At 39.8% G+C, this 129,951-nt stretch overlaps 5 protein-coding genes across 11 annotated transcripts; 1 reads left to right on the plus strand and 4 right to left on the minus strand.

Moving 5' to 3' along the window:
• Window positions 1-11,635: 11,635 nt before the first annotated feature.
• Window positions 11,636-15,720, plus strand: LOC104445014. 2 transcript variants are annotated; one of them, XM_010058807.3, is made up of 7 exons: window positions 11,636-11,904; window positions 12,984-13,384; window positions 13,505-13,581; window positions 13,681-13,717; window positions 13,878-14,040; window positions 14,821-15,202; window positions 15,325-15,720. In XM_010058807.3, the coding sequence occupies exons 2-7, from the start codon at window positions 13,024-13,026 to the stop codon at window positions 15,463-15,465; spliced, it is 1,161 nt and encodes a 386-aa protein (XP_010057109.2). In that variant the 5' UTR covers window positions 11,636-11,904; window positions 12,984-13,023; the 3' UTR covers window positions 15,466-15,720. The 2 variants fall into 2 exon arrangements, with proteins under 2 accessions (XP_010057109.2, XP_018728583.2); XM_018873038.2 differs by lacking the exon at window positions 11,636-11,904 and having other exon boundaries at window positions 12,893-13,384.
• A 24,788-nt stretch (window positions 15,721-40,508) lies between these two features.
• Window positions 40,509-44,687, minus strand: LOC104445013. 3 transcript variants are annotated; one of them, XM_010058804.3, is made up of 5 exons: window positions 44,521-44,687; window positions 44,306-44,413; window positions 42,469-43,595; window positions 41,221-42,141; window positions 40,509-41,128 (listed from the first exon to the last, which is right to left on the minus strand). In XM_010058804.3, the coding sequence occupies exons 3-5, from the start codon at window positions 43,444-43,446 to the stop codon at window positions 41,090-41,092; spliced, it is 1,938 nt and encodes a 645-aa protein (XP_010057106.2). In that variant the 5' UTR covers window positions 43,447-43,595; window positions 44,306-44,413; window positions 44,521-44,687; the 3' UTR covers window positions 40,509-41,089. The 3 variants fall into 3 exon arrangements, with proteins under 3 accessions (XP_010057106.2, XP_010057105.2, XP_010057107.2); XM_010058803.3 differs by having other exon boundaries at window positions 44,306-44,677; XM_010058805.3 differs by lacking the exons at window positions 44,306-44,413; window positions 44,521-44,687 and adding an exon at window positions 44,079-44,294.
• An 11,407-nt stretch (window positions 44,688-56,094) lies between these two features.
• Window positions 56,095-59,914, minus strand: LOC104445011 (low-temperature-induced cysteine proteinase). The gene is given in 6 exon segments (XM_010058802.3): window positions 56,095-56,545; window positions 56,654-56,854; window positions 56,857-57,174; window positions 57,276-57,416; window positions 57,667-57,908; window positions 59,340-59,914. Coding segments are annotated over 6 exon segments (1,563 nt in total). The 5' UTR covers window positions 59,857-59,914; the 3' UTR covers window positions 56,095-56,401.
• A 9,161-nt stretch (window positions 59,915-69,075) lies between these two features.
• On the minus strand, window positions 69,076-70,350 carry LOC104445009 (peroxisome biogenesis protein 7). The gene has a single exon (XM_010058800.3). It carries the CDS (start codon window positions 70,233-70,235, stop codon window positions 69,279-69,281), a length of 957 nt encoding a protein of 318 aa, XP_010057102.1. The 5' UTR covers window positions 70,236-70,350; the 3' UTR covers window positions 69,076-69,278.
• Window positions 70,351-101,601: 31,251 nt separating this feature from the next.
• LOC104445008 (trihelix transcription factor ASIL1-like) lies at window positions 101,602-107,032 on the minus strand. Of its 4 annotated transcripts, XM_010058796.3 has the most exons (3): window positions 105,732-107,032; window positions 104,654-104,743; window positions 101,602-102,634 (listed from the first exon to the last, which is right to left on the minus strand). In XM_010058796.3, exons 1-3 carry the CDS (start codon window positions 106,600-106,602, stop codon window positions 102,621-102,623), a joined length of 975 nt encoding a protein of 324 aa, XP_010057098.2. In that variant the 5' UTR covers window positions 106,603-107,032; the 3' UTR covers window positions 101,602-102,620. The 4 variants fall into 4 exon arrangements, with proteins under 4 accessions (XP_010057098.2, XP_010057100.2, XP_010057099.2 ...); XM_010058798.3 differs by lacking the exon at window positions 104,654-104,743 and having other exon boundaries at window positions 105,732-107,026; XM_010058797.3 differs by lacking the exons at window positions 101,602-102,634; window positions 104,654-104,743 and adding an exon at window positions 104,857-105,260 and having other exon boundaries at window positions 105,732-107,030.
• Between the last annotated feature and the right edge of the window lie 22,919 nt (window positions 107,033-129,951).

A 129,951-nucleotide genomic window follows, 5' to 3' on the forward strand; every position in this document is an offset into this window, starting at 1 on the left:
TGAAAATTAGAAATTGCATAAAAGAATCATCAATTATGTGGTGATGCATAGTCACAAGAGTAGGGATATTGGGAAAATGGTGGAGAAATGCATTCATGACTGGGGAATAGAAAAAAAGATATCTACAATAACCATGTATAATGCAAGTTCAAATGATGTGGCTGTTGGTTATTTGAATGAAATTTTTCAAGAGAAGAGTTTTTGGTTTTGAATGGCGATGCTTTACATATGAAGTGCACTGTTCACATACTTAACTTGATAGTAAGAGATAGATTGAATAAGGTGCATGATTCTATTGCACGTATTCGAAACGTAATTAGGTATGTGAGGAATTCTCCCACTGGAACTAAGACATTCAACTATTGTATTAGGAGTGAGATGATTGCATATAAGGATTCAGTCTGTCTTAATGTTGCATTAGATGGAACTCCACTTATATGATGTTAAATACTGCCATAAAGTTTAGAAAAAGCTTTTGAAAGGATGGAAGAAGATGATTTATCTTTCTTTAGGGAGATTGACAATGATTCTCCTCAAGATGAAAATTGGAAAAATGCCATCATTCTTTCTAAATTTCTAAAACGGTTTTATGATGTAACCAAAATGATGCTGGAGAGTTCATATGTTACTTTAAATGATTATTTTGAGGGGATGGCTATGTTGTATAAATATTTGAATAATGCGGCGAATTCCTTGGACTCAAAGCTTCAAGCTATAGGTATAAAAATGAAAGAGAAGTTTGACAAGTATTATAAAAGTTTGGATAAAGTAAATATGATGGTGTTGAATGCGATTGCATTGGATCCTACAAAGAAGTTGAATTATGTAAAGTTCCTTTTTGAACAAATTTATTATGATAAAGCAAAAATTGATGAGATACATGATAAAGTGAAGGTTGCCTTGGAATGTTTATATAAATTTTATGAGCAATCTTTTGTTGGTTCTTCAAGTAAAGAAAATCTCAGTGGTTCAAGTGTGAGTAATAGTAGCAATGCTTCCAATGCCGATATTGACGACAATGAGTGTGAAATCCATGCTTGGCATAAAAGCTTTCTCCACGCGAAGAAAAGACTGTTGGATGAAAACAAATCTGACCTTAATCGGTATCTTGAAGCTGAAAGTGAAGATGTCCTTAATCGCGACCTTTTGATGTCGTGGAAGAGTACTAGGTCAAAGTATAAAATTGTATATTCGATGGCTCGAGATATTTTTTTTATTCCCGTGACTACCGTGTCTTCCGAGTTGACTTTTAGTATATATGGACGTGTACTTGATGGCTTTCGAAGTTCTTTGATTCCTAGAATGGTAGAAGGTTTCTTTTGCACTCAAGATTGTTTGAGAGCTGTTCACGAGTCGATCAATGTTAAATAGTGTATCGAGAATGCGGAAAATTTTGAGGTGGGTAAGTCATATATATTTCTTTCTATCTTGTAACTCATTCGCATAACTATCTATTAAGTGAATGTTTTATTTAGTCTCTTTTTGGTTTTTAGATTTGGATTGTTTTACCGAAGACATTATCATTGGAAAATAGACTTCATTTTGTAAAAACTCTAATTTTGTGGTAAGTAAATAGATTTTATTAAACCATAACTTTTGCATATGTATCTAGAGCATGGTTTCTTGTTGATTTTTTTTTATGTATGAATTTCAGGTCTTTGTTAGAAATTTTGGACCATGTGGATTGGCTCGCCCAATTTCACTTTTGTAGGAGGAATTATGCTTGCAGCAGAGATTTGCTAATCATTTTAGATAAATGAATAGCTTCATGTAGTAGTTATGGGAATGAAACTAATATTAGACCCATACTTGTTGCTAACATTTATACAATGTAGGATTTTTGCTTTGCCTGATGATTTTGGTTATGATAATAAACCTTGCGGATCCTTAGGCTTTCATTTAGTCAAAAAGTTCATGTAATTATTGATTATGTGTGCTTAATGTTTCAATATAAATTATGAGGATTATGTTGTTTTCCCACGTATTGATGTAAAATTCTAAGCTGTATATGATATTAGATGGTTGCAAAATAGGTTCTAGTGGAAACATGATTGACTTTGGAACTGGATCAGAAAAATAGAGTGGTTCGGGTATAGGGTCTAGTGTAAACAGAGTTGGGTATAGGGTTTGAAAAAAGGAAACTGATTATAATAGAATCGGGTATAAGGTTCAAATATGGAGTCTGGACCCTATCCACCCTGGATCCATCACCCCTACCTGTTGAACACGATCATTGCCTTTATAGGATTTTTGCAAAATATCACTTCTTTCGCGGCCTTCGCACTCGATATTTTTTCAAATATCGTTTCCTCCACTACTTGAAAGATTGCATACAATGCTTTATGATCTTTCTTTCGGGACTCTACCAACGCATCTTTCTCCTTCTTTCTTAAAGCCTCAAATGCTTTGGCATCGCTTACTTCGGTATAGCCATTTTCAACTAGATTCCACAAATTTTGCGATTTGAAGAGAACTTTCATCTAGATGGACCAGTTGTTGAAATTCTCTCCATTCAACTTTGGAAGTTGCAATTGAGTAGAACAAGTAGATGTCATTTCTAGCTTTGATACCAAATGTTGGAACCAAAAAATAATGACTATCCTGGAAATTTGGAACGAGGCACAATTTGGAGGGAGAAATAGTTCTTAGAATACTTTTCCGGTGGCCTCTATCAATCTACAACACTCACCCTCTATCTTTATATAAAAGCAGAACACTCACACTTAACAGATACATAAAGTCTTCGACACTCCTGACAATAAAGTTCACAAAGCAAAAAGAAGAAACGGCACACAATCAATAAATGCAGAAGAAGAAGCGTATCAATCCAAGGAGACTTTCTTTAAAGACTTTTTTTGCCTCTATCAATCTACAACACTCACCCTCTATTATTCATTAAATGCTTGTAGACTTTTTGTTCTTCAATCTTTCACAAACATCAACACACCGGCTAGTTTTTTTTTCCTCCTGATGCCCACCATAAATCAAGGCCTTTTAAGGAATTCTAACAATAAAATCTGGAGCTTAGCAACCAACGTGCTTGAATCTTCAAAAATCAATTTTATAATATTCTAACACTCTTCAAGCATGTCACATATTTAAAACTTGTTTAAGTATGGCGATACGAGGGATAAGTTATTGTCTTATTGCCGAGCAACCCTTTAGCTTCATTAAAGATCCACACTTGGACTACTACATGCTAAGTAGCACTGACATGCGTGACACGAGACACGCGATACGACATGACACAACACGTTGACACGTCATTTTTTAAAAATAGGGAATTTCGACACATTGTAAATTAAATAAATATTTTTATTTTTAATAAATTTAATTCAAATTCTATATTTTATTTTTCGAAATTATTTTTTAATTTCATTTATTTATTTTTTTGATTAAAAAAGAAATCTTATTTCTCTCGTCCATCCCCCTCTTAAATTTATTTTTCTTTCCCTCCCCACCGTTGTCCATTTTCCCCCACTTTAATTTTCTTTTCCTCCCCACCGTGGTCCATTTCCCCCCCACTTTATTTTTCTTTCCCTCCCCACCACTGACAATGACAGATAGGCTGTCTTGTCACTTCCCCACCCCCAAAATACGTGATGGCCATTAGAGTCCTCTTTTTTTAATTACTTTTAAGTTTCCTAACAAAAACCCTAGCTTTACCTTCTCCTCGCCGCTTGCCGCATGACCCTTCCTCTTCTCCTCCTCTCGATCCTTCTCCTTTCTCGTCGCTCGCCGCACGACCCCCTTCCTCTCCTCTTCCTCTTGATCCTTCTCCTCTCCTCCTCACCGCACAACCGCCTTCCTCCTCTTCCTCTCACCTTCGGCCCTTTCTCCCTCGCAACTGTAGCCTCGTCGGATCCATCGCAGCATCACAGTGGCGGCCCTCGCCTCAATCTATGCTCTTTCTCTAGCCATCTCTCGCTGTCGCAGGCTCACCGTTGCTTGCGGCCTCGTCTCTACTCCCTCATCGTCACTTCCACCCTCCATCGTCTGCCAGACACAAGTGTCCAAACATGTTGGGCAAAAGTTGACCACGTGTCCGACTGCGTTCGAGTGTGTTGACGTGTCCGACATGCTTCGACACGTTTCGGACACAACACGGAAGCACGGGCAATGTGTCCGTGCTTCATAGACTACACGCAGACAACTTTGCAAGCTCAGTTCAAGTCGTTTTGCAGGGAACAGATCTCTAGAAACTACAAGTCCTGTATAAAGAGAAAAGGGCGACATTGGTGCATTTGACTTCGGATATGCCAAATTCATTGACAATTTTAGAGTCAATTTCACTTTGGATTTATGGATTTACCTTAGAAATTAAGTACATTGTGTCGTCACCGGTCATTGGGTCAATGGAATGGGAAATATGTCATCGAGCTCTTACGTTCAAAAAGCAAATATTTCCACCTGCTTCTCCAAATGTGGCTGCCAAAATAATGAGAGTTGTCAATGAATTTGGCATCTCTGATAAAATCTTCAACATCACGCTAGATAAGGCCAGAGTGAACATTCCCATGATTTGGAGTCTAGCCCAACAATTATATTTCATTTATAATGGAAATTTCTTCTATGTGCGGTACATTTGCCACCACATTAACTTATGCGTGCCAAACGGTCTTTGCTAGCTTTATTGATTCCGTGGCCAGCATACTTAGAGGGGTTCAATATATTAGACCCACCCCCAATGAGACATCAAGAGTTGAAGGTCTTGTACATAATGTAGGGAAGGCAAGTTGAAAAATTCCCTCCAGACGTATGAATAAGGTGGAGTACGACATACAATATATTGAGAAGACATGCGAGGAAATGGGTGTGTTGATACTCTACTCCACAATTCATAGCGGAAGTGTTGGCCTTTCGATTTTGACGCAACACGATTTGAGGGTTGCCGAAATCTTTAGGGACTTCTTGCAAGTTTTAAGTGATACGCGGATGCCTTGAGTGCCAAAGATTATCCTTCAAACAATCGACCTATTATGTTTCCATACATGACGTGAGCTCAATCTGAATAAGGAGGGTGATTCCTTCTTTAAGTAGGAGTGGCCATGAAAGTGAAATTCCTAACATATTACATTTCAGCTTTTTTTTTTCCTGGCAACCACTAGCTTATATTGGAGATTCAGGTAGAAGGGTTCAAAACTCTCATTGTTCTTTAATATGAAAATTGAAATTAGGTGATAAGGTTACTAATAGAATATATATTAGTGATAACAATGAGTTGGCTCTAAAATTTGTATGCCGCATATGCCACTCGATTCGATATGATGAGTTCCACTTTGCAAACTAAGATGGCATAATTATCAGGTAGTGCCCGGAAACTTGGAGGGTTTGCTCCGTAAGAAGAAGAACATCCCGATGATTTGGAGACATACTCAGGACTGGCTACTCCAAATACATTAATAGAGTTGGCGAAGACAATATTAATGTTTGATATGAACTATTAAGGGCAGGTTAATGACCAAACCATTCACGTCAACTTATATTACAATACGTTATTTTGACAAAATGTTCTAAGTTATTGAAAAGTTATGGCACTTGATCAAACAGGCAAAAGTCTAATTGTAAGATTGAACATCGAGCTAACTTTTGAGTTCCATCCCATCAGTTTCATTACCTCTAACTTTGGTCTTCAATGAAGCTTATGGTTCTTGAAAAGAAGTGGATCTAACTAATCTTCTTGACTGGTCCCCTCGTGGCATCGTTCCCGTCCTTTGTTTTTTTAACCCAATGTCGTTTACAAGCTACTTTCCTCGCCTACGCTATAGCTTAAACTATCCATTGGCCCTTTTCAACTGGGCTTTACCTCGTAAGCTTGTAGTCCGTATATTGCTGGGTCCGACACTTAATTTTTTCCCACTAACAATGAAGTTTTCGACGGTGAAGAATGAACTCCCCAAAGCAACATACATACCACAACTCAACACTCTAGACATCAGTCTTGGGACCATGTGATTCTTTATTAATGAATTGAATAGGACTATCTTAATATATGATTTCATCATATGCATAAATTATAAGATCAATTAAAGATGTATTAATTTGGCGATAGAATATATATATCCACGCTTTATTTTAAAATTTATCATGCCATTTGATAAGTTACGTCGATCCAAATTGCCTAAGCATAGACCCAACTGATCTACAAATTGGCATGCATAAAGTACGCATTATGATTTTTGCATTAATTCTTTTATGAATAGTGTGATTGGGGGAATTTATAAATGTGTAATGCCATGATCACAAAATTTTCGTTATTGATGCAATTCAGCGTTTATAGGGAAAATTACCCAATTAGTTCTAAATTTATTGTGTGAATGCTAATTTAGTTTTAAACTTTTAAATTTTGCCAATTTAATTTTAAATATTTGAGGAAAATTCTAATGTAGTTTTCTTGGTCAATTTTCACTTGAAATTGCCGGATGTCTTACATGGCACATTGTCACGTCAATGATTTTCGTGAAATTGATTAGAAATGCTACATTAAAATTTTGCACAAAGATTTTATGGCTAAATTGATAAGATTGAAAAATTTAGAAATGAATTAATATCTCTTTAATAAAAAAAAAAAAAAATTAATATCTCTTTAATAAGTTTAGGATTGATTTAGCAATTTCCCCTTGTTTATAAAAGTTGGTTTGTGATTACATGCTTGCTGGCGGTGTTCTTTCTCTTTCATGGTCATTTGACTCGTTTCATACTAATACATTATCTTTAGAATATCTGGACAGACATGAATTACTTGATAGCATGTTTTATTAGAGAAGTTCGGAAGTCTTCATCCATGAAATAAAATAGAAAAGATTCTTTGGAGCGTCAATATAGTGCACCCATAGGATAAGACAAATTATAAAGGTTCTCTCTCTCTCCTTTTGAGTTGGTCAAGCGTCCTTCATTTATTTAATATTAGATCCAATTACCTGAAAACCTATGAAACACTTTACACGTTCTTTAAACCGATTAAGTCCATATTTTTGACTTATATAGATAGTTTTGACATCGAGCAGCTCTCTCCACGCACGTCTTCTCGTCAAACCTCACCGGTGTGAGCTTTGTTTCCTTCTCTTCTTTACATAAAAGAAACTCAAAAGAAGAAGACCTCTCGCATGTCATGAATGATTAAGACAAGTGCAGTCTCAAGCTCTTTCTAAAAAGTCTTGGAAAAATATGAGGTCCTATGTTTGCATTCGCATCTCATGCTCCATAATGGTTCTTCGTGTCTCATGAAATTAAAGAAAAAAAAAATAGCAATACTACATATATCTCCATGACCTCACAATTGAAGGTAGACCAGTACTGATGCGCAATCTGATCTTGCATAGTCCGCCACAGCTCCAGTCAAGAGATTGACTTGTGCCCATGGATAACAAGTTAAGGCATTAGGGTTTGTGACTTGCATTGGACACGGAGAGTCTTTATCTATCAGTAAGCTCACTTTTCAACGGGGGTTTTCCTTGATTGGTGGATAGGTCGTCGCCGCGCTATCCTGGTAGATGGGCGATTGTTAAGCTGTGGAGGAGGGCTAATAGGTATTCGTCCATTTGGGTTGTGGATAGACCGGGACCTTCTCAAATAGGATGATCTTACTTAGTTTGAGGGTTTGGGTATGGTTCATCCGACCAGCATAGGTGACACTAGTCGTCAGTTTGACCCCCCTTGGTTGGTGGCCCTTGAAGGGTCCAAGAGGAAAACATGTTGGCTGCATTTGGTCATTGAGATAATAATCAAGATAGGATAGAATAAAGTAAGATACTAAATCCTCTGGATAATAAATGTGGACATATCTAATCCTATCAAGTTTTTGGTGCACTTCAGGATAAGATTAAAAAATAAATATGATATTCAATTAAATTAAAAAATTAAAAAATAGAAAATTCAATTAATTAAAGGCCATGGAAAAGCCCTATATCTAGGAATTGTGGCCATCTCTATAGTAGCCACCATTGAAAATAGCAAGCACCAACATCGCCATGCAACGGCAACGCAAATTGGTAAATCTTAGACTACGACAGAGAGGGGGGGGTGAGGGAATATTAGGCAACCACTGAAGTAGTCTTTGCATTGCCTCAAATCAATCGAGATCCCAAATTGTCAACGATGCCAAAGATTTACAGCTGCTTCATCACCATCACCATCTTCCCCTCTTCCTTTGAGACGTCCAACGTACTTGGTCATTAGATTCAGCAAGTCCATGATCCAAAGGAAGGGGCACCCAATTGCTAGCGTACGAGAAGCGAAGATGGGAGAAGAAGTGGAAGAAGAGGGCTAACAATGAATCGGAGAGGTGGAGGCATCTATTTGATGTAGATGCTTATGATATATTCTCTTTTTGTTAAGTTCTTTCTTTCCTTAAAATTTTTTTTTTATCCAATCCGGGCTTATCCCACCCTCTCCCCCGGATTTTTTATCTGGCGTTTTATCCAAATGTATCTGGGTTTGTCCGATCCGGTGGACATTCCCAAACATCGGATATGATAACAAATTATCCTATCCAAACTCAAATCCGGACTACCAAACATAGCCATTGAGTATTCACTGTTGGGTTATATCCACCAATATCACTAGCTCCCAACTCTCAAACTCATCGAGTTTACCCCGAGAGCCTGTAAGATTAAATAGGTGTCACAATGTGTCAATCTTACCTTTCCTTTGAGATCCGCGTGAAACGTTGTTGAGAAGTTGAACTGAGACTTCTTCACTACCGTTGGATCAGGTGGTTTTGATCAGGATCATCGCATCCCCTCTTCTACCCCTCCATCTCTTCCGTCCATCTTGTCCGGACTCTCAGATCGTTTCACGGCCATAGACTTCTGCAAAAAGCTTCTCAACAAGGGTTAGATTCCATCATTTTTGCTTTAATGTACATCTTCTTGGGATTGCTCTTTGCCAAGATTCACCCTCCACGGAAGTTCTCTAAGCTTGACCAAATGGCACACTCGGGTTCTTGGGCCAACATTTTGCTTTCCCAGGGTCTGTTCTCCGTTTCTTCTTCATCTTCGCCTACAATGCCGCCTTCCTCCACCGCTGCCCAGGCTCCCACCACCTCCGTCACCACCGTGGTGGCAGGCTCTCCTCCTGGTAGCCCCTTGATTGACCCTAGGTTTAGCACGGGACAGTTCGATATTCAGTAACAAGTTCAAAATACAGTCTACATCATAATTTTATTGTAAATTCTGAACAATATCTCACGCTCCTTTTGATTAAATATTAGCAAATTCTCGTAAAGACATGAATGTCTACATAACAAATAATGTACGTAAACAGTATTAAACAGTAACTATGATGCAACCTATTTTAAACGAACAATTTTTTGAGCAAAATAATTGACTTGAAGTATCAACAAATGTAAAACATCGTAATAACCAACTGTTGGCAACCGATTTTCCTCAGGAAAACGAGAACGTTTGAATGTTCTTATTCTAAGAGTAAATCAAGGGAATTTTAAATCTGCATTATGGGGGAAGGGAATATTATGAATTTCTTAAAAATTACAAATTGAATATCTTAGATTCTCGCAAGATTTCCAACAATTCCACTTGTGATACAACTGTAAGTCTTCACTAATTAATTATTTATTTTTCTAATTAGCAGGACTCAACCCCACATAGCTCATCAAACTTGATATAATTATGTAAATCTGAAAAAAAAATCTAATCTAATCTAATCTAATCTAATCTAATCTTGTCAAGGCCTTTGAAAATTGAGGAGAAAGGTTCTATTCCCCCCCGGCTGTTTGAAATGCTGGACGCCAAGTCCATCAGAATGGACCACCATCTACATCTTTTCCCTTTTTTTTTTTTTGTTCTTTTATGTCAATACTTTTCAAAGTGGGTCTAGAATTCAAAGTCTCATCACATGTCTCACGGACTATGTTCAGTCATAGCTTGATGTGAACGCTGAAAATGAGAGAGTGAGGACAGGGAAATAGTGCCATGACTTGGGGAAGAAAGTCGAGGCTTCGGTAAGGATGACATTGATGGGTTGATCAAGATGAAGAGAACGGGCCCCACATTCTGACACCCAGTTGAAAATCTCAATCTATTTGAAGAAAAAAACAAAGCCTGGATTGTCACGGTGACAACGACGGCATTTTCTTGGAGGTCAAACAGTTAAGATAGTCACAAGAGGAAAGACAAAATTAAATTACATGCATGAGGCTTCTTAGTCTTTTGCGACGGTCGTACAAGACCAAATCAATCCCGATTGCTACGATAGCTTAGACGACTTTCAATTGCTCGTTTTTCATAACTTGTGACCAGAGTGATGATGATCAATAGTAGTCTGATCGATTCATGGTTGATCCAATCTATTGGACTTAATCTAGATTTATGCAAATGAGGAAAGTTCAAAGTAGTCACATGAAGACCAAAAAGAATTGTTGCATCTGCAAACATTTATTTTGGGGTTTTATTGCATCATGAAAAGGAACAAGTGAAGGTTCATTCATCATTGATTTCTTCGGATGTATTTAGTTCAACATTTTTAAGGGTTTTTTGCCTCCAAAATTCTTTAGGGAAATACTGAATTGTTTGACAACTATTTTAAAGTAACTTTTAAGTAAAAAACAGTATTGAAAAGACTAAAAATCAATGTTAGTAGGGATTAGTATTGAGCTTTTAGCATTTAATCAAATGCTAAAACTCATTTTTTTCCAAAACTACCCTTATCTATTCTTCAAATTTCTGTTTTTGCCCTTGTAATTTTTTTTAAATGCTTTTAAAAAAAATCAAAAAAAATATATATATATTTTAAAAAAGACAAAACCCTTCGCCATTGAGCTAGATTTGGCGTCGATGGTCATCGGTCATTAGGCGATCTCCAAAGGGTCATACAACCATGACAAGGGTCACCAAAGGTCACACGACCTCGGGTGACCTAGGCGGCGTGCGACACAAGCGACTTGCCTGGATCTTGTGACCTCAAGCGACTTGCTTGGATCTTGTGACCTCAAGCGACCCTTGCTTGAGGCTACAAGACCTAGGTGGCGATTGCTCGGGTCATGCACCGCATTTGGTTGTGCAACCCTCATTGAGGGTTGCCCAAGGTTGGGTGGCCTCCGGCGGCCCTCGCTAGGTTGCTCGACCCTCGTCGGATGTCGCCCGACCTCGAGCAACCTTCACCGATGGTCGCCAATGCTAGATTTGGCTTGCTGATGGCCGTAGTCCTTTGCCAAATCGATGAAGGGTTTGGTCTTTTTTTTTTTTAAAAAATTATATATATTTGATTTTTTTAGTATTATTGTCAAAATTTATATTAAAAAGCTATATACATTATTTTTTTCAATTTTAAATAAATAAAAATTAAAAAACTAATATTACTCATCTAAAGAGCTCTTCAAATGTGTTTTTTTTACCATATAGCATTTTCTCATAGTTGTTTCTCAAAGCATAGTTTACCAAATAGTTTTTGTATTTATTTAAAGTCCTTAAGGTTAAACTATTTTGCATTTTCGCAATGGACTTTCTAAATATTGAACTAAACACACCTTTCGTGGCATGAGAGGAAGGGTCTTACAATAAGTTGGAATATCTGAATATGGAAATGACTTCAACCGCAACAGCTTCATTAATGAAAAGAATAAGAACCCAAATACCATATTCTCTCTCTCCCTCCCTCCCTCCCTCCCTCTCTCTCTCTCTCTCTCCCTGTCGCTCTCTCTCTTCCTTTGTTGTCCATTGCTAAGATATTCAAGCACAAATCAGATGCTTCTTCATATTACACCTACCAAATATAAATGTGGCGTCTAGGATGTTAATAAATCTTCGAAGAAGGATAAATCAGAAGAGAGGAATACACGAGGAATCTGCAGCGAGGGGCACAGGGCGATACCGCGAAGATAAGTGGCTTGTCTGTATCGCATGGAGATAATCTGTGTTGAGGTTCCTCCCTTTTCACTCCATATAGGTGTGCTTTTCTTGCCAAAGCAGAATTTCCAATTTCTCAAGATATAGCACCCCGATCATCACTCTTACTGATTCCCTTGATCTAGTTCAGCACCTGATCTTTCTCTCTCTCACACACATACAAACACACAGAGCAAGGTTTTTCTAGGCGCATACGGGCTAGTTTTGACTTCTAGCAACCCCAATACATATCTTCGTTACAGGAAAAGGCATACTCTTGTAGTCTTCAATGACCTTTGCTGTTTTTGTCAGAGTTTGGTAGTGTCGACACACAACAAACCCAACTGTCACTCCGAAAAAGGGGGAAAATAGTCACGGTTGACAAGTTAGTGAGATGCATGTGATTACCAAAGATCTCCTGAACGAGGGTTTTAGTTCCCTCTCAGATATATTCCTATAATGGTAGCATTATAGGATGCTGTTCGTACCTAAATGACTTCAATTGTAGTAGGTTTCAGATTTTTGCTTTGTACAACCATCCATCATTTCCATCTCTATAACTTGAATACTGTTCAGTTCAACAATTAATGTTGTCTCTTCATGGGTCTGGAAACAAAATTTTGAAAGCCAGTCCGAGGTAATTACCCTGAATGATGAGTGAAATTTTTTATTTGGAGTATAAGTATGGCATTCTTTCACCTAAAGTAAATGATTCCAAACTGCTTCCGTTGATGCGGGTGGCTGATGAACTTTAGGCAAAATAATTGCCCGTTATATGATTCAACAGATTAGGTTTAAAGAGCAGTGATTTCTTTTGGTTAGCCAGCAACCTAAATTAATGTTCTCTTTTTTTAGAATTAAAACATTGAGAAATTTCACTATGCTGGAAAATGTAGACTCTTGAATATATATGTATGTTATAGACGGAGTTTCTTTAATTAAAATACCAATGCTAGGTCATCAACTTGCTTTTCAAGTGTTTAACCTTTGTTTCTTTTTTTTTTTTTTTTTTTTTTTGTTTCTCTGTGACCAAAAGGCTGCCAAAAATGTGTCAATGAGGTTCCAATAAGTACAATTGTTCTTTTGTTCCTAAATTCTGGTCAACTACTTCCTCCTTTTTTCCCCTCCTTGCTACTGCAGAAACTTATAAAGAAGAAGCGGTTTTTGTTAGCACTCGACTATGAGAGAAACCATGAGGAGCCTAGAGAGTACAGAGGATCACCAAGAAAAGAGTGAGGAAAAAGGTGAAAAATCATCACCAGCCGTTTCTTCTCAGAAGCTCTCATCCTTTGACTTGAACGAAGAAGCGACCTTTGATGAGCATGATAGCCCTGCCGAGTTTGATGACCTCATTTCTGATGAAGATGACAACAGTAGCATTAGAGAAGCTGAAGATAAGCCTGGAAATAGGAATGCTGAGTCTGCTGAAACTATGAAAGCAGTGCGACAATATGTGAGATCGAAGATGCCTCGGCTACGATGGACACCCCAGCTACATTACTCCTTTGTCCGAGCCGTGGAAAGGCTTGGAGGACAAGAAAGTGAACTCCTGCCCCTTCATTCTCTAATTGAAAATTTCTTTTTTCCTTTCCATTGTGCAAGAAAAATGGAGATGTATATTATCAATTTCCGCTTGGAATTACCCGATTTTTGTTGGTCAGGGGCCACTCCAAAGTCGGTTCTTCAGCAAATGAATGTGAAGGGACTCAGCATTAACCATGTCAAGAGTCACTTGCAGGTCTATAGCTTAGTATTTGACTACCAACTTTCGTTGATTCAAACCTTATAACTGTTCCTCATTTCATTTTGTCATATTGAGCATGCAACTTGAATGCAGATGTATCGAAGCAGGAAGCTTGATGAGGTCGGACAAGGTGAATTATCACACAATATATTAACATTAAGTAATCTATCATTACAGTAGAACTGCAGCCGATAAAAGTCGAACTTCATTGTTCTAAAATGTATAATTTTCCCAAGATCTTCTACTAAGACACCTAAGACATCTGTATTTTAACATTTTTCTTTTTGCAGTATTGCATGGTTATGGATTGACACGATTAAGAGACAACAATATCATTAGAAAGATTCATCAAATGACTGGTCCTGACCATCACTTCAGAATGGAGAACGGAAGAATTGTTCTCGCTAGAAACCATTGTGGAGACAGCAATTATTCGGATTCAGACTTTTCAAGGTATCTGTATTCAAAAGCTATTATTACTGCAGCATAACAAAATGCATTATGCATGTTCTCACTTTGATCCTGGTTAGATGGTATCAATGCCAATTTTGTAACGGAAATCTCAATTATTAAACTCAACAGTAAGTCTCTCTGATCAGGAAGGACCATAGTATAGTACGTCATTGCCCTATTTATGTCACTCTTGTGACTGTTTCTCTCTTCTAAGTGCCAAAAGTTAGAGAATTTCTTTCCCATTTGAAGATCAAATGTGGTGATTTGAATCAGCCTTCCTATAAATTGAAACATTCTTGATTTGAGGAGCATTATCTCTGTTAAAAATTTAAATGTGCGCGGAAGCATGGTATAAATTGTATTTGATAGAAGATGGATAAGGGTAGGCTATTTCGAGAAGGTTTATGGGATAAAGATAGTTTCATTGATTTATAAAGATTATTTTATGATAATTGAAGGATGCGTTGATGGTGGAGCTACATAACGTGGACTTTGTGGTCAGCTCCACACAAAACATAGAGCACTTGCTCTTTCATATAGGCTGCCAAAGTCGGTGGAGGAAGTCTCCACTATCTACTATTATTTTATGGTAACAAAAGATGGAGGTTCTATAAAAGATAAGAGATGGCGTGGATGTCTTCATACAAGTTGGCAGCTTGTTGGTTGTCTTTTCATTGTTTGTTTCTCACGTCCATTGGAGTTATCTGTATTGGACTAGAGAAGTGCATGTCAGAAATTGGATCACAAATTCCAACAATTTCACATCTCTCTCTCTTATAGGCAGTTACCATTGGCCTTTGACGAGCAAGCTTTAAGAGCACAAACTCTATTTCCTCGCTGGAATAAGTTGATGGCTATGAAGCAAATCTATCCAATTGATAAATACACGAAATTCGGCCCGATGAGACCTGCTCGGTTTCTCGAGGAAAAGAGGTGGCCTCCGGAAAGAGCAATTACAAATCAATGGAAAAATGAAAAGATTTCAACCAGCATTTGGGCTAACAGCCATTCACAACCGCATCATCACACTCATTTTAATGTACAGTGCATCGAGCGAAAGTCACGTGGAGTTAATGCTGGGGTATACAACTCCGACATGTTTGATCCGATTCTCAAATCCAACAAATTCGAGCTGAAGTTAGAGCCTTCACGTCAGATTGAGGTAATGTCCTCTTGAAAAATTCTTAATGCATCATTATGCTATTATTAGTTATCTAGCTCTTTTAATTTTGTTATTTGTGTTATTAAATCTTTGCTTAACTGTATTATCTATTCTTAATTCAGCTAAACCAACAGAGTGTGTCAAGGGGCAAGGAATGGTTGATTGATTTGCAGCCGAGGCTAAGCCAAGGGCTTGGAGATATTGATGAGCAGACTAAATATAGGAGCCACCAAGAGATCTGCACAAAGCTGGGTCTTTCTTGATTCCTTCTGTTCGAAGATCTCTCAAACTTAGGAGTTATATGGAGAATTGCCAGGAGAAAATAATTCTAGTCAAGTAAAACTTATAACCAAAGTGAAAGATGTCATGAGTACTTGAAATGGATCTCATCTACTTAAGGTGAATCTTGAAAGGGTGAGAGTCTTTTAAGTGCTTAATTTGTTTAGTCTCAACGGTTATATGGTACTGCACCCCTGTGGATTGTCCAGTTGTTTTTCAGATTTTTGTTTGTCATTATAGAGAGGATAAAGATAGTTATATTTGTCATATTTTATTAATTTTAAATCTGAAAAAGGTCAAATAAAATTAAAAGTATTCTCATTACTTGAATAAATATTTGATAAACTTAACTAATTAAAAAATTAAATTAAATTGAAAATTAAAAATTTTATATTAATGAAAGTTGTAGAAATATCAAGCTAACTAAAAGTATATGTTTGGAAGTATAGCTTAATTGGTGCAAGAGCAGGAGAATCATTGAGAAGCATTGATCGTTTGATAATGATGTCTTGGGCGACAACCATCTCGCTGATGAAGATATGAAGGCGTAGGCCATTTTGACAACAATAAGCAGTCTATTGTGACCTCTTTTTCGGCACCTAATCGCGTGGGCGCCGGTGGAGGCTAATGCCACGCTAAGTCTATTAGGCTTAGCCTGGGCTCTCCAAAGTCTACCAATTCACGATTTATTGTTCGAATTTTTAACCAAATCTATTAGGCTTAGCCCAGGCTCTCCCAAGCCTACCAATTCATGACTTTTGGTTAGAATTTTTAAAAATGAGTCGTCACTAATCAATTTGGGGTGAGTCAATTAGAAACTCAAGTGAAATATTGGGAGAAATAGTTCACTCTTGCGCAACAAGAAAAACTAGGATCGAGGACTTGATTACACTAATTAATCACTAATGCCCTTTCGATATCTAATCTTGTTTAAACCCTAAGACTTTTTGGATTTTCAAGAATTTTTCTATGCATTTGTGGAGAAAAAATATATTTTGGTCTTTTTCTATTCTTTTAACATAAAAAGCACTCTTGGATTTTTGATCTTTTTTGAAAATATAAATCATTTTTTGACTTTTTCTAATTTTTGAGAAAATGTAAAATATTTTGGATTTTTCTGAAAATATTTTTTTATTATTAAAATATTATTATATAATAATATACATTATAAAAAGGGACTCGGGTCGGATTCCTAGGTTGGGACCGACCCAGTTCGCTAAAGCTAGGGGCTCGGAATGGGCCTTAAGTGCGGGCTCGGCCTAGAACTCTTTTTTTTTTTTAAAATTAAAACCCACAATTTAAAAGAAAGACAAAACGGGCCCGCATCTTCCAGGCCCGCACAAGATTAGCTCACACGCAAACGGGCCCAGTCAGCCCGAGCCAATGAAGCCCTAGCCCAAACAACGACCCACGCCCAACCTAGTTTGGGGACCAAACCCTACCCATCCGTGACCCGTGTCTGACCCGGATCACGACACGGCATTGCATTCACAAACCCGACTCCCCCGTGCCCCTAACTCTTAACGATTTGTGGTGGAGGCGAATGAGCTTGTCTGGTTTGAGTTTGGGCCTCCGCTAGTATTGTCTTAGCCACCCCTAAGTTGGCAAGTTGGCCTTCCCCTGGCCAGCCACCACAACTGACCATCATCGCCGGTCACTGCAAATCCAGCCGTGGCCGCCACACTCGTTCGGGAATTTTGTTGAACACCTGGAGGACGCCGACTAGGAGGAGAGAAACCAAACCACTCAAGGTTGAGATTGCGTTGGGACTCAAGGTGGATAACGTGCAAAAATCTGGGCAGCTGGAGGACGTACGGTTAGGGCCAAAACTCGCATGAGGCGAATGGCTGCGAGTTCCGGTCCAATGACCCTAAGACATAGAGAAATAAAAAGAAACCCTAGCTCACCAAGGAAGAAACGTGGCGATGGGTCACTGGACCGTGATGTAGGTACGGTGGCTAGCAACGTCACAACCCCCAGATCTGGTTTTCTTCACCCACAATCTCTCTCAAACCGCGAAACCCTCGCTTGACCCGCCTCTCTCTCTTGGGTTCACTCACTCGCCGGCCTCCCCTGATGTCTCTCAGGGGGTTCGTTTAAGCTCGTTGCCCTAATTTCTTTTCCCTCGTGGCTTGCTTGCTCTTTGAGCTTCCTTTGAAGTCTTTCCAGGGAAGTTCTCTAAGGTCGCTCGTTGTCGATGGAGATCACAACCCGCCTATTTATAGGTGAGGAGGGTCTGGTCGACGGAGGAGCATTGGCTGCCGATCCTCGGCTTGCCAACCGGATTCTCTTGGCCAAACCAGGTGTCACATCCCTTCTTTTTCACCGAGGTGTGCTCGGCATTGAAGGTGGGCATTGATGGCATCTGAGAAACATCCCCTCTGTCGTTGGCCTACTCCCCTTTTGGCCATAGGTGTCCTATGTGCGAGTTGTAGAGGCGGAGGAAGAAGACAAGAAAGAGGGGGCCGGGCCAAGAAGAAGAAGAGAAGGAGTGGGCCTTGGGCCCGTGTGGGGGGGAGGAGGAGGAAAAAGGGCTGGGTGTGAAGCCTAGCCCCAGTGACTTCCCCCTTTTTCTTTTAGTAAATTATCCGAAAAAGTGAAAAATAAGTAACAAAAAAAGGAAAATAAAGATTAACGGATGCAAATAAAAACTAAGACTTATTAATTGATGCACGGAATATTTTTATTAGGGTCAAATTGATCCCTAATTTTCTATGCAAATTAATTTTAAATATTTAGTTAAAATTTGGGTGTCAACAAATGCCCCTCTTTAAAGGTGAGTTTGCAAAGGTTATTCAAAAACGAATTGGTACCTAAATTTTGTCCATGCACATGTAGTAGATTATATCTTATTTTGGACCAAGTGTTCGTATGCCAAAAAAAAAAAAAAAGCAATATAACATTATACATACTAAGGCAGATAATGGGATACTTGTAGTTACTTACCAAGAACGAGTGAGATAGGGCGCGAATCTCAAGTTTGGCAAGTATCAAGGTATCGTCTTATTTGATGACGTGAGGAAGTTTCTTTTCCAAGACCCGAACCTTTCTTTGATCGCCTTGATGAGAAATTGATTTTTCAAGACTCGAACTATTCTTCGGTCGCTTGTTAGAGCAATAAGTTGTTTGTCTAAGACCTGAACCTTTCTTCGATCACCTCAATGGGAAATTACCTTTCTAGGATCCGAACTTTTCTTCGGTTGCTTGTTAGAGCTATAAGTTGTTTACCTGACCTTTCTTGGGGATGCACCAACCTTTTTCGGGACATTAGCTTGTTGGGTGCCTGACCTTTCTCTAGGACATCGGTTGATTACCCGACCTTTCTTGGGAATGCGCCGACCTTTCTCAAGGCATTTGTTTGTTGGGTGCCTAATCTTTGTCAAGGACATCGATTGGTTACCCGACTTTTCTTGGGAGATGCGCCGACCTTTCTCGGGCCATTTGTTTGTTGAATGCCTGATCTTTGTAAAAAACACCGGTTGATTACCCAACTTTTTTTGGGGGTGCGCCGACTTTCTCGGGGCATTTGTTTGTTGATACCTAAACATTTGCAGGCATTGAAAGAGTACCTAAACATTCACAAGTACAAACCTGGAGGATACCTAGACATTTGCAGGCATCAAAAGAGTACTTGGATGATCACAAGTACTAAAACCCGGAGGATACGTGGCCATTCGCAGGCATCAAATGGGTACTTGGATGATCACAAGTACTAAACCCTGGGGGATAGCTGGACATTCGCAGGCATCGAAGGAGTACTTGGACAATTGCAAGCCTTAAGTACTTGGGAATGTCTCTCACATCCTGGTAATATAAATTTCAAATGTAGAACAAGGCTTACTTGAATGTCCCTAGGCACTCAAAAGGGCTGGAACACCTGGGTAGCCACAGGTATACAAAGCAATGGAATACTTGGATAATCACAAGTATTTAATGATACGATCTAGGACCACTTAGGTAGGTCCAAGTGTCATGATGATAAGAGAGTACACCCAGGTAATCGTAGGCACCCAAAGTAATGGAATACTTGAACTGCTACTAGTATTCAATGATATAATTTGAAGACAACTCGGGCAAGTCGAGCGTCATGGAAAGGGAGTACCTGAACGGTGGCAGGTATTTGAAGACAATGGGATACTTGAGCAGTTACTAGTATCCATACCATGAGGACAACTTGAACAGGTCGAGTGTCCATAATAGGGAATACCTGGATAGTGGCAGATACTCAAGGACAATAGGATCCTTGGACAGTTGCAAGCATCGAAACTCTAGAGAAAACTCGAATAAGTTGAGTGTCGATAAGAGAGTACCTAGACAATGGTAGGTACTGAAAGACAAAGAGATACTTGGATAGTTACAAGCATCCAAACTCTAAAGATAACTCGAATAGATTGAGTGTCGATAAGAGGGAGTACTTAAATAGTGTTAGGTATTCAAAGATAATGGGATACTTGGACAGGCGCAAGCATCCAAACTCTGAAGACAACTCGAATAGGTCAAGTGTCGATAAGAGACAGAGTACTTGGACAGTGGCAGGTACTTAATGACAAAAGGGATAAGGATATGCTTACCTGGCGATATCTCTGATCTATGAGAGTATGTTTGTTATACACAATATGCACACACGATTGTATATGCTGTAGATTCATGAATTTAAATGTGATTTATGCATGACAATTTTGTCAGTTTTGCATCATTTGAGTTCCGCTGGGGAAAATTTTGAAAGATAACCTTCATTCAAAATGTAGATGTCTTGAACATGCCAGATGAGAGACTTTTAGTCTGAAAGGACTTTCCGCTCACTCTCATGGAAAATGTTGTTTTATTGCAAGGTTTATAAGGACCACACCATCTCACTGTTATCATGTCAGCAGGGGTCCAAGTATTCTCGCAAAGCGGTACGATTTTACCAATCTAAGAGGTCTTTGCCAGGACCGTAATGTAGGCTTGGTCAACGACTTATGAAAGGGGACCATCAAGGTCAAGGCTTATGAAAGAAATGCCGCATGATCATCTCCACGTTTACAAGTCAAGAACCCTGCAAAGAGATAGAATAATCTTGCCCGTACTTCTTCGAACGATGCTTATAAACATAGAAATCTTACGTTAATTGAAGTGTCCTATTTTGAAGAGACTTTTATATTGGGACACAATGTAGGCTTGATTCATGTGTAAAAGGGTGAGAGTTGGTGATTGCCTTGGCACTGTTACCAATCTTTCTTCTCACTATTAGATGGAGGTTCTATTAATTGAATCGCAACAACATCTTCACTTGGGAATACAAATGGCTATATTTTTTGTTTGAGAGCATCGGCCTTGCTTTTTATCAGGCACGCTACTTTTTCATGCTCTTAATTTTTTAAATTCCAATTTTCTCATTTATGAGCATTGATATTGTTTTTACTATGTACACTGCTTTTTCATGCTCCTAGTTCAAATAAAACATTGCTATTAGACTCTTGAGTCTTCATCTTCAGTTGGAGCTCCGGATTATGTTGCTTGAATGTCAGTAACTTTTTCTTTGCCTCAATGTGAGGGTGAAATTACAAACTCAATTGGGTTGTACAACAAATACAAGTGTATTGGGTAGAGAAAGAATCGTTCTTCGTCATTCTAGGGCACTTAAATTATCATGCGTGTTCATATGCAATAAAGACACCCAAAGATTGATGCAAGTGCAAGAAAATTTCTATCCCCTTTCTCACCTTGTGATGCCACCTCACCTCCCTCCGATTTGCCTCAGTATGGGTTGGTTCTTGACAGGGGTATGAAAGAAACTTTACAAGTGTTTAGGACTCAAAGGGGGTAAGCAATGGATAACTTGTAGTGTTTAGGGTAGATAAATGAAGTGCCCTTTATTACATTGATTGTCATACCATTCGCGAGAGAACCCTGTACCTTGTAGACATTGAATTTTCTACACTCATCTCACACGTGTATATATAGGGAACTGTGTGTAGGACATGGCTTGCCTTTCATCATCCTGATGCACCTCATTTAGCATGCTCAATCAATCTCATATCCTTCATTCAGCTGTCTATTTTGATAATCCTCAGTGAAATCAGTAATTTAGATAGACAAAAATATTATGCATAATCCATTTTGAAAAAGCATGGAGCATTTTAAACATAGGGGAGTTTGTACAAATAATTGAATTTACTCAAAAAAATTTACTAAGCATTAGAGGTATTTATTTAACATAATTGTATTTACAATTATGTTAAATTTTGAACATCAAATGGGTTCACAAATGGGTGTCCACGAATTGCCCTTATTCAATAGGGAGATGGCACATGAATGATTTGCTAGGGTTAGGAATCCGATCATTGATTTGACGGGCATCTCTACTTTTGCCCCTGCAGAAAAGAAGATGCAAAGATAGATAAATTAAGTAGGGCCAAAATCAAATGTGAGTTAAGGCTTGAAGGATTTTTGTCATTTGTTTGGCAATACTTGGGACACCATTTCGCTTAGGAGAGTTTGTCATGCCTCTCACTAATTTGTTATCTATGCCTTTGACGATCAGGTGGTCTTTTGCATATGGTAACTAGTCGCTACTTTTGAGGATTGAACCCTAGTTACATTTGGACCACTTCAATCCCCATTCCACCAGGCTAAGGTACTAGTAGTGTTCATAGAGCACTTCTTTTTTATCTAGCCAAATTGGCTCCTGAACGACATGTCTTTTCGCACCCAGTTAGGTGAATTTGACCATTATCGATTTACTCAAATTAATTTACTGAGTTTGTTGCTTGAATTCCAATGCTTCCTCAAATTTTGGTGATTAACGTTTTAGTTTGTCATTCTTCTTTGTCAAGTTGGCCAAATGCATTTTCATGATGGTGTAAAAACATCACTCATATGAGGGGTGCATAGGCATTTTCATTCAGATAGGGAAATGCTTAGTAATGCCAGACAATGAGCATTTATGCCCTTTCGGGAGAAGATCTTTCAAGGATAATACTTTTTACAACATTGAAATTGACTAGTTTGGAGAATTCCCGACCATCCATTTTAGTTAGGATCAAGGCTCCTCCGGGAGTATCTTCTTTATCACATAGGGACCCTTGTAGTTTGGGGCAAACTTTCCTTCAGGCTCTAGAAAGATTGTCAATGTCTTTCTTAAGACTAGCTCGTTTACCTTAAAGTGCCTGGGTCACACATTTTGATTGAACAATCGAGCTACCCTCTAGTGGTAACACTAACCGTGACAAAGGGCTTTTTGTCATTTTTCGTTGATCATATTCAATTGCTTGAGCCTTTGTTGTGTCCATTCTCTCTCGAACAACCTTGCCTGGGACAAAATTCGCAGGGAAGGGATTTCTACCTCCACAAACAAGACTGCCTCCATGCCGTAGACTAGGGAAAATGGGTTGCCTCAGTGGAAGTTCGAATCGATGTTCGATATGCTGTTAGTGCGAAGGGTAACCTCTCATGCCAATTGTGGTAGTTTTCAGCCGTCTTGGTTAAGATTTTTTGATGTTCTTGTTAGCTGCCTCCACATCTCCATTCATTTGTGGACAGTAGGGGGACGAGTTTAGATGTCGGATTTTGAACTAAAAAACAATTGATCAATTGATTTGTTGTTCAAGTTCGACCTATTATCAGTGACAATAGTTTCTAGTATGCCATAGCGGCGATTATGTCACACCTGATGAACTTTATAATGTTTCATGCAGTTACGCTCGTATAGGACGCGGCCTTGATCCATTTTGAGAAGTAGTTGATTGCAACCAAGATGAATCGGTGCATGTTTGATGCCTTTGGATTGATTAGGCTAATCACGTCAATGCCCCACATTGAAAATGGCCATGGCTCAGATAGTTGGTGCAATTCGGTTGGAGAGATATTTATCTTGTCCCCGTGAATTTGACAACGGTGACAACTTTGCACATGTTGGGCACAATTGCTCTCTTAGGGGGCCAGTAATAACCCATCCTCATTATTTTCTTGGCTAGCATGTGCCCATTCATGTGTATGCCACACACTCTCTCGTGCATTTCTTGCATTATTTGTGTGGCTTCAGTTGTATCCACACATCTTAGCAAGACTGAGTCATAGGATCTCTTGTACAAATTTTCACCACTGATGAAAAACTTCGAAGCCATTTTCATTAGGTATTTTCAATCAGCGGGAATGCTTCTTTTAGGAAACTCCTGCTTCTGAACGTATTTCATGATATCATAATACCAGAGCTTCCTGTCGGGTTCTTTAGTTACAGTCATGTAGTGGGCCTGTCTTGCCAGGACTTCAATCTTCAAAGGCTCCACCTCTAATCCCTTTGTCACTTGCAACATAGATGATAACGTTGCTAATGCATCAGCGAACTGGTTACGAGATTTAGGTAGGTATTCAAACAAGATGTCTTGGAATTCTTCCACCAATCCTTCTAAGTAGTCATGATAAGGCACGAGTTTGGTGTGTCTTGTCTTCCATTCGCCCACAGTCTGAAGGATAATTAAGGCAGAGTCACCAAACACTTTTATTTTTGTCACTTCCATTCCAATAGCCACTTGTAGGCTGATGATGAATGCTTCGTACTCGGCTATATTGTTGGTGCATGGGAATATCAACTTTGCCTCTTCGGGGATATCAAAACTGCTTTGATTTCGGAACCCAACAAGTTTATGGCTCTGTCAAAGAACATGGTCCATGTGTATTCCTCCATTGGTGAAATCCGGTCGTTTGGGGGATTATCCTCACGTATCTCCCTAGGGCAATCTACTAATATATCAGCAATCACCATTCCTTTAACTAATTTTTGCGACATTACTTGAATGTCGAATTATGAGATCATGATTTGTCATTTGGCCAATTTTCCCACTAAGGTTGGGCGATAGAGCAAATATTTGATTGGGTCATTTTCAATTACGAAGAATGTTTGATGATGCAATGTATACTGCTAGAGTCTGTGCAACACCCATAACAATGCAGTGCATTTTTTTTTTTTTTTTCTGATTTGGAGTAGTTTTGTTTCGATGTGGTGAACTTTTTACTCAAGTAGTAAATGGCTCACTCCTTCCCATCGCGGGGCCCCTTCTGTACTAGCATTGTACCTAGGGATTCACTGTTGATGGTAAGATAGATGATCAAAGTGTGCCCCGGGGTCGAGGGTACTAGAATTTGGGGTTTCATCATATACTATTTTAGATTTTCGAATACCAATTGGCAGTCGTCATCCCATTTAATCTACCCATCCTTTCTGAGAAGTTTAAAGAAAGGTTTTGCAATTTCAGAATGTTGGGATATGAATCGCGTGATGTAATTTAATATTCCTAGAAAGCTTTGGACTTCTTTTACAATTGAGGGAGAAGGCATCTCATCTATTGCCTTGATTTTTGATAGGTTTACTTCTATCCCTTTACAACTCACAATGAACCTAAGTAACTTGCCAAAGGTTGTCCTGAACACACATTTTGCTGGGTTCAAGTGCAACTTGAACTAGCGAAGTCAATCGAATAACTTTTCCAGAGTTTTTACATGGTCTTCTCCATGCCTAGTTTTGGTGATCATGTCATCAACATATACTTCAATTTCTTTGTTCATCATGTCATGGAAAATGGTGACCATGGGAAGTTGGTAAGTTGCTCTAGCTCTAGCACTTTTCAAGCCAAAAGGCATGACCTTATAGTGAAAGGTTCCTTATAAAGTGATGAACGCCGTTTTTTCCTTGTCTTCCTCTTTCATCTTTGTTTGGTTGTATCTTGAGAATCCATCCATGAAACAGAATAGTTTGAATCTAGCAGTGCTATCCACAAGAACATCTATGTGTGATAGTGGGAAATCATCCTTTAGCCTAGCTTTATTCAAATCGTGGTAATCAACATAGACTTGAATTTGGTTGTCCTTCTTTTTCACTGGCACAATGTTTGCTACCCAACTAAGGTATCATGAAACTTCGATGAAGCCCACTTATAAAAGTTTCATTATCTTTTCTTCAATCTTCTTTGACAACTCCGGCTTAGTTCTCCTTAGTCGTTGCTTCTTAGGGGCGGTGTCAGAGTTGGTTGGTAGGCTATGTTCCATGATCATTGGATTGAGGCTTGGCATGTCGGTGTATGACCATGCGAATACATCTTGATGTTTCTTTAGGAGGACAATTAAGCTTATGGCTTCTTCTTTAGAAAGGTTTGTGTTAATCTTTATCTCCATGGGGCTTTCTGTGCTGTCCACGTTGATGGTGATAGTGTCCTCGGTAGTAGAGGGCCTTGCTTCTTCGTGTCGCTCCCAATTCCATTGTATTTCGTCGGAATCATCATCTGAATTATCGGAATTGCTATCATGGCTACCTACGGTGTTGGTTTGGACCATTTTCATACCCACGCCAACCGCTAGATTATGCCTGCGTCATAAAGTAGATAGGTTAATGAAACAAATAAGGTTAACATCATGTATGCTTCTTTTTCTTTTGAAAATGTGATAATTGTTTTTGAAGATCCAAGACAAGAAAGAATGAAGAAACCTGAGCCTCAGATTTCTTCTTTCATTTCATGGTTGGAAATCATCAATGGGTCGATTTGGTGTGTCTCCTCATGCCTCAAAATATTTTCAACTTTATTTAGCACTAGGTGGATTTACATTTTGGAAGAGTGATTTCAAAAGTTAGTTCCTCAGGTGGAACTGATGTTAAAAACCAAACAAGCTAGACTTAAGAAAGATGGACAGGCTCCCACATAGTGGAATATGCAAGAAAATTAAAAAGGGTTCTACTCAAGCGGGCATGCACCCATCCCTCTTGACAGTCCTTCGATGATAGCACCCATGAAGAAATCTTCATACTAGTCACCAACCACGCTTTCTTGTGCTCCCAGTTTCGTGAATCTTAGATCATCCATGCCTCCCCATTTGTTAGGGACAATGTTCTGATGATAGTTATAGAAACCTTGAGGGGCCAAGTAGTTAACATAGTATTCCAATTTACCAATCGGTTGACACAGGGTGTCCATGATTACTTTTCCTCCATGTGTCTCCTTAGTGTGATAAGGGAACATGGTACGGGTGCTAGGTACCACGAGGAGGTCATCTTTGCCATAACATAGCCATGAAGAGCGAAACGTGAATATCCCAACATCCAAAAATCCTGAACCTTGTCTTTCAGGATAGTACAATCACCTAATGTGTGCCCCAACTTCCCGAATGGTAGTCACAATACTTGGATGAATCATAATCAGGGAAGTACTCGGGAGCAAGATGTTTGAGCTCTTTAGAGATCATTCATTGCTTTGGGAGGATGGAGAAAATAGTGGCCATCGATTTAGGCAATGGAGAATATGGTCACGTGTTGCTTGAGAACTGGGGTACCCAAGTTCCTTGCCAGGTCGTGTCAGTATAGTCTTCTTCATTCATTTCGACTGCCGACTCTTCATTATGATGAGAGAGGAATGCACGAGTAGCTTGAGTGAAATTTTTCTATCAAGTGGTGTACTACCTCGCGTAGTTTGTCAACTTGACGTTGAAGCTGGCTGAACGAGAAGTTATCACCCGTTCCTTCTAGTTGTTCCTCCTCGATGGCACCTATGGAAAGGTCTCCAAACATAGTGGTCATGTCATTTGGCCTTTCTTTCTTTGTAATATCTTAAACCGATGGTGTGGGGTCTCCTCAAGGCTTTGATAGGCTCACAGATGCCTTGGCTTCCCTTGTTAAGCCATTGACCTGGGGTAAAATTGTATCCAACCATGATTTTCCCTATCATGATTGCAGCATTTGACATTTCGAGGACAAAGGGTGGAGTCCCTTGAGTTCTGTGTATAGCAGACATGAGTTCGAACGATTGATAGCTAGATTCATTCCTGCCACCAGGTTCAATATAAGGGATGGCCGTCTTGTGGTAGTAGATAAGGTGGTCTTTTTCTCCATGGACCGTGACTAGTTTTCCTTCAACCATGAACTTTACATTTTGGCGGAGACTTGAGGGTACTACTCCAACGACATGGATTCATGGGCGGCCTAAGAGGAAATTGAATGCGGTGGGGGATATCCAGTACTTGGAACAAAATTTTGAACATAGTTGAGCCTATTTGAACGTCGAGCTCAATTTCACCCACCGTTTCCTTCTTTGTCTCGTCGAATGCTAGAATGGAAGTCTTGGCTACCTGGATCTGGGACGATTCTATTTTAAGATGATGGAGCGTCGCTAGTGGACATATGTTTAGAGTAGATCCGTTGTCAATCAATACTTGAGTGATGTGGGAGGCGTTGCACTTAACTAATATGTAGAGGGCTTTGGTGTGCCCTCTACCTTCCTCGGGGATCTTTCATCGAAAAAAGCCATTTGATCTTTTAAAAGGATGGCCCCGATAAACTTCTCGAGTTTGGCATGCTCGATCGTTTTAGGGACATGTACTTCACTTAATACCTTCATTAGGGATTTTTGGCGCTTGACAAATGTCTGAAGTAATTCCAGTAGAGAAATTTGTGCTAGTAATTTCCGCAATTGTTCCACCACATTATATTCACTGGCTTTGACTATGGCCAAAAATTCCTTGGCTTCTTCGTCAGTGACAAGCTTGGCAAGGTTGCGTATTGGCTTAACCATAAGTTCACTCAGATCTCATGATTAAGCCAACGTCAAGGTCGTAGGACCAAGGAACTGCATTGTTGCTTTCATATTTATAAGGTTGGGAGATCTCAATAAATATTTGTGCCTCTGTTGTCAACACTTGGGCTATAGCTCCTTTCCCTTCAAATGTGCTTTCAGGTGGGGCGGATTTCATCTTTTCATTCCCTGAGTTTAGTGTGGCAAACTCTTCATCCTAATTGATGACGACTTGTGATATAGTAGAGACTATGCTAGTGTGGTTGGCATGTGCAATTATTCTAGCCTCCATCATTCTTGATACCCTTTCTTTCATTATTGCTAAGGGTGGTACTTCATTGCCTGAATCATACTCAGCCTTTACCAGCCTTCAATAGATGTCAACAATGTGTGTTTTGACGTTTTTGATTCGGCTGGCTTTAGAACTGAATGCCGCATTTACTTTGTTAGTGTGGTTAGGGAGCAAATTGCTCTGGACATTTGGTTTTGTAGTTTGGAATGAGAAGACCTTAGTATTTGGCAGGTTCTGGATTCGATGCTTAAGGGTGAAGCACTCGTAAGTTGAGTGTCACACTTCTCCCATGTGATAGTCGCATTTTTTAGACGGGTCATAGCTGAAGAAGTTTTTATCATTTTGGCTCAATCGAGAGAAGGTTGTTCTTTCGGAGGATTGCCAGAATCTACGATGGAGGTCTAGGAAGTGGAGTAATTTGCCTCCTATTGTTGCAATGCTGGGATGGCTGACAGCTTATGGTTTGTTGTTGTCCCACGCTTGTTTGAATGATTGGGGGATGACTGGTGTTTACGGTGTAGGTTGCATTGATATCCACCAGGGGTTCTTTTTCTTTTTTCATGTTGATCCTCCTATCTGTGGGTGTAGGTTCAGTGAACCAACCATCCCTTAGTCCTATCTCAATTTGCTCTCTTACTGGAATGAGTTGATTAAACGATTCAGCGATCGTGGTCACCATTTGATTACGGTATTTGCAGGGGAGGGTTTTGATAAATATTTTTCTTAGTTCGAAATCGGTTGGTTCAAAACTTATTTTGGCAGCTAGATTCCTCCATCTAATGGCATATTCTTTGAATGATTCATACTTCTTCTTCTCGATACGCACAAGATCCTCACAAGAAGGGGTAATGGCCATTATGAATTTGTACTGCTTGAGGAATGCCTTACTCACTTTGCTCTATGTTTCAAGGAGGTTCATGTTCTTCGAGATATACCATCTCAGGAGAGGGCCTATTAGACTTTATTGGAACAATTAGATCATTAATGGTGCATTATTGATGTATTGGGTCATTCGAACCAAGTACATTTGCAAATGAGCCATCGGATAAGTCGTGCCATTGTACTTCTCAAACTCGAGCATTTTGAATTTTTCCGATATTTTGACCTTGGAATAGATGAAGAGGTTTGTCGGAGTAGGATTTAGGAGGCATTGCAGTTGTTTCAGCCTCTCTTCAAGCTTCTCAAAGCATTTGTTATACTCAATTTTAGACAAACTGTTAGGCTTAGCTTTCTCAATTGTGATTTGGTGTGGATCATCTTCCAATTCAAGCATGTTATCATCGGTATCTCTTCCTTGATTCCCTTGGTAGATGATTGCGGTAACAATACTTCGATTGAGGCCGGGGTGGGAACAAGTTTGCCATGGATGGAATCTATCTGCTTCGAGAGTTGTTGAAGCACATTGAAGACTTGCTTCATATCACTTTCCACAACCACAACACGGCTCGATACGTTCTCTTAAGCCATTCTTGTTTTTGGATTTGGTGAATGTGGCTATGCAGTAATTACCTTCATTGCACACAATAAAAAGAACGGAAGCGAGGGAAGTAGATAGAACATTGACCCATGGCAAGGGTCCAATCGTTTTTATTTATCAACAGGGGGATTACATAACACTAAAAAGGACTCTTTAAACAAGCCATAAAAGATACAAAGTAGATAGAATGATCCTAAATATTCACATTAGAAGACCAAGTTGCCTATTTTTATATGTGATGGGAAGTCCCAATCTTGCGAAGCTGCTTGTTCTTTTGAACTAGCCTCGATACATGTCTCCTGCTTGTCTCCAAACGTCCTTCAAGAGATTGAATCCGTTCTTGCTAAGTGAGTTTATTAACTACGTCAAGGATCACCAATTGTAGCTCATTGGGAATCCCATGGTTGAGAATGTAAAACGTGGATGCGTGATGAGCTTTTTCAAATCCCTTCAGCAATCTAGGTACAACAATCCTTTTGATGTGGCATTTAACTCCATGCATTCTAGATTATACGGATATCATCTAAGTAGTCATAGCCCATACGGGTGAAGAGGACTCGGAACAATCCTGGTTTTAGTGGTGGCGGGATTTCTTGAAGGGCCCTATATTAACGAGTCACCCTATATGGGTAATATGAGGTGGTTCCAGATAGACCTAGTAGTGGGATGGGGTCGTAATATCCAAGCGCAAAGCGGGCTTCTCCTGTAGTGAACCATTTAGCTCGCCATAAGAATGCCCCGGGAATAGGGTTCCTTAGTAGGTTAATCCAATGAAAGTATTCCTTATTGGGGGAGTATTTTTTCAAGCTTTGAAACTTTCGTAGTTGATGCTTGAATTTGTTGATTTCAAATTCGCATGAGGTGCCCAAACCCTTTGATATGGGAAAAGAACCACATTTGTAAAATTTCTGGGGCAGCTCTCATGATTTTTTCTTTTTTTTCTTTGAAATGATTAATGGACAAAAATGTTTCGGCTAAAACCATGTTTACATATCCTATCCCAATATCGACTTGATTTACCACCCATGCTTTTGAAGGATTTATGACATTCTTTCGATGGAGAAAGATAATAAATCCAAAAATAACACTAAGAGGAATATCTTGTTTTTCAAGGCCATTGATTTTTTTTCAAAACATTCAGTCAAAGATGATAATGGGAAAGCATCATTGCTGGCTTTAACAATTCCTCTTACCAAATGATTTCTTAAAAACCGTGATAGACTAATCATAGGGTCGATGCCTGTTAGTGGCCTAACAAGTTCCCTCCCTCGGGGCACTTCTATGGCAAGACTATACTCTTCGAGAGTTGGAGTTAATTCAAATTTGTCGAATACAAAGATGGATGTTTCAGGGCACTAGAAATGTGGTAGTGCTTGCATGCCCCCAGAGTGGACATTGATTCGGAGCAATGGAAGGAGATGACAGATCCTTGTTTCGACACGTTCTTGGCTAAGCTAATCTAACTGATTCCACCATTTAAGGAGATCTTCCTTAGGAGTAGGAATAAACTAAATATCGACTCTTCCCATCGCATATAAAACGGGGAGTTATACAACCGACCTATTTTTCCATGAGCCAATAAGAAAACTAAGTAAAAAAGAAAAGAAATTACTTTACTTTTAAAGAAAATGGCAAGCACATAGACATGCGTATGATACATGCATCTCGATGTCTAACTAAGAAGGTTTAGCGAAATTAAGAGGGTGTTTGTCCATCGCAGTCTCGCGTTAGCATCATACCTTCTTAACCTAGGCTCTACCTAAAGAAATTCGAGGAAAAGAAATGCAACATCTACATCGCAGTCTTGCGTTCAAGGCTGTATCTTTCTTAACACCATCCTAAATATCCTATGACGGCCCAAGTCCAACAGCTGGGTTGTGTGTGCCACATGTAGTGCTAAAACATTAAAACATGCATAGCAGTTCATAATCACAAAACATTTTATTTTAAAATTAATCTCTAAGCAACCAACATGCATAAAAAGTAGAAAAAAAAAACCCAAGTTAGTGAAGTGTTTAAACAAGATAAAAAAAGGCATAAGTCCACAAAATTTTCTCAACGGAGTCGCTAAGCTGTCGTAACCTCCTTTTTCGGTGCCCAATTGTGTGTGTGCCGATGGAGGCTAATGGCTCACTAAGTCTATTAGGCTTAGCCCGGGCTCTCCCAAGCCCACCAATTTACCACTTATGGTCCGAATTTTTAACCTATAAGTTAATTTTAAAAATGAGTCACCACTAATTAATTTGGGGTAGGTCAATTAGAAACCTAAATGAAATATTGGAAGAAATATTTCACTCCTGCGCAACCAAAGAAACTAGCATTAGAGACTTGATTACACTAATTAATCACTAATGCCCTTCCGGTACCTAATTTTGTTTATCTTTTGGATTTTCAAATTTTCCTATGCATTTGCTTTTTGGTTTTCAAGGATTTTTCCATGCATTTGTGAAGAAAAACATTTTTTAACTTTGGGTCTTTTTCTATTTTTTATTTGGAAGGAACATAAAAAACCTTATCCCTCCCGGCTTTAAAGGAACATCTTCACATGGCATTCTTGGGTCCCGGATTTTATTTTTATTTTTTCATTTTGAAAATATAAATCCATTTTTCTTCGACTTTTTTCCTAGTTGTATTCCTTTCCCCTGTGCGGGTGCCTTCGTCTTTCCCCTTCTCTTCCTTTTTTTTGTTGTTTATTTTTCTTTCGTGAAAATGTTCCAAAAAGCCTATTTTGGATTTTTTCTTGAAAATAATTTTTTTTGGTCTTTTTCTATTTTTTTAACATTTCTTGGATTTTTTTAAAAATATAAATCATTTTTTGATTTTTTTATTTTTGTGAAAATGTAAAATATTTTGGATTTTTCTGAAAATAATTTTTTTTTTTTTATTAAAATAAAAATAATATATATTATAAAAAGGGACCCGGTCGGATTTCAAGGTTGGGACCAACTCGGTTCGCTGAAGCCAGGGGCTCGGAATGGGCCTGAAGCGTGGGCTCGGCCCAAAACTCCTTTCTTTTTTTTTTTTTCTTTTTTTAATTAAAGCCCACAATTTAAAAGAAAGACAAAATGGGTCCGCATCTTCCGGACCCATGCAAGATCACCCACATGCAAACGGGCCTAGTTGGCCCAAGCCAATGAAGCCTTAGCCCGAATGGCGACCCATGCCCGACCCGGTTCGGGACCAAACCCTACCCATTCGTGACTCGCGTCTAACTAGATTCACAACTTGGCGTCGTGTTCGCAGACCCGACTCCCCCTGTGCCCCTTACTCCCGACGATTTGCGGCAGAGGCGACTGAGCTCGTCTGGTCTAAGTTTGGGCCTCCACCGCTATCGTCTTAGCCACCCCTAAGCCGGCAAGTCGGCCTTCGCTCGGCCAGCCATCGCTACTGACCATCGTCGCCAGTCACCGCGAATCTAGCTACGGCCTCTGCAGTCGTTTAGGGATATTTTGTCAAACGCCTGGAGGACGTTGGCTAGGAGGAGAGAAATTGAACCACTCGAGGTCAAGATCATGTCGGGACTCAAGGTGGACAACGGGCAAAAATCCGAGGCAGCTGGAGGATGGGCGGTCGGGGCCGAACTAGTATGAGGCGAACGGCCGCGAGTTCTGGCCCGACGACCCTAAGACACGGAGAATAAAAAGAAACCCTAGTTCACCGAGGAAGAAACGCGGCAGTGGGTCACCGGATCGTGATGCAAGTGTGGTGGCTGGCGACGTTGCAACCCCCGGATCTGGTTTCCTTCGCCCACAATCTCTCTCAAACCGCGAAACCCTCGTTCGACCTGCCTCTCTCTCTCGGGTGCGCTCGCTCGCTCGCTGGCCTCCCATGTCTCTCAAGGGGGGTCATTTAAGCTCGCTGCCCCGATTTCTCTTCCCTCGTGGCTCACTTGCTCTTCGAGCCTCCCCCGAAGTCTCTTTGGGGAAGTTCTATAAGCTCACTCGCTGCCGACCGAAATCGCAACCCGCCTATTTATAGGCGAGGAGGGTCCGGTTGACGGAGGAGCGTTGGTCACCGATCCTCGGCTCGCCGACCGGATTCCCTTGGCCGAACCGGTGTCCCATCCCTTCTTCTTCACCTAGGCATGCTCGGCATTGAAGGCGGGCATTGATGGCGTATGAGAAACATCCCCTCCGTCGTCGGCCTACTCCCTTCTTGGCCGTAGGTGTCCTGTGCGCAAGTTGCAAAGGCGGAGGAAGAATACAAGAAGGAGGGGGCCAGGCCAAGAAGAAGAAGAGAAGATTGGGCCTTGGGCCCATGCAAGGGGGAAGGGAGGAGGAAAATGGGCTGGGCGTGAAGGCCTAGCCCCAGTGGTTGCCCCCTTTTTCTTTTAGTAAATTATCCAAAAAAAAAGTGAAAAATAAGTAATAAAAAAGGAAAATAAAGATTAATGGATGCAAATAAAAACTAAGACCTAATTGATGTACAAAATATTTTTTAAGGTCAAATTGATCCCTAATTTTTTATGTAATTAATTTTAAATATTTAATCAAAATTTAAGTATCAACATAGTCTAATAGCGGTCATGAAGGCTATCAATTTCATCATAATTGGGGAGGTTGTGATGGTGATTAACATAGTAGAGCACAAAAATCAACATTACATGCAAGATGAGAATTAGAGGAATTTTCACTTCAATCTGGATTTTCCTTTTTCACTAATTAAATAATATATTGGTGCGTAGAATGTTGCAATTAGTGAAGTATGAATTGAAGGGTATAAGGTTACCATGGGAAAAGATTAACCGATGATCATTGGAAGGAAGGCAAGACAGCAACAGGAGTCTGTCGAAGATGCAAAAGCCATTGAACCGGTGGAACTTGCCAATGAACTTTGCAGAAATCCTTTGACTTGAAAATTGAAAGCGTGTGTACGGTGGCAAAGAAAGTGGTCGAATATATTGCCCCATATGCAAGACCAAATGGGAATGCAAAACTTCGAGAGAAGTTTGAGGATCGATAGACATGCGTAATCTTGTCCATGATGTTCTTGAAGACTTACCAAACAGTCATTTCCGAATTTCACCGCTCGAAAGATTGCTTGTGAGTCTTGAATAGTTCGGTCACCGTTTTATACACTACAATGAGGTCAAATATGGATTAGTTGATCAAATTTTCAGGGAAGGAAAATCGGTGTTAGATGAGTCTGGTCATGGGCGTGTTTTCACGTCGAAGTGAAGTTCCTGACATAAAAGAAGGGACAGCCGACATGCGAAAGCGATGTTGTGAAAACTACAAGTCAATTTACCGTAAACCTTCCTTCACTGCCAGGAATTTAGGATATGCTTGATAACGCTTCTTGGCTGGGAAATAGTTTCTTTTCAAAAATAATTATTTTCTATTTCTATTCCGTGGAACAATTTTTGAATAAAATAAGGTGTTTGGTAACTACACAAAATTTCTATTCTTGAAATAAAAAAAGAATAGAAATGTGCTTGGTAAGATTTTGTATTTTTTGTATTTATTTGTTTTTTATTCTTACTCATAGATTGTTGCCCGCCGCTCGCCGCTTGCCACCACCTGTCGCCGCTTGCCGCTGCCACTGCACGACAGTTGACCGCGATGGCAAGCGACGACGGGTGGTAGCGGCCACTGCGCACTCGGCGGCCGACGGCCAATGGTGGCTCTGGGCAGTTGGAGGTGGCCGTGGCAAGAGAGAGGAACAAAAGAAAAATAAAAAATAAAATTGGCTTATTTCTAGAAATTATTCCCGAGAACAAAAAGTTACTTTTTTTTGTTTTTTGTTTTTTTTCCAAATCTATTCCGAGAAACAAAAAAAAAATAGAGAAATTGTTGTTGGTAACAAAATTTTTACCAAACGGATTTCTATTTTTTTTTTTTTTTTTAAACAAAAGAACATAAATCCGAAGGAACAGAAATGTTATCATGCAGCACCGTAGTCATTTCTGCAGGTTACTACCCAAGCCCTCTTTCCGGAGCCTCCTACTAACTTCGCTTCCTCATCTCTTATTATGACTCCAGTAATAGCCCCTTCACGTAACCTCCTCAAAGGCACCATCAAAATTCACCTTAATGACATTTTGGGGGCGGTTTCTGCCAAAACATATCTACATCAGTAGCATTAGTTAGGAGCGTCTTGCTCACGTAGGACAGCCCTTGAGTTTTGGTTGGATAGATACCTCAATAAATTCTGTGTAGGCTTGATTCACCCTGGCTATTATTTCATCAGGGTCAGGCATTTCCCTATTAAAGAGACCTTCATTTCTGCTTTTCCAAATCTGCTAAGAGATGAAAGCACATTTAGACAGGTAATCTTCTCTTTCACTACCCTTCAGCCGAGCCATTTGTTAGAAGCCATTGGGTAGCGACTTTCTACTCTTTTCATATTAAAGAATCAGATGCTCTACTGTCTCAGTATTTCCGCAAGGAACACATGCACGGGAAGTAAGAATATTTTCTCAAATTTATATTCCAAAGATTGCTATGCACCTGACTTGAGCTAGAGGCTTTAGCATGAACATTAGCGGAAGCAGTTTTTAAGAAAAAAAGTTAGGCAGATTTGCTGGAGAGAGACCCTCTTCTGTCCCATGGCCACACCGATCGATCCAGACGTCTAACACTGGACGAAGGAATACTTGGAACATGCCTGGTTTCCTCATCAGTCAGACAATCCTGTATTGCAGATAATCCCTAGCATCCTATATTAGCATCAATGAGTTCCACAACCTTCATATGAGCCAGTTCAGGATTGACAGCAATAGGATGCAATTTATGGTCCCAGGTAGATGGGCTTCATCTACTATTCAAAAGATACGCTGCTTACCATCACCAATCTGCCAGAGACAACCATCCTTCAGGACCTTCCCTTCACATATACTTTCCCATGAAGATCCTCTTCCTTTTCTGGCCTCCAGGAAATCACTCATAGGAAAGTAGAGTCCGTCTAGAATGCAAACCCTAAGCTTATTGGGATTGTGATAAATTCTCCTAGTCCTAGCCAGTTTTGCTAGAAGAGCTAAGTTGAATCGTATAATGTCCTTAAAACCAAGCCCACCTGCTGACATGGCTGCCATAAGAGACTCCCAATTCTTCCAATGGATCTTTCTTTCACCATTCCTCTGTCCCCACAAACTCTAGCCACAGCTGCATCAAATTATTGGCACCAATTTTTAAGAAACTCTGAACATCCCATGGAGTGAGTAGGGATTGCAATAGCCATTGCCATTCTTTCCATTCTTAGACTGAAGTATGGCCTTTCAACAGTCGAGTCTCCTCAGAATCCTCTCTTTGGCAGCCCCAATGCGTTATCCTTTGCTCTTCCCCACAAAGTAGGCAATCCAAGATAATTGCCAGGTTTTCGGACTTGTTTGATGCCAAGAATTTCAGTCAACCTCCTCCTCTCCAAGTCACTGAAATTTGGACTAAAAAAGCTAGTGGACTTCTCGAGATTGACACCCTGTCCTGAGGTCTAGTTTTCTCCCATTGAGGGAGCACCAAGCGTGCATAACTGGGTCTGTGTTTTTCCCAAATAGAGAAGAATGAATTGGAAATTGGTTATTGTGATTGCAATTTAGTTAATTTCCTTATTTCTATGATTTAAAATGAGAATAAGTGAACCGGAAGTCTTGAGACTTATCACAAGATGATGCAATTGAAATCTAAAACTTTCAAAAAGTGCAATTAAATTCTAAAACTTGTCAAGAAAGTATAATCGAGTCCTAAAACTTTTAATATGTGTAATCAAATCCTAAAACTAATTACGAAAATGAAATCAAGCCTTAAAACTTTAAAAAAGTGTTGGACCAATTTGACAAAATTTAGGATTTGATTGCATTTTCTTGGTAAGTTATAGGGCTCGATTATACTTTCATGACAAATTTTAGGACTTCATTACACTTTTTGAAAATTTTAGGATTTCCAATACATTTATCCATTTTAAATATTACTTTTAAGAATTCTAGGTTAAAAGAACAGAACTTCCTAGTTTTACCTTTTTGAAGGGATAAGTAAATCTTTCGATTGCAGAACTTCAGAGGTGCCAAAACCATCCAATCACATACTCAAATCTCCTGGAACTTACGCCACGAATCACTCCAGGAAAAAAACAGCTACATCAAAACTCAATCAAGATAAAGCAATTGCAACCAGTTCTAGCCAAAAGCTACTCATACATAATGAAGCCCGAAAATCACATGGATCATAATCCTCCAAATCGAGCAAAGTCGTTTGCGCAGATCAGGAAGCACTTTGGATTTAATCCCTGCACTTAATTCAAACTTGTGTCTTAACCTAGTTCTTCCCTAGAGTTTTACTATTGTGCATATCTCTGGACAGTGTTCTTGTAAGAGAGCTTTCGCATTTGCCATCAGTTAAATTTAAGAGTCTTCTCTGCTTCTTGCACCGTTGAGCGTGTATTTGCACTGTGTGTCTCGCGAGTGTGTAGTAGTGTGGTCTATGTGTTCGTTCAATACAAGAGAGAATAACACGCCAGAGTGCCTTGAATATGGTTCGACTAAATGGATGTGAATGTCAAAACGTCAGGAAAAAAAAAGTGAAGTTATGTACTTTCATGGCAGTAGTTAGTTTTTTGTTCTAATCGATCAAGAGTGCATTTGGCAACTTGCCAAACAATAAAAATTTCTATTCTTTTGTTCTCGAGAGTAGATTTAAACAGAAATCTATTTGGTAAATTTTTTATTTCCAGAAATGGATTTGGAATAAAATCGAGAAGTAAAAAATGTTGATTTTTTATTTCCGAGAATAATTTCATAATCAAGCCAATCTATTTTTTTTCTCTTTTCTCTTCTTTTATTATTGTTCTTATTCATTCTCTCTTCTTCTTTCACTGCTACCGTTGTCGCCACTATCGTCAGTCGCCACCACCGGTTGTCGGTGACCAATTGGGTGAGGTCCAACGACCTCGACAGAGGCTTGCCAAGCTAGGGTAAGGTCTAGCGAGCTCGCCAAAAAGTCACCCGACCACCGGGGAGCCTCCCCTAGTCGAGCAAGGCTCAATCAAGCTCACCCGGCCACCAACAGGGCTCGACCGCTCGGTGAGGTTAAGCCCCACCGACGGCTGGGCAATCTGGCAAGGCCGCTTGCCCAACCAAGGCTCGGCCAAGCCTAACCCAGTTGCCAATGAGGCTTGGCCAACAAGGGCGGCCTCGCTGAGGGCCGGCGACACTCCAGCAAGGTCACCAGCCCTCATCTGGCCGGTCGCCGATCATCCTAAAGTTGGTGATTGACCAGAGCTTGAGGAAGAAGAAGGGAAAGAAAAGAAAAAAAAAAGAAGAAGAAAAAAAGTGATAAAATTATTAAAAAATTAAAAGAAAATAGTTTGGAGTAGAAATTTTGAGCATAGTGTCAAATGCAATTTTATTTCGGGAATATAAATTTTAGATAATCACCAAACGCCTTAAAATACTTAGAAATTGTTCCGATAGCGAGAATAAAAAAAAATCATTTTCGATAAGAAATTGTTCCCGGGAACGGAATAGTTACCAAATGCACTCTAAGTGTTGAAAACCTAAGGTGGCCTAACTTTATAACGAAATGACTAATATTCTTTCATTGTGTGTTGAGCGAGCCTAGATAATCTTGCCCTAGCTCCTTCCATTGTAATAGATCAGGGGGGCTTGCATTGGATTCTTGGTGCTAGTTACAAGGAACCTCACGAAGACAGAGATTGTTGCCAACCAACAAGGGTTGTTTACACCTTTTCACAATACTGTGGGCTACTAGACTACATTTCTGATGTTAACATGTCAATGCCCGCATGCCCTGCTCCCCTCTTTGGTACAATATATTTTTCGAGCTCTATACCCGACTCTATCCTCTTATTGTTTTACATCTAATAGATCCCAAGATCTGGACAGGGCATCAGATGTAGCCTCTTAACATCATGAGAAGGACGACTTTCCATTGTAATATACTAGCAGAAAAGAATCGAAAAGTTGAGTTCAAATTAACAGTTCAAGATCTTGTCTGGCCAAGTTGCATCATAACCAAAATAGAGCTTTTGCCTGTTGACATACGTCTATCTCCCTTGATGAAAGTGGAAATTGGTCAATGTAGAAGATCCATGCAGGCAGTTTATATCAAACAAAACCAATCCCGCGTAAAAGATTTACTGTGATCGATTTGATATCGTCTAAATCCATTCTACTAGACCATGAATCAAGAAATGGGTGGATCCACAATTGCACAATAGACTAGCAAAAAGTACGATACAGCACAGGGTGTGTACACCACATCATCTATAAATTCAGTCTATATGATATTTCTCCTAGCTTTCAGAGTCGATAAGGTCCTGCTGAAAGAGACCAATACCCCGGACTAAATTAACAATGCAAAACCAAAAATAACATGGATAGAGGTCTCGACTGACATAGTCATGAAATATGATCCTTGGCCAAGGCTAAACTGAACACTGCACATTATACCGATGTGTGGGATATAATACAGCTCCATTTGGATACAGCGGCGACTAAGCCACCCATCTTTGGAGTTCAAATCTACTTCGAGAAAGTATGTCAGATGCGCTCTACTAGTATTTAGTAAAACAAACCAACACAAATCGGACGATGGATTGCATAGTTTTTACAGAGCTGCTTTATGTTTCAAACTTCAAGTACCTGAGGACCTCCGCACACTCCTTGGTATGCTTATTCTTCTGAATGCATCTGCTCGTTGGCCGTGCATAATCAATCAAAGATGAATCAATATGCTTTTGAGCACAACACTTACCGTATTTCAACAATAATTCATTTGACTACAAACTTGTTAGAATCAACTCCAGATTATGTTACAATCCTGAGGATATTATAGTTGCAGGGACAATCAGTTCCATGCGTAAAGCACATCTTTTTCTAAATATGCAAAGGAACAAACACCAACAAATTCAAACAGATTTCAATCATCAAATTAATGGATTCCTCAAGTATAATGGACAACACTATCATCGCCACTTCAAACAGGGCTCGCAATTGGAATATATCTAGTTGACCTATATATAAAATTTAACCAAAAAGAGAGTAAAAGAGGGAGTGGCTGAGGCACTTTGGTTCTGTTCAGAATTTCATCAGCTGCTGTTTCTCCAAGCTCAGCTCCATATCCTCTCTCTTTTTTTTTTTTTTTTTGAACAGCCATATCCTCTCTCTTAGGAACAACAATTGTGTAACTCAAACTAAAAATGAGCACATGAAACATCCACTGTAGCAGAACAAAAGAACAGTCCCAAAAGAATTTTACCCAAAATAAATATGTGCCATTTTGACCTTATGCATGCACCGCAGATTCCAAAGCAGGCAACTTCTTCAATCTGTGAACGGAGATTTTGCACATCTAGAACTTTGGTTGCTCTGAAACATGAGAAATTAATTCCTGCAGTGTAATTCATCAGGTAATCAATTCTCTCATCACTCAGTGAGCTCATAATGATGTGGAAGATGTATAGTTTCATATAATGATTTTACCTGAGAATAACGGACATGATCATGGTGAAGATTCGAAGTTTTTACAATGGTTTCCCACTTGGTATCAGCACCGGATACTTTTGCATCCTGCTTCTTGGAATTAGTGGTTGAGGTCAAATGTGACAATGGATGTCGCGATGGAATTGAGGGCAGGGTACGCCAAAGCCAAGACTCAGAAGGAGATTTCAGTAAAGGCAAGGGAAGTGAAGTGACATCCATCTCCTCCTTATCAACATTTTTCACCATCAGGGTGGTGTTGATGTTTGAATCTCCACCAGCCGATATGCGCATGGTCTCAACTTGGCCTGTGAGAGTAGAGAAACAAGAAGAGGGACTAGCATCTATCGGCACAGAGAGATCTTGTCCCAAGGCGGTCCCTGACTTCTGAAAATCCAAGCATTCTATATCTTGAAAAGAAGATTCTTCGGAAGGATTCTCCTCTGTTTTTCTTGTGTCAGAACGGCTTTCCATGTCTTCTGCAGCACGATTCGAGAGCACCTCCAAATTAGAGGAACTTGAATCGCAACATGATTTTGCCTCAGTATTTACAGTATCTACATATAAAGTTTTCTCTGCAGCAGGGCTGGTCAAACCATTGCTTTGATTTGCCGTAAGCTTTGTCGAAACTTTTTGCATATTGTCGACTTTCTTTAAAAGCAACTTCAACCTGCTTGGGTCAATGTTATTGGCTTCTTTCGATAGGCCAAGAAATCCAAATCCTTCAGGAGGAGGCAGAGCTGGTCTGTTTCGTTGTGGAGAAACACCGTCATTTCTAGAACGCCTGTAAGGAGATAATCCACCTCTCGCCCTCAGCTCACCAGAATAATTAAACCGGCTAGAGCTGCTAAGCATCCTATTCTCGACACCTGGCAACTTAGGAGTGAGATTACCATGGTCCAACTTGTGCTCAGAATCAGCTCTCTGCAAATTTGACATCCAGAGCACACTGAGCAACGGACTAATATTCTTTATTTGCTAAGAAAAGGAGATTTGGTTTTACACTTAAATATAGTGGTGGTCCTTTTAAATATAAATATAAAAATTATTGATTTGATTGTGAGTTTTGTGGTCATATGAAACCATAGGATGGTGCTATCCTGCATTTTATTGTTTAGGTTGTCAAATGCAGGATCCCCCATAGTTCAAGGTATAAGGAACAACTTTCCTGTGAGATAATTAACAAAACTCGTACTAGTGATGTCTGCAAAATCATGATTTAGAGAAGCATAAAGCAGAATACCATAATACCTTAGGCTGGCTTTGCGATCGAGGAGGACCATCCTTGCTTGCTCCTTTCATTCGGGACATGAAAGAGATGGGACTTGACGACCTTGGTTTCATTCCCGGAATTGGATTTAAGAGGCATAGACGAGGAAGTAACCCACAACCTTTGGCTGATACACTCCCATAATTATTGTTCTCTTCACCTTTATCTTCATCTTCATCTGCACTTTCCTCCTCCCATGCGTCTTGTTTATAGTACTGTACAATTTCCATACTGTATTGCTTCGGAGGAGGTCGACTTTCACTGACAATGAGCTTCTTAACATCTCTTGTTTGCTCAGTTGTAGCAGGTTGCTTTCTGGAAGAATACTGAGGAGCTTCCAAGGCCATTGCCCTTGCTGCGGGCAAGAAGCGACCCATCATGAAATCTCGAGTCTGTGAATCTACTGAGAAGGTTCCCGAAGGCTTCATAACTGGCCCATCTGTTCCACTCAAACCACTTACGCTGCAATTAACAGAAAATGAGAGTGACTCCGGAGGAGACAATGTCTCAACTGCATCGGAATAAGCATCCTCATCATCATCGTCATCATCCTCCTTGAAGTCACCTTCCTTTTCACCTGTTCTTTCTTGTTTGAAGCTATCTAATTTAGCAGTGATATTATTTGAGCTAGGTCCTTCCAAGTGTCTGGCAAGTGGAAATTCCCGAGATCTTCGTGGAGGCAGCCTCGGAGAAACACTAGGTCCTTCTAAAAGCAGGACCTTAGATTTCTGATCATTGTCCTTAGCTTTGCCAGGAATATGTTCCCATGTAAAAGGCACAGCAACTGGTTCCGTTACTTGATCCATGTTCGAGTCTGAATCACTCGAGGGGAGCGTGTGCCGTCGACTGGATAAGGACTTCTGAATTTTCCTCCCTTTGTTTGAACTCGAAGATGTGGGCATCGAATATCGCCTCACAGACAAGAGCGGACTGTTGAAATTCAGTTTTCTTTCCTCCATTCTGGCGATTCTCCCGTTCTTTGTCACGGCTAGCAGATTCTGACCCTCGCTATACTCAAATGGTTACCAGCTCATTCAAGTTTCTTGGCACGTATATTGCACCCAAGGAAGTTTGTAAATGACCTTCGAATGGTATATTTCGAGAGCATCTGAGCACAAAAAAGGGAAATAAGGACAACAATACAAAAAGTAAAAGCCTCACTTCAACTTGAAAACCCAGTCCTAGCCAAGTAGTATCTGTAAGTATAATCAAGAAAGTGAAATGGAAGCTCCTCAAATTGATTATGATGACACAACCAATGAGAAATTGTCGAAAAGAAGCTACTAAATGTTGAGAACCAGAGCAGTTTCGGATCTTTGCAGAAGCCAAATATTGAAAACGACGAAGCGAATTGTCGAATTTACTTCCTCAAAATTACGAGATGGTCTCTTCTGCAGATCAAGTGACATGAAAAAAAAGAAAGAAATATCGATAAATCATCCCTGACGCTCTGCAATTCTCGGGACGAGAAAAAATTCAAGAAAGTCGGATGATCACCCGGCCTTCAGTGAGCTCTTACTGCCGAGAGAAATCGATATGCGAATGGAGCTCAAAAGAAGAAACAGTCCAAGATTAGACCATATCCGCATACCCAATGGAGATTTACAGAGACTCAGCTGCTGAAGACAACAAGCCAGTCAACAGTGCCGGTAGCGAAAGGCGAAGCAGCAACGAAACTTCAAGAAGACGGACACGTTCGACATCCGCCTCAACACATCACACGATCGAACTAAAAGCTCAACCGAAGACCAACGCGCCGGACGATCTCCGAATCACAAAAAGTGTCCTGATCTACGATTCAAGAAAACAGAGACTAACCGACAAGAACCGTGCAAGAACGTCAGGACAGCAAGAACCCAGTCACGGAATCAGCATGAAATTGCGGGGGGGAGCACGAGCCCGGTGGAGTCCGAATTTCGTTCAAACCTGTCATCATCAGGAGCCAAATTCAGTCACGAAAATTCGGAGCCATTATTGGGTTTTAGAGAGAGAGAGAGAGAGAGAAAGGGTGAAGTTGGTGATGCTTTTTCCACCTCTGGGGTCCAAGAATGATGGCGAGAATTCAGGGGATGAGTGGGAACAAAGTAAAACAATGAGGAGCGGCAACGGCAAGGGATGGAAAAGGAAGAGAATTCAGGGGAGTGGGGAGTGGGGAGGGGATTCGAAAGTCCAAAGCTTTGTTGCGCTTTTATCGTTGTGGAGAGAGAAGATCAGACACGGGTGTGCTTTTGTGCTTGCTTCCTGGAGTGTAAGGGTTGTCGCGTTTGGGGGCACGCGCCTCTGATTTTTCACTTCTCCTTCTTTTTGTTGCCCTGATTAATCATTTTTCGCCCTGATTAATCATTTTTCGTGTCGGCCGTTGATAACCTAATGATCTGAATTTGTTTTCCTCCTCTCTAATTTTTTTTTTTTTAATAATTTTAATATTTATTTTTGTCTTCTCTTAAGTTGTCTGAAAAATCTCCCAGAGCAATGTGATTTTGATGCATGTCCATGCAGCAATATGTTCTTTAAGCACGTAGGTTGAAATGGTCTTTAAAAATCGTAAATATAAAATGGGTTTCGATGACATAAAAAAAAAAAATCTCGAATTGACAACTTATTATTTTTTCTTTTTTTTGGGTGAAAACTGCGATTATAATATTAGTGGGAAGTTGGGGGGATGAAGTACCGGGAAGCTCCGAACGAGAGAGACCGAGATGGAGATGGGGGCAAAATTGACAACTCTCGGCACACAATTAACTCAATTTAGGTTTCTCCTCGTGAAAAATCTCAAGTCAATGTCCTAAACTGATTTTTCTCTCACAAAAGAAAAAAAAAAAAATCCAAATCAGTAACTTGATTTGACCAATCATCGATTAGCTTTTTTTTTTCGATGAAAGGTAATCATATTAAGCTAAACCAATATTTACAACAAAAACGGCACCAAAACATACACTCATATTGATGAGAGACATAATGAGTATAAATGTGCCGAAAGAAGAAGAAAAGGGAAGCCAACAAGGCACAAAACGCGGTTCAACTGCACAACTACAGCCACATCCAAAAGATGGACCAAACAAAAGAAGGCGACCAGTCGGCCAAACAATGACAACCCAAGCCAAAACCAAACAAAATGCCATTGCCCAAACGGCAAGGATGAGACAACCGGCAGAAATCAAGGCCAATCATTAGTTAGCTTTCTATCTAATATTTTGTGAAATGCATACGTGTTGACGCACATAGTGGATGACCGTAGAATAGATCCATTTTGGTGAATGAACTATCCGATGGGAAAAATTCTAGTGTGTCGACATATATATTTTAAAGGAATGTAAATTTATTTCATTTTGATTTGGGATTTCTGTGAGATGAAAATAACTTTGAAGTAAATGTGTCATGTGTTGTTGATTTGGAATTTTCTACCAAACGAATCGGTTTGGAATTTTTAATAGTACGAACCCTAACCGAAACGACTTAAAGTCTTGAGCGGGGTAGACAAACAGGCTCGATTCTAGGGCTTTTCGGATGATTAGAATAATTAAATAATATGATTGATTCTTTTTCCTTTGTAGGTGATGGGGATTATTCAGTGGAGGGTCACGGGAGAGAAGGGGACAGTTATCCACACATTCATGTCCCCTCTTGACTCACGCTGCTGTCTTTGTCCAACCATCAGTCTCCACGCCCTAATAATTCACTAGCCCACACATGTCATGAAAACAACGGTAACGATAAAACACCTCATCTGATGGTCTCAATTTTTCCACTCGAAATATCATTAAAAATTCCAAACCGGTTCATCATTGGTGACGATGTATCTAATTGAAATTAATTTCTATGTCACAAAAAAGATTTCGAATCAATAATTCACGAGACATTTACGACCAAGCTAGATTTTGTCTCACAAAAAGATTTTAGACTTGTACCTTAGACCCAAATAGACTCTTTGGGTCATGTCTCAAACTATTCACAAGGGTAAATTTGGATTTGAAGTTGCAATCGAATTTTTCACAAGACAAAAATTAGTTTGCTATAAATTTATTATGGATTATTAATTTGGAGTTACTTACGAGAAAATTAAATTTAATTTGGAGTATTAGTATGATATCTTTAATGATATTAACTCAATATCAAATAAAGGATATTTTTCAGCTTCCATTAATTCACCAAGGGTAGCTTAAGGACTGTTTAGTGTCTAGTCAATTCTTAACTATTTCTATTCTTTTACTCTCCGAAAAAAAAAAAAAAATAATAAATAAATAAATTTGTTTGATGATGTCAACTAACTTTTCTATTCGTGATAACAAATTTTTTTACGAAATAAATTTGAAATATAATCAAGTAGGAAAAAGTTACTTATTTATTCCCAAAAACATTCTAGAATCAAGCTATTTTTCTTTCTCTTTTTCTTGTTCTTTCTCCTCTAGTCAATTGCTGGGCTTGGTGATGGCAAAGGTGAGGTCTGGTGACCTTGCCGGAGCCTTGCCTAATCATAGCAAGGTCGCCGGCTAGAGGAGGAAGAAAAAGAGAAGGAAAAAAGAAAAAAAAAATCTCAATATATTATAAAAAAATTTAAAAAAAATTCTACATCACAAAAAAAATTGAGGATAGTATCAAACTCATTCATATTCTTTTTATATTTTGGAATATAAATTTTATGCGATTATCAAACTCGAATTTGAATGTCATCAAAAAAATAATAATAATAAAAAAAATAATAAAAACTATCTTTGAGCATAAATTGTTTAGAATAATTATCAAATGCACCCTTACTTTTTTTTTTACAAAATGCTAGAATTTGATTCCTTCGAGCATAATTTAATGGGTGAGCATAAAACATGTCTTGATTATTCACTAATCTGCTCGTGATCTATTTAAAGGCCCTAAAACATAATTGATAACATTCTATTTGTCAGAAAGCATATGTCACCACAAAAGACAAGTGCTGGTCAGCGCCCTATTGTGGCTCGACCTTTATAGGCTTTGTCCCACATATAAATTGTCCATTCAAACACATGAAATAATAAAATTTAGAGCATATACCATTAATTGATTAGGCAATCTCAAAAGGTAATACGTCTTTTTTGAGGTTGCCATGTGCTCAAGATACTTTGTTTCCTTGCTATCTTTCCGCATCTCAAGCCTTTATTAGCAAAGGAGTGTAACCTACCTAGCTAGATAAATACTCCACAAAAGGCAAAAGGTAGGATGATTTGTAGAGGGGTGCAAATTAGTCCACAAATGTAGCCGATGACTAAGGACGGGTTGACGCGACATTACTTACGTGACAAATAATTAATATGCACGAATGAGGGTTGTCGGACCCTATTGCCACTTAGGAAGGATTCTTATGTGCTTCAGATGCATGTGACCCATTGCATTCCAATCTTTGATTTTGGCGGGTCTCATGATTAAAACAAACTAAACTCACATGTCTTTGATATGCCCAAGAATGTCTTGCCACTCGACCCCCTCCCTTTTCCCTCTGTCGTCATTTTAATCACTTTTTATCTCTCTATAACAGCCGTAAATTCTTTTTCACTTTTACAATTTCCCCTTTATTCAATCAATTCTTTGTTTTTCTTAATGGTATTAGAGCCATTCTTGCCCTAATTTATTTCTCTTGTGCTCTCACTCTTGTTAATCAAATTTCATATGCCACTTGTAATCCAGCTTGCATGTGAGAGAGGGTGTTGAAATATCCTTCATTGCTCAATAATATTTCCATCCACCTTTTAGTTAAGCTTTTGGGTTGGATGCTATAACAATTACTAACCATTGATTAGCCCATTGAAGAGATTTGAGGACTTTTTTTCATATTAAAAACGATATTGCAAAACTAAATTGCACAACACTACAAGTTAGGAAATTGAAACGGGCCTCAATAATACCAGATTGGGTTTGTCATGCTCATTTTTCCATATTCTTGCTAGAATATGTTCCCTCATTGTTTTTTCAATTTTTGAAATCTCATCATTGATATTGGACCAAACACAAAATACTCATTATTGATGAGCTTTTAAAGATGCAATATCATCAACATGTGAATGATGGACGATCACGAGTAATCAAGTTTAACTTAAGAGGAGTTTATCGCCGCAATTTGTGCTCTCAATTTGTTGCAAGTAGGTACCTCACATAATTAATTCTATAAATTAAGACATTTCGCCTTTTTTAAATAATTTCAGACAAAAATGATTATGCACATCTGGCTTTCTTATTAATGGGCCGTTTTTGGATTAATAGTAAAATGGGCCAAAATCGCGGCCCATAAGCTTCTGCAAACTGAACCGGTGAGCCATTACCAAAAATCCCTCTTCAAACCCATCTCTCACGACTCTCGAATCTCGATAGACACTCGGAAAAATTATTGTATGGTCTATAGAAACCATCTCCACCGTCTGTCACAAAGGGCCCTATGGTGAGCGTCATAGATAATATTGATTTACATAATCTATGGGTAGGTAAAGAAACACGTTCCGAATGGGCAAAATGCTCCTCGACCAAAAATCTTGAAAGTATTTGACCGAAATCAAAACGCATCATTATCCATCGTCGTTATATATGTGTCAACATTAAAAAAAAAAAAAAATGGCTTACTAGGCCAGGACAACCAATGAAGCCCACCGGACCCAAATCAAACACATAAGTCCGAGGGAGTTTGGGCAAAGCCACTGTCATAGTTACCGACGGTTCAGTACCGATGATCACTCTTGCGTAAGAAGATAAGGGAAATGCCAATTGTCAAAACGCTCAGTTCCAATCAAGGATAAGGCAATATAGTTATTGGCAAAGCTCGTATATACCGGGTTATTTAAATTTGAACACATGACTGTCAAAGCGGTTATTTTCTTAGTTTTACTATTTTCTTAGGATCATGAAATTGAACAAGAAAACCCTAGAATACTCAATTTTCAGCTATCTTTCTTTAGTTATTTTTGCTTCGTATTTACATTTAATTGCATTAGATTTATCCTTTATTTATCATGATTGTAGTAGAATCCGTAACTTTTTTTTCTGAAACAACATAGGACCCGATACAAATAAAAAGTTGAAGAACTATCCTTCAGTGAAAGATAGTTGGTTTGAGAACACTATTGGCAAACAATATGTAAAATCCATTTTTCGCTTGGGCATTTCAAGAATTTTTTTTTAAATTTTTTTTCAGCAAATTAGTTTTCTGGACATGCATGTCTTTGGTTTATTAAAAATAATCGATCAATAAAAAAAAATTTATAGTCAAAGAAAATATGTATGCATAAAATTAGGAAAATGAGTTCTATAATCTTAAAAGGGAAAATATTTTCCATGTTCTAGAAAGTATTTTTTTTTTTTTATCATGAAGTCGTAAGCAATTCAAACAAATATAACTCATTTAAAGGTAAATGTGCAATTCTTTAATTACATTAGTGATGAACCTAATGATAATCCTTTAGCTACATGTATTTCACTTTATATGCTAATTAACATGCAAGCTGGAGCTTGAATGGTTGTCCAAAACAAGAGATTGTATTGTTGGCATGAAAAATCAAATCTATATTATACAGGATCCATGCACTTGAATCGCTAAATCAATATCTGATTAATGAAGCCCCTTCAGGCAGTGGCACCACCACTGCTCGACCTTACAAGGATCGGTCGGTACTCAAGTGGTTCAAGTGACAAGTGGCACCGCTACCACATGCGAGGGTGATTGTCCTCACCTGTGGTCGAGCGAGGATTCTCCGATCTCATTGGTGAAAAGTGTCACGAATCTGAGTGAAAGAGGAAGTGTGGGAAACTATTCAGAGAGGAATATGTATTGATCTCATTCAATTGTATAATCTGTATACAAGAGTGTATATATTACAAGAGAAGACTCAATAAAAAAAGTATATAGATATTTTATAATATTTTCTAATCTTTCTAATCCTAAAATAATCACAATTCCTATTGATTACAATTGACACAAATCTTCAATCATATCTTCCAACACTCCCCCTCAAGCTGGTGGTTTGTATATGTCCAAAACGCCTAGCTTGTTTAGAAGAAATGCATGTTGTCTTTGACAAAGAGGTTTAGTGAATATATATGTGGGCTGCTCCATGGTTCTGATCCCTTTTGTCTCGATGACACCTTCTTGGATCTTCTCTCGAGTGAAATGGTGGCAATCAACTTCTATATGTTTTGTCCTCTCATGTAATATGGGATTTGCTGCAAGCTTGAGTGCTAAATCATTGTCACAAAAGAGTAATGTTGGACCCTTAAATTGTATCCCAAGATCTAGAAGTAAGCCTCGTAGCCATACTACCTCACAAACAATCTTAGCCATAGATCGATATTTGGCTTCTGCTGAGGATAAGGACACAGTAGAATGCTTCTTTGTCTTCCATGAAAGTAATGACTCCCATTTGATACAAAAGCCAGTGATAGATCTCCTACTCATAGGACATGTAGCATAATCCGCATCGCAATAGGCCGTCATCTCCATATTGCACTTTCGAGAAATGAGTATCCCTAGACTTGGACATTTCTTCGGGTATTTCACTACCTTCAAAGCTGCATTCATGTAGGACTGTTTTGGACTATGCATGAATTGACTAAGAGTCTAGATTGCATAGCAAATGTTTGGCCTAGTCATGGTGAGATAGATAAGTTTTCCAACAAGTCTCTGATAGCTTGTTGGATCTTTTAATAATGAATCACCAGAAGGAGATATCCCAGCATCATAATCAATAGTAGTCAACTTGGCATTTTGTTCAATGGGAATAATGGCTGGTTTGCATCTTGATAATTCTGCTTCTAATATAATCTCCATCACAAATTTTAGTTGGCTAAGGGAGATTCCTTGATTTGAATGAGCTATCTCTATTCCAAGAAAATATTTAGGTGACCCTAAATCTTTGATGTGAAAAGAGGAATGTAAATACTCCTTAAGCTTATTTACAGCAGAATCATCATTTCCCATGATAAGTATGTCATCAACATAAATCATCAAGTAGATAGATGACATACCTTTTGTCCAAGTGAATAGAGCATAATCATGCTTGGACTGTTTGAATCCAGCAACCGTAAGTGCATTAGTAAATTTGACGTACCATTGTCGAGAGGCTTGTTTCAGTCCATAAAGGGATTTACAAAGATGACATATCTTAGATTTCCCCTGTCTCCATAATCCTTGTGGAAGATCCATGTAAATTTCTTCATCCAGATCACCATAAAGAAAAGCATTGTGGACATCCATTTGGTGCAGTGACTAGTCACGAAAAGCAGCAATCGATAAGAAGGAACGAATCGTGACATCCTTGGCCATCGGAGAACAGGTTTCGTGATGTCAAAACCTTCTCGCTGTGTAAAGCCCTTAGCCACCAACCGAGCCTTATATCTTTCTACAAAACCATATGCTCTGTATTTAATCTTGTATACCCATTTACATTCAATGGGTTTACGATGGGGAGGTAATAGTACGATATCCCAAGTATGATTTTTAATTAGGGTTTGTAGTTCTGCATCCATAGCCTTTTGCCAACGTGGATCATGTATCACCTCATTATAACTAGAAGGTTCTCATTCCTTAGAGATACGGCTAATGCAACATAAATGTTTTGATAACAGCCAATCAAATGAAACATATGAAGAAATAGGATAACGAGTACCTAACAAATTCGAGGAAGAACACACATAATCCTTCGTCCAGGCTAGCAGGCGAGTAACACGACCATATCATCGCGGTGGCTCATTCTGCATCTCCAAAGATGATTCTTCAATAGTTGTAGGTTCTATGGAGGTTGTCGTCTGAGACTCCTTTTGCATAGGATGGTCTTCAATTGAATGTCCAATAGAAAACTCATTGGATGTTGAAGTGACATTGTATCCATTCTTTGATGTCTTGGAGGAGAAACAACAATATATGATTCTCCAGAAGATAGATCTTCTTCCGACAAGAATCGATGATTAATTTTCATATCATCTACAGACGTAGAAGTGGCATCTTGGAAGGGAAAAATATCTTCATGAAAAACAACATCCCTGCTAATAAAAAATTCTCCGGTGGACTGTTCATAAACCAATATCCTTTCTTCAGGTTGGGATATCCCATGAATATGCACCGACAAGCACGAGGGCCCATTTTATCGCGGGGCCCTGTTGTAGTCACATAACGGAGACAACCAAACACTCTGAGATGACTTAGGTCTAGTTTCTTCCCATATAATATCTCAAATGGAGTTTTCCTTTCTAGGATGCGTGATGGCATACGATTTATCAGATATGTTGTAGTGACCACACAATCTCCTTAAAAGTTTTTAGGAATAGATGCTTGAAATTTAAGAGCACATGCTACTTCTAAGAGGTGACAGTGCTTTTGCTAACAACTCCATTTTGCTGTGGAGTATAAGTGCAGGAACTCTCATGCAAAATTCCATTCAAGGAAAAGAAAGAAGCACATTCACCATTAAAGAATTCTCTTCCGTTATCAATGCAAATGCGTCGAATCGACTTCCTAAAATGATTTTTGGATAAGGAAAGAAAAATCCTCAGGTGAGAAAGGACTTGATTTTTGGATTGCATGAGGAACACCCATGTGGCATGTGAGAAATCATCTACGGTTGTGAGGAAAAATCGTGAACCATCATGATGCAAAGTGTGATATGGTCCCCAAACATTAGCACAAATTAAAGAAAAAATATCGTCTACTCGAGAACTACTGTTTTGGAAAGAGGCATGAGTCTGTTTTGCCAAGGGGCAGATGGGACACTGGGGACAAGGGAATGAAGCAGTGTGACCTAATTTTTGATGATGAAAAAAATTATTGTCATTAGTAGCAATGTTACACAATGATTTATTGAATTCAACAGGAGATAATTTGAAATTGCTTGGAAGATTGATCCAAAAATACAGCCCTTGATAGATTCTACCCAAGTCCATCAGTTTGCTAGTCGAAAGGGCCTGAAAAAACATTTATCAGAATCAAACAAGACATGACAAGAATTTTATTCACAAGCTCGAGAGACTGATATGAGGTTGAAATGGAAATCAGGAACATAAAGCACATTTCGAAGTGTGATGAGGGAACTAAGATTCACAGTGCCAGTCATTGCAACATGTGTGGTGTTTCCATTTGGGAGTTGTACTAATATAGGAAAAGATAACTTCTCGATGTTGGAAAAGAAACCTTTGTTGCAGACAATGTGGTCACTAGCACCTAAATCGATAATCCATGCATCCTTCGAAATTGAGTTCATTAAATGATAGGAAATACCCGAAAGCTCCCTTATCAAGTCTTATCGGAAGCATCCAATTTCTTTAAGGCTTCCATCAGCTCCTGATATTCCCCATGGGTAATTGACTTGTTTGCTGGTTGACCCGACACCTGAAAGACGGTTGAAAATTTCCCCTTTTCCTTTTCACCAAGTTTACCATGCAATTTCCAGCAATTTTCAATTGTATGGTATGGGCGCTTACAATACTCGCAATATAACTTACCTTTTCCTTCTTTATTGTTGTTTTTCGTGGCTAAAGAAGGCCTATTCATGGACTGGAAAGCATGGGATGTCGTTGCCCCATATGGGCCATCGGATCCAATAAAAAAATGGCCACGTGAGCCATTCGATCCATAAAGATTTAGCCCACGTGGATCGTTAGATTCAGGTGTATCGCTGCTTCGTGGACCATCAGATCTAGCCACTCCCAAAATCGATCGTGAGTCGTCCGATCGTTCGACGAAATCATGGTTGTCCATCAGCTTCTTGTATCTTCTAGGGTCTTCTTCGAGAAACCCTAGATGAAGCCCTTGATGCTCTCTCCCTCCTATGGTTCTCTATGGTGGGCAAGAAAGCACCTTCACTATTAGAGCCATTCCTTTGCCACCTTTCCCGTAGTATGCCGCCTTCTGTTGACTTTCCTCTTGGATAGCAAGTTAGTAGATGTGGGCAAGGCTCGGCATGGGCTCCATGGTCAAGATTTGTGAGCGGAATGAGAGGTAAGTCTCGTTCAGAATGAGGAGAAACCTTGTTGCCTTCTCCTTGTCCCGCATATTTTTGTACAGTTGTAGAATTGGCTCTGGCCAGTCAAACTTCTCTTCAGCTGCTTCCAAATCATTCCACAGACCCGAAAGTTTATTATAAATTGCCGCAACAGTAATGTTTCCTTGTTTCAGTTCAAGATCTGCTGTGTCAAGGAAATTTTTTTGACTTGATCCAATTTTCCATACATTTCCTTAATGTTTTCCACATTTTTCTTGAATCCTCTGTTGGGGGAAGTTCGGCTGTGACTTTGGAAGGGGTGCATTTTTCGATCCATGTTCTAACTAGTTGATTGCATTTGTTCCAAAGCCGTGCCAAGCGCTCGTCGAATGGAACCGGAATCATTCCGTCAATAAAACCCTCCTTGTCTTTTGTTACCAGCACACGCCGAAACTCCCGCGACCAGCTCGAGTAATTGTTCGATCATGTTAACTGCTGAGCAATAAGCTTCAGTTCTGGTCCATCGGCATTTGTTGTGTAAAGGGGGTCACCGGGCTCCAACCGGCCGCTGGTAGCGAAGATCTAGTATGGGAGAAAACCAAGTGGAGGATTCGGGTAGGGATTTCCTCTTAAACCCAAACCGCTAGATTCAGTTCCATGACCCGCATTGAAAAAAAAAAAAAACAGACTCGAGTAGGGATTTGTTCCCATACCCGATTCGCTTGACCTGCCCGTCTACTGTGGGCTGATAGTTGAGCTTGCCTCGTTGTTGGTTGATGGGCCCCCATCAATTTGCACGCTACTCCGATAGCCCAACAATGATGTATTTGGGTCTGGCCCATAGTACCATGGATATGGTACCCATTAGTAAGGATGGCCCAAAAGGGTTGCCCTTTATTGAACTAAGCCAGAACAGGTGCCCATTGCGTGTGTTGGGCCTGCCTCTGGGTCTGTTGCTCGGACACAATAACTATTGCCGAAGAATCTTGGATCTGCGAGGTTTATGGCATTGCCTCTCCTGCAGACTGGTCGTCAAAGGCTGAGGTCAGGTTTTGTGGTTTGGTCATAATGAAAATTTTCTCCTAAAAAATCCTATAGCAACTCTGTTTTGCAGGTTGGATTTTCTTGGCAAAGCGAAGACAGAGGTTCAAAAACGAATTCCTACCGAAGACTGTTTTGTTTTGCAGAATGAGTGTCGCAACAACAAGACACAGAAAAACGGAGGCAATTCGGAAAGGAATGCAGAAGCTATGCCAGGATCATAATTGCTCTAATACCATGTCACGAATCTGAGTGAAGGAGAAAATGTGGGAAACTATTCAGAGAGGAAAATGTATTGATCTCATTCAATTGTATAATCTGTATACAAGAGTGTATATATTACAAGAGAAGACTCGATAAAAAAGTAAATAGAATTTTCTAATCTTTTATAATCTTTCTAATCCTAAGATAATCACAATTCCTATCAATTACAATTGACACAAATCTTCAATCATATCTTCAATCATATCTTCCAACAAAAAGAAAAGGGTGAACGAGATCATATTCCCAAGCTGAATGAAACTTCAGAATTCCCATGTTCGCTTCCTAGCATGTGCCTTAATGGCTATGAATGGCAATTGATATCTGAAGAAAGCTCTAATTCCTCACCGAAATGCAGAAAAATAAGGTAGAAAACACACATTCTGAGTATATACTCTTTATTTTCAGAATCCGGGATGGCGCAAACATGTTCGAGCATCGACTCAGGCGAGAACGAAACAATAAGTACCAGTAGCAGCAATTGCAAGTATTGTACTTAATACACATTATGCAGTGAAAAAAACAGCCGTTGACCTGAAGCCAGGACATGCTCAAATCCCATATCTATGAACATGGGCCTGATACAAGGTTTTGTCGATGCCTATCGACGGGAGTAAGATGAGATTACCGACTATTACTAGTACCGAAGCCTGAGAAATGTTCGGTATGATCGGTGCTTCTCTAGTCATCAGCGGATCGCCGCGAGACGGTTCCTCTTCCACACCAGTGGTTGGTAGATCTTGTTCTTGTTTTCCTCGAACCGGTTCCATGGGAGTTTGCGCTTCGCCATCTTTCGCTTCTTCGAGGCAACTCCCAAGTAATCTCCGGCATTCTGTTAGGATTGAGCAAGAGAAGTGTAAGGTCAGTGAATTTGTGATGTGAATGAGCAATGTTGAAATCGACTGAAGAACCTGAATTCTTAAGACCCGAGTTCACATACCTTGAGGCAAAGTCCCTCTTCGACATCGCAGATCGGATAATCGCCGGGGCAGCAATCGTCAGTCCCGGTGCAGCACACCGCGTTCTGGTAAGGACAGCAGCCATAAACCAGGCAGAGATTGTAGAACTCGTAGAGGCAACAGCATGTCTCGTCGCCGGGGCAATACGAGTAGTCGCCACATTCACTGGGGGAAGGAGACGGGGTGGCGGCGTTGGCTTCGGTGGGGGTGGCGGTGGGGGAGTGACTGGCGGGGGTGGGGGCGGCGGAACGACTGGAGATGGGTAGGGAGACGGCGCGGAGGACTCTTTGGTCGGGTAAGAAGCCATCGCGTTGATGGCGCAGACGCCGAACGGCAGGTCGGTGTTTCTTCGTATCAGGAAGTATCCTTCCACTCCCCAATCTGTTCCCCAGGAGTTCTTCACGATCCAATAATCTTCGCCGCCTTCGGAGCCATAACCAACTATCAGGACCGCATGGTCGATGTCGTCGGGATTCGCTGAACAGGTACCGTCGTAGATGCCCTGATGCGCCAATTCGCAGCAGCATCAAGCAAGCAGTTTGTATGCAAAAACTCTCATCATGCAAGTGTATTAACACAAGAACATCAGGAATTAGGACCTACCCCAGTGTAGAGCTGGAAATCTATCGCCGAGCCGTCCATGCCGACGCTAATCGGCTGTTGGATGACCGTGCAGAGAAGGCCGTCGTCCGACGGATAAACGTCCACATACCCATCAATGGTGACCGCCTTGTTGTGCTCCTCCTGATTGAACAAGATCCAATCTATACATCAGATACAGGGTAAAAAAACTGATGTTTTCATAATGTTTTCCTGTGATGTCACTCATAATTCCTCAAGAAAATGCTGATCAAGTTCTTTAGGAAGATTTAAGAACTCTCAGACTCGCACGTATGGAAAAATCAGGAAAAATTGTCTAAAAAGTTATAATCCTATTGTACGACAGCCAATTATTCTCGGGATATATTGATACAGGAATTATATGGTACCGAACCTTGGTGACGTTGCAGATACCACCCTCGCCAAAGACGCTGGTGTAGGGATAGTCTTCTTCCGAATCGATACCGCCGTTGTTGATGACCCACTCGAACGCATAGTCCATGTAGCCGCCGTCGCAGCCGTCGTTGGTGGTGTCGCAGTCCACGAGCTCTTGCTCGGAAAGGCTGATCAGGTCCCCGCTCTTGAGCGCATTGATTCCTTCCATTGCTCCGGTCGAAGAGAACGCCCAGCAACTTCCTGTGATCATGGATCGTGTGCGAAAATCAGGCGAACATCACATTATTCAAGAGCAAATCCCCCGAAAACACACAATCAACACACAATTTTGAAAATTCATACGGCCACAGTGCCATTCCGAAGCTCATTCTTGTATTTCTGGTTGATCGGCAAATTTTCCAGTCGTCGTCCCGGTCGAAGCATGTGTAGAGAAACTTTCAGATCGTCAAGTTGAGGGAGGCTTTCCGATCCTCTTCTAGTCTTACCATATGAAATATTACTAGGATCAGGCAACTCTCTTCTGTTAATTTTGCAGGCATATTCAGCATTCTTAAAACCTCTTTCGTATATCAAACGCTCCAAGATTTCACCGTTCCGTCCGACTATTTCTAGCCTTAACATGAAGGCGATAGCATGACTCGTCATTTCCTAATAGTTTAAGCTTTTACATTTATTGGTGTAAATTTCGCGAGTTTCTATTACAATTCGGACCTTCTATAGTAAAGTCCTTAAAGACATTGATGTCCCTTGATTAAAAAGGTGGGGCGATCGATTTCCAGTGCAGTTCGGTTCTAAGGTGAAATCGGAAATCGGACCGGTCCAATAGAACCTTCCCCATTACTTGATTCTATGTGTTATGAAGAAATAAAAAGAAAAATAAAAAGCGGATTACTCTTTTTTTTCAAAATAATAATAAAAAATATATAGTTAGTCCAATTCAGTTCACTCTTAAAATCAGAAATCGGATCACTTGGACATTAGTTTTAGTTTTGGAATTCAGAACCGGACTAACACTCTCAAGAACCGGTCAAGGTGGTCCCGTTTCGTACACCTCGATAAGAAAGATGATGACATCCCTACACAATCAGTCCAAAACCCTCCAAGCTTCTACCTAATGTTCTTGCGGTGAAGCGATGGGGTTGAAACTTGGCCACGTTTATCATGAAGTCGCCCGCAAACAACAAGGGCCCGCAACTTTTTTCATATGGTCGTATTCACAAAATCATAATTTAATGATTCTGATTTTGAACCTAAAGGTCTCACCTTCTCATATTTGACCAAACCATATAATATACGACAAAGGGAGAATTTCTAGTGGTCAATTCAATGGCAGCCTGGTCACGTGCGTGCAGACCATGTTCTCTACTGTATCTCACTTGCCAACTAAGGAAACAGAATCGATCATAAACAATTTTTATGGAATGTTCAGGCATGATGAAGCTTGATATCGAGCTAACGTGACGATTAGTCCGAACCAGATGGAATACAAATCTCATACTGCAGATACAGCTCCGTCTAACGTCGTGCGTGCTCATTTGGGTCGTCCTGATTCTTGAAATGTAAACGACTCGACATAAATAAATAAATCTAGAGGAAAGGACAAGGTATGTTCCTAATAATTAGGATCGAAAGAAGCGAAAACCAATCAAACTAGAAGGTCAAAAGACGTACCGCATTCTCCCTGGTCCTTCACGCCGGTGACAATGCCGTAGTTCCTCCAATCCAGAGACGACGGCGCCTTGCAGGACTCCGCTCCCTTCCTCTTGTTCCTCATCAAGCTCTCCCTCTTGGCCCTCCACTTCTGGTTCACCGACTTCTTCACCTTGGACAGGTAGAGCTGCCTGAACTCCTCGTTGCTCAGGTCGGCGAACTTGTTCAGCCCCACGCCATGCTGCTTGCCGCCATCCCTCCGGCTTCTCTCCATCACGTACCTCAGGTTCCTTTTGAAGTTCTCGAGCCGCCTCTCGGCCTCCCCGGCGTGCTTGTACACCTTCTTGTGCTGCGCCTGCCATCTCCGGAAGAGCTCGACAGCACGTTCGTCCGACACGGCGCCGTTCGGGTCCTGTCCATGGCCGATGATCGAGTACTCGCTGGGGAGAGAGGCGTGTGACAGAGACAGGCGCGCGAGGGAAGCAAAGAAGAGGATGGCAAGACCTAATTGATGATGAGTTCTTGGAGAAGAACCCATGATGATGTTCTCTCAACTTGGGTTGAGCTTGGCGTGAGAGCTGGTCTCTCTCTCGTTGTATAGGGTTTGTTTATAAGATGGGAACTCGCAGCATCGCCTACCAGTCAGCTCAACAGCTTCTTTTCTCTTTCTTTCCCTTTTCCCTGTCCGTGCTTCAGTGTCCCACGTTTTCAATGACGGATGACAAAAGCTTTAATTCCATTGGATTAACAATCAACATATCTTGTGATGATAATGACTTTCGAAATTTATAATAGGTAGCTCTGTTCGGAGCTATATGATCAATCGAAATTTGACTTTTAAGTATCGCTATATATTTCTCTTGACACTTTTGCTATCAGATTTTTTCATGGGAATGGTCTGACTATGACACATCAAGGTCATCGAAAATACCAAAATATATAAGGAGATTATAATTTCACATAAATTTAGGCACTATGAATATTGCATTGGGCTCACCCCTCCCCCTCCTCCCCCATATGACACTGGGTATTTTCTTATTGAAATTCTTGAATCCAAAATTGGATGTGTAGATTTAGGTTTTAGGGCTTGCTCCTTGTAGAGACCAGATTGACATGCATCGTACAAAAGCATGGTGTTCTTGTGAACCCATGTTGGCAATGTTGGTAGCAACAAGGAGGTCAAATTGAAGCAATGAGGCACTCCCAACATATATGATTAAGCTTCTATAATGGGGACACAACACAAGATCTGCATATCAAGCTCAAATTTAGTTGGCATAGGTCCGCATTTTAGACAGTTCTGGCCAGGGTTTTTTCCCCCTTTTTTTGATGGGCCCTGACTAGGGAGTTAAGTGGGGAAGAAATCTAACAGTCCAATCCAACTACTCTCTCTCTCTCTCTCTCGCTCATATGCACAGACACTGTAATTAGGTTAAAAAGAACATTATGGAGTCAATTATAGTATGCGGAAAATATGATCAAGAATGTGGTGGATAGAATGAGCCATAAACATGAAATTTTAGTGAAGGATATATCATTGTGAATGATTCGACGACATATAATAAAATTTAACAATTTGTTGAATTGGATTTTTTCTCAAAGTAAAATCGGTTTAATTGGATAAAAAGCAGAGATCATCTGCTCAAGTTGTAGACCCGAGACTAGCATTTTGAGTTCAGACGGGAGCAAAATATTCAGTAGGAAGCAATTTGTCAAAGATAACAATGTGGAAACAATGAAAAGTTTTCAAACTAGAATGAATTACACATTCGTTGCACATTGATCTTTTCTTTCATGCATGTTGAGAAAAAGAATTATGTGCGAAAATAAAATGTGTCTAGATGGGAAATATTCAAACTTCATTAACAGCTCGCATTTTATCAAAAGATTTTGTTTAAAAAAAATACCCGTAGGACACTTGATAAGAAGTATTAGTTTTACTTTCAAATTCGTGTTTTATACATGACATGCTAGAAAGAGAATAAGTTTTCAACTTCAATGTCCTTTTATCCACATTCATTCTTTCTTATTTTTAAATTGTTATCGAGTTTCGTTGGGGCATGCGCTAACAATGCCTTCTTTTTTTTTAACTTCAAAAGGCGAGTAATTTGCTTATTCACGCCAATTGACTGTAGGTCAAGTAAATTTAAAAAAAAAAAAAAATCACATTGGATTCCCCCCTCCAGAACTATTTCTATTGCAAAGGACAAGAAACTTCGTGGAAAGAAGAGAGAGAGAGGGGACATGCACAACAAGGTTAACATAGTAGGCTTGGCCTAGTTGATTGAGGCATTGGGGAATTTGCAGTTCAAGAATTGGAAACCATCTATCCAAATCTTGCCAATTACATGCCAACTTATTACAGTTAAAACTATTTGCACAGGTCAAAAGTCTAGACTTAACTGATTTTTGAGGCTATAGAGTATTTCATAGATCTCAAGATAATCTTTTCTCCATGCCCATGTCCTTGGACAATCAAAAAAGTAAGGTTGGTTTATAGAGTTAGTATTATGATTGACATAACAAATGGCCACTTGCGGTTTGCCACATCATTGTTTATACTAGCTTCATAAAATAGTCTTAGTATATTAGCATTACTCGATGAGAAAATATCTTGGAGATTTCAAGATTTACCGATGATAGTGTTCATTATCTCACTAAAAGAGGGGAAAAAAAAAAAAAGATAATAGCCCCAGAAAAATTTTCAAGGTTGCCAATTCTATTCAAAATATCTCTCAGCCGACCTATGTTGTAAAGGTTGTTGGATGTAAGGTGGCCCCTCCCTAATCTAAGAGCTTGTAATTGATTAAAACTCGACACCCAATTATTTACACTATACATAACACAATCGTGAAATCTAGGCACAAACCCAACATTTCTTTTGGGTTGGGGCTAGCCTTAAGGATTCCTTTTAGCCGATAACCATTCGATGGTGGCGGCACTAGAAAATCACTCGAATTTTTAAAAGGCGCCTATAGCTAATTATACCAAAAATGAATAATCTATTTACTACAAGAGAAGTCACTCTCTAGGATGGAGACAAGACCGAGGACATAGTTAGGACACTAGACATAGAATCTCGGTGACAAGTAGTCCAGGCTCTTGTTGATAGCCATGTTAGGTACTAGTAAATTATAAATTGGATTTATTTAATTTCAAAGTGCTGAGCTCAAGATCTGCTAATTATTTTTCACTTATCTATTCCTGATAAATTGGGAATAGCATCAACAGGATTAGAAGCTTCTTCCCTTCTCTCTTCCGAACTAATTAGAAAACCCATATCTCCCCCACACAAAATAGACAAAAAAGAACAACTTCAATATGGGAATGAGCTGAACTTGGACAGGTACACCTACCATTCAATTGAATTACCGGTACTGGAACCGGATTTACGTGGAGAAAAAGCTTAGAAATGGGTCAGACAACGAGGAAGATTAGATGGGAGGAGGTGGTGGCGACTTTGATTTCCTACATTACGGCCCTGTCCGTGAGCTGGCGAGAGGACGTGTGTCTTGGTCAAATCAGACGGGACCCTTTCCTTTGCTGCTGTTTTTTTGCAAATGGACAACGTGATACGGGTTGCAAGATTTTTTTAGTAAGGGACAGCCCCTCGAGCCTTCGCTTCACCAGAAGGTCTTTCTTTTGCCTAGTTTTCCATTGAAAAAGAAAGAAAGTTGAGAAATGGCAGTTCAGTGGCCAAATGCCTGTTATAGAATAGTGAACTCTTGGGCTAATTTCCCAAAAATAATAAAAATTAATAAAAATTAATTTTAGGTCGTGACAATTCTGACCTCAACTTTTTTTTATCTCATAAAAAATCACAAACTTTCATCCTTATCTCAAATCTGACCCCACCATTAACTCTTTGTCTGAAACCAACCTTGTTTTGGGAAAAAAGTTCTAGTCACCAACTTGGCGAATCTTGTCTAGGTGTCTCTCAATAGGTGGTGCTCTACGACTTCAAATTATGATAAAACAACGAAGTCTAGTAAGAGAAATTCAATTTGGAAACCTTTTTGACTTGTCAGTAAAGTGTACGAGACGATGAACAACTTAATCATTATTCTCCAAGCTATGGCTCAGAGAAGAAGATAATGAATAGTGCTTTAAATCCAGCCAACGAGTGCATATGAATTTACCGCTGAGGACGATAATGGTTCTAAGTTAAGGGAAGCTAGATTTGGGATTTAAATGAAAGTTGATAATTTTTTTGTAGATAAAAAAAAAAAAAAATTGTAGGTAAAATTGTCATTTGATTTAAAGTTAGGACCTTTTTTTTTTTTTTTTTTCTTTTTTTTGGGGGGGGGGGCGGGGGCGGGGGGGGGGAGGGAATTAGGCCAGAAACTCTTGGATCAATGAGTTCAACGTGAGATTGCTTCCTGTGGACATAGATGCTGGTAAGGAAAACTTGTCTTGAGATTTAGATTTTGTCGCAAGAGTCGCAAATTTGAAGAAGAAATAAAAGATCAGGGTTACGAAGAAAAATAAAAGATCAAGGTTACAATGTTAAACCTTGCCACGGACATATCCATAGCTAGGGGTGAATCTAAGTTGAGCTCGAAGCTACTCAACCGTAATTCGAGCTCGAGCTCAAGGGACTCGAGTATTTTGTCGAGTCTAGCTCAAGCTTGCCAACATTCAGTTCGGAGAGCTAACAAGCCTAATCGAGTTTTTATTACTCTTTTTAAGAAATATATTACAATTACATAAGAAGACACAAACTACACATTGTACCATCACATGTACGAACGTGAGAAAAATATCCGAACTTATTAAGCTTAAGCTCGATTGCATATGTAACTATATTATGATTGAGTCAAGCTCAAGCATCTGAATTTTCTATTAGAGTCGAGCTCGAGCCTAAATTCTGATACTCTATGGAGCTTGAGTCGAGTTTCCAGCATCGAGTAAGCGAATCGAGTAGAGCTCAAGGTTGACACTCGACTCGATTGCATTCTTGATTACAGTACAGATATGGGCTTTTCAGACAAAGCCAAGAACAGCATTTATCAGGACTGGGAATGTGCAAAACGTGTCGGCAACTGCACAACAGAGAAGCGATTGTGTTCAATTCATTGCAACGACTGCTTCTGCAACAAGGGCAGAGCATTCATGTTAGGTGGGGTTGAGGATTTGTATGAGTAGAGAGGACCCCCAGAAGGAAAAAGGGTTTAACCCTCATATTTTCTTTGTTCTTTTTTCTTCTTCTCCATTTTCTGCAGAAGGACTTACTGATGCAGCTTTAGCCTCTTACAGTTACCGCAGAGAAAATTTTGGTTCAAATTTCAAACTGAGAAGCGAGGGCCTTTCCAGCAATTTGAGGACGATGACTGGGGTCATCATATCCCGCAAATCTTCACAACGGAGAGATTAGCGAATTCATCTGCAACCAGATGCGGTTCGCTGCTCTAGGTTTGGTGTTCAAGGGATGCATCACTAGCTAGCAAAGAAGACAAATAGGACAGTCATATTCCAAGCAATCCAGAATTAGCATCACATAGAATCCAGAAAACAGGAAGAACAAATAATCATCTGCCAAAAGATTGAAATGAAGAATCGGATTGCATCTCAAGCACTGAGATTCTGAGTAAGAAAGTTTCAGGCTTGGAGCTACACATAAGAGCACATATTAGATTACCTCAAAGCAGTTTGCTGTGGATTGCCACCTTCATTGCTCGTCATGAAATGGAAAATAGCAGGAAATATCAGAAAGCTCAAGTCACAACGATGCAATATGGTGTACAGTAATTCTTGATCAACATTGGACATTCACATGATTCATCAAAGCAGACAAGGCCCCCTAAGCATGCATCTCCAAACGTTGTCAGACAGTATGTTCAGCATAAATTTGAGATGAATTTCCCACAAAGGGTTATTCACTGAATCTACTTGGACTCATCAACAGAATCCTTTCAATTATTTCAGCTAACAACTCTAGCCAAAATCAATTCTTTGGGGCAAATCAACAATCTGATTTTGGTAAGTGAATACACAGGCAATGCAATGTCGACTATTCAAAAAACAAGCGAAAGGAACCAGGTTGCTTCACAAGGACAAAACTAACCGAGAATCTTTTGTTTCTTTCATATGGCAGAGTATTCATCTTCTAGACCCCATACTACAAGACCAGTAAATGAATGTCCTTATCCACAATACACAACAACCAAATGTCATGACAAAAGCCTGAGCAATATACTATCCACTAGTCACAGATAAAGACAGATAAATCTATTTAAATTTTTCCTTTAACGAGAATCTCCTCACAGTAGTAGTCACCAAAAAGTCTCTCAACAGTACATACTATCCACTAGTCACAGCAAGACCCTCTCAAGATTTGACCCTGTAGACACAAACCTTAAGCAAGAAGGCAAGGAGAGTGAGATATTGAAGAGACTCATAGCAGTTGATCTTCCCCAAGGAATCGAATTATTTAACTCTCTCACCCTTCTAATGCCTCTGCAGTATTCCCCTTCAACCAGAACTCAAACAGCAGATCAAGGGGGTCAAATGCAGTTGATCTTTCACAGGAAAGTATAACATATGCACAAAACTAGGTAGAGCGGCAAAACTTAAAAAAGCAAATCTTGATAGGAACTCAATATGAGGGATAAAGAAGACTAAATATTCTATAGCAAGGTAAAAAAGAGTTTAACCAGCTGCCAAGGTCATTTATGGTAAGTTAATCTTGAGATCATATGCTTTATGCTTTGGACCCAATAGTAAAACAAAAGTATCAGTTTATGAATACATGATCCATCACAATTTGAATTGAAGAAGGATTGTAAGTTTAGAGGAATTTGGAATACAGGAATAGAATCAGCCTTACACATTTCAAAACCTTAGCTCAGTTAGGATATGACAAGGAGATATGTCAAAGATTAAATGACAGAAAAACTGAGACTAAGACTAGACATCAACTACAGACGGAAGCTGGGAAAAATTAGAATATCTTTTAATATAGAAATGAAGAAATGGCTTTGACTCCATGGTGAAAGCCCCCAGGCCATCAATTTGATAGGAAAATACCTAAATAAATCACCTGTCAACCTCCACTCACTCTGCGTGATTTACGTGATTAGAAACCTCAAAACGATTCTCGACTAACCCAACATGGAGACAATTGACGCTAAAGAACAAAAGTTCAGCAAATGATTCCAGCTTCACTAATCTTAAAAGTCAGAAAGATTCTATATAAAGCCCTATAGAACCATCATCAACCTCATAAGCAATTGCAGTTCTTCAGGAGCTAAAAAATGCATGAGCATACATCTGTACAAAAAGCACCAATAATCACAGCTACCTAACCACACATTATTCACATCTAAACCAAACTTGTGGCCTGACTAGATGTAACTTGTTTAACTTGATTTAGCTCACATCTTCATTCACATCACTTCATCACATGCTGCCAAAGTAAGCTCAACATCAAAACTTTGACCAACTTTGAGATACTGATACCATTTCACAGCTTGATTAAGAGGGAACTTTCTAGATTTCCATTACTTGGACCATCTCAATAGTATTGCTCTTAGCTAGCAGGTGAAAGACTTGCACTAATAAGGCAGAAACAAACCCACGAAAAGCCACAGATGGTGGAATACAGGGACTGTGAATTTAAGTAAGGGCCAAAAGAATGTTGCACAACCAAACAAAAAAACTGGTAAACTGAAACTTGAGTTTTCACTCTCATCACAAGAAATTTAAACATTTAAAAGGCATTCATTTGTTAAGCCTGACAAAAACTCCATGTAACAAACATTAACTATTGCCATCACACTTTTATCCATATTAGAAGACTGTACCAATTAGTTTAAACACTGGAGCAAATGAAAACGGGATAACTACTATTTACTGCCATACCATTTACAGTGAATTCGATAAGCAGATAATTAATCATGATATGCAAGTTCAAGCATAGATTTTTCCTGTATTCCAAATTTATATATGCAGTGTACTTGTTCATAAATTATTCTTATTAGTCAAGTCCAACAGGCAAAGCACCCTCATATTCGTATTACACTTTTGACGTCAACCATTCAAAATCCTGCTTTTAAGTACTTAAACAACCACAGCAAAATCAGCTCAATAAGGGTACACACAAGAAAGGGGGAGAAAAACTTAACTCTACTTTAAGGTGCTCTAGGATCAGTACCAATTTGCCAACCATAAACAAGCTCATCCCAACCAGAACTCACAAGAAGCCCTCTGACAAGTGCATTCATGTCAAGGTCAACCAAAATCCTGTCAGTTGGTTTTGCCCTCCCCACAAGCAAATCCCCCACCATGTAATCCCACAAAAACAGAGTCATATCGTACAACCAAGACAGGATCAAACTCCAACTTGCACTCAGATCCCAATACCGTTTCCCAGCTAGATAAGGCAAAACTCTTTATAAGTCAAATTACCAGGAGCATCCAATGGTAATATTCTTCGCTAGCAATTGAAAAACCTGACCTGGATGGAAACTAACTCATGAAAAGCCATTTATCTGTAAAAGCAAGAGACCGATTCAAAAATCAGGCTCCAGAGTGAAGCAGCCACAATTATGACGATGCATCCTTGATAAGTATGAAGATTAGCCAACAAGGAACTCATAAGAACAAAGAATGCCTGGAAGTGTACTACCAATCCTGCAACACCACAGAAATTTCCATGCACAAAATTACAAAATATTAAGAAGCCAATTCCATGAAAGCCATTGTTCTGCCATGAGTAAACAAGTGACCCTCAACATCATCCCAGACTTAGCAACTAAAATCAGAAAGAGAATCGCCTCACTTGGGAAGCAGCATTAAGCATACCTGGGGATTGCATATCTTGTAAGGCTCAAATTTTCTAGGAGAATTGAAAGACTGAAGCAGGGGACAGAGCCCAGCAAAAAGCTCTGACCAGCATGTAGATAAGACATTGCACCCAAAAAAGAAAAAACTAAAATTTGAAAAACACAATATTCCAAGAATCTTGCATTTTGATCACTTCAGCTTTAGAATTTAACTATGAGCAATTTCTATCTTCAAATATTTATGAAAGATCAGTTCAGAAAAACTATTGTTGCTGGATCTCCCATGGTTATCAACAATAGATTCATATTGCTAAAAGTTTCTATATATCAGTTTATATCAATGACTGTCTTTAGCAGAGTTACTCAGCAAACCTATAACCAAACTCAATGACAGCATGAACTTTCGGCCAATAGTTGCACTCAACATAAGTAAATTATTGTCTGTAAAAGTGCCCATTTTGTCCATAGGAAGATCAGAGAATAGTAAGTAACCCAACTAGACGCATCAGAGAGAGGCATTAAAATGACAATTCAAATCATTTGAAATGCTAAAAAAACACAATTAACAAACAAACAATGTTCTGAGACAAAGCGCCACGATTATTTTGTCAAAGAAGTTGGAACTCCCATGCCCGGAACAGGTGATATACAAGTTGGAAAGAGTGACCATAAAGTAAGAAGTATCAAAGAATGCTGCACTAACCGAACAAAGGAACTGATAATATTGAAAGTCAACCTCATCCTCGCATGACAAAGAAGTTGCAGCCATAGGTCTTTCCTTGATCAAACCAGGCAACACGGAAAATTCATAGCCAAGACATTAATTTCACTAGAGCAACAGCAACTAGATCCTTATAATAAGACTAAAAAGCTGAGTTCAAACAATCACAGCAACAAACAAACACGGAAGAACCATGACGGATGCTATACCATACAAGGTGAACTTAAAAAGCGCAAACTCATCATCCCAAAAATGCACATAGAAACTTGCCCTGCTTTATTGAATCTAATATACAGTCAATCTATTCGCGAGCCATTTACCAAGATCAACAGTGGAATGACAGCTACACTTTCAACTTCTGCCATCCAGAATTGAGATTCCAAGTTCATAAATAAGAACAAGAAAATCAGCTCAACGAGGGGAGGGGACCCGAAAAGAATCAAACTTAATCCCAATTCAAGGAGCTCTAGGATCAGTCCCATGTTGCCAGACATAAACAAGCTCATCCCAACCTGTACTAGCCAGAAGCCCTTCGACAAGCACGCTCATGTCGACGCCGACAGCGAATTCCGTGTGGTGATCGTACCTCCCCACGAGCGAATCCTCCACCATGTAATCCCACAAGCACACCGTCATGTCGTAGGAGCACGACGCCAGCAGGCTCCCCCGGTGCGGCGAGAACTTGACCTTCCTCACGGCGTACCCGTGGCCGTTGAGCACGGCGACGGGGACGCGGTGGCTCCGCACGTCCCAAACCCTAATGCTCTTGTCGACGGAGGCGGTGGCGATCACGCAGTCGTCGTACTTGTTCCAGTCGAGGGAGAGGATCTCGGACTCGTGGGCGGGGAGGATCATGGTGGAGCCGGGCTCCCGGACGTCCCAGACGCGGGCGGTGCAGTCGCCGGAGGCGGAGGCGAAGACGTCGGCGTGGCGGGGGTTCCAGGCGGCGGCGTAGACGCAGTAGGCGTGCTCCTTGAAGGTGCGGACGCTGGCGGGGCGGTCGACGGTCCAGAGCTTGACGGTGTCATCCCAGGCGGCGGACAGGAAGGAGTCGCGGCGGGTGGGGTTGTAGTCGACGCTCTGGACCTCGCGGGTGTGCTCGTGGAGGGAGCGGAGCGGGTTGCTGGCGGGCGGGAGGGCGGAGTCGTAGAGCTTGACGGAGCCGTCGGCGACGGCGGCGACGAGGAGGGAGTCGTGCGATTCCGACCAGGCGACGTCGTAGACGCCGTCGGCGGTGTCGAAGGCGGCGATCTCGGCGACGGGGGCGCCCGGGGTGGGCGGCAGGGCGAGGACGTGGAGGCGGCCGTTGCCGAGGATGCCGAAGTTCTGGGCGGTCGCCGCCGCGAGGCGGTTCTCGTAGAAGGGGCTGAACTTGACGGAGTAGCCGTTGAAGGGGGCTTTGAAGATGGGCATCGTGGCGGCGACGGCGACGGCGGAGGTGGCGGCGGCGGCGGCGGCGGTTGGTGGGTCGGGGTTTGCGCCTTGGAGTTTTCAGCTGACTTTGTGGATTGCTGGTTCGGATCGGAAGCGAGGCCGAGGGGCATTTTGTCTTTTTAGTTTTTAATTTTTAATTTTATTTTTCTTTTTAATTTTTTTAATTTATTTTTCTGTTTGCCAAATAAAGATATTCAGTGGAAAGGGCTGCTTCGAAACCAGTGATGAGCTTTATCCTTTCTCTTCTGGATATTTGTGATAAAGGATTTTTTTCTTTTTCTAAAACAAATAAAGTGAAGATTGAAAATATATTCGTAAATAAAAAAAAAAGGATAAGTATCATGAAAAATCTAAAATTGTTATACCAATAACAAATTTTCCTGAACTAATTTTTTGACAATAAAAATCTCAAATTTTGTAATAAATTTACTTTTCGTTAATTTTCATTTAATTGAATTAATATTACAAAAAACTTTAAATTGAGATATTCATGAGAAACGAAAGATAAAACCAAAAATAGTATACACATCAACTATTACATGTCATTTAACTTAGTAATTTGATGATACAATTTAATAAAAATTAATAGAGATTAAATTTATCACGGATATATCAATTTAAAATTTTTCGTGATATTAATTAAAAATGCAAATCTCTTTGGTCTATTGAAATTCATAAAATCCGATATTTCGTATACAACATAAATGCATTTAGATACAACAAGTTGAGCACGGTGCATTGGTCCATTGAGGCACTGTAGAAACCACCGTTCACATCGTTTCTGTCTCTTAAACTTGTGAGTTTTGTCTTGCTTGTGACTTAGGATTATTTGCGCTTGATTCTTTTATTGTAAAAAAAAAAAAAGGAATTCAAAAATTTGCACATACTATGTCCGTTTTAAATATTAAGTTCTCACGATTTTGTTCTTTTTGGGACAGTCCATACTATTTCAAGAAAACGCATTTGTATTGTTAGATGACTCATTGCCTTATAAGACAGCTCGAAATTCTACAACTAGGCGATGTGGGACAAAACCCCTTCTTTGTGCACGCCTGGGGACCGAGGCGCAGACGCACCGCCATCCATCCTTCTTGCACACCGCCACTCGGGATGTCACAAGTGAGATCATGGCATCAAAGAATACCGAGGGGAAACATCATTTCGAGCTTAAAGAGCGATACCATCGTCTTCTGCTCGTGATCCGGGTAGATCATGGGACGGTCATGCGATTTCGACTCGACCATCTTCCCATCCGGGTCGTTCATCTAGGCGCATTCGAAGAATATCCATCTAGGAACTTTACGAACTTGAAGAACTTCTAACGCTTGTCTTGATCCAAAGTGTAAGTTGCGGGTGGTTTTACAGTAAAACTAGGGACGTCAAATACCCGAACCCTTCGACCAAAAATTCTAATATGGCTGCGCATGACAACGCTTTCTTCTGAAAGAGTTTTTTTTCGAAATGGTTCTTTTCTATTTCTCGCTCCGGGAATAATTTCGAGTAAAAGAACCCGTTTGGTAACGACACAAAATTTCTACTCTTGGAAGAGAAAAAGAATAGAAATGCGTTTGGTAACGTAACAATTTCTTTTTTGTATTTATTCATTTTTATTCTTGCCGAGCCGCCGCCGCCGCCGCCCGCCCGCCGGTCGCCGCCCATGCCGCCCGCCAAGCCCGCTCGCCCGCCGGCCGCCGACGATCCGCCGCCACCGACCGTCACCGCCGGCCGCCGGAAGCCCATCGGTCGCGCCGACGTGACGGCCGGTGGTGGCAGCCGAGCGGCGGCCGCGGCCGGCGGCGGCATCAGCGGCGGGCGGCGGCGGCGACGGCGGCCGGAGTGACCAGCGGCGGCGGCGGCGACGGCGGCCGGAGTGACCAGCGGGCGGGGGGCGGGCGGCGACGCGGCGGCCGGCCGATGACCAGCGATTGACGGCGGCGGCGGCGGCGACCGGCGGTGACCGGGCGGCGGGAAGGTCGGTCCGCCTCCGGCGACCGGCGGCGGCGACGGCGGTCCCGCCTCCGGCAACCGGTGGCGACCGGTAGCGGCGACGGCGGGCCTCCGCGACGGCGGCAGGGCCGGGCAATGGGCGATGGCGGCGATCGGCCGACGGCGGGGCGGGCGGGCTCGGCCCGGCGACGGGCGGCGATCGGCCGACGGCGGCGGCGGTCGGCCGGCGGCGGCGGGGGGCGACAACGGGTGGTGGTCAACGGCGGTCAATGGCGGTTAGCAAGAGAAGAATAAAAGAAAAAAAAAATCACTTATTTCTTAAACTTGTTCTCGAGAACAAGAAGCAACTTTTTTTTACTTCTCATTTCTATTCCAAAACCATTCCTGGCTAACTTTTTGTTCCCTAACAAAAAACTAACTTGCCGTTATCAAACAAGTTTCTATTCTTTTTTTGTTCGGGAAGAAAAGAATAGAAATAGTTGGGCCGGGGATGGTTATCATGCGCAGCCTATATATCTTCTAAGAAAATCCCAAAGAAAATCTTGGTCCTCAACATCTTCGAATGCCTTGCATCGATTGAAGGTACACATCTATCTCTCTTCTAAGAAACAAGTTCATTGATGAACTCATGTGGGATCTTGCATTAGGCCATCCAAAAATTCAGGACCGAGCCCCAATCTTTCTATGCAAAATTTTCGAGTTTATATTATGCTTACTAATGATTTCTACCATTACTATTGTTTGTATTTATTGAAGTGAAAATCAGATTTTCTTTGGGATTTTCCTATCTTTCCATAGGTTAGTTCAAAAATGGATTGTTAGGAAAATAAATAAAAAAATTCAATTAGGCGGAAGGAGGTGAATTCACGAGCAAAAGCTTTCTCGCACATCTTCGTGAATGTGACATGCAACAGCAACTTTGTTGTCTAGGTACACTAGAGCAAAATAGTGTTAGTGAGAAGAAGCATTGATAAATTTTTGAAATCAAGCTTGCTACATTATTTGAGGCCTATATGTTAGTCAACCATATGGTGGCGGCATTTACAACGACAAATGATTGGATAAATGGGCTTTCTTCCATTTCTTTAGGCAATCAAGGCCCATACTCAGTCTATTCAAGATTATTCATTACTCTTTAAGTGTTTGGCTCTCATTGTTGTCAATATCTACTCAACTTTAAGATGAACAAATTTGACAATTACTCTTTGAGGTTGGGACACCTGGAGTGCCATAACTTAGCACGGAGGGACACTTAAGTGCCATAACTTTGAAATGGTACACTTAAGTGCTAATATCGGAGTAAAATGAAACACTTAAGTGCCAATCCGGCCAAAAACCGGCCAAAATGCAGACGTGGCATTTTCCGGCGACATGCTTAACCGATGTGGCAATTTTTTTTTAAAAAAAAAGCACACGTGAAGGAGGAAAACGACGTCGCCCCATCCACTGTGCATTTGGCCAAACTAAACGACGTCCTTTTTTTGCTTATTTGGATTTTAACCTTTCATCAGTTCACACCAGGTCTGACGTCCTCTCCATCGCCGTTCACAGCTCGTCGTTCATAGGTCGCCGTTCGCAGGTCATCGCTCGTCGTCGTCGCTCGCCGTCGTCGCTCGCCATCGTCGATTTGGTCAAGTTTTTTCTCTTATTCCTCTCCCCTGTGGTGAAATTAGGGCTCTGACTCATTTATTAGGGCTCGAACTTGAAATTTGGGGGTCGGCTAGGAAAGCTCAGGCTTGGTGTGAGATTTATGGCTCAGATGCGATGCTACAATCCTATTAGGGGGTTCGAATTGACAATTTAGGAGCGGCCTTGAAATGTAGGCTCAGTTTAGGGCTCGGCCAGGGGAAAATTAGGGCTCGGTGTAGGGCTCGACGTTGTCTCATCCACTGTGATGTGTGATATATTCAAGGTGTTGAATTGTGATTTGCGAAAGTAATTTGTAGTGGTCGGATGTGAAATGTGCAATGGTGATTGGTGATTGTTAGGGTTTAGAGTATTGGACTTTGGACATGTTCTAATCGAAGATTGTGGGGATGGGGACTTCTGGGTATTTTTTTAATAAATTGCATTGTTGAGGACCTATGCTGAGGAATCTTTCCATATTTTAAAGGAATGCGACGGCATAATCAAAGTAGTTGTCGGGTCCCATCTCTATTTGTCCTTATCCTGAGGCCTCTTTTCAGCTGCAGCTGTCATCTAACCTATGCATCTTCCCTCTCTCTTTCTTCTTTTCTTTAATAAAGAGTGTAGGGACTTCCACTTGCAATTGTCTGTCCTTTGTGAATGTGGTCCCAAAAGTTAATTGTATATTTGTCCTCTTTTGTTGCAGAAATGGCACATGATAAAGACTATGTTGCTATCATCATTTACTACGGTGGGGATTTTTTAATTGGGGAGGATGAGTGGGAGTATGAGGGGGAATGAGGGTACTATATTTGTAGATATAAAGAAGGCATCTTATATTAGATTTGTTAGGGATATAGTGACATTTTTGCCTTGTAGAATACAAAAGTTACTGTACTGTGTTCCTGGGAAAGGCTTGAGAGATGGTTTGAGAGTTTTGGAAGATGATAATGGTTTTAGGGATGTCTTATATCATTATCTTCATGGCGAAGAGGCGAAAGTATTTATTGAAAACAATAGTGATAGTGAGGACGAAGATGATGACAGAGATAACACCCAAGTAGGAGAATGAGGAGATGGTATTCAAGCTAGTACTAAGGTTAGGGATGAAGTAGGGCATGATGGACAGGATGGGGAGGAGAGGGGCGCAGATGCTGTTCACCAGAGCGATTGTGACATAGGTAATGTCACCATCACTGAATTAGATTGGGAAGTAGCTGAATCCAGTGACGGTGATGATGACGATGACGATGACGATGAAGGGTTGGCTGCTGAAGCTGAAAATTTATTAATCTTAAGTGATGCCGACGATGAGGAGCTTACACAATCAAGGAAAAAACAAAGGGACTTTTTGTCAGATAAATTTGCAACTTTGCATGTAGCTGATAAAGTTCCAAACAAAGACGAAGGCCCTGTAAATGTTGGTGTTGCTGGCTAGGTCCTAGAGACAGATTATGAAGAAAGCATCGACACCGCAACTTCCCAGGGCGAAGTTGAAAAAGATCAACGAGCTGTGCGTAGAAGGAAAAGTAAGTTTCCTTCCTATAATCCATCTGTTGCCTCTCCTACTTTGTCAGTAGGTATGAAATTCCATGATGCGATACAATTTAAGGAAGCTATACTGAAGAACTCCATTGCTGCACAAAGAAATATTGATTTTATTAGAAATACCAAGAAATTTGTAAGAGCTAGGTGTTCGCAGTAAAATTGTCCATGGAAGATTTACGGTGCGTTTGTTAAGAAGAGTGGGTCTTTCCAGATTAAAGCCTACCAAGAGGAACACACTTGTTCCATTAATTTTCAAAACAAAAGGGTAACAAGTGTATGGTTGTCCAAGCACTTCTTCGATCTGATCAAGCTGATGCCAGAGATGAAAATTTCTAACTTTAGGATGCTGGTGAAGGAGCGTGTAGGCATCAATGTATCTAGGAATCAGTGCAAAAGAGCAAAGCAAAATGTGATAAATATACTTATTGGTCAGTATGCTAAGGAATATGGGCAGGTGTGGGAGTATGCTTGGGAGTGTAGGCTGCAAAACCCTACAAGTAGAGTGTATGTAGAGGTGGTTGAGAGACCGCTTCTTGATCATGGGACCAAGTTCGATAAGTTCTATGTGTGCTTTGATGCATGCAAACGAGGATTTTTAGCTGATTGTAGACGGATTATAGGATTGGATGGCTGTTTCTTGAAGGGCTTGTGTAAGGGAGAATTGTTGGCAGCGATTGGAAGAGATGCGAATAACCAAATGTTCCCACTAGCTTGGGCTATTGTAAAGATTGAGAATAAGGACAATTGGTCCTGGTTCTTGAAAAATCTGATGGCTAACTTGGAGATAACAAATGGGGAAGGGTGGGCATTCATGAGCGACCAACAAAAGGTAATGCTTGCTTTTTGAAAAATTTAGTCAATAGTTTGCTTTGTAATATGAACATGTAATTTTCTATAGTATTTATTAACTTTGAATTATTGCAGGGATTGGTTCCGACAGTAGCTGAGTTGTTGCCTCATGCTAACATCGAATGTGTGCGCAGCACATATACGGAAATTGGGCAAAGACCTACAAAGGGGATAAGCTGCAATTGCAATTTTGGCAATTAGCAAAGAGTGCAAACATGGCTGACTTTACAATAGCCAAAGAAGGACTGCTTCAGTTGACAAGGGAATGTTGTGCTATCCTATTTCAACTAGAACCGAAGCATTGGTGCAAGGCATTCTTCAGTGAGGAGTTCAAGTGCGATAACGTCGACAACAACATTTGTGAAGTATTTAATTCAAAGATAATAGATGCTAGATGCAAACCAGTCATCTCAATGCTTGAAGATATACGAGTTGCGGTTATGACTCAGCTGCAGAAACAAAGAGATGAGGTTGCAAAGTGGACAAGACAATATGGTCCTAGGATTGCCAAGAAATTGGATGAGAAGTTGGCTACAAGTAGGCATTGTCATCCCATTTGGAATGGAGATGACGGATATGAGATATTGAAGGGTGCTGATAAGTATGTTGTCAATCTAGGAAGTAGGAAGTATTCATGTAGAGCATGGCAAGTAAGTGGAATTCCATGTGCACGTGCCATATGTGCCATCCAGTTGAAGGGCGACAATACAGATGATTACATCGATGATTGGTATCATAAATCAAAATATCTTGCTTCCTATCAGTTCATGATGCAGCCAATTAGAAGTAGCAAGTTTTGGGAGCCCACGGATCATGAAGCACCTCAACCTTTGCCACTAAAGAAGAAAATTGGAAGGACAAAACGAAGACGAAGAATGGCGGAGGGAGAGGTCTTGGGTCAGCAAAGAATGAGCAGGCAAGGTGCAAAGATAACGTGCTCTTATTGTCGCCTAGCAGGCCACAATATTAAAGGTTGTCAATTGAGGAAGCAACAACAACCATTGAGGCAAGGTGAAGGGCCTAGTGAAGACATAGTTGGAGAAATGCACACAGCAGGGCCAAGTGAGTCGACTGTTCTTCAGTCAACAAGTAGAACCCCGGTAAGTCATGAAATTTATTTTATGTTTATGTTGCTTTGTCGTTTATCATAAAAATGTACATAATATCCTATTTGGCCTTGTATGTAATGTGTTTGTTAGGTCACAAGAAGAACCTCAATAAGTCATGAAACTGAACAGCCTGTTCGAAGAAGGCAAGGTAGAAGACAGCCAGGTGAAGGATTGGCCCAAAGATCACGGCCAGTGAAGGATTGACTCAAGCAAAGCATCACGGCCAGCTGAAGGATTAGCCCAAGCAAAGCATCACGGCCGGTGCGGTCGACTGTTCTTCAGCAAATAAAGAAATACCCAATGGTAAATTCAACCATTTGAATTCAATTTTTCATTTTCTTTATATTATTATATGTCTCGATATTATATTTATGGTATCTTTTGGCCTCTTTCTCAGGTTCGAAGAAAGCACGTTGGAACTCAACTACCAACTAAAGGGCCATCACAAGAGCCACCTCAAGGATCATCACAGGGGCCACTAGAAGAATCACTGCAAGGGGCACCACAAGTACCACCAGAAGGCCCAACAAAAGGAGGTGTCATTGAAGTTGAAGGGCTACACAGAAGGACAACTAGAACAAGGCCATGTGAAGGGGCGGCTACACAAAGGCCATCTAGAAGACGCCCAGCTGAAGAATTAGTCGAAGAAGCCCCAGTTGTAGCTGAAGGGCCCAAAAAAGCAAGAAAAAGAGCCAACAAATCACAAGTTCCTGAAAGTGACGCTCCTATTCAAACAAGAGGGGCACTTGAGAAGATGTTAAGACAATATGGCTATGACCTTTATACAGATGATCGTACTAGAACAATTATTCTCAATGTAAGTTTTATTGGCTACATTTAATTTAATTTATACTGTAGACTTTTGCTAACAATTTATTGTTTTTATGTAGCTTGGGAGAAGTTCAGAGGTTCTTATCTCAGGCCCAACTCAAGAATCAACGGCTGCACCAACAAAAAAGAAAACATCAATTGTGCCAACAAGAAAGAAGAGAAAGAACCCAGCTCCAGCTCCAACTACAGCTCCAGCTCCAGCTCCTTTTGAATCAATTCAGCCTAGGACATTTGCAGCTCCATCTAAGTCAGTGGATACTGAGAAGGTTGAAGAAGAAGTTGCACGTCCAGTTAGAAATAGTGCAAGAATTATGAATCAAGTGAAAGGCCCATCGAAAGGAGCACGAACGGGGGTGTCGTGCATATGTGATAGGATTTGTGGAGCTTAGGAGTCAAAACAGTTATGTAAACGTTGATGTTGTCAGACTTACTATGGATGGTTATCTTTTTTTTTTCTTTAGTTTGTCATTCATTAATGTTGTCAAACTTAATTTCAATATCAATGAAATGATCTTGCGCTGCTTGTCAATTTATGTTGTTGTTGTTTGTCATGGATTCTGCTTTTACTTGTTGCTGCTGCTGTTGGTGTTCTGTGGTGATAGCTGAAGTGCTGGTGTATCTGGTGGTGGTGGATGGTGATGTTTGATGGTAGTGAGTTTGTTGTTGGGGTGCTAATGTGGTGGCTGGGGTGCTAATGTGGTGACTAGGTGCTGGTGTGGCTGGTGGTGATGCTCGGTGATTATGGGTTTGTGGTGGGGGTTATAGGCTTAAGCAGTTACACCTACACCTGGTACAAGTGTGCAGTTTGCACATCTTACACTATGTGTACTGGTGCAAGCTAGTGCAAGGCTTAGCTTACCTTGTGCAGCAACACCACCAGCATGGTGGTGGCTGGAGTGCCTAGTGTGTAGTGTGGCTAGTGGTGATGGTTGGTGGTGCAGCCAGTGGTGGTGGCTGGCGCAATTTTTAGAGAAAACCCACAAAAAATTGGCACTTAACTAGTCATATTCTAAAAAACTTGGCACTTAACTGTTCACTTTTAACTACAAGTGACACTTAACCGATCACTTTAATAATAACTTGACACTTAAGTGATCATTTTTTTTTATCACGACTAGCACTTAAGTGATTACTAAATACAACTTATGACACTCGGGTAATCACTCGTGTTTGTCTTGTGTATATGTTGGTATGCATCAAAACAGAGAAGATGATTCTGCATCAAAATAGAGAAGATGATGGTAATTTAACTTATGGCAACTCCATATGACAGCACAAACAACAACAAAGCCACAATGATCTTGTGGAACAACACAAATCTTCTTCGCATCTTTCAAAAAGAAAAAAACCTACGTTTAATCCATAACAACACCATTTTTAACTATAGCAGTCGGAGAAACTTTTTCTCATTTTCAAGTAATTTACATTTCATCATAAAGTACAATAGACAACAAAACAACACTATAATAAACGCTTGGTAATACTTTCGTTCAATTTTCATCATTGAAACTTCATTCTTGAAATGTTTAGTTGAAGATGCTTGAGCGTGCATTGAGACTTCATTCTTGAAAAGTTTAACTGAAGACGCTTGAGCTTGCATTGAGTCAACATCATCCAAGTCGTCCATGAACACAAATGGAGATTGCTCTCTTTTATGAAGTAGATCCAATATCACCTCTGTGGCTCGGTCAGAGAACTCCGCATCGATCCATTTGAAGTATTTGCACTTCGACGCTTCTTTATATCGGGAACATCCATAAAATCTTCTCCCATGATTGATTTGAGTCCACGATGTTCTTCTTGGACTCGGTAACCCACAAAAACAGAAACACTGGTCTTCTCCTTCGCTTCGGTGAGAGGAAATTGAGGCGTTGCTGCGAGTCCTGCTCTCCATTTCCAAGATTCGATGAAGGAATTTTGGGCAAATGAAAATTAGGGTTCAAGACTTGGATTTGAGCACTTCAATGGGGATTTTAGCCGATTTAGGGTTTTAGATTTGGGGCATTTTGGGAGACGACGTCGTTTTTGGAAGATTTGGGGCTTTTATTATGCAGACGATGTCGTTTCTGGTGAGTTAGAGCCGACTCAGCTCTCCGGCGAGCCACGTAGGCAAAAAAAAAAAAATATTGCCACGTAGGATTTTCGGCAAGGGTTGCCGAAGGTGGCACTTAAGTGTCCCACTAAAAAAGAAAGTGGCACTTAAGTGTACCGTTTTGAAGTTATGGCACTTAAATGTCCCCCCGTACCAAGTTATGGCACTTGGGCTGTTCTTCTACCATTACTCTTTGTTGTGTGTATTTTTGGGATATAGTGAAAAGCACAAAGGATATAGTTGTTTTCATCAATCTACTAGTATATACCTTAACATGTTTTTAAGGAGCATTACTTTCCTAAAACTTCACTTCTCAAATTACTGTGACTGATAAGTTCATCATAAACAAAAGTCAGTGGTGATCATTAGACTATGCTCCAATTTAATCTAGAAATTGTTCATAATGATTGTTCACCAACAAATCTTGACTATGCATGCAAGCGTAAATGTCTATTTATTGAGATAGAACCAAACTCAAATGCTTCATTAATTATTCTCACTAATCATGTGCCACAACTAGTGAATAGTGAATTTTAGTTCAATGTCGATTTGAAGCTTCCAAATCCCTGGTATATCCCATGATTACCCGTTCAAAGAGCAAAATCTAAGAGCCAAATCCAAAGTACGCCAACCTAGCAATATCACCTATCCTCTCATGCCACATACAATCCATTTGCCTTAAAAAAACCCTAATTGGACAGCCATCACACTTGAGAGTTGGAAGCTTTTGCAATCAACAAAATATAGGAACTTGTTCCCCGTTATCCCCTCAATGAATGTGGTGGGATGTAAATGGATGTACAAAGCAAAGGTAACTTGTTGCAAAAGGATTCTATCAGGATGAGGGCATTCATTTCCTATAAACTTTTAGTCTAGTGGTCAAGCAAGCCACCGTTCTATCCATTGCTATCGTTCAAAACTGGAAATTGGCTAATTAGCTGCTAAGAATGCCACCCTACACTATGATCTCGATGTTCACACTTACATGGACAAATCACCTGGCTTTCATGATTTATCTCATCTTGATCATGTTGGGTTACTTCGGAGTGGGTTATATGGGCTCAAGCAAGCTTCAAGGCATGATTTAACAAATTCATCAACTCTTCTTTTTGATATAGATTCTTTTGCAGCACTACTGATGGATTAGTGTTTGTTTGTCATCATCAAGGTCATAAGTCATTATATTGGGAATAAAGACACCATAAGTATTTTAACTTTCGTATGATATTCACTTTAGTGTTATAATTTTTTTTTAACCACTTGAGTGCCAATTACTTCTAAATAAAATTTCATTTGAGTATTATAACTTTCAATTGATCACTTGACTCTAGTAACTTTTTAAAAACGTTCACATAAGTGCTGAAAATCCGACATGACATGGCACTTGTTGTTAACGTTTTAAAAAAGGTTATAGCACTCGAGTAATCAATTAAAAAATTATACGACCCTCAAATAATTAGAACAAAAAATTATGACATTCAATTGAATATCATACAACTCTTCCATTCCCAAATCTTTTGTGTGTAAATCAAGTTTCCCTGTAGCGGCGAATCCCCACCGTTGACAATGGAGCCTAGCCCCACCACCGCAACTATGGAGGTCACTGGCATCGCATGGCAATAGATGTGATGTCAAGCAAGGCGTACAACCTCCATTGGAGTGAGTAGGGCCGCGAGTCTCTATCCGTTGCTCCAAAAATTAATCGAATCAACTAAGTCGAGCCCCGACACTATGGCCAGCCTCACACAATCACAGATCTATGGCTGCAGAAGGCCATCGACCTATGGCGACGTGAATCGCAGGAGGTAGTCGTGACTTCCACGGACATAGCAGACGACTCAAATGGGTGAGGAGTTAACGTCGCCGCCGGAGGAGATCGTTGCTGGTGGATTGATGCGCAAAGGTGAAGGCCAGCGATAGTGAGTGGTAGTTCCCTCATCCTGTGGGGTCTAGTCCAGCGTAGATGGGAGTAAAAGATCGAAAATGAAGAAAAGAGAAAAGGGAGGGGTAAAAAAAACAGAGAAGAAAATAGAAGGAGAAGAAAAAGAAGCATACGAAAAATTGCCCTGCCATTGCCCCAAAAAGTTGCATGTGCTCGTCAACTAGCGAAGAATTTCACCGGCCAATGGATTGAGCATCATTTGAAACTAAGGGCACGAATGATAATCATTTTATTATAAAAATAAATTTCTAATCAAAAATTAATTTTGTTATATTTATTCCCTAGACGAGTTTCGAGCAAAAATACGTATTTGATAACCTTACAAAATTTTTATTTCTGAAATATAATCAAATGATGGCCTAAGATTTAGTTGAAAATTAAAATCAAATGATGCTCGAGTATGTCAGGAGAATACCTAGCCAATGATGCCATCTTTTGTACGATGGTGAGGAGATTTCGAAGCATCCATCTTATGCTAGCTGCAATGCAAGGATGATTCAAACTCAACACCCGAAGGTGGGATTGAAGTGACGCCATCTCTCACACTTCACTCCTTAAGGCGAGTTGGCGGAGCTAAGGCTCAAAACCCTCGCCTCTCATTTCTCACTACCATCAAATAATCCCATACTCGCCCTTGGCACTTTCACGCCTTTTCTGAATCCGGGCATTGCCAAGGAATTTAGTAACTCTTATGTTCACATTTGCCAGAAAATACAACGCCATAACGACAAAAACTTTATATTTCTTAAAGGTACAAGGCATTCTTAGCAGTGGTCGAGGAAGCTTTCGCCCGACCTCAAATCTATTGGCTCAAGTCCATCATAGTTATTGATTTTTGTAAATGGTCATACATGAAACCCACAAAATTAACTATGCCCTAAAACCTTAAAAATAAAAACAATGCTAGACCGACAATCAAGTGGGTCAATGGTTCTAATTTCTCTGCTTGAGGAAAGTGGTAATTTCCTTCATCAATCTACCGACTCCTCCGGCCTGCTCCATATAGATGGGCCCCACCTTCTCAGCCTGCTTTCGGCCTTCCTTTTCATGAGTGACGGCCCTTGGCCGGCGGATCCCACGTGATCCTTTCCTCGAATTCCGGACCCCACAGCAGCACCCTCCCGCTCCCTCCCTCGTCGTCCCATGCGTCGCAATCTCATCGTCCACGTACGGTGATCCAAATTTTAGATGATTGATAACCATCGAAATCGACCGGGCGATCCCAAAATCTTGCAAAAGCCAACTAATTACGGCTGTGATATTTGTGACTCTTGTTTCACTCATAATACCCCCCAAAAAAACTCTAATAGACCCGGCTTCAATTTTACCTTAATTTATTCATATTATAAAAAATCTCTAGTTTAGGTTCAGTCTCAATCATAACTTAAATTTTCTTATCTAGTCTCAATTCTATCTTGGATTTATTATCTAATAAAAAACCACCAATGTTTATTTGAGTCCTAAATATATCCCCTTTAACTCTTCTTTCCAAATAGGTCATGAGAAAAATCCCAAGCATGACCTTTTAGAGCATCTCGAGCTGAGATGAAGGTAGATATGGGATTTAAGTAAAAGCTAGTCATTTTTCATGAGAGAAAAATTTAAAGTAGGATTAAGATAAGACATACAATTAAGGATTTTTTTATTTGACAAAAAAAAAGTTTAGGGGGTTCTCTCTTCACCAATTTTTTAGAAGTGGCGCTCAAGAAAAGAGAGGGAGTGAGGGATTAGACCTGAGTGATGAAGGGTTAATTGGGGTGATTTGTAGTGACAATAGTTAGAGGAAAATCAGCTCTCACAAGTAGGGATGTGCAAAAGAACTAGGATCTGCTCAGACCGCCCGGAACTAGATCGGAACCGCCTGAAATCGGTGGTTTTTTAAGGGAATCAGTCCAGTTCCTAGTTTCAATTTATGGGAACTAGTGGGTACTAATTCGGTTCCCGGTTCCATGGCCGAATCTACCCACTCGAACTAGACCGCTTATATTATAATAATATATTAATTTTCAATATTAAAATAAATTCCGAAATTATTAATTAGCAAACCTATATTTTAGGGCTTCATCTCCTCTCACGATTTTCATGTTTTTATAAGAATTTAGTAAAGTGTAAGTTGCCTTTCAGCAACTCAACAAATGGCTCATTCAAATGATACTTCCAGGACTTACATAGGACATTGTATTCAAGAATATGTGGAGTACTGATGGAATTATTTTTATAGAAAGAAGTCAGTAAAGCAAATGTTGTAAGAAATTGAGCACTGTTAGGGGATAAAGGAAAAAACGATCTATATATGATGATCATCCAGAACCTTGAACTTAAATAATATTTTAGATTTCAACTGAAATGATTAAAAAAAGGAAAAAAAACTATTTCTCTTCTTTGGTAGTATTTTCCAATAAAATAAAGAAAAATGGTATCCTTAATTAGGCCGGTTCGATTTAAAGAAAAATATTACTCGATATGAAGAGTACTCATAATGGGATTTGGAAAACGATATTATCATTAGTGAGACCGGTTCCATAGATCCACTCGGGAACCGGACCGAACCGGCGGTCCGATTCTCGGGTAGATCCATGCAACTAACAGGTGGTTTCCGGTTCCAATTTTTCGGAGTCGGTCCTTAGACTGGAACCGCCCACCACCACTCACACCCCTACTCACAAGTTGAAAATCCTGGACATAAAATGTGAGGGGAACGAAGGGTTGTGGGCAACGTGAGTTGGGGGCCTTTTCTTGGTCACTCCCTTCTTTAAAAACTCTTGAGCTTCAAAGTCAACATGGAAGAATAGAAGTGAGAACAAACTAGCTGCAAAAACTGAGGCAAACTTAAAAGAAATAAGGGAGAGGCTTGTGGCTGTGAGTTTCAATGGGGGTTCTTGAGAGTGGTTGGCCATTCTTCTCAAAATCCTCTAGAGCTTTGAGGTGGAATTAGAAAGCAAAAAAGGGGAAATTGTGCACAAAAGTTGGGTAACTCTAGTGGAGTAAGAGAGGGGCTGCGAACATGAGTTTGAACATCCCTTTTGGTCATTATAATCTCCCTCTCCCTCGGTAACAACACACTATCTTAGTTCCTTTGCCTTCTCGTTAGAGTCTCGCTCAAGGTAGAAAACAGTCTTTTTTCATGTTCAACTTGCATGAAAAATCCCTTGCTAAAACTTGAGTTCAAAGTTGAGCCATGACGGCTCATCTCACCCTAACGGGCATCATGAGCCCAAGGCCTTGATCTCTAGGTTCGCCGAGCTGGCTACAACAATTATGTATTGTGCTATTTTAATGTTTTGGTTAGTTCTGCTCTTACATGTCTAATATGTTCTTGAGTAGTTCCGCTCTTGCATATCTAGTATGTTCTTGAGTCGATTATATTGTCCATGATTTATCTTGGTTTTCTACATGGAAATATGGGGAAAATTACCAAAAAAAGTTCTAAACCTATTGTAATTGTGTCAATTCAGTCATAAACTTATTTTTTTAACAATTGAATCCTAAACCTTTTACAATTATTCCTAATCAGTCCATCCGGCCAAAATTGGTTGGTCGGTGCTAACGTGGCAGCCGGCCGACATCGCAAGCTTTTTTTTAATAATATTTTATTTTTGAAATATTTTATTAATTTTTATCCATTTTTTTCTCTCTTTTTTTTCTTCTCCCTCTCCCTCCTCCCTCCTCCTCCCTCCTTCTTCCTTTGGCTCCAGCGATCGACCAGAGGGCAAGATGGTTGCCGAGTCAGTCGTCGGACTGAGGCAGTTAGGCTAGCTCGCCTCGCGTGCGCTACGCGAGGGCAAGCCCTCACCGAATCCGGTGAGGGGGCCTTGTCATCGTTAGTTCTGGCGAGGGAGCCCCACCGGTCGGCGAGCTCACGCCCAGCAACGGCGGGGTGAAACCCTGCCGGATCTGGCGAGGGCTCACCTCGCGGTCGTCGGGCAAGGCGAGCCAGATCCAGCAAGGGGGGCACACCGTCACGTCTAGTAAGGGCTCACCTCACTCGACGACCATGAGGTGAGCTTGCCAAAGCCAAAGGAAGGAGGAGGGAGGAGGGAGGAGGGAGGAAGAGGGAGGTGGGGAAAAAAGATAATAAAATTAATAAAATATTTCAAAAAAATAAAATATTTTTAAAAAAAAACTCACCAGCGCCAGCCAGCTGCCATGTTAGCACCGGCTGGCAAATTTTAGCCGGATGGACTGATCGAAAATAATTGTAAAATGTTTAGGACTTAATTGGTCAAAAAAAATAAGTTTAGGACTAAATTGACATAATTGCAATAGATTTAGAACTTTTTTTGTAATTTTCCCTGCAAATATGTTAGTGCATGTCAGTCGTTCAAGTCTTTATAGTGTAGTATTTCACCATATCAAACCATAGGAGCTATTCGGGATATTTTCATTACTATTCGAATCCGTTTGATCCAAAAACAAGCATCAAGAGCACGTTGTCCAGCACCTTTAATGCACTGTACAACATACTCGATCTCAAACGGGGTCGAGATGTCCTTTTCTCTAGTAAAGTTCACTCGAAGCATTTCCAAGCTCAATTGGGTGGAACTCGAGCTCTCATTTGGCTTTGGTAACGGTTCCGGGCAATCCTGAAGCCCTCATTTTATCTTAGGGTCTATTCGTTTGGTGGAAAATGGACCATTTTCGGAAAATATTTTCCCGGAAATCATTTTCCCCAAAAATGACAATATTTTCTAGTGTTCGGCTAAAACCTAAATATGTTTCGGAAAATATTTTCCGGTGTTTGGTAAGGAAAATATTTTCTAAAACTTCACCACTTAAGCATGTATCACTTACCGACCTATAAATCCATCAAATATGAACTTGCCTTTAAATCCGGGCAAACTTATTTCATATCTTTGTTCCCTCATTGTCGCTAAATACTCATCTACTCTAAAAAAAAGAGAAAAGAAGCAAAGCATGTACAGCCCTAATGAGAATCTTCCAGTTGAGTGGCATGTTGTCCCCTTGCGTCTTTTGTGTTCTAATAAATAAAAGATAAAAGAAGCAAAGTATGTAGAGTCATTTGCTTGAGCAATGTACAAATGTATGGTAGAGTAAATAAAGAAAATGATAAGCAAGAGTGCAGAGCGCGAACTTGAGATCGATGAGCTCAAGGTTCGCTTAGCAATAGCCGACGACTAGCCAAGAAAAAGAAGATGGGAAACAAAGAAAAGAAATAGAAAAAGAAATAGAAAAGAAATAGAAAAGAAATAGAAAAGAAAAAGGAAATTAAAAATAATTCAAATAAATAAATAAATAAATAAAAGAGAAAAAGAAAGGGGAGGAAGAAGTGATGATTTGTAGAGATGTGAGATAAGAGAGATCAAGTGAGGGAAATGTTTTCCACTTTTCAAAAGTAGAAAACATTTTCCCCAAGGAATTCATTTTTCGTAAAACGAACGCTAGAAAATCCATAAAACGTTTTTCCGAAAATTATTTTTTGTGAAACGAACGGAGCCTTAGTGTAAGTAATGGAGTTGGAATTGCATATTTAAATGTTATTATGCCTTGATTAGTGTAACCATGGTCTATTTGTGGTTTACCGTATTGTTTATCACAATCTTAGATTTAAAATTAGTTGTCATTAGTGTAGATGAGAAAGTGGCATGAAAAGTATGTAAATAAAAAAGTACAAAGAAAAAAAGAAAAAAAAATAGCATTTTTGGAGATGTTGTGGTACTTCCAAGCCATGGGGATAACGATGACCAAACACGGGTAAACACTGCTTCGATGTATTTAGCTGATAGCGCATTGTTGTGGTGGCGTCGTTGGTCAGATGCTAGGCATGGGGATCTTATCACAACTTGGGGTAGATTCGTCGAGGAGTTCCGATGGAACTACTTCCCCGCTTATGTGGAGGAGGAAGCTTATGATGAGTTAAAATGTCTCAAGCAAAAGGGTGGTGTATGTGACTACATCAATCGGTTTTCGGAGTTGCTACTCCAAATCCCCTCGATGAATGAAGTTGAGGCGTATCACTAGTTCATGAGTGGTCTCAAGCCATGGACCAAGCAAGAGCTGAAGTGGTTCAACGTGGGAGATCTCACGACGACCATGACGGTAGTCGAATCGCTTGTGGAATACAAGACACCTTCCACATCCCAATTGGACTCATGTCCGAGAGACAAAGCCATTGGTGGGGGAGATCGGGGGAGATATAACCGTTCGACTAGAGGTAGACCACCGGCTAATCTTCACAAAGCTCATGCTGAGTTGAGCGAAGGAGGACAACGAAAGGTACGATCTTATAAATGCTTCTTTTGTGATGGTCCGCACATGGCGCGTGATTGCCCAAATAAGGCCAAGCTGGCCACCCTGTGTAAGGAGGATGAGCCTAAGGAGGAATCCCAATTGGGTTCACTGCAACTCCTTAGCACCATCAAGTCCAAAAAGGCAAAGGAGCCTAAAGGCTTGATGTTCGCGGACTTGAAGATCGGAGAGTCCACAATGAGTGCATTCGTGGACACGGGAGCATCCAACATCTTCATATCGGAGGAAGCCGCGAAGAAACTTAACCTGCGGGTTGAGAAGGGAGCCAGGTGGTTCAAGACGGTGAACTTAAAGGAAGTCCCTGCAATCGGTGTTGCGAGGGACGTGGAGCTACAACTCGGGGCATGGAAGAGCAAGGAGACTCTCGAGGTAATTCTCCTTGACGATTACAATATTGTCATTGGAATAAAATCCCTAAATAGAATATATGCAGTTGTAGTCCCATTTGTCGAGTGTATATGCGTGTTGGACAAGCATTGCCAATGCGTGATTCCGGTCCACCGTGAATCGGACCATGATTGGAAGATGATCTCGGCTATGCAACTCACCAATGGAGCAAGGAATGGTGAGATGACAATCCTTGCAGCCTTAAAGGTGGAGGACCAGAAGGGTGAAGGGGGTGAAACCCCGACGGAGGTGACCTGTGTCCTCATCACGTTCAAGGATGTGATGCCTTCGGAATTGCCAAAGAAATTGCCACCCAAGAGAGATGTGGATCATCGGATCGAGTTGGTGCCTGATGCTTAACCGCTTGCTATAGCGCCATACCGCATGGCACCCCCGGAATTGGAAGAACTGAGGAACCAGCTGAAAGAGTTGCTCGATGCGGGTTACATGCGGCTGTCCAAGGCTCCGTTTGGTGCACTAGTCTTGTTCCAAAAGAAGCACGATGGGTCACTTCGGATGTACATCGACTACCGGGTGTTAAGCAAATTGACGGTGAAAAACAAATACCTAATCCCGCTCATCACGGATCTCTTCGATCAATTTGGTGGAGCTTAGTGATTTACCAAATTGGATCTCTGATCGGGCTACTACCAAGTTCGAATCATCGAAGGGGACGAACCAAAGACAGCTTGTGTGATGCAGTATGGGTCCTACGAGTTCCTAATCATGCCATTCGGCCTGACTAACACTCCGGCTACATTCTGCACACTAATGAACAAGGAAGGACATTCAGTGGTGTACGAGTTGCGAAAGTTGAATGATACCGAGCATCGGTATACTGTTCAAGAGAAGGAGATGACTGCGATGGTCCACTGCCTTCGGACATGGAGGCATTATCTCCTGGGGTCCAAGTTCGTCATGAAGACGAACAACGTGGCCACGAGTTATTTCCAAACTCAAAAGAAGCTGAGTCCGAAGCAAGCTCGGTGATAGGATTTTCTGGTGGAATTCGATTATGTGCTAGAGTACAAGTCGGGGAAGGCCAGCTCCGTGGCGGATGCACTAAGTCGAAGAATGGAGCTTGCAAACACGGTAAGTCGACCGAGTTGTCCTTAGATTGACCGTATCAAGAAGGGGTTGAAGCATGATCCAAGAGCACAAGCCCTCATCGGGTATGCGAAGGAAGGCAAGACCCGATAGTTTTGGTGTGAGGACGAGCTCCTCTACACCAAGGGAAGGCGTCTGTATGTACCCTTCCATAGAAAGCTAAGGAATGAGATCTTGCGCGAATGCTACGACTCGAAGTGGGCAAGTCATTCAGGGATCCACCGCACCTTGGCTCTTGTCGAAGATCGGTACTATTGGCAGCAAATGTGGGACGACGTGGAGGCTTATGTGAAGACTTGTATGGTATGCCAACAAGACAAGCTGGAGCAACGTTCGACGCCAAGCCTATTAGAGCCGCTTCCTGTTCCAACTCGTCTATGGGAGAGTGTCTTCATGGACTTTATTGTCAACCTGTCAAAGTCTGAAGGGTGTCGGACTCTCATGGTCATGGTGGACAGGTTCTCCAAGTACGCGACCTTTGTGCCTGCAACGAAGGATTGTCCGGCCGAGGAGGCGGCCAAGCTGTACGTGAAGCACGTAATCAAGTACTGAGGTGTGCCATAAACGATCATGAACGATCATGATCCTCATTTCACGAGGCGTTTCTGGTATGAGTTGTTCAAGCTGTTAGGGTCGGAGCTAAATATGTCTACGAGTTTGCATCCCCAAACTGACGGTCAGACGGAGTGGGTTAATACACTCTTGGAGATTTATCTCTACACTACGTGAGTACAACGCAAGTGAATTGGGCAAAATTGATCGATGTAGCCAAATTCTCTTACAATCTGCAGTAGAGTGAGTCGACCAACTGAGTCCCTTCGAAATCGCGATCGGGCAACAACCAAATACCCTGAGTGCGATCGCATCGGATTAGCGGGGGAGTAGTTTACCCACATATAAATTCGCCAAGGATTGGCAAGAGCAGGCCAACTTGGCAGGGGCGTGTCTACACAGGACCTCCAAGCGCATGAAGAAATGGGCCGACAAGAAGCGACGGCATGTGGAATTCCAAGTCGGAGACCAAGTGTTGGTCAAGCTACATATGATGTTTCAATACAAGGATGTGCACAAAGGGTTGATCCATCGCTACGAGGGCCATTTCGTGTGCTACAACGGGTTGAAAAGGTCGCATATAAGCTGGAGGTACCACCAAAACTCAAGGTACATCCGGTTTTCCATGTGAGTATGCTTAAACCTTTCCAGATTGATGAGAAAGATTCGGATAGAGGAGAGTCGCAACGGGCGCCACTTGGGGGCAAAAATCTCGTATGATCGAGAAGTCGAAAGTATCGTGGCGGATCGAGTCATACGGAAGCAATATTGCACACCCAAGCAAGAGTACTTGACTCAATGGAATGGTCTTCCGGAGAGTGAAGCAAGTTGGGAGTTCGTGGCAAGTCTTTAGTAGTTCAAGAAGGAGATCGATGCCTTTCATGCCGAAGACGCGACGAGGGCGTCGCCTGATTAGATGGGGGAGAATGTCACGGTCCGAAAGAAAACATATCCAAGAAGTTCCTACGAGACGGGCGTGATAGATCCGACCCTCGGCTTGTATCCCTGAGAATTAGGGTTTTCTCGAGTCTTCTAGAATACTTCTAGGGGCGGGCGATACGGTAAATGTATTCATATGTAATAAATGTAGGTAGTTAGTAGTTGGAGAGATGTAATTTCTACCGTTAGATCGAGGAGAGATCTATGGATACGGTTTGCCTTGTATTTGTATAAATAGAGGTCTCCTTCCCCTCATTTGTATCATCTCATTTTCATAAATGAATACAATCCAAAGCTTCTCTTTCAAAGTTTCTCACTTTACGATCTTTGTGAGTGAGTGTGAGAAAGGCTGACTTGAGAGAAGTTCCTAAGGTTGCACAGGTAAGGGAACACTAGATCAATCGGCCCATGACACATACCTGTTCATGACGAACATGAGACCAAGCTCACGAAGTTCGCAATCCTTTTCGCAAAATTCACTTTCGACCTCAATCAAAATTTTTAAGATATCTTAAGGAGTACCAAGTCCAAATATCAATATTTTGATTGAGTTCAAATATTTCTTAATAAAAAAATCAAACCCATACTCTATATAAAAGTAGTAAGCCCCAAAGTCCGTCCTTTGTTTATACATTCTGAGAAAAAGCCTAAACCCCCTCTATCATTCCATGCTTTCTTTCCCCTCTTCCTCATTATTAGCAGCAGCCCCTCCTCTCACCTAACGTCTAACTTCCACCAAAGCCCCCAAAAAAAAAAACAAAACAAAGAAATTATGCACGGACAAGACAACCTCATCGAACGATGACCCCAACAACAATGAACGAATGATCGATCGATGGTCAAAGTTCAATCCGGTCGTGACCACAGCAAAGGTGGGGGCAGGGAAGTGGGAGAGAGAGAAGATACTTGCGCAGTTCTCACCCCAATTCTTGTGCAATACACTTCTCTTTCTTTTTTTACTTTTTTTAAGGGTTTTCCGCAAGTTTGAACTTGGAAGATGTGACAACAGGTGAAGTGATTTTCTTTTGCATCCCTCTTTGCAAGGTACACCTTCGATTGTGAGCCTTAGCCAAACAAAAAAAAGCAGCTGATTTCCCATACAGGACCAACAGCTTATTTTTTATTTAATATTCAGTTTGAGCCTCATCAATGACGTAGAAACTTTGCAACAGATTGATTGGGCCATGCTTACCTTCTTCAGTGTATTCAAAGGGTTGACAAAACCCTAAATATCATATTATACTTCTATGGCTCTTTTGCCCGCCTGATGCAAGACCCTGTTTTATATCCGAATGGTGACCTGAGGTTTTGCCTCATTGGCCAAAAGCATCTTCTCTTTTGTTACTACAAATTAGCAGGAAGATATTATTAGGGATCTTTTAGGCTTAAATTAAGCATATTCTGCTGGCTAGGTTTGATTCAGAATCCTTTACACTAGCTGCTAAGACATCTTAGTCTGTCCAAACCAATTAGTATGGCATTTTGACTTAAATTGAGCATATTCTTTTATATTAATGTGAGCAAAGATCAATGGATCCCTGCTCATATATAGAGCTGTAGTTGGAAGTGGAATTCACTAGGATTACTTACTAGACTCAAATTGAATGCTTCTACTTGGGTACTTACTAACTGTCTATTTTATAACAAAATTATTTTTGCTGTATTCGTCTCCCTAGAAAAAAGATGCCAGAGTGGTTCCAACTTGTTGAATAGGGTTCAAAATCTTTCATGACTTCAGAGGACTTATATGACAAGTTTCTTTGATTCATTTTTTGTGGTGTTGTTACTAAAGGGGATAAAGCAACCGGTGATCACTTAGGTGCAATGGTGATGTTCCAATCGCACTCCAGGCATGCTTTGTAATTGTCCCGAGCACCATGCGGATTGATCACTATAAACAAGAAAATCACTGATGGTCCAAATCACGGTGACATGCATACCAAAGTTACGTTGTTCAACATACTCTAATGCCTTGCATCCCTCTTCCCACATTATGTCTTCACTCAGCAATTCCCGTTGACGGTACACGCATCTATCTCTCTTATAAGAAACAAATTGTGGAAGAACTCGCGTGGCAATGCCGATTAGGCTATCCAGAAATTAGGGACCGAGCCCAGGCCCTGCTAAGCGAAAACCTCAAGTTTATGGTGTGCTCACCGATGATTTCTTCTGTAACTATTGGTTGTATTTATTGAAGCGAAGTCAGATTTTTTTCTTAGATTATCCTATCTTTTCATAGATTAATTGAAAATCGTATCTCTAGGAAAATTAAAAAATTTCAATTGGACGGAGGAAGTGAATTCACAAGCAGTAATTTTCTTGCACATCTTCATTAATGCGACATACAACAACAAATCTCTTGTCCAGGTACACCAAAGCAAAACGACGTTAATGAAAGAAAACACCGATACATTGTTGAACTCGAGCTTGCTACATTATTTGAGGCCTCTATGTCACTCAATTATATGGCGACAGCATTTACAATGCCAAATGATTTATCAACTCAGCTTAAATCCATTGCTCTAGGCAACTGAGGCCCATAATCGATCTTATTCAAGACTATTCATTACTCCAAGTGTTTGGCTCTCGTTGTTGTCAATATTTACTCAACCATAAGATGAACAGATTTGACAGTTCATCTTTGTTGTGTGTATATTTGGGATATAGTGAGGACATCGTTATCTTCATCAATCTACTAGTATATATCTCGATATATTTTTAATGAGCATTATTTTCCTTTTGCCTCCTCTTCTCAAGCTATTGCGACTGAGAGGGAGCTAATGCAATGGATTTTAACTTTAAGTTCATTACAAACAAAAGCCACCGGTGATCATTAGAATATGCTCCAATCTAGTGTAGAAATTGTTCATAATTGATGTTCACCAACTAATCTTGACTCTGCACGCAAGTGTCAGGGACTGGTAGATTCCGAATAATCACACATGCGCAGCCTAATCCCAAGTCAGCCTTACATGCACTGAGCTCACAAGGACGAAGTATGGAAGTGAAGCTCAAATGTATTGCTCGTGAATCAGCGTGTACAACTAAAGGCGGAGGGTTCCTTTTTTATACATGGATGATATTGATCTCAGTTGTCGATCCCTCTCTAATCCAACGATAGTATTCAAATATATACAATCATTACAAGGCTACAAGAAGAGCTAAAAAGGCCCTAGGACGTGAGGAAGCCCAAGGGACGCTTGCCATGGGTCTGCAAGATCAGTCCATGGGGAAGCCAAAGGGTCGCCTAACTCAAGGAAGCCGAACAGTCACGAGCTTGTCCCTCCATTGCACATGGGCTGACTCTTGCATTGATCATGGGTCACTCGTGGGTCATTCATGGGCAGCTTGTGGGCTAGGCCTTGTATGGGACATGGCCCCATCATTTTGGATGGTTTTGAATCATGCTTGTCCTTAGGCCATGTCACAAGCATGGACGTTTGTTTGCTAAGATAGAACCAAACTCAAGTGCTTCATCTATTACTCTCTCTAATCACGTGCCATAACTAGTGAAGAGTGAACTTTAGTTCAGCCTCAACCTTAAGCTCCCGGATCCTTGGAGTGTCCCATGATTACTCGTTCAAAGAGCAGAATCTCAAAGCCAAATCCAAAGGATGCCAGCCTAGCAATTCGCCTATTCCTCTCGAGCCATGCACATTCCATTTGCCTTAAAACACCCTAGTTAGACAGCCATCATGTTTGAGAAGGTGGAAGCCCTCACAATTAATAAAGCATGGGAACCCATTATCAATAGTGGAGCCTAGCCCCACCATTGCAACTATGGAGGTCACCGGCATCGCGCGACCACAAATGTGAAGGTCACGCAAGTTGCACAATCTCCATCAGAGTGAATAGGGCTGTGAGTCTCCGTTGCTTCAAAAATTAATCGAATCAACTAAACTAATTTTGAGCCTCGACAATATGGCCAGCCTCACGCAACCATGGATTTATGGCCGTGCAAGGCTATCGACCTATGTCGAAAGGAATCACAGGAAGTCGCAACTTCCACGGAAATAGCTCACGAACTCTGCACGAAGAGAAAATGGGACGAAGGCGTAGTAGACGACTCAAATGGATGAGGAATTAACGTCGCCGCCGGACGAGATCGTTGCTGATGGATTGATGCACAATGGTGAAGGCCAGCGACAGCGAGTGGGAGTTCCCTCATCCTGTGGGCTTTAGTCGAGCGGAGATTGAAGTAGAAGATCGAAAATGAAGAAAAGAGAAAGGGGAAAGGGGAAAAAAAACACAAGAAAATAAAAGGAGAAGAAAAAAGACACATAAGAAAATAAAAGGAGAAGAATAAAGAAACATATGAAAAAAATGCCCCCGCCATTGCCGCAAAAAGTTGCATTTGCTCGTCGACTGGCGAAGAATTTCGCCGGCCAATGAGCTATGCATGATTTGAGATTAAACAAATCATTTTCAAGGACTTGAGATAAAATCTACTTTATGAATATTTTTGGAGAAAACAGCCACCTTCAAGGACTGTTTGAAATATTCCATTCCTTTTAACCAAACAACATTCCAAATAAAGAGCGACTGACGCGAAGAACGATGCCCTTCTCGCCAGTGAGCAACTCTACAAAAACAAAAGCAAAATCATGCAACAAGACTAGATTAAAGAATAAAATCAAACGATGCTCGAGTGTATCAAGAGAACACACCTAATAAATAATGTCATTTTTTGTACAACGATGGATATAGTTACAGCAGGTAAACTCTCCGCAGGAGTGCAAAAGGGTTGCCACCACTACACCTAGGTTAGTCAGAAGTGAGTATGCAAGGATAATTCGAACCCGACACTCAAAGGTGGGATTGAAGTGACATCAAATCTCATGCTTCACTCCGTGGAGCAAGTTGCCAAGTTGAGGTTCAAAACCCTCGCTTCCCGCTTCCCGCTATAAATTATCTCATATTCACCCTTAGCACTATTAAGTTTATTTGAGTCCAACCATTGCCAAGAAGTGGGAGTAACTCTTATATTCACATTTGCGAGGAAATACAACACATAAGGATAAAATTTATGTATCTTAAAGCACGAGACATTCTTGAGTCATTGAAAAATCAAAAGAGCCGTGGTCGGGAAAACTATTGCCCAAACTTGAATCCATCAACTTCATAGTCATTGATTTTTGTAAAAGGCCACATGTGAAACTCACATAATCAATGATACTATGCTGGACCGACAATCAAGTGGGTAAATGTTTTCTAATTTCTTTGCTAGAACAAGGTGGTAACTGGTAAGTTTCCTCGTTAATTTACCATCTCCTCTGGCCTGCTCCATGTAGACGGGCCCCACCTTCTCAGCCTGCTCCATAATGCAGTACGGCTGGCGAACTGCTTTCGGCTTTCCTTTCCATGAACGACGGCCCTTGGCCGGCGGAATCCCGCGTGATCCTTTTCTCGAATTCCGGACCCAACGATGGCACCCTCCCGATCCCTCCCTCGCCGTCGGATGCGTCGCATCTGATCGTCCATGTACGGCAATCCGAATTTCAAATAAATGATAACCATCGAAATCGTCCGGCGATCCTAAGATCTTGCAAAAGCCAACTAATTACGGCCATGACATAAGTGATGCACCCTAAAAAAAACTCCGATAGATCCGGTTTCAATTTTACCTTAGTTTTTTTTCTTATAAAAAATTCCCAACTTTTAGATTTAGTATCAATTTCTCTGTTGTTCCAGCATCTAAAGCCAAGAAGGAAGCAGGTATGAGATTCAAGTAAAAATTGGTTATCTTTTATGAGAGAAAAAAGAAGTCTAAGAGTAGGATTAAAGTTTAGGGAGCTCCCTCTACAGCAAATTTTTAAGGAAAGTGACCTGCAAGAAATGAGAGGGGAGTGAGGGATTAGACTCGAGGGATAAAGGGTTGATTGAGATAATTTGAAGTGACAAGCGAGAGGAAAATTAGCTCTCACAAGCTGAAAATTCTGGACTTGAAGTGTGAGTAGAATGGAAGGCTGTGGGCGGCGTGAGTTAGGGGCTCTTCTTGGTCATTATTTTCAGTAAAAACTCTTGAGCTTCAAAATGAACATGGAAGAATAAAAGTGAGAGCAAGCCGGCTGCAAAAACTGGGGCAAACTAAGAAGATATAAGGGGGAAGGCTTGTGGCCATGAATTTCAAGGGTGGACTCTTGAGAGTGGTTGGCCATTCTCTTCTCAAAATCCTCTAGAGCTTTGAGGTGGTATATAAAAGCAAAAATAAAGGAAATTGGGTATAAAAATTGGTAAATCTAGTAGAGCAAGAGAGGGGCTATGAACAAGAGTTTGAACACCTCTTTGGTCATTCTAATCTCTCCCCCTCCCCTAATAACAACAGGCCATCTCGATTCCTTTGCCTTCTCGTTAGTCTTACTCAAGGTAGGGAACACTTTTTTTTTTTTTTTAATGTTTGACTTACTAAAGATGCCTTGCTAAAACCGGAATTAAAAGTCGAGCCACAATGACTTGTCTCACTCTAGTAGGCGTTGCGAGACCAATGCCTTGATCTCTAGGTTCGCTGAGCTGGCTATGGCACTTCCACATTTTGCTATTTTCATGTTTTGGTTGGTTCTACTCTTGCACGTCTAGTATGTTCTTGAGTTGATTACGGAGTAACTAGTTTTGTCCGTGATTTATCTTGGTTTTTAACGTGCAAATACGTTGGTGCATGTCAATCATTCAAGTCTCTATAGTGTAGTATTTCGCCGTATCAAACCATAGGAGCCCATCGGAATATTTTCGTTGCCGTTCGTACCTATTTGATCAAAAAAGAGCATCGACAACTTGTTGTCCAGCACCTTTAACGCACCATACATTAGACTACGTGTCCCGTTATGGCCCATTCCAAGATCTCAAAAGGTATCGGGACATCCTTTTTACTAGTATAGGTCAGTCGGAGCCATCCCGAAGTGCTCCTTTTATCTTAGTGTGAGTAATAGTGTTGGAATCGCATGTTTGAATGTTATTATGCTTTGATTAGTGTAACCGTGGTCTATTTGTGGTTTATCGTATTCTTTATTACGATCTTACATTTAAAATTAGTTGCCATTAGCGTAGGTTAGAAAGTGGCATGAAAAGTATGTAAATGGAAAAGTACCAAAAAAAAAGGCATTTTTTGAGGTGTTTCAAACACCTGCGGACCGAAAAGTACTGGAAATACACATTGGTCTTCAAAATGTAAGTGAACGGACCCAAAAACTTCATCACAGTATCGAGATGGTCATTTATCTAGTTTGACGTTTCTATATGGCCTTCACTATCACACGGCTGATTGCATGGATCCACTTGAAAATTGGATTGTCCATTCTCATTTTGTGAAACCAGTTAATAGTGGACGGTTCCTGGTTTCATGGTGAGAATTGCTCGCCCTAAAATTGATCACTCCTAGTCACATAAACTCTACAACCATTTAAATAGAAAATGTACACCTAGACAAAGTCGAATCCCCACTACAAAATAAGGGGAGATTACTAAAAGGTAGTAAGTCTATTACGCTTGTGCCAATTCAATTTAAACTTTTCAATTTGGTGAATTTAGTTGGGAAAATTACCCAAAAGACCTAAACTTATTGTATTTTCATCAATTCAATTCTAAACCTTTCAATTTTACTAATTGAGTAATAAACATTTTCATACTTTACCAATTAAGTTCATACAGCCAATTTTGGATGAAAATCATTGATGTCGAAGCTGGCCGTCCTATGTGGAACAGCCGATGCTAACATGAATAATTTTTAATAATATATATATATTATGAAAATTTTATGTTTTTTATGTGTCGACGAGGGTCACCATGAAGGCCTTGCCTAGACTTGGCAAGGAGTTGTCTTGCTCTCAGCCAGCATGGTTGCAAAGGCTCTCGCCTAAAATCTAGAGAGGGCCTTCGTGACTTTGCCCATGACCCCACGTTGCCAACGGTTGGCGAGACCATGATGGCCTTGGGTGAGGCCCTTCTGTCAGCCAAGGCACAAAGGCCCTCATCGTGAGGGCAACATCACTTGTGATCGATAGGGCCGTGAAGGCCCTAGCCTGCAATCAATGATGGTTGTAGACCAAAAAAAAAAAAACAAAGAAAAAGAAAAAAGGGAAATCAAAATTCAAAAAATAATACAAAATTCAAAATATTATAAAAAATTGTCAACGTTAGTATGGATTGTGTCACATAGAATGACCGGCGTTCACACCAGCGATTTCTTATTAAAATTGATCAAATAAATTCAATTGAAAAATGTGAAAAAGGTATAAGATTGAATTGACAAAATCACAATATTTTTATAACTTTTTGGATAGTTTTCTCTAATTTAGTCCTTTTGATGATATACCAATTTGGTCTTTTCTGACCAATTGTAGAAAAAGTTACTAAGGTGACCGCCGATTGTCCTACGAAGCACGGGCAAAATTGACATCAATTTTTTTCAAATTTTCCAAATTGATTAATTATTTATAATTTTCCTTTTCTTATTTTCTTTTCATTTTTTTCATAGTGGTAAGCTCTGGTCTAGTCACTAGGCACAAGCTAAAGTAGCCTATTTGTGGCTAATGAGGCTGGCCTTGCTCAAGCCGCCTTGCCTAAATCTAAACAAAGCCAACCTTGTCGACTGCAAGGGAGGTTGTGACCTTCGCCAATGGCTATTGAGGGCTTTGTGGCCCTTACCTAGTGGTTGGCAACTAGTGACTCCTATTGTCTACAATGAAAAAAAAAAAAAGGAAAAGAAAAAAAAATTCATAAAAATTTTAAAAATTATCCACATTAAGTTGATTGTGCCATGTACGTATAGGAATAACGATGTTCAAGTCAGCAATCTCCGATCAAAATTGATCGGAAAGATTACATTGGCAAATGTTTAGAATTAAATTAGTCAAATTGAAAGGTTTATAACTAAAATGGTACATATAAAATAAGTTGAGGGTTGTTTTGGTAGTTTTCCCGCAAAATAACTTTATCATACTTTATTGAGCTATTATAGCAACCACAAGCATGCTAAGAGCCCACGGAGAAAAAAATATGGTATGTCATTGTTTGGACACCAAAGGAATTCTTTGCGGAAAAAATGAGTTGGATAGCTTAAATAAAAATGGTTAATGGTCTAAAATCAGAATTTCAAATAAGATAAAGCCTAAATTGACCCCAAAAGTTTGTTGATATCACAAGTGTACTCACAATGTGTTGATTACTGAGAGAGAACCACCTTGAGAGTTGATTAGGGGTGATCAGTTTTGGTCCAATTCAATCCCACCCCAAGACTAAGAACCAGACTAGAGGGACCAATTCCTAGTTTTCGAAACTGGGGACTGAACCGGAGGACCATTGGTCCGGTTCCTAAGCCGTTCAGTGGAACCGATTGAGTTCAAATGAGAAAATGCCTTAAACTCCATGAGAGGTGAAGGAAACACACAAAAAAGGAAAGATTGAAAGAGGAGAGTAGACATGAGCGCCATGGGATAAAGGGAAATATCGAAAGAGGAGATGAAGAGTGCATGAGACATCTAAAAATTAAAAAAAATAGTCTGGATGATCCGATTCCCTCCTTGGAACCCAGCTCAAAACACTGGCTCCACTTTTAGAAACTGGGAATCAGACCCAACCGATCAATTCAGTCCGATCTAGATGGTTCTTGATTCGGTCGGTCCATGTTGCTCACCCTTAAAGTCAACTACCATCATCCATATGATCTCCTGTCTTCAAGCAAATGATTCAATTTCTATTCCGTTTGTTTTGCAAAAAATAAATAATTTTAAAAATAATTTTCCTACAATGATTCTCGAAATCTTAAAATAATTATTCAATGAAAAATGTTTAATTATCAACAATAATTTATATTTAAATATTTTCATGGATAATGAAATTATTTTCCATTCGTTCACTTTTATAAACGATAAAATCAATCATTTATTACAAAAGTATTATCATAATCATTCATTTTTTACAAAACAAATGGACCTTAAAAAGCTACTAAACTTGCCCGGGATGTATGTCGAAGAAAACCAATCTTTTCACCCCCACGAGTTTCTCCTTATTTTCCGCACACAACAATCTATCGTCGAGATATTGAACAATTTACATAACCGTGTTAGTGTCCATATCAACAAATCTTTCGTGTGCTTAACTGAAGTCTGAACACTAAACCATGCTTGAAAATTCTAGTCCCTTAATCAGAAAAAAAGAAAAACCTTCAAGGTATTGAATTACTCATTGAAGAAAAGTTCAGACACTTTCGATGGCACGACCTCTAATATAGGCCCCCATGGAAGACAGGATAGGTAGATATAGCCCCGTGACAAGCAAGTACTCTAAAATCATGTCACCATTTGCAGTTTTTCGCGACGAAGGACTCATCATAAGAGCCAATGCAGCAGTCGAAACGAATTAGTAACAATTCGATTTCTAGAGGGAAACAATCACTTGTCGTGGCTTGAGGACGACTTCGTGTTGTCGGAGAGCACAGCACTTTGCGGACACATCAAATCTTCAATCAGAGTAGCTTTGATGGCTGGATTCTCAATTTTACATGCATCAGCATGAAGATGACATCGAAGAATCATCTGTCCGACACGACCGTCGACAGAAGTAAGCATGGCGCGACAACAGTGAGTGGGGGTAGGTTTGATCCCGAGCCAGGATCCCATTTTTCCCAATTCACTTGCAAGAGCATCCTAGAATCCATGTCAAGGTAGGAGAAGTGTCCGACTCTCGGCGACCCAAACTCACCTGAAGAACAGGCCGGAGCAACACAGAACTGACCGGGCAGCCGCTAGCTTCACGGTGCCATTTCGCGTAGGTCAAAGACAGACTCGTACAGCGAATGACGACGGAAGCAGTACCTTCTACAACGCTAGCTACAGTTAATTAAAGAGTCGAACTCACCTAAATCATTCATTAACAGGGATTCCTAGAGACGACACTAACAAGAAAAATGAGTAAAGAAGAAAGGGAAAAATCAAAGGAAGACGAAAAGAGAAAAAGAACAGACTCACATTGTTACGGTAGTACAACTAGTAGGGCAGGCAGAAATTGCACAAGAAAAACTATGCGATAATTAGGTTTGCAAAATTAACTTTAAATTACTCCGACAATCTTCTCCACCTATAATTTTGCGACGCAGCTGGACTTCAGTGTGCACTTACTAAGTACAACACAGGGATCGACGCGACGGTGGCGACATTGGCGTCACTTCCATAAGGCTAGCTATAAATATCTGTCACAAAGGAAAAAAAGAACCATCATCAAAAACCGGCATCTGCAAAACTAATCAGCAGAAGTGCAAATCATGTTTCAAAACCATTAAAATGCTCAAACCTCAACTCAGCATCTTTCTACGTTAGCTCTACCATTTAAGCACTACATAGGCCAGTAACAGTTGGTCATCACACTAAAGTATCACAAGAATTTCTTGTCTAGGTGAGCTACATACTTCCTACACATCAATTATTTAGCAGGACATAATGCTTGTTGAACTTAACAACAAGCAAGAAACAAATGGACAAGATGATTTTCAGTCCTCTGCTCTACTAGAGTTAACTAACCTTGTCAACATAAAACTTTATGAACAAGCAATCATCAACTGAATATAATAATAAAAAAAACATCACAAACTTCAGACAATGAAACAACCTTTTACATCGAGCCCTGTGCAAATGGTATAATGGATGTCGACATTTAACAAGAATTGGAAGTTCCACAACGGTGCAAATCTATCTTTTAAGTACTGAAGCTGAAAGAGCCCTAAATGTGATAAAGCCTAACATACATGGAAAGAAGATGAAGACAAATAGATGCTCGATTGACTTTCATGCAACCCAGATTCAGTGCTTCAGCTTTCTATCTGCTGTTGCTTCTATCAGGTTCTTCCCTTTCCCATTCGGTTCTCCTCATTGATTTTGCTTCTTCCGTTTCAGTAAATGCCGAGGTGTATCATTAAAGGCTACCTGCCACTATTTACTAATCGGCTAACAGAGAGTAAGGCAAATATCAGCAAGAGGATTTGCTGATACTGTTGGCTGAGGACTCTAGCCATCATTACACTTGAAGCAATTTCATGCATCAACCTAGAGCTGACCACTCCATTACATGTAGATTTAGGAGTACCTTCGGAAATTTCTCCACTCTTTAATATCAAAAAATTCTTTGAGTAGTTGCTCTGTCATGCAAACTAAACATTGTACAACATCCAAGCATGCAAAATATGCCAGCTAATGCTACTGACAATCTGTGAAACCAATTGGTAGCCAGAGTTCATATAAGAGCCCACTGCATCCTCCAGAGTTTCCTAAACTCTACATCAAAAGATGGCAGAATTCTCATAGCTAACATCTCCTCATTCTATGTCGACTTCATAAATAGAAAATTATCACAATATGAGTCATCCATTGTCCGAAGTCATTATTCAAAAGTAGCACAAATAATATCACAAAATATTGTCTTCTACCACTACTACAAGCATTGGCCGAGCATGTCAATGATCAAACTTGATTTTGATCTAAAGACCTAACAGTTTCATTGCCAGTCCAACAACAGGATAGACCCTAATTCCATCAAAGAGTCAACAACTTGAAAGGAAATGTTGAGCTATTTCGGCTTCATATCTCTCTCAGTTATAAAGGAACATGGTACTTGATTCACAGAAGGAAAATAATAATAATAATAATGTGATTGGTTTTACAACACTTCTATACTGGTCAATTTACATTTCTTGAATGACATCCTTCGGGAGTATGTGCTTAATCTTGAAAGAATAGAGAAAAATAGCCATATAGGACTGACGAAATAAAAACCTGTCAAGTTTTAATTTTGTTAAGACTATTTACACAAAAGCCGACATTCTCATTATGTTGCAGATAATAGAACCTTCAAAACATGAGACTTGAAACCCACAAAACCCACGTCACAAAAGTAAAAAAGATGGAAAAAGAATATTCCATCTTAACTCTTTGAAAATACTGCTGCTAATTTCAATGATAACCACAGCAGGCCCCATGATAAGACAAGTTAATTGATATAGGATAGAAGCCTACTGTAGCTAAGGATCATTTCACTAAGAAACACATGGATTCAATATAAGTAGACCATAAAAAAGAGCAGTAAAGAAATCAGTAGTGTCACATGGAAAGGAGAAGAAACTGAGGTTACAATCCAGCATTGAAAAAAAGAATTTCGATGTACCGCAAGAATTCAAACAAAGCATTAAACAACAATGTTCTGACAATGGAGATCAGACCTAATCCCACTCCATTCTCCAGAGTCCCCCCTCCCACAAAGCAGAAACTGAGATGGAATTCGGAATGTGTAGACTGCATATGGCGGCCATCTACAAACAGGGGATAGAGGTCATATCTGTAGTCTGATATTATGAGCCTTTGCTTATAACTTGTCACCTGGACATTTTCTAATAATTTCTAAAACAGTTGGCTGTGCTTCCAATTTTCCACCATATATCTCAGTCTCAAGAAATCATGAATAAGAACTTAACACAGCTTTTAAGTCTGTACATGTTAAAAACAATTGCTGATCCACAGATACCAACACGATCACTCAGGACATGATGCAAGACCATATTTTTGGCTACATGGACATCTAACACTGCTTGTCCTATTCCATTCCCTTACAGACAATTCCAAACTAGAACCCTGATCCTCAGACGCAGCTCTAACAAAACAAGAGGTCAAGCATAACATGAAATGCCTCTAAAATTAAACACCACCCCAGTCTCACCCCAACCCTCCACTAAAGATATCTAATGCAAACAAAAGGCATTTGCCAAGTTCAGTGCCTAGCATCTGTATAAAAAGATCAGGGATGGCATCAATTTTCTTCACCAATAAATCCTGCAACCAAAAAAGATTAAAGAACTGACCATAAAAATTATTTTCCAAGAAATTTAGACAACTAAATGAATGAAGCTTTGACCATGAACAAAACATCTCACATTCTACATACATGTTATATAGTATAATGACCTCAGTGACAATGCGCCGTAACCCTTTATGAACTTTAAACAGTTAAGGAGGACATCTACCCACGAAGCCCAAAAAATTATTGAATCTCCAGAATCAAGTAAGAAACTGGAAATCCATGAAAATGAAAACAATCCATTAATCATTGTGTAAAGGGATCCACAATGACGATATTCCTTTTTCCCATCAATTGATGTCACCTTAATACTGCAAATGAACATAAGAAAAAACAACAATAAGAAACATAAAGAGGCTAACCAAGACTAATTTGACGGATAAGCTCTCAGCAAACATCTAAATAGCACCCGCACGCACGCAAAGATTATATTTTTATTTTCTCACCATCAGAGCCCGAGCGCTTGACGTGCTTTATCCTCTCGAGCTGAACCTGCGTATCCATAAACATCTTCAGCCTCTGCACTTCCAAATCCTTGGCGAACTGCATCCTCTGCTTCTCCAAGTCCACCATCTGCCTCAGCTTCTCAGCCTCCACCCTCTGATACACCTCTCCGAACCTCTCGATGGCCTTCGCCAGTCTCCTCATCCCTTCTCCTTCGTCCTCCTCGCTATCCCTATCCTCATCTCTCTCCTCCTCGTCCTCCTCCTCGTCGTCGACCCCCGCGGCGGCCGCAGCGGCCGCGACCTCGGAGTAATTCCTCCTGAAGTATCCCTCGTCCACCCTCTCCGCCGGCCTCTTCTGCGGCAGCGCCACGGCCGCCACCACCGCGGACGAGGTCTTCTTGTAGGGCAGCGGCAGGGCCACCGGCGGCGACAGCGGGGACACCGACGGCGACGGCGACGGCTTCTTCCCGGCCGACGACGACGACGAGCTGGACCCGATCAGCGCGTCGAGCCGGTCGAAGAACACCCACGGCGACGCGCCGCCGCCGCCGCCGCCGGACGAGATCCTCGCCTTCTCGATCTTGTACTTCTTCTTCACGGTGTCGATCCGGTTCTTGCACTGGACGTCGGTGCGGTGGGTCTTCTTGGAGTGCCCGTGGCGGGCGTTGACGGCGTCGGCGACCTCCTGCCAGTCCTTCTGCCGGAGGTTCCCGCGGTTGAGGTCGACGTAGCGCCGCCCCCACGCCTCGATGAGCGTCGCGGTCGCCTCCTCGCTCCAGCAGTCCTCCCTCACCGGCAGCGGCCGCCCGTGCCCGCCCCCGCCCCCGCCCTGTGTGGGCGACGGGGACACGTACTCGATCAGGTCCCCCATCCTCCTCCTCCTCCTCCTCCTCGCCGCCGGCGTCGGCGTCGGCGTCGGCGGTCGTTCACCGGAGCAGCAACGGCGGCGGCGGCGGCGGCGGCGGCGGCGCTAGGGTTTCGGTCGATCGCGGAAAAGGGAGAGATTTTTTTGGGGTGGGGGGGGGTGGGGAATAGCGTCGGTGTTTGGGTGGCTGCCGGTGACGAATACGAGACGCGTGCGTAATGGTGGGGAGGGGCAATTCCGGAAAGGAGGTGAGAGAGAGAGAGAGTCGCCGGGAGGGCGCGTGACGACAAGTCGGATCTTCCTTCCCGTTCGTGGGCCGGCTTTCGGTCGTCGGCTCGGCTCGCCTTGCGTTTTGGAAACGGCATCTTTTCTCTCTTTCCTTCTCTCTTCCTCTCGCCCGCCCTTCCCTGCCCCCCCCGCCCGGGCTTTGCTGTGGTCGAACTTTGACCGTCGATGGATCGTTCGTTCGGTGATGTTGTCTTGTCCGTGCACCAATTTCTTTCTTTCTTTCTTTCTAACTTTTTTTTTTTTTTTAATTTTTAATTTTTAATTTTTTTTTTTTTTTGGGGCTCCGGTGGGCGGTAAACGTTTGGTGAGAGGGAGAGGAGGGGGCTGCCGCTGATAATGAGGAAGAGTGGGGAAGAAAGCATGGGAGGATGGAGTGGGTTTAGGCTTTTTCTTAGGAAGATAATGGAATAATATAAGTAAATGACAGAACTTTTGGGACCCACTACTCTTTTGTTCATGGGATGAATGCATTGGATGTTCTGACCTTCTTTTTTTTTCCCTTTAGTTTGTTTTTATCAGGAGGTATGCAGATTTTATTCATATATTAATGTTTTGACATGGTACTTCTTGTGATATGACTTGGAAAAGTTGAAAGTGATTTTCACTTGCGTTGAAAAAGATGGCAAATTTAGCGAGCTTGGTTTCGTGTTTGTTATAAATAGTCGCACATTTAGAGAACGAACTTTTGTTATTGTAACATCAACCCTACATGTATGTAGTATATGTAATAAGATGTGAGGAAATATTGTTAGATATTTAGATAGGTCAAAGATATCTAGGTATTTGGGATAGTTAAGAGAACTAATATATTAAAGGATCCGCTTGTTATGCGAAAAATAAATAATTTAGAAAATATATTTCTAAAAGTAATGACTTGTATCTCCTGAAATAATTTTCTATAATAAAAGAATTTTTATCATTGACAATGATTAGTGTAGTGTCTAAACATTTTTGTTATCGATGAAAATATTCTTCGTTCGTTCATTTGTGTAGTAATACAAGCAATAATTTTAGGAGAAGGGTTTGAATTCAAATCATTTATTTTTCACAAAATAAATGTATCATAAGTGTTATGAGAGATTACAAGTAAACTTTTTAACGAATGTTATATTTTATACATGATTTGAGGTTGTTGGATCAATTTCTTGAATCAATATTACAAGTTTAGCCCAACTCTAAAGGTTCCATGACATCAGTATTGTTATGTTCATTAAAAAATAAATCTACATTATTATATAATGTAAAGAGAATATCTTACTTTCAAGGAATATCACTCGTTCTTCTCCTTTCTAAATTTTCTTAATTACTTATATGCAAATATTATGCTCATGAACAAACATATAAGCCCAAAAATGTTTTATCTCTCACATATTTCAATACTAAAAGTTGGTTACATCTATCATACAACAATTTTTACAAAAATGTCAAAAAAAAATTTCTTTCCACATATATTGATACAATTTCTTTGCATCATGTATTTTTATTATTAATTTCTCTTTCCTAATTTATTGACTTCATTTATATATGGGGTGACAATCATAGTTCATTATCACATGAGGTCCCCAAGTTTAGGGTTGCACGCGAAATATGTATTTTGCAAAACTCGATTAAGAAAAGCTCGACCTACTTCTCGAATGAATGCCCAATATTTACCCCAATCTAAAATGTCAACCTGAATGAGAATGAATTGGTTGAGTAAAACTAGACCTACTTGACCACCAAAGAAAGAAAAAAAAAGGGGGAAAAAAGAAGAAGAGAAAATGCAAATGATGAGCATAGAGTGTCGCAATCCTAGCCATGCAAGATGGGAGGGATAAAACATCGGTTAGGGTGATGGCTTGCCAAGTTAGAGAAGTTAGAGCCTATTATGAGGTTATAATAATACTCAGTGTGGATTCTCCTAAACTCTATCAATCCATGACTCTTAGCTGACTCGATTCATTATGGTTAGCTATGTTCTTTTATTTTAGAGCGACATCGACCTAAATTTGCTTTGTTTGTCAAAAATGTTATTCAAGTTGTCTTGCTAAATTTTAAGCTCCTAGGTACATTCCAATAAGTGATCATGCATGGTAACTTGCAAAATAGGTATCAATCAAACATATAGAACAAACAACACACCAAATCAAAATGTGTACGTGAATAAGAAAATCGGAATGCAAAGTGCAAGAAATGTAAAATTCCATACATTATAGGATAAAGAATATACATGGCCTTGTTACCACGCTCGAGAACAGGATCTTATGGGTAGTATCTTAAACTAGGAGATCAAACTTGGCCGAGTGTTTCGGCTTAATTGAGCTATAAAACTTGCTCTCTCTTCAATAGATTTTTAGGGGAAGTGGTGTGCAAGAAAAGAGAGGGAAGTGAAGGATTGGACTTGAGTGATGAATGGTTGATTGAGATAATTTGAAGTGACAATAAACATAGAAAAATCATCTCTCACAAACTTAAAATCCTTGGCAAAAAGTGTGAGAAGGAATGGAGGGCTATGATGGTGTGAGTTAGGGGTTGCTGATAATGAGGGGAAAGCATGAAAACAAAAAGGTTTAGGCTTTTTATTTTTATTTTTAAGGAGATGATGAAATAATAAATAAGAAATGACTTTTAGGGCCCATTACTTTGGATGTTATGATATTTTTATAGAGAAATACATAAATTCCATCAACATATTGAAATATTGATATCATACTCTTTGCAATATTTAAATTGTGAAAAATATCATAAATTGTGATTGGGAAAGTCAAACGTAATTTTTGTTTGTGTTGAAAAAAATCACAAATTAGCGAGCATGGTTAGATTCATTATAAATAGTTGCATATTCAGATAATACATTTTTTGACATTAAAACATCATTACTATAGATATTACGGCCTAACCAATTTGAGATGTAAAAGAAGTGAGGAAATATTGTTAGGTATTTATTTTGATAAGTCAATAATATCTGAGTATTTGGATAGTTGATAAAATCGTCATACGAAGTGGTATAATAGAGTACAAGTTAACTTTTAAACCCTCATACAAAGTGGTATAATGATAGAACTTTGGGGTCCACAACTTCTTCTTCTTCTTTTTTTATAATAGGATGAATGCTTTGGATGTTCTGACTTCTTTTTTTCTTTTAGTTTTCTTTTTATTACGAGGTATGCGGATTTTATTAATATATTGATATTTTGACATTGTACTCCTTGTGATATTTTGACAACCTTAACTAGAAAAGTTAAAAGTGATTTTCGCTTATGCTGAAAAGAATGGCAAATTTAGCAAGCTTAGTTTTATGTTTGTGATAAATAGTTGTACATTTACATAATAAACTTTTGTTATTGAAACATCATCCCTACATATATTAATGAGATGTGAGGAAATATTGTTAGATTTTTAAATGGGTTGAAAATATCTAGATATCTGGGATGTTTAAGAGAACCTGCATATTAAAGGATTTGCTTATTTTGCAAAAAAAAAATGAATAATTTTAAAAAATATGTAACTAAAAATAATGACTTATATATCTTGAAATAATTTTCTATAAAAAATATTTTTATCATCGACACCAATTATTGTCTAAACATTTTTTTTAATTAATGAAAATGTTCTTTATTTTGTTCATTTTTGTAACAATACAAGCAATAATATTAGAAAAAGGGTTTGAGTTCAAATAATTTATTTTTCACATAATAAATGTGTCCTAAGTGGTATGAGAGATTACAAGTAAACTTTTAACAAGTGTTATATTTTATAGATGCTTTGAGGTTGTTTGATCAATTTCTTGAATCAATATTACAAGTTTAGCCCAACTCTAACGGTTCCTTGACATTGGTATTGTTATGTTCATTAAAAAATAAAGGGTTAATACCCTGAAAAACCCCAAACTGGTGCACTTGTGACAAATTTACCCCAAACTATTTTTTTGACCATAAAAAACCCCAAAACTGGTAAACTTGTGACAAATTTACCCCGATTGACTATAAAAAACCATAAACTGGTAATTTTTTGTTAAATATACCCTATGCTAAATTAGATTAATACCACAAAAAAATCATAAAAATTGTAAACTGTGATAAATGGAGCGTAAAATCCTAAATTGGTATACCGGTTAACTGTCACGTGTCATTTAACTTAATAATTTGAGAATAAAATTTAACGAAAACCAGCATAGGGTAAATTTGTCACAAGTGTACCAGTTTGGGGTAAATTTGTCAAAGGTATACCAGTTTGGGGTTTTTGGTGGTCAAAAAAATAATTTAGGGTAAATTTGTCACAAGTGTACTAGTTTGAGGTTTTTTAGGGTATTAACCCAAAAATAAATCTATCTTATTATATAATGTAAAGAGAATATCTTACTTTTAAGGAATATCGCTCGTTCTTCTCCTTTCTAAATTTATTAATTACTTACATACAAATATTATGCTCATGAACAAACGTATAAGCCCATAAATGTTTTATCTCTCACATACTTCATTACCAAAATTTGGTTACATCTATCCTATAACAATTTTTATAAAGAATGTCAAAATTTATCTTTTTCTTTCCACATATATTGATACAATTTCTTTGCATCATATATTTTTATCATTAATTTATGTTTCCTAATTTAATGACTTCATTTCTATTTAGGATGACAATCATAGTTCATTATCACATGAGACCCCCAATTTAGGGTCACACGCAAAATAGACATTTTGTAAAACTCGATGAAGGAAAGATCGACCTACCACTCGAATGAAAGCCCAATATTTACCCCAATCTAAAATGTTGACTTGAATGAGAATGAATTGGTTGAGATAAAGTGGACTTACTTGATCACCAAAGAAAGAAAGAAAAAAAGGGGGGAAAAGAGGAAATGCAAATGATGAGCATAGAGTGTCACAATCCTAGCCACACAAGATGGGGGGATAAAGCGTCCGTTAGGGTGATGGCTTGCCAAGTTAGAGAAGTTAGAGTTTATTACGAGATTATGATAATACTCATTGCGGATTATCTCAAACTATACCAATCCATGACACTTAGCCATTTCGGTTCATTATGATTAGCTATGTTCTTTTATTTTGGAGTCACCATTGACCTAAATTTGTTTTGTTTGTCAAAAATGTGATTCAAGTTGTCTTACTAAATTGTAAGCTCTTAGGTACATTCTACTAAGTGATCGTGCATGGTAGCTTGCAAAATAGGTATTAAGCAAACATATAGAACAAACAACACACCAAATCAAGATGAGTATGTAAATAAGGAAAATGGAATGTAAAGTGCAAGAAATGTAAAATTTCATATACTATAGGATAAAGAATATACATGGCCTTGTTATCACACTCGAGAATAGGATCTCGTGGATAGTATCCTAAACTAGGAGATCAAACTTAGCCGAATGTTTGGGCTTAATTGAACTAGAAAATTTGCTATCTCTTTAGTAGTTTTTTTAGGGGAAGTGGTGTGCAAGAAAGTAAAGGGAAGTGAAGGATTAGACTTGAGTGATGAAGGGTTGATTGAAGTAATTTGAAGTGACAATAAACATAGAAAAATTAGCTCTCACAAGCTTAAAATCCTCAGCAAAAAAATGTGAGAAGGAATGGAGGGCTATGATGGTGTGAATTAGGGGTTGCTGATAATGAGGGGAAAGAGACAAAAGGATTTAGGCTCTCTTTTTTTTTAAGGAGATAATGAAATAATAAATAAGAGATAACCTTTGGGGCCCATTGCTTTAGATGTTATAATATTTTTATAGAGAAATACATAAATTCCATCAACATATTGAAATATTGATATCATACTCTTTGCAATATATAAATCGTGAAAGATATCCTAAATTGTGATTGAGAAAGTTAAAAGTGATTTTTGTTTGTGTTGAAAAAGATCACAAATTAGCACGCGTGGTCGGATTCATTGTAAATAATCGCACGTTCAGAGAATATATTTTTTTACATTAAAACATCATTGTTGTAGATATTACGACCTAACCAATTTGAGATGTAAAAAGATGTGAGGAAATATTGTTAGGTTTATTTTGATAAGTCAATAATATCCAACTATTTGAATAGTTGATAAAATCGTCATACGAATGGACTGGTTATATTTAGGGTTAAAACAATGAAAATTCACAAATTTGTACACCTATAATATTTACCCTAAATTAAATTTTGGGTCAATGAAAATCCTAAGTTGTTAATAAAGAGTTAGGCTTCACTTAAATCGGCTATATAGGAGAAGTGGGGAACGAAAATGTGTAATCTCGACCTTATAAATAGAGAATTTTCGCGTGGTCGGAAAGAATGGAATCTACAGTTCGACTGAGCTGTATTGGGGTGGAAATTAGGTTGGTATCTACAGTTCTACTAAGCTATATTGGGGTTCGAATTCTCTTTAATCTTATCTGGCAACAGTAGGTCAAGTATGAAAAAGCAAGAAGGAAGCGAGGGTAACTTGACTAATCGCTCTTGCTGTTAAGAACCTAACGGAACTTTGGCAAGAATAGATAAATAGGAGTTGTAGTTAGGATTAAGACCTACTTGCCAACCTCCCATAGTGAGATGCGATCAACTCTTTCATTCAAGTGGGTTGGAGCATCAGTAGCATAGGACATTAGGGATGTGCTGTCTACCAATGGCCACAGGATCCCTTTGAACTTCTTACTGGCGGTTGAGGGAGGATTGACGTGAGTAAGGCATGATTGTGGTTACTGAAACATTCCATCCCCAACAAACGGTGGGTCTTGGATTCCATTGGACTGGCCTTTCATTCCCAATTCCCCCTTTTATTGGTTGGCCATTACATATGTATTTTACCACCCTTTTAACATAAGGGTTCGAGCATCTCAATAACCAACTTTGATCCCCTTTCTTGATTCATTAATAGAAAATGAATAGGGATCGATGGGTTGTTCAGATTACCATGAGAGAAGGTCCAGCAAAAGGCTAATTTTTGTTAATGTCAATAAGGCTCCCAAGGCAAGTGAAATGTGGGAGGACATTTCACTTTTCACAAACCAAATATTGTGGAAATGGAGAATTGGTTACACTAATCATTTAATTAGTACCATTTTGGGATTTAAACTCATTTTATTTGTCAAAAATGTGATTCAAGCTGTCTTGTTAAATTTTAAATTCATAAGTACATTCCATTAAGTGATCAAGTATGGCAACTTGTAAAATGGGTATCAATCAAACATCTATAATAAACAACACAGCAAATCGAGATGAGTATGTAAATGAAGAAGACGAAATGTAAAGTGCAAGAAAAGTAAAATTCCATACAATATCAAGTAAAGAATATATACGGCCTTATTATCATGCTTGGAAACCGGTTCCTCGTGGGTAGTATCCTAAACTAATTATGCATTTATCTTAAACTAAATATTATGAAACAACCACGAACTAGACTAGGCAAAATGATGAATTAACTATTATCAATGAACTAAGCATATTCCTAGATGAAATTCTATTCAAATGGAACAATACATTTTTTTTTTTTATCATTATTCCTTTTTATTTTAATTCAAAATAACATGACCTAATATTTATATGACATTAGATATACTAGATGCACAAAAAAATTAACTTAAAACATACTAGATTGACAAGAGTAGAACCAATCAAAATATGAAAATAGCAAAATGAAGAAGTGCCGTAGCTGGCTAAGAAAACCTAGAGATATAGCCATTGGGCTCACAGCACTCGTTGTCATGGCTTGAGATTGAACTCCGATTCTAGTGAGGTATTTTCAATAAGTCAAACATAAAAGAAAAGTGTTTCCCACCTTGATTGGGACCCTAATGAAAAGACAAAGAAATTACGATGGCCTCTTGTTATCAAGGGAGGGAGAGAGATGACAATGACTAAAAGAGGTGTTCAAACTCGTGCTCACAACCTCTCTCTTGCTTAGCTAGATTTACCCAACTTTTATGCCAATTTTCCTTTCATTTGTGTTCTCTAATCCCACCTTAAAGCTCTAGAGGATATTGAGAAGAGAATGGCCAACCACTTTCAATAACCCCCTTGAAATTCATGGCCACAAGTTTCCCCCCTTATTTATGCTAAGTTTGCTCTAATTTTTGTGGCCGGTTGCTCTCATTTATATTCTCTCATGTTCACTTTAAAGTTCAATAGGTTTTAGAGAAGAGGATGACCAAGAAAAGCCCCTTAACTCACACCACCCATAGCCCTCCATTGCACTCACATGTTTTGCTCAAGATTTTCAAGTTATAAGAGCTTATTTTCTTCTGTTTATTATCACTTCAAATTACCTCAATCAACCCTCCACCACTCAAGTCTAATTCTTCACTTCCCTCTCCTTTCTTGTATGCCATTTCCCCTGAAAATCTACTGAAGAGAGAGTAGATTTTCTAGCTCAATCAAGCCCAAACACTCAGCTAACTTTCATTGCCTAATTGGTCTTGTTCTCCTTTAATTGACATCCAATGCGTAATTCAATCTTTTTAGTCTATTTGGGACTTGATAGTTAGAGGTAGGAGTGCGCAAAGGAACTGGAAATGGCCGGATCACCTGAAATCGGACTAGACCGTCTCGAAACCGGTAGTTCTCATAGGGACCGGTCTAGTTCCTAGCTCCAGTTTGCTAGAATCAGCAAATATCTCTCCAGTTCTTGATTCCAAGCGTGGAATTGCCCACCCGAACCAAATCGGACCAGTGTAGATATGTTTAAAAAAAGAAATTTCAACTCAATTATTTAATTATTTTGTAGTTTTGCAACTATTATATATATACACATATATTTGTACTATTAGACATTATTGACTAATTTTATCTCGAGTGCATAATAGGACTAAACCCATTTTATTCATTCTAATAATCCATTTACTTTCTTTTTCCATAAAAACAAAAGAAAAAACAAATGAAGAGGATTGAGGAGACTGCTTGGAGATGTTCAACTTGAATTTAAGGCTGAACAAGCTTTAATATTTTACGTAGAAACTAGGTTTATCATGATATTAAATTATGGATGCAATTTTGGAGGGACTAGAGATCAGTTCCAGTGAATCTATAGAATCAACAGGTGATTTCCGATTTCAAATTTTCAAAACCGGTCTTTAATGGATAGTTCCTAGTTCCTAAGTGGGTATCGCCCTCCTGAACTATGCTTACCCCTAGTTGGAGATTTAATGAGTCTAATTATGTGAGAAAATGAGTAGATGAATGGGTTATGATTAAGGACTAGTAGGAAATGATTGCTCATCCTAGGTAAAGTAGGGATAGATTGTATAGTTGCACGAAAATGGAGATTGTGCTTATCATTCATCCAATTGGGCTAATTTTTTTTTAGAGGAGTTAGTCAACAAGTCGACATAGCTTGTGTAAAATTTTTAGGGGAAATGAATATTAAACCATTCACTTTCAAAACCCATATATCAATGGTATCTTAGCGCCTAGTGTAGGATCAACTTACATCCTTTCAAATAAATGCAAATTCATGAAACTATATTAAGAACAAATGCACAAGCCATATATCATTGGTAAAAAGATTTAAAAATGCTCGTTGTAACTCATAATTTGCAATTGTTTGAGTTCATTTGGCCCTTTGATCAATCAAGGAAAGGTTGGCCAAAATTACGACTAGAAGATTGAGTTTAATTGTGAATCATGGTGGTTTAGGCTAATTAGCATTGGGAATCAAGTCTTGGGTCACTTCTCTATGTTTTCCCAATTTCTACCTAATTATTTTTAATCCGATTGGATGACTTAATGAAGACCGCTTAAGAAATTACAAAAGTTAATGAGAGCTTGAAAAATCTACTTTAACTCTCATTAAGATCATTTTCCCCAATTATGGCCCGATTGGTACAATTTATCAATTTAATCTACCCACTCAAAATTTGACCCAATTCAGATCCAATTTTGAAAAATGTGCCCAAAAAAAAATAATCAAATGATCTCCAATTAGCATCAAATTTTATGAACAGCTTTCCCTAATTGCGCTCTTCAACTTTCATGTGTTTAAGTTTTTGCAAACGAGCCATCCAAATACTATTAAATCATGCAATTAACACCCTATGATCATTTTAAAACAGTTTTAGGGGCCAAATCTAACCTTACCCAAATTTATACAAATTGACTAACCAAATGACATTCAAATTTTATGAAATCTTATAGATTTGTAGTTCATAACAACCTTTGTTTTTTAAAGTTTTGCAAAAAAGGCATCAAAGTATTTTATATGGATAAGTGCACAAGAAGTCCTAAAACTTATTACAAAAGTGCAGTTAAGTCTTAAACTTTCAAAAAATTCAATATAGTTCTAAAAATTATCACGGAAGTACAATCGAATCTTAAAATTTTCAAAAAATGTAATCAATAGAAAGACTTAATAGATCAATTTAATAAGTATTATGGCTTGATTGTATTTTTTTGAAAGTTTTAGGACTTAATTACACATTTATAATGAGTTTTATGATTTAATTACACTTTTTAAAAATTTTAGAACTCAATTACACTTTACTGATGAGTTTTAGGATCTTTAATGCACTTATTCTTATTTTATAATTGTAATTGATCAATGTGGAAATAGTTGTCATGGATTAAACCATCGATTTTTTTTTTTTTTGGGTACTTTGATCAGACTTTTGACAAACCAAATGAACTTCATGTTTTTATGATATTTATATCATTAGAAAATTTATGATCTTAACTACAAATCTCATAAAGACAAGTTTGCCAGATTCATCTTAATTTTTTCTTTAAAAAAAAATTGAAAAACAAACTAAGGTTAGATTATAATTTTTACAGGTTTCCCTCACACCTTTTATCATGTTCAACCATACTCACCCATTGTTCTTATTAATTTTTTGGATGATAAACACCTTCAACTTGCTCCTATGAACATTCAATTTGATATTCAAACATTCAAACATCAAATTTAGCCATCATCATCAATATCCATCCATATCCTAAAGATTACTCATGAAAATCAAACTATTTCACTCTAGATTTAAACATGTAACTCTCAACATCTTAAGGTTAATTAATACTCAAATCTCATTTATCTTCATTCTAAGAACCTCGGACACATCAAATGAACAAGGAATTGAACATACAAACCAAAGTATTAGACTATATTTGAGTTAATTCTACACAATGTTAACTTAAACATGCAAAATTAAATTTGATTAATGTGAAATTGATTTAGATCATGCTTAGTATTCGTCCTAATTGTTTTGGCCAGCAAGAGATAGCTATCTTAGACTTATCTAAACACATAATCGAGTCGTGATTTCAAAGTATCATTCTACATTCTTAAATAAATTCATTTTGATTTCAATTAGTTTATTCATATCCTAGCTTGTATTGATCATAAGTTGAAGAAATGGCTTCAATTTTATACTATGATCCAACTTTAGCATCCTTAGATGATCAAGAAGACTTATCAACCAAAATTGGAGCTCCTACCTTAATTGATTGACTTTGGTGACTAGCTAGTAAAATTAATCAAACCGAATTGCCCATTGATTATTGTTGGGGGTCATTTGATGTTGTCTTGTTCATGAAATCTTTTTCTTTTTCTTTTTTTGCTTTGTTGGTGTTAACAGTTAGGTAAGGGGATTGTTGATAATAAGAAAGGGGAGAGCATGGAAGAAAAGAATGGTTTAGGCTTTTTCTTAAAGAAATAATAAAATGAACAAATAAAGGGTGACCTTGGGGCTCACTACTTTTATTTAATATGGATTTGAGTTTTTTATTATGAAATATGTGAATTCCATCAAAATATTGATATATCGACATCATACTCTTACAATATCTTTAAAATGTTGATTAGGAAAGTCGAACTAGATTTTTGCTTGCATTGAAAAGGATTGTAAATACAACGGGCTTGGTCATGTTGCGTGTTTAGAGAATTCACTTTTGTCATTGAGCTACAGATATTATGGCTTAAACAATTTGAGATGTAATAAGATATAAGGAAATATTATTAGATATTTAGATGGATTGATAATGTCCAAATATTTTGGATGGTTGAGAGAGTTGTCGTCCTAGGTTTGTTTGTTTCGTGTATTTTTATCACTAATTTCTTTTTCTTCATTTTATGACTTTTATTTCTGTTTGCGGTGAAAATCATAGTATATTATCAAATGAGGCCCCCAAGTCTAGGGTTACAAGTGAAATAGACTCTGTTTTGTAAAACTCCATTAAGGAAAGCTTGACCTACTTCTCGAATGAAAGCCCAATATTCACCCCAACCTAAAACATTGAGTTGAATAAGAGTGAATTGGTTGAGTTAGTCTCGACCTACTTGAAAGGAAAAATAGAAAATGCAAATGATGAGCTTGTTGTAGAGTGTCGCGACCTTACTCACGCGATATACGGGGGATAAGGCATTGTTAGGGTGATGGCTTACCATGTGTGGTTAGAACCTCTTACAAGAATATGATAACACTCAGCGTTGGTTTTATCAAAACAAATCTGCAACACTTGGTTGACTCGGTTTATCATGCTTAGCCACATTTTTTTTTTTTCATTTGTGAGTCATTACTAAACTATTTTAGCTTGGTTAAGGGCCAAGGAAAATGTGAGAGGACATTCCACTTTCCACAAACTAAATATTCTAGGAACAGAGAGTTGATTACGCTAATCATCTAATTAGTGCCTTTTCGAGGCTTAAATCACTTTGTTTGTCAAAAATGTGATTCAAGTCACCTTGCTAAAATTTTAAGCTCCTAGGTATATTCCACTAAGTGATGATGAATGGTAGCTTGCAAAACGGGTATCAATCAAACATATAGAATAAGCAACACACCATGAGCATCTATCTCATTAAGGCAGACATAATGTAAAGCGTGAAAAAAGTAAAATTCAATACCGTATTGAGTAAAGGATATACATGGTCTTGTTATTACACCTCAGGATAGGATCTCCGTGAGTGGTACACTAAACGAGTTATGCCTATATGTCTTAAACTAAATAGCACGAAACGACCACGAATGGGATAAGACAAAATGACTAGCTAAGTATTATCAATGAAATTCTTATCAATAAAATAAGCATATCCCCAGGCAAAATAACACTTGAAGTGCCAAAACTTGGCACGGGAGATACTTAACTGCCAAAAGTTACAAAAGTGACACTGTTAAAATCGGAGCAAAATGAATTAATTAAATACCAATGAAGAGAAAATCCAACTAAAATGCTGACATTAGTGATTTTCCAATGAAACAAGTGTAAAACGATTTTTTTTTGCATATTGACGTGGCTAGAAAAGTACAAAAACAATGCCATTTTGCCGACATGATTATATAATTAATATAAAAATTAATTAAATTAAATTTAAAAATAAATTTATTTATATATTATGTTTTAAAAAAAAAGGTAGAAGAGGAAGAATATGAAGATTATAGGCATTTGAGAGTTGAGCCCTCATCGCCGCCTCCTACTCCTTTTTTTTCTTTTTTTTTTTTTTTTTAATTTTTTATAAATATAAGTATTTTAATTTAATTAATATTTATAAACAACGTCGTTTGGTTTTTCCATCGCTAATTCAACTCTCCAGCGTGCCACATAAGCGAGTTATATTTTCAAAAATTGCCATGTAGGATTTCTAGCTACTTTTGCCGAACTTAACATTCAAGTGTCCAATTTTAAAAAAAAAAAAAAGTGGCACTTAAGTGTTACTTTCGTAACTTTGACACTTAAGTGTTACTTTCGTAACTTTTGACACTTAAGTATTCTTGTGACAAGTTTTGGCACTTAAGTGTCCATCGTGCCAAATTTTGGCACTCTAAGTGTCTAGCACTTCATATCCTTAGATGAAATTCTATTCAATGAACCACTACACATTTTTTTGATATCTCCTTTTTTATATATATATGTTTTTGAAATAAGTGCATTGGAAGTCCTAAAACTTGTCACTAAGTATAATTAAGTCATAAAACTTCTAAAAAATTCAAACATGTCATAAACTTGTCACCAAAATGTAATTAAGTCCTAAAATTTTCTAAAAATACAATTAAATTCTAAAACTATCACAAAAATATAATCGAGTCCAATTTTTTTAAAAAAAAAAATACAATTTACAAAATGACTTGATTGAATCATTTGATAAGTTTCAGGATTTGATTGTACTTTTTGAAAATATTAGGACTCAACTGTACTTTGGTGATAAGTTTTAAGACTTAAATGCACTTTTTGTAAGTTTTATTAAGACTCAATTTCACTTTTGTGACAAGTTTTATGATTTCTAATACTCTTACCCCATATTCTTTTTGTACTTTTCTGTTCACATGCTTTTCATGCCACTTTCTCACCTATGCTAATGGCAACTAACTTTAAAGCTAAGATCAGAATAAACAACACGATAAACCACAAATAGACCACGGTTACACTAATCAAAGCATAATAACATATATATGAATCCTTACCAAAAAAAAAAAAAAAAACATATATATGAATGATTCCAACACCATTACTTACGCTGAGGTAATAAGAGCACTTTGGGATTGCCCGAAACTGTTATCAAAGCTAAATAAGAGCCCAAGGCCCACCTGAATGAGCTCGGAATCGCTCCGAGTGACCTACACTAGTCAAAAGTAGGGGTGTGCATGGTCCGGGCGGGTGGTTCCCGACCTAGAACTGGGAACCGCTCGTTAAGTACCGGTTCCGAAAAATTGGAACGGGATCCACCCGTTTATTGCATGGATCCACCCGGGAACCGGACTGCCGGTCCGGTCTGGTTCCCGGGTGGATCCATGGAACCGATCTTGACGTGGGTGACACTGGTTCTTCGGGATCTACAGAAGGGTCACTTGGGCGAGAGGCAGCAGCGGAGCTGGGTCGCGAGTCGCTGAACTGGATCGCGAGTCGCTGGGCGGCTGAACGGTGACAGCGTCAGGGCTGAGATGAGCTTAGATCTGTAGTCGTTGAGCGAGATCAGCGCGACTGAAGCAAGGGACGCCGAGTGTTGGTCGTGGATGGGTCTCGTGGGTTGCTGGAGTCGCAGCCACCGACGTGAAGAAACGAGCGGCGGTTGCGGTGCTGCACGTCGGGGGGAAGGCAGATCTGGCAGGACGACGATGGCAGAGGTGCGGAGCTGTCGTAGGTCGGCGGGCGCGCGGGTAAGAGATCGGAGCGGCGCCGGCAGGAGGGTGGTGGACGACTGGGCTACAGCGGCTTCACGGCTCGAGCGGTGATGCGGACACACAGGTCACCGAGGAGGAATCGAAATAGCGAGAGGAACCGAGGAAGAGACACAGAGAGAGAGAGGCAGCCGCAGAAACCAAAGAGAAGTGAGATGAGACGAGAAGTGATGAGACCGTGAGCGTGAAACCTAGGTTTGTTTTAGTAATTTTTTTTTAAAAATATTAAAAGGGAATCGGTCCGGTTCGGGTGGGCGGGCGAATCCGCCCATGGAACCAGGAACCGGACCGGTTCCCACCGGTTCCCAAAAACTGGAACTGGGAACCGGACCGGTTCCCTCAAGAACCGCCGGTTCCGGGCGGTTCCGGTCCGGTTCCGGGCGGTCCGGGCAAATCCTGGGTATTTTGCACACCCCTAGTAAAAAGGACATCCCAATACCATTCAAGATCTTCAAATAGGACAAAAGAGGAACTGTACAATGCATTAAAAATGCTCGACAACAGGCTGTCGATGCTCATTTTTGGATCAAATGGATACGAACGGCAACGAAGTTATCCCAAATGGCTCCTATGGTTTGATACGGCGAAATACTACACTACAAAGATGAATGATCAAATGCACCAATATATTTGCACATAAAAAACCAAGATAAATGACGGACAAGACGAGTTACTCCATAATTGACTCAAGAGCATACTAGATATGCAAGAGCTGAACTAGCCAAAACATGAAAATAGCAAATTGTAGAAGTGCCACAGCCAGCTCAATGAACCTAAAAATTGAGGCATTAGGCTCACGGCACCTACTAGAAACATACAAGCCATCATGGCTCAACTTTGAACTTCGGTTTTAGCAAGGCATTTTTAGCAAGTTGAACTTGAAAGAAAAGTGTTCCCTACCTTTGGTGAGATTCTAATGAGGAGGGAAAGGAATCGAGATAGCTTGTTTTTATCGAGGGAGAGAGAGATTAGAATGATCAAAATAGGTGTTCAAACTCTCGCTCACGGTGGCTCTCTTGCTCAACTGGATTTGCCCAATTTTTATGCACAATTTCCTCTCTCTTTTGCACACAATTTTCTCTCATTTTTGCTCTCTAATTCCACCTTAGAGCTCTAGAGGATTTTGAGGAAAGAATGGCCAACCGCTCTCGAGAACCTCCCTTGAAACTCACAGCCGCAAGCCTCTCCCCTTATTTATCCTCAATGCTCTAATTTTTGTGGCCAGTTTGCTCTCACATCTATTCTTCTAATTTTCACTTTGAAGCTCAAGAGTTTTTAGACGAGCATAACCAAGTAAAGCCCCTAACTCACATAGCCCACAACCCTCCATTCGACTCATACTTTTTGCCCAATATTTTTAGCTTATGAGAGTTGATTTTCCTCTCATTATTGTCATTTCAAATTATATCAATCTACTTTCCATCACTTAAGTCTAATATCTCACTTCTCTCTCCTTTCTCGTATGCCACTTCTCCTAAAAAATTACCGAAGAGAGAGCCCCCTAAAATCTTTTGCTCAACTTGAGGTCTAGTCTTAATTTTATTCTAAAAAAAAAAAAAATATCTCATAAAAAATACAAACTTTTGATTGAGTCCTATATTTAACTCTGTCCTAACTCGAGATACTCAAACAATTCGTGCCGAAGAGTTCTAAAGAAATTTTGGAAAAAGAATTTATGGGGATAATTTTAGGACTCAAAGAAATGTTGATAGTTTTCTATGAGACAAAATGAAATTCGGAGTAGAATTGAGATTAGATTTAAAATTGCAAATTCTTTGTAGAATAATGAAAAGTTTAAAGTGAAATTGAAATTGAATACGATGGAGCTTTTTAAGCCCCAATATTAAAGTCAGAAAGGAACTCACAGGGGCCGTGACTAGTTGGCTTTTGCAAGATCTTAGGGTCGCCCGGACGATTTCGATGGTCATCAATTATTATTTGAAATTCGGATCGCCGTACGTGGACGAACGGATGCGACGCATCCGATGGCGAGGGAGGGGAGGGGTGCCCATCGTGGGGTCCGGAATTCGAGAGACGGATCACGCGGGATCCGCCGGCCAAGGGCCGTCAATCGTGGAAAGGGAAGCCGAAAGCAGTTCCCCCGCCGTACTGCATTATGGAGCAGGCTGAGAAGGTGGGGCCCATCTTTTTATATGGAGACGGCCGGAGGAGACGGCAAATTAATGCAGAAAATTGCCACCTCCCTCTAGGGGTGTGCACCTGGACTGGGTTTACCCGGTTCCTAGTCTGGTCCACCCGAAAAACGGAGTCGGGAATTAGTTCCGTTGAAATCGATCCGGAAACCAGTTCTGAGGAAATTACTCACTCAGGAACTAGATTGATCGGATCGGTTTGGGAACCGGTTTGAGAAGCGATGATAAGAGACACATATTAGCTCGTTGCTATGCAAATATGGTGTAACGCAATTAGAGGATATTGATTAAGTATGTGGTTTTGATTAGCTTTGGGTCTGAGTTGTTAAAAATTGAGGAACTTGACATGCCTAGAAAGGAGAGGACTTGTTTTCAAGAACTTGATATGTGAGATTGCTGTACGACAATTTTTATATAGAATGATAATTTGTGTGTAGCTAATCATCGCGTATATGGGCGGTTGCAAAACAAGTTCTAATATAAATAGGGTTAACCTTGAAACCAGACAAAAAAAATAGGGTGGATCGGGTACAGAGTCAAATGCAAACAGGATCAAGTATAAAGTCCAAAAAAATGAATCCGGTTATAACAGGGTCGGGTACAGGGTCCAGATCTAAAACCTACCTATCATGGACCCGATCACCCCTACCTCCCTCAAGCAAAGAAATTATAACCATCGACCTACTTGATCGTCGGTCCAGCATTGTTTTCATCTTTTCAAGGCTTCGTTAATTTTGTGGATTTCATGTACAACCTTTTTACAAAAATCAACAGCTATAGTGGACCCGAGTTGATGGATTTGAGGTCGGGCGAAAGCTTCCCCACCCACGGCTCTTTTGATTTTGCATTGATTAGAATGCCTCAATACTTTAAGAAATAGAAAGTTTTTGCCATCATAGCATTGTATTTCCGAGCAAAATGTGAACATAAGAGTTATTAGATTCCAGATAAGAAGGCATGAAAGTGCTAAGGGCGGTAGTGCGAAACGGGAGGTGAGGGTTTCAAGCCCTCTGCTCCGCCAACTCGCCTTGCGGAGCGAAGCATGGAGTGAAGCGTGAGAGATGGTGTCACTTCAATTTCACATTCGGGTGTCGAATTTGAATCATCGTTGCATACTGTGTTCTTGGGGAGAGTTTATCTGCCGGTGCTAGTATAAGATGGATGCTTCGAATTCTCTGCATCGTCGTACAAAGATGGCATCATTTGCTAGGTGTTCTCCTGATATACTCGAGCATAATTTGATTTTATTCTTCGACTAAATCCTGCTGCATGATCTTGCCTGTTTTATTTTTTGGGGGAGTTGCTCACGGGCAAAATGGCGTCATTTTTTCTCTTAATTGCTCGTTATGTGGAATTGTGGAGCATTATTTGGTTAATAAGAAGGGAAAATTTCGAATAGTCCTTGAAAATTTTCGAATAGTCCTTTTTTTTTTTTTTTTTTTGAAGTGGGTCATTTTCTCTAAAGAATCCGTAGAATGGATCTTCATCTCAAATAATAGCCTGAAAAGTGCATGATAACTATTCAGTTTCTCGATTTTTTTATTTTTTTGTTTTTCGAAATAGATTTGAAACATAAATTCGTTTGATAATACAATTTTATTTTTTATTTCTAAAATTGATTTATATTCCATAAATAAATTTAAAACAAAAATAAGAGTTTTTATATTTGAAACAAAAGTGAAAAATGAAAATTCTTCTCATCGTTCACTTTTGTCACCGCCTTGCTACCTATTGCTTTGCCGCTAGTTGCCCATTGCCTACCGGCCACCTCCCATCACTATTTGAGAGTGAAAAATTTTGTATTGTTATTAAACAAATTTCTATTTCACTGAAAAAATTTTGTAAGATTGTTAAACATGTGCATTTTTTTTTAGAAATTCTTCCGGAAAATAGAAATAAAAAAATTAATTTTCTAAAATAGAATATTCACGTTCTCAATCTCATATCACGCTCAGTTCGCTGGCCAGCGAAATTCTTTGCTAGTCGACAAAGCACATGCAACTTTTTGCGGCAATGGCGGGGCAATTTTTCGCGTGTTTCTTTTATCTTGTCCTTCATATTTTCTTATCTGTTTTGTTTCTTTCCTCCTTTTTCTCTTTTCTTCATTTTCGATCATCTACTCCAATCTGCGCAGGACTAAGACCCCACAGGATGAGGGAACTACCACTCACTGTCGCTAGCCTTCACCTTTGGGCATCAATCCACCTGCCTGCAACGATCTCCTCCGGCGGCGACGTTAACTCCTCACCCATTTGAGTCGTCCGATATGTCCACGGAAGTCGCGGCAACCTACCGCGATTCACTTCGACATAGGTCGATAGCCTTGCGCAACCATAAATCTGTGGTTGCATGAGGCTGGCCATAGTGTCAGGGCTCAACTTAGTCGATTCGATTAATTTTTGGAGCAACGGATAGAGACTCGCGGCCCTACTCACTTTGATGTAGGTTGTGCACTATTGATGTGCGATGCTAGTGCCCTCCATAGTTGCACTGGTGGGGCTGGGCTCCATTGTCGATAGTGGCAGTTCACCAATGCTATTGGGAACTTGATTTACACTTGGAAGATTTGGGACAAAAAAGCCCTTGCCATTGCAACGGAAGAGTTGTACGATATTCTATTGAATGTCGTGATTTTTTGTTTTAATCATTTGAGGGTCATATAACTTTTCAATTAATTACATGAGTGCCATAATTTTTTCAAAATGTTAACAATAAGTGTCATGTCATGTCGAATTTTCAGCATTTGGGTGTACGTTTTTAAAAAGTTACCGCAATCGAGTGATCAATTGAAAGTTGTAGTACTCAAACGAAAATTTTTTTAGAGGTAATTGACACTCAAGTGATTGAAAAAAAAAACTATGACACTAAAGTAAGTGTTGTATAAAAGTTATAATATTTGTAGTGTCCTTATTTCTAGTAGAATGATAATATGACCTCGATGATGATAAACAAACACTGATCAATCAATAGTGTTGCAAAAGAATCTATATTAAAATAGGAAAGTTGATGAACTTGTTAAATCATGCCCTAAAGTTTGTTTAAGCTCATATAATCCACATCGAAGTAACCCAACATGATCAAGATGAGATACATTATGAAAGTTGGGTGATTGTTCCATGTAAATGTGAACATCGAGATCATTGTGTGGGGAGGCATTCTTAGCAGCTAATTAGCCAATTCCCAGTTTTGAATGGTAGAAATGGATAGAATAGTGGCTTGGTCAACCACTAGACTAAAAGTTTATAGGAAATCAACACCCTCATTCTAATGGAATCCTTTTGCAACAAGTTAGCTTTGCTTTGTACATCCATTGACATCCCACCACATTCATTGAGGGGTTAATGGGGAAGTTCCTATGCTTTGTTGATTGCAAAAGCTTCCAACTCTCAAGTATGATGGCTGTCCAACTAGTGTGTTTTAAGGCAAATGGACTACATGTGGCACGAGAGGGATAGGTGACATTGCTAGGTTGGCATACTTTGAATTTGGCATTGAGAAATTACTCTGACAGGTAATCATGGGATACACTAAGGATCTAGAAGCTTCAAATCGACATTGAGCTAAAATTCACTCTCCGCTAGTCACGGCACATGATTAGTGAGAATAATTGATGAAGCATTTGAGTTCGGTTCCATCTTAGTAAATAGACATTTGCGCTTGCATGCATAGTCAAGATTTGTTGGTGAACAATCATTATTAACAATTTCTAGATTTAATTATAGCATGGTCTAATGATCACCAATGGCTTTTATTTGTGATGAACTTTGAGTCATAATAATTTGAGAAGTGGAGTTTTAGGAATATAATGCTCATTAAAAGCATGTCAAGGTATATAGCAGTAGATCAATGAAGACAATGACATCCTTTGTACTTTTCGCTATATCCCAAAAATACATGACAAAGAGCAATTGCCAAATTTGTTCATCTATAGTTAAGTAGATATTGATAACAATGAGAGCCAAACACTTAGAGTAATGTATAGTCTTGAATAAGACCGAGTATGGGCCTTGATTGCCTAAAGCAATGGAGAAAAGTCGATCTACCCAATTTGTTGTTGTAAACGCCACCACCATATGGTTGAGTGACATAGAGGCCTCAAATAATGTAGCAAGCCTGATTTCAAAACTTTATTGATGTTTCCTCTCACTGACACCATTTTGCTCTAGTGTATCTGGACAAGAGAGTTACTATTACATGTCATATTCATAAAGATGTGCAAGAAAACTATTGTTTGTGAATTCACCTCCTCCCATCCGATTGAAATTTTTTGATTTTCCTAACAATCCAATTTTCAACTAACCTATAAAAGATAGGAAAATCTCAAAGAAAATCTGATTTTCCCTTCAATAAATACAATCATCAGTAAGGAGAGAAATCATCAGTAAGCACGACATAAACTCGAAATTTTTGCATAGAAAAATTGGGGCTTTGTCCTGAATTTCTAGATGGCCTAATCCACGATCCCACGCAAGTTCATCTACGACCTTGTTTCTTAGAAGAGAGATGGATATCTGTACCATCAATCAATGCGAGGCATTCGAATATGCTGAACAAAGTAACTATGGTATGCATCTCACTGTGCTTTGGACCATCAGTGATAACGTCATGACATTTTTCTTCACGGGGCGAATTACTGCAAGAGGACAATGGAACTTTTGGGAAGCGTAGGTAAAATAAGAAAGGCCAACCCACTGCAAAAGGGAATTGGACAAAGACAAGCTAACCTCATTGGTGGTACGGTCCAGGTCGAATCAGGTCAGTCGGGCCGATTGGGGTTTTTTTAATAGTTTTTGGTCGAAGAGTTCGGGTATTTGACATCCCTAGTCTTACTGTAACACCACCCGTGACTTACACTTTGGATCAAGACAACCGGAAGAAGTTCTTCAAGTTCGTATGGTTCCTGGGTGGATATGCTTCAAATGCGCCTAGATGAATCGACCTGGATGGAAAGATAGTCGAGTCAAAATCGCATGACCGTCCCATTTATCGACTCGGGAACGTCCAGGATTTGGTGTGCGAAGACATTGAGACGAGGTCGGATTTAAAATTGCGAGCAGAAGACGATGGCATCGCTCTTCAAGCTCGAAATGATGTTTGCCCCCGGCATTCTTTGATGCGATGATCCCACCCATATCAGTGCATCTCCATCATCAAGCCTAATCAGAAGGCTCCGTTCAAGCTTAGGTCGATGTTGACAATGTGCATGTGCATATTTTTGAATTCCTTAATTACGATCAGAAAATCAGGCGCAAAAAATCCTGAGTCATCAGCTTCACAAAACTCACAAGTTGGATAGATAGAAACGATGTGCATGGTGGTATTCGGTCCGCAGGTATTTCGCATTTCGGCTCGTGACCATTTTCTTGGCAGCATAATTCTGCTCGCCCTCTTGATAAATTGCCAACCAAATGGATTATTGGAGTTCAGAAATTTGTCGACGGCCTATGAGTTTCTTCTAAATGGACATGTAATATCTGCACCTAAAGCATGAATTGCTTCCATAGGCCCTGCAGATTCTTCAGATAACTCGTCTATTCTTCCGTCCAAAGCATCCCAGAGCTGACCCAGCGTTAATAAACTTTAAGAAGACCCATTGGCAATGCAAAAAAGCTGAGCGGGCCTACGAGAATAGCGACGAGCGTTGTGACTCGTGATCGATGATGCGACCTGCGAGTGCCGAGAGCAAAGTGCAAGAGTCGAGATAGACTCGTGAGAGAGAGACGAGGCAAGGCCACAAGAGAGTTGATCATTCGTGAGGAGGACTGAGGACTGTACCGGTCCGATCCGGATGGTTCGGGTGGATAGTTCCAACCAAGAAATCAGACCGGTACTCGCTGATTCAAAAAA

The sequence above is a fragment of the Eucalyptus grandis genome, chromosome 5, assembly GCF_016545825.1.
Source record: "Eucalyptus grandis isolate ANBG69807.140 chromosome 5, ASM1654582v1, whole genome shotgun sequence".
NCBI classification, from domain to species: domain Eukaryota; kingdom Viridiplantae; phylum Streptophyta; class Magnoliopsida; order Myrtales; family Myrtaceae; genus Eucalyptus; species Eucalyptus grandis.

Excerpts from the sequence above, each read along its gene's own strand:
- LOC104445013 (XM_010058804.3), bottom strand. The coding sequence starts at position 43,446 with ATGGAGGAAAGAAAACTGAATTTCAACAGTCCGCTCTTGTCTGTGAGG. Across the intron at positions 42,142-42,468 it reads GATCGCAAAGCCAGCCTAAG|AGAGCTGATTCTGAGCACAA; the intron begins GTATTATGGTAT and ends TCAAATTTGCAG. Across the intron at positions 41,129-41,220 it reads ATCATGTCCGTTATTCTCAG|GAATTAATTTCTCATGTTTC; the intron begins GTAAAATCATTA and ends ATTACACTGCAG.
- LOC104445009 (XM_010058800.3), bottom strand. The coding sequence starts at position 70,235 with ATGCCCATCTTCAAAGCCCCCTTCAACGGCTACTCCGTCAAGTTCAGC.
- LOC104445008 (XM_010058796.3), bottom strand. The coding sequence starts at position 106,602 with ATGGGGGACCTGATCGAGTACGTGTCCCCGTCGCCCACACAGGGCGGG. Across the intron at positions 104,744-105,731 it reads CAAGCGCTCGGGCTCTGATG|ATGGCCGCCATATGCAGTCT; the intron begins GTGAGAAAATAA and ends CCCTGTTTGTAG.
- LOC104445014 (XM_010058807.3), top strand. The coding sequence starts at position 13,024 with ATGAGAGAAACCATGAGGAGCCTAGAGAGTACAGAGGATCACCAAGAA. Across the intron at positions 13,582-13,680 it reads ATGTCAAGAGTCACTTGCAG|ATGTATCGAAGCAGGAAGCT; the intron begins GTCTATAGCTTA and ends ACTTGAATGCAG. Across the intron at positions 13,718-13,877 it reads GCTTGATGAGGTCGGACAAG|TATTGCATGGTTATGGATTG; the intron begins GTGAATTATCAC and ends TTCTTTTTGCAG.